The sequence below is a fragment of the Amblyomma maculatum genome, chromosome 4 (genome assembly GCF_055883805.1).
Source record: "Amblyomma maculatum isolate TAMU_Amacu chromosome 4, ASM5588380v1, whole genome shotgun sequence".
In the NCBI taxonomy this organism is placed as follows: Eukaryota; Metazoa; Arthropoda; class Arachnida; order Ixodida; family Ixodidae; genus Amblyomma; species Amblyomma maculatum.
Genome location: NC_139347.1, coordinates 76266515 through 76410693, shown reverse-complemented (window position 1 = coordinate 76410693; position 144179 = coordinate 76266515). Strand labels below are relative to the sequence as shown.

At 44.9% G+C, this 144179-nt stretch overlaps 3 protein-coding genes and 1 pseudogene across 4 annotated transcripts in view; 1 reads left to right on the top strand and 3 right to left on the bottom strand.

Moving 5' to 3' along the window:
* Positions 1 to 6068: 6068 nt before the first annotated feature.
* Positions 6069 to 46624, bottom strand: Pgm2a (phosphoglucomutase 2). The gene is made up of 16 exons (XM_084602000.1): positions 46389 to 46624; positions 41805 to 41904; positions 40844 to 41000; positions 34167 to 34335; positions 34025 to 34048; positions 31311 to 31480; positions 29785 to 29974; positions 27822 to 27919; positions 25186 to 25280; positions 23948 to 24030; positions 19199 to 19292; positions 16867 to 16996; positions 11639 to 11741; positions 11476 to 11562; positions 7249 to 7388; positions 6069 to 6486 (listed from the first exon to the last, which is right to left on the bottom strand). Exons 1-16 carry the CDS (start codon positions 46446 to 46448, stop codon positions 6384 to 6386), a joined length of 1803 nt encoding a protein of 600 aa, XP_084458126.1. The 5' UTR covers positions 46449 to 46624; the 3' UTR covers positions 6069 to 6383.
* Positions 46625 to 49382: 2758 nt separating this feature from the next.
* ds (dachsous cadherin-related 1) lies at positions 49383 to 127355 on the bottom strand. 2 transcript variants are annotated; one of them, XM_084601998.1, is made up of 25 exons: positions 126590 to 127355; positions 122423 to 124157; positions 107685 to 107871; positions 107383 to 107616; positions 105960 to 106199; positions 104453 to 104634; positions 103355 to 103774; positions 102137 to 102536; positions 98717 to 98995; positions 96200 to 96535; positions 94642 to 94757; positions 92596 to 92736; positions 91667 to 92048; positions 86415 to 86645; positions 85339 to 85665; positions 80131 to 80500; positions 79292 to 79540; positions 77963 to 78105; positions 75753 to 75962; positions 66283 to 66509; positions 65730 to 66009; positions 63256 to 63533; positions 59615 to 59753; positions 58145 to 58316; positions 49383 to 52599 (listed from the first exon to the last, which is right to left on the bottom strand). In XM_084601998.1, the coding sequence occupies exons 2-25, from the start codon at positions 124130 to 124132 to the stop codon at positions 50646 to 50648; spliced, it is 9207 nt and encodes a 3068-aa protein (XP_084458124.1). In that variant the 5' UTR covers positions 124133 to 124157; positions 126590 to 127355; the 3' UTR covers positions 49383 to 50645. The 2 variants fall into 2 exon arrangements, with proteins under 2 accessions (XP_084458124.1, XP_084458125.1); XM_084601999.1 differs by lacking the exon at positions 126590 to 127355 and adding an exon at positions 125608 to 125873.
* LOC146191466 (uncharacterized) lies at positions 111457 to 112676 on the top strand (annotated as a pseudogene).
* A 10317-nt stretch (positions 127356 to 137672) lies between the features above and the next one.
* LOC146191464 (uncharacterized) overlaps positions 137673 to 144179 on the bottom strand; it is a 12445-nt gene continuing 5938 nt past the window's right edge. The window contains exon 3 of the mRNA XM_084601997.1: positions 137673 to 138005. Within this exon, the coding sequence (XP_084458123.1) occupies positions 137782 to 138005 (224 nt within the window). The 3' untranslated portion in view covers positions 137673 to 137781. The remainder of the gene's footprint in view (positions 138006 to 144179) is intronic.

Sequence of the window (144179 nt, the reverse complement as noted above, 5' to 3'; positions counted from 1 at the left end):
CACTTTGTGGTGGTGGGCCTACATGCATAAACTGGTTCCGGGCGGTTGTATTGCAGAGTCAAGGCGCCGAACGTGTTTTCGGGAGTAACACTTCTGGAAGAATTCGGCGAGTTTTCATTGGGCTTTGTACGAGACCAGCAAAAAGCGACTCCTTGACATCTGACATTAAGAAGTTGCTTCTTTTCTCTTCGCTCATATGGCGTTCAACACGGTTGAGCAGGCGCTTCAATTCTTCAGCATTGGTAGCCACCTAGGAGGATACAAAAATTGTTGGAGTGGAAGCCTCCTATGCTTAACAAAGGGGCGGCGTGAAGGCGGCGGTGGTTATTGTAGTGGGCAAAAAGCAGGTAGCACAGCACCTTGGTGCAGAAATCGATGCAGCCGTCCAGCCCTTTTTCGATTAATTCTAGCTCATGTTACATAAAATCGGAAAGACAACAGTGATAGCTTACACAACTCATAGCAGTAGTAATAGCAGTACTAGTGTTGCAGTAGTAGTAGTCGGCACAGCGAGTCTGAAATAATTGGGGTCTGCGTAAAAAATCGTATCATGGTACTTGGTGGTTCTAGTGACTAATGATTGATTGGTGTGTGATAGGCAATGAGGAGTTAAAGAAATCATTGTAATTAATTGTTGAAGTAAGTAAATTAAAATTTAAAAGAATTGAACAAAGGGAGTTCAAAGGTGTCAAAATGCTCAAAATGAAAAGCCATTACTTGATGATGCCAATAAAAAAATTTGAGTGTAATTGATGACTCTATTATTAAAATAATTGAGGAATGTTCAAAATAGAAGGGGGCTTCAAGGTGTCCAATTGCTTAAAATGAAAAGCCAATGCTTGATGATGCGAATCAAGAAAATGAAGTGTGTAATTAATCCTTAGCTGAAATAATTCAAAGAAACGAAAAATTGAAAAATGGGTTTCGAAGGTATCAAATGCTTATGAAATGCCAACGCTTAATGATAAGAAAATTTATAGAGGTTGGTCGGTCAGCTGGTTGGTTTGTTGGGTTTAACGTTCCAAATCGACTCGGGCTACGAGAGGGGTCGCAGAGGAGGGCTCCGAAAATTTTGCCCACCTGAGGTTCTTTAATGTGCACTTACATCGCACAGCACACAGGTGGCTTGCTTTCCGCCTCCATCGAAAAGCGGCCGCCGCGGCCTGGATTCGATCCTGCATCATTTAGCACAGAAGTCGAGCGCCTAACTACTGCACCTACGCGGTGGGGCTAGAGTATAATTGATCAATTGAAATAATTGAAAAATAAAACATTGAAGAGGAGGTACAAATGTGTCAAAATGCTTATTGAAAAGCCATTGCTTGATGATGCTAAATAACAATTGATAGTGTGTAATTGAAAAATTGGGCGATGGTCCCGAAGGGTAAAAATTGGATTTCAAGGGAAGAAAAGCGTAGCAGGGGAAGGCAGGAAGTTGAGTGGGTGGATGAGTTTGGCAAGATGTTCGCAGGGGTCAGGTGGATGCAGCTAGCACAGGGTTAGTTGGAATGTGGGAGAGGCCCTTGCCCTGCAGTGTGCATAATCCAACTGATGATGATGATTTGATCAGTTATTAACTGAAATGAAAAATTTTAAGAAAGGGGTTCAGAAGTGTCAAAATGCTTAGAATGGAAAGCCAATGTTTGCTGATGCTGGAAAACGGAGCATAAAAATGACTAAATTTCAATAGCAAAAAACTATCGTCCGTGAGCGTGATATGTTATCCCGTCATATACCTTCAACGACAAAGCGCATGAGTCTTCCTAATTTTCTACATTTATCTGAGCGTATTTTAGAAAAATGGTGCGTTTTATTATAATCTTTCTGCCATTCATGTTTTGCTATAGTTGCGTACGCTAGCTTTTCATGAAAAACCATATAGTACTGGTTTTTTAAAAATAATGCCCTTTCTCCAATTTTTATGTTTTCAATTACTTCAGTTAATTACTTGACCAGTTCCACATTTTCTTAACAAGCATCATAAAGCATGGGCTTCTCAATTTAAGCATTTTGATGCTTGAACCCCCTTTCCAATTATAATTCATCAATTATGTGCTCTAAATTTCTTTAATTAGCACCATCAAGCATTGCTTTCACTATGATTTCATTAACTCTTTATTGCTTATCCCACACTTCGATCATCAATCACTAGAACCGTAAATTGCCATGATACAATTTTTATGCAGCCCTCAATTATTTCCGCTATGCGGTACCGGCTACTACTACACTACTACTAGCCCCAACACTACTATATTGTTACTACTAATACGCCGATGGCTTGTCGACCGAACAAATTTATAAGCTATCACTTAAAACGGACACCACATCAACTTCCAAGAGTAGCTCTCTCGTACTCGCCTTTGAAGCAACAGCTCTCTTATACTCACAGTCGATGCAACGGCATGCATGGATGCATCAGCATGCAAAAGCGCTGAGTTTACAAAGACATTGTTTTGCACAGTAAAAATAACAGCCCTGCGCGCGAAACGGCGTGCAGCCTTCTAGCGCGCAGCGGCCCGGCGTTTTTTGAAGCGAAAAGCTTCACTAGGCTAGTCAACTCAGAGTCTCGCGTGTGCTCCGTCGTCAGAAACACATATAAAGCCCCGCTTTAACCAAGCCGTATGAACGCACCTTAGTGCCCTATAGGGGCAACGTGAATGCAATGGTCCTGGCAGGCTGAGTCTGACATAACCAATCGTCCCATGTGAAACGAGAGACCCAAGTTGGCAGCTCCTGCCAGGGGACCACGGTAATGGGCACGGACTCAGCACACAGCAATGCGCGGTTAGACCTGGCGTCTTTCGCAACAAAAGCCACAGCTGCGCATGCGCAAACCATGTGACGTCACAGGAGAGGCACAGGTGGTCGGAGCTGCCGCAACTGCCGCCGCGACTCCACTGGTTGACCTTTAGCCGGTGCCGTGCGCTTTCACCAGGCTGAGTTTATGTCTATACAGAAGCGTAACGGTGATAATGATGTGGAATCGGAATAAAGTTTAATCTTATGTGATGTACGGCTGTAATCAATGTTTCACCATGATGATGATGATAAGCCATGGAATATCTATAAGGTGCAACCGTGAACAACAAGGTAAGCCACAACTACGCCAAGGAACCACAAGCTAAGCCATGGCATCGCCAAAGCTTTTTGCTTCTGATGTCCAGGCTTAACCAAGCTAAGCCACCACCAATTTTTTTTTGCCCACCACAAGATGGTGGCATGCAGCTTCACTTCCACGTCTCCACTCCAGCAGTGTTTTTATATCCCCCTAGGTAGCCACCGATAGCCATAGAATCTTTCGGGAGCTGTATCCGGTACTCAAGGACATGGTGGAAGAAAGAGAGGTGATCCGACAACGCTGCGAGGCGCGGCAGCTTAGTGGAAATGTTACGCATGACGCGGTCGCCAGGGATAGCACCGGTATTGGGGGCCTTTCATGGGCCTTTCTCGTCACTCGCTTCGCCGACACTTCTATGGGCGCGCCTTGGAGGGGCACTTGATTTTGACACTTGCAACAATTTTTTGCTTGTTTGGAGGTGTGTACTTTTATATTTCTGCCTATCTTCTGGGTTATAATTTGCCCCAGGGCCACATGAATGATTTCTGAACTGATATGCAACATCTAGGTTTATAAGATAGTTGGGTAATGTAATATTTGTTGAAAGCACTTCAGTGAGCACCGTATAAAAGGCGTTCAGAAAAGTGCAAGAGAACTAGATTAGCCTCCACAGCTGCCAACATATGCAAGCTGTCAGATGCTATGGAATGCACATACCGTGAGGCCCCTACGAGCTTTGCTATTCGAATAACACACTAAGCACGTCAGTTATAATACGGACCAATCTAGTGTTTTGTTGCTGCCACCCAGACGTAAACATAACGTCAAGATATTCAAACAGCAGAGCCTGTAGGCGCACACCAATGTGTTCGCATTTCTTTTTATTTATAAAGCAGTAAAACATTATGGCACAATTTCAAGTTAGGATGCTACACTTGATTGTTTTACTTGTATATGCAACATGCAAGCAGAGAAAGCTTTCTAGTCCGTTGCTCTTTTTTCTTAATTTTTATTACAAGAAAAGATATAAGAGGTAGCTGGTATTGTTTAAGGCAACCGGCACCATTCTACTTGAATGCTTAAACTTAAAGGGACTGTCTACTGCCGGTGATAAGCCGGTGTCAAATAGCCATCTAATGACTGCCGACGACCCAACTGCCAGGCAATCTCAAACCCTAAAATATTCGCTTTATTACTTCTAGGAAATTTTTTGCAACTGGGAGGCTATTTTCACAAAAATATGCCCAAAGATTGCCCTTTGATGGCTATGGTTGAACCCACACCTGATGCTTCCTTATAGGGAGGGTTGATTGAATTGAAAATTGACAACGCATCGTGAAGCCAATCTAAACAACAAAATCACAACGACTTGGCTTCAATGCTCTACAAAAGTGCCCCCATTAAAACAAGTTGCAATTCCTGTAACAAATATGTCAGGAACTGAATACATTTTATAGCCCTAAGCATTTTCTTTGCGAAAAAAAGTGTGTGTATATATATATATATATATATATATATATATATATATATATATATATATATATATATATATATATACACATACACTGAAAAAAAAAAAAGAACAAAGTAAAACAACATGTAAACAAATGCTCGCGTGTGCTATATTTAAAGTATTCCTTCACACATGCAGCTGCATGGGCTTGCACCTCCCACTGTGCATAATTTTTTATTTGGTAATTAAATAAAAAATAATTCCTAGGTCGATTTACTGCAAATTACCCCCTTAGCACACTGAAGTGTCTTTCAGTTTCATCAAAGTCAGCAGTGTAAAGGAAATATCCTTTACAAATCAAAAGGGTATGCAAAGAAATCTGAATAATTGTGCTTCGACACAGCGCATTCATTCATTGTCACACATACACACTGCCAAAGCGACATCGGCATGGATAGCTAAACTGGATTCAATAGCTGAAACCCATCTCCCCCAATCAGGGTAGGTGACACCATGGAGGGAGTGCACAGGCCTGAAGTGTTTGGGAGGCTTTGGTCTACGCCACCCCAATCAATAATAAAGATTCATGATTGGAAGCTTTAACTCTGTGCTGCACCTAGCACATGGCATCCGATCAATGCAAGTAATCTAAATGTGTCGGCATCTTATGTGTGGAACAAATTATAATTAAGCTGTTTGGTAGGGGATCATACGTTGATTCCACTAATAGACATCCTCAGGTTTTTTGCTTATTGTGCTTGGCACCCATGTGTTTAGCTTCCATTTTCTGCTATGCCGTCTATCAAGACTTTGCTTGCTATATTCGCATGCATCTCTATTCAATTTTTATGTTGAAGAAAACTTCCAGGGTCATTTCTTAAATTGTTTTGATTTCACTTCTACGTGGGAAATGATATGTAACAAGTGAAGTTTCTCATTGCTCTGAGAGTGCAGAAAATGTGAATGGGTTATTTTAAAGCGAACAGAAATAGAACAAAACAAAAAAGATGAGTCAAAATTTGCGTGAAATGTATTGAATATAGCTAAAGGGAATGAACTTAATGCGTGATGAATCCCTTTAGGAAGTAAAACACCACAAGCATTAATACCGTTAGCGACTCACCATAATCGTTTTCTGAACTACAGGTGATGACGGTTTACAGATCACCAAGTTTACTGCTGACGGGAAGCTGCATGAGTGCCAGTGCAAAAAACAAAAGCCCTTAAAAGCAACTCGGGAAAATACTGCAAATGGACAGCCTATTTATTACGCGTGGTTTTACCAGGTGCCGCCTGATTTCATGTGTTCGATAGCTCTGGTAGTTGGTGCAGAATGTGGATCCACAGTTTTAGCTGAGAGTGCCTTGAGAGAAAGCAAAGCTGTCCAAGTTGGAAAAATGAGGCAAGAGATTTCATTTGCCACTTTTTTTTTTTGTTTTTACTAACAAAATTAGCTACCCACAATTTAAGTTTATGGTACTTTTCAGCAAATCTAGCCATGCTGATTCTAGTTAAAAAAATTGTTGGCATCCAATTTCATTTACTGAAAACCACAAATAAACAAGGAACATGTTTATTTCACAAAATATAAAATCAGTAGAAAAAAAATTGTCCTGCTATGTTAAGAAATAAGTCTACATTTTGTGAGGAGAACAGCAAAGCACTGTGCAGTTCATGCTGTATTCTATTGTTTATTGTTTTGCTTTCCTCTGAGGACACAAATATGCAATCTGCCATATTAATTTGCTGCAACATATTTGACTTCAAATTAAAAAAGAAAATATGCAGAAGCCTAAATACGAAGCCTTTTTTTGGTCCTGAATGAACAAGAAAAAACAAGCCATGACCTGGAAAAACAATTACACTGACTATTCAGTCAGCCTTTGGACAAAAGCCATTCAACTCCGGCTGGAAGAATTCTTGTACCATCAGCGATATAATCTGGTTTAGTTCATCCTCCAGCTTCTTCCATGACCTAGAAAAGAATACAGAAGAGAAAAATCCAGAGCGCTTCTTCAACAGCCTTTGAAAAGAAAAAAGCATGACTAAGTTAATGCCTTGCTAGGGTAATTACCACAATCCCCCAAAACTTTCTAGGAGTTTTTCAGGCGCTCATTATTCTTTTCCTATTCAAAGTTTCGTACTATTCTCCATACTACCACATATGAAAACTTGTTGTAGCTGCTGTGCCAACACATCACTCTGGGAATAATGCCTCCACGTTTAAGCACAATGTGCCTGCAAAATTTACCAAAGTCGTGAAAATCAAGGCAGCTAGCCATGCTTACTTTCTGCATACCCGCACAAAACCTTGCAAGGAGATAACTGAGACTTCAGCATGGTTTAAGAATATCTACACTACAGGTGATCACAGCATTCTTTGGGCATCCAAACTAAAACTGGCAAACAGCCTCATAAGGCAAACTGTTGCTCATAAAGTTTGAGAACTGCATTTCCACAAACCACGCATTTGAAAATTAGCAGCAATGTCACACAAAACAGTATATGTCAAATGCCAAGAGGTGAGTAGAGCATCTGGTCTCTGTGCCCCCCCCCCCCTCCAGATATGCTTCTCACTCACCACTAATGCTCCATGACACAGTCATTAGATGATATTCCAGTAGTGGGCTTAACTTGTGCTACATGACCACCATTTCACGTAGTCACCTGTGCCACGGCAGCATGCAAAATCAAGAAATACAATACAGCGCCGGGCACTATGCCACAGCAGGCTTACTTTCTATCAGCGCCAGGCTTTGAGTAGAGCTCGCTGTAATACTTGATCTTGGGCTCAGTTCCACTTGTTCGAATAGTAATGACACATCCATTTTCAAAGTAGAATGTGATCATTTGGCTGGAGCTGCTTGTGGGTAATATCTGAAAAGGTACAATGCAGTGGTAATTGAAGAGAAAAAAAATTCAACCTTTCCCTGAAAATCACGTAGATTTCCGCATATCATAACAACAGGACGTACTGAGCATAAACAGAAAAAAAATACATATTTATCTGCAAAAAAAAAAAAAGAAAAGAAAAAAAGAAGCGACAGAACATGAAACAAGAGAAACCACTATATATACGCAATGATCGGATACCATACATTGCTGCCTGCAAGTAACATTTGGGAATATAGATCTGCACAACGCTTTGCAGGCTAGGGATATCAGCGTGAGTTTGTAGCAGCAATAATAGTATGTCTGCACATGTACAGCCTTTGCCCAGAGTAACGAGGTCTATGGATTTTCTCCTATGCCATGCAGGGAGACTCCTGTAGCATCCATGGGAGCCGAGTAGTGAGGATGAGAATTCCTCTCGTTAATGCAGGAAGACTTCTGTAGCATCCATGGGAGCCGAGTAGTGAGGATGAGAATTCCTCTCGTTATCAAGAGGCCTGGTAATTCCTGGAAATGCATTACGCACCACACAGCATCTGCTAAAAGAGCCCGGTATATGTACAGAGGATGTACTTATAGAACACTGCCCAAAGGACATTCCTTTACTTTAGTCCCCTTTTCTCCCCACTCAGCGCAACGGCAGTGATTCCCTCGACCACGAGGAGACAGTTGAACGCGCCGAGTCCCCCCTTCCTCCAACAATATCCCACAGGAGTCAAATTCAAAAATGGTCCCCTTGGCCCAGCGAAAAAATTCTGAGTTCTACCCCAATCAATAATGACTGGTGTCAGGTAATGTGACCATGAATGCAGCAAAAAAGAAGAAAATATGCAAAACACTTAAATAATATTAGCTAAGACCTCAAATGCTACTGCACTCCGTCTTAAAAAGATTTAAGAGGCCTCATCATTTTCTGTCCAAGAGACCAAGCAGAACTACATTTGGACCCACTTATTACAATACCACTTGGAACAATATATCGGATATAACAATGGACTAATGCAGCACCATCAGCTCCTTGATGTTTTCTAAGGTAAAATAAATTTGATATAACAGTGCTGTCTAGCAAATTATCGGTTACAACAAATAAACCTGGTCACCAGAAACCAACTGTAAGAGAGACAAAAACATGGAAATGCTGCAGGCACACCAGCCGAACCACACACATAATGTGATTGCTTTCCTTTCTGCTGTCACTGTTTCCTCAGTCCTGCAAGCTCATCGAATTTCACATCAAAAAATTCTTCAGGAAAATGGGCTTCATTCGGAATGCCAATGACGTGAAGGTTCGTGAAACTTCCGACGATATAATAATATGGTGGCGTGTTGAGACCTGAATTCTTGCACATGAATGATGCATAAGGATGATGATCAAAAAGTTGTGCAAAAGATGCCTTACAAATGATACGAGTGCATCCGCGATTTCATTTTTGCTAAACGTTTTCCACTTGGGCATATGGAGAATTAGGCATCCCACAAGAAGATGTGAACTAAATACTATTTGTAAAACAGTCAACAGTGGCTTTTGTTTTTTGGCATAACCCGGTAGTAACAATTATTGGTTATAACAATAATATTTCGTTGGCACTTCAATACTGTTATAAGTGGGTTTTACTGTACTTCAAAATAGAAATAACTGCAAGCTGAAACTGAAATGCATGGCCAGGAATGACACTCCAGTCGACTCAGAGATGATGTTACAGACGTTATTGGAAAAACACCTGCAAGTGCGTTGAATGGCTAAAATAATGACTGGAAACAACGGCCGCATTTATAAAATTGCTAAAATGACCTAATACGAGCAGCGTCCAAGATGACAGGATCGAATCCCTGCTACGGTGACCACAATTTGGCGGAGGCAAAATGCAAGAATGACCTTGTTTTCTGCAATGTCAAAGAAGCAGACGTGGTCTTAAATAAAGAGGCCTCTACTGTGGCATCTCTCATAGCCCACTGCTGAAACAAAGCATGCTATCCCATTAGCCTACCTCAAAACCTGCTATTCCATATACGAGGTGGTGCCCAAAAGAAACCGAACTAATTTTTGGGTGGGCAGCGCTTTCATAGTACCGTGTTTTGCCGCTAGGAGCGCATAGAGTGAACATTCCAGATTCAGTCAGCCAAGTGGCGTCGCTGAAGGTCAGACGTACTAGCTTCGGCAGAGTTTACAGTGACAATTGTTTTCTGTGAGTGTCGTTTTTGCAATGGCTGATTTTCGTGAACAGCGTGCAGTGGTTAAATTCTGCTTTCTGCTCGGAAAAAATGGAACAGACACTCGAAATGTTAATAACGGCGTACAAAGATGATGCTATGGGGAAACCTCAAGTGACTGAGTGATTTTCCCGTTTCAAAAATGGTGACATGTCAATTGATGAACAACCTCGTTTTAGCCGTCCTTCTACGGCCCAAACACATGAAAATGTTAAAAAAATTTGTGCAATCATCAACGAAGATCAATGACGGACGATTGAAGAAATTGTGGAGCTGTCGGGAGTGACTTGGAGTTCAGTGCAGCGAATTTTGACAGAAGATTTGGGAATGAAAAAGGTGGCTGCCAAATTCGTGCCACGACTGCTGACTGCTGAACGAAAGTAAGGTCGAGTGGTAGCATGCTGTGCTTTGAAAGAAGAGTCCCGAAATGATCCAAACGTTTTTCAAAAACTATTTGTCACAGGTGACAAAACTTGGTGCTATGCTTACGATACTGAATCAAAGCAACAATCAAGCCAGTGGAAGACTTCAAGTTCGCCTCGTCCCAAGAAAGATCGCCAGGTGAAATCAAACCTCAAAACAATGCTGATTTGCTTTTTCGATGTGAGAGGAGTCACCCATTCTGAGTTTGTTCTGCAGGGTCAGACAGTTAACAAGGCTTTGTACTTGGAAGTTTTGAAAACATTGCGCAACAGTGTGCGGCGGAAGCGGCCTGATTTGTGGCAGTCGGGTGACTGGTTTCTCTATCATGACAATGCTCCTGCTCACACAGCCTTGTCTGAGCGACAATATTTGACCAAAAATGGTATGATCACTGCTCTCACCCCGATACTCACCGGACCTTGCCCCGTGTGACTTTTTTTTCGTTTCCCAGAATGAAAAAAACACATGAAAGGAAAGCGTTTTGCTGATGATGCGGAAGCAAAGAAAAAAAAAACGATGGAGGCGCTGTCAAGCATCATAAAAGATGAATTTATTGTTTTTAAAAGTGGAATGAAATATTAGACAAGTGTATTAGTGGAAGTGGAGAGTACTTTGAAGGAGATTGAAGGTTTGTGCTTAAAATGTGAATAAATAGGTTAAAAAAACATACATATAAGTTCGGTTTCTTTTTGGTACCCCCTCATATACATTATTTTTCATATTTTATTTCCTGGTTTAGTCAACTTGTTTCTACCAGGGTACTGGTTCGACATGAGCTGAGTGAAAAACTATCTGTGTCTTCCGCTTCTTCTTTTGTATGAATTTCATGTATAGCCCTCCCCTTTATAAATGTTGTAATGCACAATGAAGCCTTTCTTGTGCAAATGAGTCAACATTTTTTTATACAGACAAAAATTGCCTTTTTTTTTTCTTTTTTCACATACTTCAGTTCTTGCTTCAGCCTACAATATCCCATGTTTCATTATAATTCTAAACAGTCAATTTTTGCTTCCAAGCAGCTTGCAGTCAGATTCAATGATTTCACGGTTTGAACTTGCAGAAAGCAAAAGCTCGCTTTATTCAGAAGTAAAAAAAAAAAGTGATCAAGTTGACTTTGCAATAGCACTCATGAATTTTCATATGAACAATGATTGCTGTCCTTCCAACCTCTCCTTTTATGCTATGTGGGGAGTAAGTTAGGAGTCTCTTCTACTAGTAGTAGAAGACAAAGTTAGCCCCCATAATCACATCATGAACATGACCAAACATCAGTTTTTATACTCGCTGGTTTACAGATTGGTTTACATAAGAAACCAAATGTACCCACTGCAAACTTGTTTCATTCTTTTCAAAAGTGGCTCGAATTAACAGAACTCTTGCCTCACCAATTAACCTCTAGCAAAAAAGAAGACCACTAAGCAGTCAAAGCAATACTCACAGCCTTCTTGTCAGGTTGCGTGTCATCGTAGCCCGTGGTGAGGTCCCTAATGTTTTTGATGGTATAAGGACCAAGGTTGCGTGGGTACTGTGGAATGTGAAACAGATATCATTATGTGACGTCCACGCATACTAAAGGCATTTTCAAATGAAGCAACTGTTACCGTGTTTTTTCCATTGAAGTTCCTGAGTCGCTCAAACATCTTCTTTATTGTAGGCTGGTGATGGCAGATGTAGTAGGAGTTGTTGGAGACATGGTAGCCATAACTGAAAATAAATAAATAAATAAATAAATAAATAAATAAATAAATAAATAAATAAATAAATAAATAAATAAATAAATATGTCTCAAAGCTCCAAGGAGTAAAAACCCAAACCAAGCATGAAAGGTACTTCTCAATTCTCTACCTCTGAAGTGGTAGTGCTCATGCAGCGCCTTCTTTTGACCAATGCTCAAGCAACACTTCCCATTTAACTGCCAAGAAAGTAACAGACATGTATCCTAGTCTTGTACCAGTATGTTACACAGTGCTGCAACGCTTCTTGCTACGTACACGTAGTGCTGTGGTCAGGTCAGTGATATCCTAACATCAACTGCAAACTTCAAGAATGTGTGCAAAGTGCACCCTCTCCTGAGGACAGCATTGGCAAAATGTATATACAGTTAAACCTCGATTTAACGAAGTTGAAGGTAGCCACGAATTTGTTTGTTAAATCGGGAACTTCGTTAAATTGAGAGGGGTACTTCTCAGTCGTTTGCTATGATAAATTCGGTTATGATGTGTCGCGGTAACCAGAAAGCTACCGTGGCACCATTTTGGCGAAGCGAAAGATGTCTGTGATCTTTGCTAGCATGTGCTTAGTAAGCAACAACTGCACTGAATGTTCTCAAGTTTGAAGTGTGTCCAGCACATATTTTGTCCCTTCGTGTATTCCAGCAAACTGCCGCAGCAGAAAAAGGGCATCCACTACAGTATCCACCATTAGTGAGTTCAATTTGAAATTATAAAGCTTGCTTTGCACGGCACAGCTTCGTAAAACCAGAATAAAGATGCTCTGAAATGATACCGTTGGCTCGCAATCAATAAACTTTTGGGCTTTCTCTGAAAAACAGACCGAAAATTAACATTTTCGCCTTCATCTTCTAAAGAAATGCTCATTAAATCGAGACAGATCACAAAGTTGGTTTCATTATTTCGAGTTAGTCAAAGCATTTGACCTTATGGGTGTCTGAGGGCGAATTGGGATATCTTTGTTAAGGTGGCGGTCCCACTTCAGCAGTGGAGAGACGACATTTTTGGTGATATTGCAACAATTGCTGGGGTATCGTTCGGGTATAACCCTCCATGACAAATCGATCCGAGCGAGCACCACGAATTGCCAGTGGACATTGCACGCTTTGTGATTTATTTATCGCCTTCCATTCAGTGTAGCATACTGTTTGTGTGCCGAGTCCGTCTTCGAACAAAACGCCGCCAGCTAAAGCTTTCACACGTGCAGATGAGGTGCAACCCGGCTACAGACAACACTGTACCCCGGTGAACGAAATGTGCTGCCGGTCCAGTACAAGTAGTGGCTCTTGTTTACTTCGTTTTTAGTTTTTTCAGCAACACACATGATTTATGCGTGTGTTTGGCGAAAGCACGCATCTCGCTGCTCATGGCACTGCCAAGCACGAGAAGCGAATAACCACTTGCATACTCAACACGGGGAAACCGATGAAAAGGGGAGGCCTCTTTCCTTTAAAAAAAAACAATTAAGCGGAATCAGCCATTCAAAGAACAGTGCTGTCATAATTTCAACCTACCAGCTAGAGATACATCCAGGCAACGCGGAACCGCTCTGCATTCTTAGTATCGTGTCAGTCTTACACTGAAAGTGAGGCGTTGAAGCCTAATGTGTTAGAGGGACGGTATCACACAAACCCTCGAAGGAAAAATAAAACTTGATGCTATGAAAATTATTGAATGCGGAGAAGAGGCCGCACAAAATTTTTTACCAGTTCACAACGAAAAGAAAAGTGGTAAAAATAAATACTGAAATTCTGCTTATTTCTGCAAACACAAGACAAAGATTGCATCGGACGCTAAACTGCCGTTAATTTACTGGTACATTTATCAGCCCAAGTGTATTGTTGTTTGTTTATTTTCCATATCTTAGGCAAGACAGGAAAACATGTGATAAAAGTGTGAATAAACTTTGCTTTGACTTTGCCGCTGCAGTTCCGTTCATTCGTCGTCGACTACTCATGCAAGCTAGTCCAGTTGAGGGAGGAAATAAAACACACACACACACCGCATGCACAAATAAAATGAGGACTCAGCGGAGCATCCAATTGGAAGAGGGGAAAAGGACGCCATAAGTGCTGACAAAACTGGCCACGTTCGGACCTTTCTTCTGGCAATGTTCCTGTACAACCCCCTCCCCTCCTTCCCCCATTGCCTACATAGTTTAGTGTGAATCTGCCTCTTCAGTGCTGAAGTGAACATGAATATGTGCTGGCATCCTGCGCAGTACATAGGTAACAAAGCCTCTTGGTGGATTTCATCTCTTTTGCAATATCGATTCTTCTCAAAGGGACAAAAGAAATTGGTAATCATCCACTTATCTGCACTTTGTAACTTGCCAACTCTAGTTTTTCAAGGTTTGACAAGCACGAACTAAAAACAAACAAGGACGACTGTTGACTGAAGTTCAGCTAATTATAGCTGCATTATCATAAATGTAATAGCATTTCTCAAATGACAATTTTTAGTTGACCCCAAGAGCTGGCAGTTTACACTCCAGTGCAGGAGTGTTCCGATCCCTGCTATCTATGGCATCAACAATAGGGAGCTTTAGAATAGGGGGCCCCTAACGCTTAGGGGAATAGGGCAATAGCTTGGCAATAATGCGCACGTGTGGAGTGCTGCGATGAACAGGTGAGGGGTGTGGTAATCACTCTGGGCATGCGCACGTGCGCTCCACTATTACCATATCTCCCTAACCGATAGGGTCATCCTATTCTAAAGCAGACTAATGATCACGTGTTTGCACAGAGCTAAAGACGAGGATCAAAAGAATACAAGACAGGCGCCGACTACAACTAAGGTTCATTGACAAAGCCTACAGAAATATATGCATGAGACACAAACAAATAATTTGCATGATATCGCCCCTTTTTCCCTTTTTGGCATCCACTTTTCCTTTTCAGTGGTACTAAATTTGCACTGTGCAATCATGATCACACCCTGTTTTATTTGTGTTTAGGCAAGCTAGAGTACTGCAGTCCAGTTCAATGTCCTGACGCACGACGGGGAGGAGCATTCGGGTTCGTGGTTCTACAGAGGAAACTAGGCAGGAGAGGGAAGGCTCTGGTCCCGTTGCCAGGGTGTGTATTGTTCGAAGTAGCGGTGTGGTGGGGTGAAGATGGGAGCCGAATGAGGCAGCCCATGCTGCGCAGGATGGGGTCAAAAGCCTTTCCCTTCCCTGCTGGACTTCGCTGTGAAGCCACAAAAAACTTCAAAAACCTGTGCAGCAACAAAAGAAAAGGCTTCAGGTAGCGCAGGTCAAGAAAACTGGGTCACTGGGCACACAATTCCTCAGTCATGAATTGGTGGCGTAGCCTGGTGGCAGAATCTGAACTACTCTCAAGAAGGCGACAGTGGAACCGCCACCTTAAATTGTGAGAAAAACCAGTTTCCTCCTCCTCCGCCGCGACCAATCACCACCAGTCCAGCGAGCATCGTGGCAGTGCCGACTGGGTAAGGAGGTAAATATCTCCTCTTGGGGGAAGGAGAATCAATGATGGATGCGCCACCAAGACATCTATGCGGGTTTCCGCGAGAAGAGAGAGGGCTTCTGGATCCAGCCGGCAACGAGAGCGGTTGTCTCCCATGGCAGACGCCGTGGTATGGCTTTGTATGAAGAATGCGGCGCGCACGGAAGATCCCGGCCGCCATATTCATGGCGCGCGCAAATTTCCGCCGCCGAAGTCGCATCCCCAATCCCCAGCTGGTGAGTCAAAAGTCCTTCTTACGTAGCCTTGCCCTTCCAAGGAAAACCTTGTAGATGTATAGCTAGCCACATGCTCTGTATTATTTGCAAGTGCAATAAATAGCATTAGAGTATTAACACTGTGTCGTCCCCGTTCGTGTCCCCTTTGTACCCCTCCACGGGTCGCTAGCTAGGACGCTGCACCCGCGAAGGGGCGGCGGGGCGAAAGGACGCCCCGTTTAAACCCCCACAATTGGGAGTTTCGTTAAATTGGCAGTTTCGTTAAATTGGGTTTTGTTAAATCGAGTTTTGACTATAGTACTAGTCCCAAGGGTTAAAAATGAAATGATTGCAGATTTAGCATGGCTAGGCCAAATGTGATTTATTTGTATTAGCACTTTGATTTTGACTTTATCTTCGGGTCACATATAATGATTAGCATACAGTTGTAATCTACCACATTATGAATAGTCCATCCGCCATAAATATGAGAAACAGGTTTAAAAAAATGTGCTAACATGCCTGCATGGCCTTTCAGAACATTTAATGTCTTTAAAATGCAGGCACAGGTGGGTAACATTTGATAACAGGGCTGCTGACATTGCGTAGGGCAGGCACTTCTCATCGACTGTCCCAGCTTTCTTCAATATGACGAATACTTGATATTGGGTCACTATCCAGAAGCATGTACAGTAAACCTTCCCATTAAATGAAATGGCCTAATCTGCTATCCGCAAGCGATGGCAACGACAGCTTCTGGCCACAATGGCGTTCCCCTTTCATTGTATGTTCATGTTCATGTCCTGCGACATAAGCAATAGTCTACTTCAGGCCAATGTTGCCACCATATGCAATTGCTTAGTATTATCAAGTTGCTCTGTATAGTTTCTAAAACCACACAAACGAGCCCTGCGGACTCGATAGGCTACTCACACGGAAGCGGGTTTTTGTCGATTAAGATTGAAGAATATGGCAAACATTTATCAACACTGCATGCTTGTGGCTCGAAAAGCATGACATGTCACTTTTTTTTTTTTTGCCTCTACCTTTATCTACTTCAAAATCATTCGAAAATAATTGAAAATGTTTGACTCAATCTGCACTGAATTCTTATTATTTGGATTTGCTTTGCACCTAAAAATTTGATATTTGCATGCCTCTATGACGATATTTGAAGATTTAAAGATGTTACTGTTTCGCTAACAACACCAAGAGAAAGGGCAACTCAATAGTGCAAAGAAGAAAACTGTACGTGGGCTTAGCAGTAAAAATGGGTGTTCACCCACAGCAGCCCGCAAAAAAGTGCTGCTTGCAGATGGAACCAGTGTCACGCTTCTCACAAACGCTAGCTCAAAGAAAATGACACGGTCATCTAAATAAGTGCTTTCAGGGTGTGAACATATCGTGCAACACTCACGTGTCGTACAGGACACCCAGCTGGTCTGTCAGGGTAAGATTCTTTGTCTCCAAGTAGGCAGCCATCTGGGCCGCGTGCATGGCAGCACTCACGCCGTCCTTGTCGATCACATACGTTCCACACATGTAACCTGCATATCGTCGGTGGAAAGTCAGCTTTTTCATAATACCTGAGAGTAGTAACCTTTAAAAGTAACTGCAAAGTAGCAACACTGTTCAATATGCTTCATACAGCATGCACACAAACCACTTCGTGCGCACAAAAACTCTTGGTACTGCTATTAAAACCGGAAAACAAAAATGATGAAACGTAAACTAGGCATTTTCCAGCCTCTAAGAACTGCACGACAACCAGCTAGTTATTTGGTCAGGAAGTTGCAAGCAGTGGCACAAATATTAAGAAAGGGCGGGAAGAGGGAGGGGATGTTTGCTGTGGCATCCATTTTGAATATTTTAGTTTTAGTATTTGCTTCCCTTAAATATAACATAACATAAGCAGCGGCACAAATATTAAGAAAGGGCGGGAAGAGGGAGGGGATGTTTGCTGTGGCATCCATTTTGAATATTTTAGTTTTAGTATTTGCTTCCCTTAAATATAACATAACATAACTTGAAAGAGAGTTAACTGAACTGACCGACTGAAATGCTTTTAAGGAGCTTTGTTTTATTACAAGACAATGCTGTAAGCTTCATACAGGACAGTTTAAGAAGAAAGACTATCCCACAGCGACATATCTGGAGTTACCATCAGCACCTTCATTACAGCACAAATTTAGGTTGCAGAAATTTACATATTTATATTTATTCACTCATCCCCAAAAGCAGGAAAGAAGATCACTAAAATTTTTAACAAAATCTACTTGGTTGGGCTAACCTCTCGTCCGAACAAAAAGTGCTGAGAGTAACATTGGACCCAGCAGGTAGTCACACTTTCATGCAAACGTTACATTAGGCTTTGCTTAGCTTTTTCATAATTTATAACCTATCAGGTGTCTATCAGGTGTCTAGAAACCAAAGCATGGCTGTGGCAAGCACTGAAAATTTTTTTTCATCAGACCGGTCAAGTTATATTCTCTATGATGTCCTAATGAACAGTGCTTTGTGCCCGTTAAGCATTTCACATCAGCAGAGGTGCTCTTTCTACAGCATTTAACCAGCGCCATTGTCTTGCTTTATTATTGAAAGCCTACACTTTCCTTCGTGTTTGGCTGACAAGAGCCGCGGGCCCGAGATTGTTGAAGGGAAATCAGCAATTTTCTAATCGGACAGGCAATTTTAAGAAACTGAAAGTGAAGGCGCAGTGGACATTGCTCGTGTTTTACTTATTTTTGTTTTAAAAGTAAAGGTGACCAGGTGCCATGCTGCCAAGGCAAGATTCGCACCTGTCGGCACCCATCTCATGCACTACTAAAGCGTTCACCAAGTCTGAAGAAGAGGAATACCCCGATGAAAGCTTCATGGGTTTTCGTAGCGCTGGCCACCTATAATGCGCAGAACTACCTTTTAACATCTGTCGCAAAATCTTGATGAGAAGGGGAGGGGGGGGGGGGTGTACTCATGTGCTGTGTCCTCCCCCTCTAAGCATACGTAGGGGGGTTCCCTCCATGATTTATGCCAACATAGTAGCAAGCATTTTTGCCATCACCAGTTTCCTCTGCATTACACATTAGCCACAGTGGTGTACGCACTTTTAAATATGTTGTCTACACTATTTCAGTGCCTGTTTTCAGTAATGTGTCATGCGAAACTTGGCTGCAGAAATCTAGCTGCAGAAGAGAGCAGCCTTATTCTGACAAGCTTGTCAGAATAAGGCTGCTCTCTTCTGCAGCTAGATACAGAAAAAGCTTTTGTGCATGGTGGATAACTAATGCCACCTGCTGAAGCAAGGCAAACACAAGGCACACAATATGTTTGGGCATCATATTCCCTAAGAACACTAAACATTTTTAGTTTCTTTTTCGTTAAATGTCTCCTCATCGACTTTTGAGCTTTTTCTAACAAACAGGATGCACATTGGCGATTGTAGTGTTTACATCTTCCTCATTAAAGCAAATTCTGAAATACATTTATGAAATTACTGTCACTTTTGAATATGATTGCACACTTTGTTATTAATTACCTATTCCATTTGCAAAAATATAGTGACAATTTTCACCCTCAAACCATTTCAGAATGAACCCACATTATAGTATTCACAATCAAGATATGAAACAGCACATTTTCTTTTTTTTTTCTGCTCGTCACAGTAGCCACAATGACCTCAACTGCTGAAATAAGGAGAACAAAAACTGTTTTACTGGACTGTGAAAAACTGCGTATTAAAGTACACATACCGATGGCCTCTTCAAAAGCAAGCAAGACCGTTTTTCCCTCCTTCAAGAGTTGGCATGTCTTATTGCCCATCCATTTGAATCCAGTGAGAGTTTCCTGGTTAAGAACAAGAAACAAAAATGGGAGAAGATTAATTAAATCATATGTGCTGCCTTGCTGGACTTTTTGCTAGACATACCTTATTCTTCTTAATCTGATTATAAAGGGCAACTCCAGTCTTTTTTCATTTCAAGTTATCGACGACATTCCTCAGTGCGTCCTGACTCCGACATGTTTTTCGAAATTCCAAGCAGAACTATATTTAAAATTTAAAAAAAAAAAAAAAAAACCAAAACGATAGCAATTTGATGGCCAGAAACAATGTTCCAGTTGATGGAATGGTGATGTCACATACAGTATTCAAAAAACACTTCCACACTCGTTTGAGGGTGGAAATAAAATCTGGAAATCCTTACACAGTGCATAAAATGCCTGAGATACCCTAATACAGACCTCAAAATTTTATGATCACACAGGACATGGGAAGTAACGCGGGTATAATGTTTCTGACATCACGAACGCAGTGTTGCCTGCAGAAATCATCTGAACTGAGGGCACGAAGGCTTCCCATTTTAAAATAGAGTTGCGTGCGAATGAATTATCGCACAGCAGCCAAATTTGGCAGAACGCATCAGGACAGAGAGGAAAACCTACAGTGAAATTTTTACCAAAATATGAGAATGTCAGAAAATCTCCAGAGTTGCCCTTTAACCATAATAAAAACTAGTATATCACAAAATTATTAGCATAAAAAATGCTGAGCTCTATTTAGGTCAAATGTATGGCATAACAAGCGAACAAGCTACCAATATGGCAAGCTCTACTGAGGACACCTGAGGCAGTTGACAATTACATGAGTGACAATTACAGACTGTGTGCATCCCTAATCCACTTATTGCCACTTGGTACGCGCTCCTTGGCACAGGTTCAAGGCTGTTGGGTCCCTTGAGGAAAGAAAGCTTAAGAACCACTGCTCTAATGCAAGGACTACCATTTGGTAAACACTTGATTGTCGGCAAGTTAACTGAACAGTGACATAGCAGGCACCAATGTCACAGGCTTCGCCAGTCGTGTAAATTCACACTCCACAGTTCTGCACAGTTCATGGCCAAAACTTTGTTTCATTGTGACAGCGTGTGAGCACATTGCGGCAGATACAAAAATGGTGCTTGACCACTACGGTCACATTGCGCTGTATTATTAAGGCAGCCATGTTTTTAATACTGGGCTGAGTGGCTTGCCCACATATGGGTAACTAGTAATTTAAACAGTTTTTATTTCATTTTTTGTGTGTTAACATCAGCGGTGGCAAGTTCTCGCTCAACAGAACAACCTGATGGGCAGAGGGTGGAGTGGAGTGAAAGCCCATTTGCTCCAATCACGAAACACATCCTGCTCGTGCCAATATGTGGGAAGAGGATCCTTTGCCAAATGTATCTCTATTACTGGCAACTACATACTACTACTAACAGCCAGTTCAATCTTGACTCCAATGCAAGGTGCATTTGGTAATCCTGCAACCAATTGCTATTTCCTTTTACAAAAGTGCACCATGGAAGAGGCTGCAATTTCATTTCAGGCAACTAGATTTCAACAACACTCTTACGCTTTGTTAAGCTGCATTCTCGAAAGTATTTTTTTATGTACTTTTCCCTTTCCAGTTTTAATGTGGGGTGAGGGTATCAAGCTTTACAACAGGGCATGAGTAATATCTTTAGGGCCCGAGCGATTCAGTGAAAAAATAGCTAATTAAGCATTTCTAGTAGAATTGTGCGTAAGCTTCTATTTTCTTTCACACTACTGCTGTGACGCACATTAGTAGGAATGTCTGAACAGTGAAAAAAAATGACTAATTTACCTTATTTGCTCGAATAAATGACACGACAAGAAATTTTTGAGACCTCAGGTGGAGAGACCAACAATAGCTGAGCCCCTCCCCAGAAAAGGAATGCACATTTCTAAATAATGGAATCAAAAAATACACACTTATTTAAAAGGCAACACTTATGATGCGAGCGCTGCTATCGAGTGAGGAAAAGCCTGGTGTCCTGCCTGCAACTATCAAAATACTGAGGCAGATATTCACCACTTGCTGTAGGTTCACCTGGGACTGAAGCCAATGAGAATTTGGCAGCTAGCAGCAAAAGGTTAAGAAAAGAGATGCAACCTCTCCAGTACTATTCACAGCTTGCTTAGAGGAAGTATTCAAATGGCTGGAATAAGTGCAGTTAGGGTTAAGGGTGGATGATCTGTATGGACACGTCTTTTGTGCGCTCTGCTGCTGTCTGTGTGAATACAGGGGGTGAAAGCTTGTCAAGCTGCTGTTCAGCAGCTTTTTCTTTCATCTCCCCATGTTTTGGAAAAACATGAAATAAACAGTATCTTATCTTATCTAATCTGAGATTAAATAACTCGGGGGCCAATTGCAACTAATGATCAATGATCTAGACAGGACAAGAAAAAAGGTAGGCCTAAAGATTACTGTGCAGAAGACTAAGAATGTTGAACTGCTTGGAAAGGAAAGGAACAGCAGTTTAATATAGGTGGCGAAGCGCTGGAAGTGTAGGTGAATACGTCTACTTAGCACAGGTTGTCCGGATCATGCAGATCCGGATCATGAAAGGGTATAACTAGGAGCACAAGATTAGGATGAAGCGCATTTGGCAAGTACTCGCAGATTATGACAAAAAGCTTACTGGTATCGCTCAAGAAGAAAGTACATAACAGTTGCATCTTACCTGTACTCACCTGTAGGGCTGAAATGTGGAAGCTAATGAAAAGGGTTCTACTTAAGTTAAGGACAATGTAGAGAGCTATGGAATGCAAAACGGTCGGTGTAACATTAAGAGATAGGAACTATGCACAGTGGGTCAGAGAAATAACTCAAGTTAATGACGTTCTAGCAGAAATCAAGAAGAACAAATGGGCATGGGCAGGGCATGTAGTGCGAAAAGAGGATAAGCAATGGTTAAAAAGGGCAACAATTTGGATACCAAGGGAAGGAAGCGTAGCAGGGGGCGGCAGAAAATCAGTGGGCAGATGAGGTTAAGAAGTTCGCAGGGGTCAAGTCGATGCAGTTAGCACAGAACCATATCAATTGGAGGAATATGGGAGAGGCCTTCACCCTGCAGTGAGTATAGTCCGGCTGTTGATGGTGATGAGCAACCAGTCTCATGCCCAACAACTTTTCCTAATATATTGCTTGGATGCAAGGGCCATCTCATCATCGAAGCGATTACATCAGCCAACCATTTTTCATTAATTTAATAATTCCCCCTTTTTCCTAATTCATTCAACAACTCTCTTTAAGCCCTGAGGCAATAAACAATATTATAAAAAAAAAAACCTCCAATATGCTAGTGCATGGCCTTCCACAATGCAAAAGCCACTGTCACCACCGTGTCACTACTGCTCCATGGTGCTTCAAGCACCTGTTTTGCACTACACTTTGCTTTGCCTACTCCGTTGCACTTTTTCAATGTCTTCGCTTTCTCAATGACCCATATAGCCTTCTTTCTACAGTCATGGCCACCTTATTTGCACTAGACTGCCACGCACTTTGCCCATAGTTTATCCAAGTGTAGAACGAACGGACAGCCACAAATTACAACTGCTTCAAACTCTCAAGATTTATTGCACTGGGCTTAATGGCGCATAAGCAACTGAGGCTATCATGCACCAAACTCGAGGTTAAATAACTTTTTTGTGTGTTTGTGAATTGTAATTGTTCTGAACTACAGTTTACATATGGTAGCTTCTTTTAAAAAACTAACTATGTGGGGCAAGTCAACAAGAGCATTCTCACCTAAAACCAACACAGAGTAAAATGAAATGTTTTCTCCTGCGTGAAATGTTTTCTCCTAACTGTTTCAAATTTTTTACATGAGTACAAGACATGGTTTAAAGTGAGGTCATCACTGCATGCATCACATAGGGGCTTGTCTTGTTTTGTGAGTTGGAAGTTAACTTGCGTGTGTGTGCATCCTATACGAAGACGGCATAAAGTCACTTCCTAAAAACGTTCCCAGTGAGTACATGATTTACATTGTCCCAACACAGGCTTTACCAAGTAAAGTTTGATATTTATATTGCATTATTTCAAGTGCACTGCCATTTACCTGTCAGTTTACAATGTGCTAACTTCATGCAGTCTTTAGACGGTACATTTACTTTCTTGATTTGTGTGTCCCGAGCTATGGAGTAGCACTCAGCAGTGAAGATGGATGCGTACTGCAGGAGTCTTATTATTTTCTCCTATTTTCCTTGCGCCCCTGGCTTCCAACATGATCAGCTGTTTTTTAATCGTAGGTATGTATGTTATATGCTTCTCGCATGTTGATACGCTCAAGGATGTGCGCGCAACCTGAAGGTCGTCAATGTAGACTGAATATACATAAAAGATTTTGGAATTATTTTGGCAACAGAATCCATTTTTACAATGAGCAGTGTTGTGCTTGGAATATACCCCTAGGGTGCTCCACTTTCCCAAACCAAATCTATGGAAAGCATTGAACCTAGGCGTACATAGAACGAACAACCTGACAGGAAATCTTTCAAACAGATTCCTGTGTACTTGATTCATCACTAGCATCGCCTACTTCAGTGCTTAGACGTCTGCAAGAGGTTGTTCAAGCATCAGAATGTTACGCTTTGCAATCACATGCTGTTAAGGCTAACACAGAAACAGAATGAAAACGCTCTGCTTTACTTACAACAAACTTGAAACCTTCCTTGGCAGCAATGGCAGAAAGGATCTTTGAAGACACTGTGCTGGAGATCATGTAAACATTTTCAGCTGCAAAATAATAAAGGATGTCTAAGTTCACACAGGAAGCAGCCTGGCAGACATCAAGGATAAACAAATAAGCAAACCAGTGTGGCTACAAATTGTTCCCTTTTCTCAAAGTACCGTAAAAACCCACATATAAATATGAACCCATTTATAGTACGAGATATAATTTCGGGATAGCAAAAACATAAAAAAAAAAAGTTTTAATCCGCGTATAATGCGAGAGAGAAAATATCAGGAAAAGTATTTATTTGCACTATATATTTTGTAGTTGCCCCATGAGGCCTATGCACTCTGTGCTTTTGCGTCCAACGTCCCCTCACACTAGGCGTCGAATAATGCCATGAACCATCATGTGCCGGTTGCGGTTCGCTCCTCTTCTCGTGTCGACAAGTTTGATCAGAGAACTTCATGTTGTTCTAAAACCAGTAGGTCACTTCCAGCCCGAACGCGGGACACAGCGCACTAGCTGCCGGCCATCATGCTCCGTGCCATGCCAGTTCGCGTCTAGCACCACGCGCATGCAGCATGTGCACAAAGGAAGTTTTCTTAGACTTGGGGTTCTCGCGATCATCATCGTCTAGCACATGTGTCGTCTGCCGACCGTCCCTTGCTGGAGACGTTTTTCAGTACAAGCTCTTCTTCGGTACCTATAAACGGGTTCGGTACTGCATCTACTCGAAAGCACAACCGACACACTTCTTGGAAATACTAGTGAAGCGACCGCGATTCAGCTGTTGGGAATGGCCATGTTAACATGGATGAGAAGGCCAGCAAGAGACCCATGCAACGTGCAGAGTGATCCTTTTGCTGTCCCTACGCCGTGCGAGGTATGATCGACATCCTTCCGTTTGCGAATGCATCGCGGGCACCATAGTCGCAAGGGTCACGAGGTCAGCATCGTGAAACCGAAACCACCAAACAGCTGATACCACCGCTAGACAGCGCCTCCTCTTGCTGGAAGCCTGCTGCTGATAGCGCTGATTAACAATGAGGTCAGAACTGCGGATTTAGGGTGGAATTTGTTCTGATCTGGATATAATACGAGGCGGAAATTTGTCATGATAAAATCAGGAAAAAGCCTCATACCATATGCGGGTTTTTACGGCAATCACATCACCAGGAAAAAAAAAATGGGGCAAAAGTGGAATGGATGCTCACCGGGAGTACTGGGGTTTTTGGCTCGGTAGCAACGCCACAGCCACCAGCCCAGCAGCCCTCCAATCTCATTGCCGGTGAACACTCTCCACTCTCCACTGTAATTACAAAAGCTTCATCAGGCTTACAAAGGTTAGAGAGACTAATACTATACACATTAATTAGGCACTCTGTACAGAAACTGTGCTCAGCTGGTGCAGTAAATGTTAGTGAAGAGCTTATACGCAGGCAACTGCATTGAGCCTGATGTGTGCAGCAGAAGATAATGCTAACTAAATATTATACACTAAATATCGTAACTGTGAGTAATTGTTTATAAGTGGCCACCACACTGAGTATTTGCAAGACAGAAGGAGGAGAGAGTCATCAGAGAATGCCAAAAAGCTTCCCTTGTTGCTTCCGACTTTGAGCATGAATGAAACACTATCAAGATTTGATGGGACATAAGTACTGTGAACAGCCAAAGAACTGCCGCTGCTAAAAACCACAAGGCCTATGAATCAGGCTTCATAATTTGAACTGCAATGCCTGTATCATCCATGCATTCAGTAAGATGTTAAAGGAACCATGAAACAAAATCTATGATAATTTTCTACCGCAACAAATTCATAGAGATGGTCGTTGTGAGCACTCAAGTCGAATTTAAAGCTCTGAATGGACTCTATAACTTGCAAATAATTCTTAAATAATGCTCCTGGTGACCTCTCGCAACAGTTCGGGGTGACAGCTCACTTCATGTTCACATCCAGCCGGGCTTTTTGGATGTGCCTCCTCGATCGCAAGTGATACTGCCGGGACAGGGGTGTGGGGCACTCTTGCACCTGTTTTTTTTTTTTTTTTTCTTGTATGTTGGCATGTTCCGAGTTGAGGAGGGAGGAAGAGCATCATTTTAGATCACCAAGATCTTGTGTGTTAATGATGCTAGCTTAAACTCCTTTGCATTGTGGAGAGGAGTGATGGAATACCATTTGTTCAAGCGCATTTCCTAGTTTTAGTAAGTAGCTTTTCACAATCCCAGGGGTGAAAGCAGGAATGAGCATTTTGGAGCAGCTTTGGGAGCAGTAGTAAAGCCATTTTGGAGCAGCTCTGGAGCAACGAAACGAGAGTTTTGGAGCATTTGAATTATGTTTTGGAGCCCATTTCTAAGGTCAAACACATTTTATAATTGCAGTTTTCTTTCTCTGAAGTACAAAATCTCCAATCTGAATCCTTTTTTTGCAAGGTCAGTGATTTCCAACCTCCCACTCATCTCTGACAAGACAAACGGCCAAAGCATGTAAATATATATAATATAACACAGGCCAACCTTAACGAAGACTTGGAAAAGACTAGCAGCAAACGTAACACTTGCAGGTGCACTTCACAACTGAACATGTAGTCTTACCTAATGCATTTACCTATTTTGACTTGATAGATTCTAATGTCAAGTCTACCACTTCAATGTGCTCCCAAGCAGTACCACTAATTTAGAGATGACATTTCTGCTCCCTATTTTGTGCATATCTAATTTATTTTCCTTATTTAGGATAAACCTCAAAGCCCCGGGGTACTACATCATCCCTTTCTATCCTATGCCTCGGCTGACAAATTCCTGCGCACATAGTTAATTCGTCTGCAGAAAAGGCGTCTTCAGGCCCCAATAGTGCGCCTCGACAAGCTTGGCGCCAGTGCCACTCCCTTGCTTTTTGCCTACCGTGGGATCGGAGATGACTGTGGCACAACCTCGATCATCTTGTCCATTTGTAAACATAGTGGAGGTCTACAAGGGTGAAAGCAGGCTTGGGTATTTTGAAGCAGCTTTGGGATATAGAGAGATGGCTTTGATGAGTACCCTTTCCATTCTACAGCATTTTTACTCCACTGCCTCCTGCCAATAGTTCATCATTCTTTGCTTAAGCAATGCTGGGGCTCATTTTTAATATTTTGGCGATAAATTTCGTATGCCTTTCCACAATCCTGAGAAGCTGCCCAGTGATTCACAGCTTTGGCGTACCAACCCATAACGCTTCTAGTTTTGTCTGTCGTAGGCCTGGTAAGCTTGTCACTAACAAAGAGGCTTGATTGTGAAGCACCTGCTTGTTTTCACAGCAGAACCATTAGAATAACTCATGCAGTTTTTGCAGTCGGGGAAAGTTTTCTTCCTAACAGCTCGCAGTAGTTTGCGCTACCTGCTTTGCTTGCTGATCTCGCTTCTCTCCACCGGCGATTCAAAAGGCTGAGAGGGGGTGCTACATCACATGCACAGTGTATTTTTTTCCCCGAAATTATCGCCAATCGCCAGTGGCTCATACTAAATTTACTTTTGAACAAATATTTATTATGCTCCATGCTTCCTTCCCTTGCGAAAATTTCTCAGTGCAAGATTTTTATATCTTTGCCATTAGTGCAATGACATTGTTTTTGTGTTCAGCTAAATTTGATGGCAGAACATCAAAATAGCCAGTTTGGAGCAGTTTTGGAGCAATATTGCGTTTTAAAGCAGGACAGAGTAGGGAAAGCGGTTTGGAGCAGAATGAAGCAATTAGAGCAGCACTTCCACCCCTGCAGTCCCTTTAAAAACAACAAGTGCTTTGGAGAGTTGAGCATTACGTCAGCCTTAACATTCTCATGACAATCAGATTGAAAGCATGCAAACTCACGTGGGTTGTTTTTCAGCCACTGCGAGCCTATCTGCGTCAGGGTCATTGGCCAGAATCAGCCTGCTGTTTGCCTTATCAGCAGTCAAGAATGACAAGTCCTGCAAAACGAAAACAGCAGTGTTCACCCCTCAAACAAGAAGCACACAACAAAAGCGCATATTCAAAAACAAACTGCTTCCTTAAAGTACAAAACCATTCTATTTGGAGATTTGCACGCTGCTAGCTACACAAAAGGACGGACGAAACACAACACACGACATAAGCGCAAACTTACAAACGTTCTCACTCACTCACTAGAAGGATGTTTTGTGTTTTACACATCACTGTAAATTTGCTGAAGGTATACCACAGAAAAAGAAAATAAGTTACATTAACGCAACATCCGAGAGTAGCACAAGCTGCATTAGAAAGAATAGTTTTGCTGATCCATGACCGAAAAATTGTATTGCACCTCTTCAGGCAAGCGTTTAAGGTTTTTTGATTGATAATTGCTGAAGTTTCCTGCGACAGAGTGAGATTAATTGTTGAAGAAATGAACCCCAATGTGTCATGCAAGCTGATTAACTGAGTAGGCCAGTGCACGTGTAACACCTCATATCCATAAAAAAATTGTGCATCAAAATGCAACGCTGTAACTCGCATGTGTTGTAACTTTCCCAAAGTCTCAGTTTTAATTTCTCTATGCCCTGTACAATCTATGACACATCAGCAGTCCCCTCAAATCCCAACTCTCAGCTAGAAATATACAGTCTGCCCCACGCTGTCATGTGCCCTTGTTCATTTCTTTCATCCTGATATAGTAGGTTAATCAAGTAACTGCCACACTAAATTAGTTGCCTGTTGCATAGTGCCCTCTGTGACAGTATCTTTCGGTTCAATTTACTCAAGAATCTTGTGCCCAAGATTTGTATTTCAGGCTTACACACTCCACTATCCACGTCTGCCATCCCTACAGACAGTGCACCAAGTGTGGAGTGTTTGCAAGACCATTTACCTGCTGCCAGAAGCATGCGCCTATGCCTTGTTCTACAAACAGTCACTGATGATAAGCTAAAAAAATGTGTCTCGCATTGTTTAAAGTATGAACAATGCTTCATGAAAGTTTTCATGCTCTGTGCCTAAAATTTGATACCTCTGCCTCTCAGCACACACCTAGTACTGAGCCTATAGCCTTTAATCTGCTGCTTCCAGGTAGGTTAGCTATGAAATATATCTTTCGATATCCTTAGGTTTCATCTTGTTTCGGCAGCCTTCAGTTTATTTGCCTACTGCGTGCTGAAAATCTAGCAAAGAGGTTTACCACAAAAATGTAAGAGAGCCAGAACCGCAAGAGCACAATTTCTTTTCTCTCTTCCATCTTCACTCTCCTTCATCTTGTCAACGACAGCACCCAAATTTGGAGTAGACATGCCCCTCCAATTAGTAACAGCAGGCCCTTAAGATTTTACTTAACCTGCTTTCAGCCCTGGCATAATTTGGTGGAAAATAGTACCAGAGATTCACTTCCGTTCAATTCCGTTGCTTATTCACAGCAGCAAACTCTAGGGCTAGCGGCAATAACATTAACATTGACCGTGAAAAAGTCACTTTAGAAGGCTTAAAATTATAAAGGTTTTTGGGCAGGGTATGGTATGACTGCTTGAGGCCAATGTTACCAACTGGGCTCAGGACCAGGCATAATTAAAAAAAAAAAAAAAGTCAAGCTGTTTTATACCTGCCCCACAGCTCTGACGTGGTGACCAACATGAAAAACACAAAAAGATAGGCAGAGGGACTAACATTTAGCACTCTGCCCAGTAAAAACCTCTTTTTCTTCTCCTCATTTATGTTTTTCGTGCAAGTTGTTTTGTTAGGAGGCTGGTCGTGTTGGGGTGAGCTGCAACTATCACTTCCTCACTTCTTTGCCTCTAAAGAAGGCAAAGTTGTGTCTGCCTTAACGGTCTGCATATTTACTAGAAATTACCAAAGAGCTTTTTCCTTCTTCTGGGTTTGGGAACTTGACAGTCGAAAACTCAGGGTCAGGGTCCATCTGCTCCTTGACTGGAATGTAGTGCTTGAAGCCGCATGTCTGAAATGCTTGTACCATGTATGGGTGAGACACACCATGCATTGACGTAAATGTGAAGGTCAGACCACAGTTCTCATTTATGGTTCTGCAAAAGAAAGAAAGCAAAATGGCAGCCCCCTTTGGCAACATCCATAAAGACGTTACATCTTGGGAATGAATACATTTAGCAAATTTTAGAAGCACACAATAGGTTCAGTCATGTTCATCTGCAATACATATGCCTTCTTGCAAAAAACACAGAACTCGGAAATTAAGATAACAGATGAAGAATTTTTTGATGCCTTCTAATCCTGTTGACATCAAGAAGAATAAGCTATATAATCAGACTAGGCTGTTATCACCAGGCTTTAGCAATGTTCTGTTAGATTCAAGAAGGTGGGACTATACAAAGCTTATACGTAGAAGCAATGGTAGATTCAAAGCTCTCCAGACTAGCCTCTAGATTGTATTTGTATTAAAATAACGCCATGCACGTCACATATATTCAATGCATAATTGTCAACTGTTTTTCTTCCTGCTCACGAAATAAAACTGAACCTTTGCAGTATTGCACAGACCGCACTTCCTGGCACACAGGCTGTTCTATCAAAGACCGTTAGTAAAAGACTGTTAGTAACATACATAACAGAATATAGGCTATGTTAGGTTATGTTGGAGCAAAATAAAGTATGTAGTAGTATGTTTTCTTTTGTTTTTATTTTTTTTTCTGTCACAGTATTGCCACCAGTACCAGCTGTCATAAAACAGCTAAGAAGTGCAATCTAGAAAGCTGGCCAACCAAAATCTAATAGTTAATAAAGTTGGGCATCACATTAAAATTGGACATCTTTAGCTTGTCATCAAAGGTAGCCATATAAATTTACAGATTTGAAAAAATTCTGGCCTGCTGTGTGCGAAAGATGAAAACTGGGTAATCGAACCACATTGTAGGCACACCAACAAGTGCACATTTCAGAGCAGCATACAAGGTACACATTCTTTTCCAGCCTGAATACCACGAAAAAAGAAAGTGACATGAGCAGCATATGGCAACGTCCACTTGTGGCAATGCATGCTTGGTGACATGGATCAGAGTTGTTAGCCTTTCCCATGCTGTATGCAAAGAATTTTGGCTTGGTTTGGTTTATGGGCTTTAATGCCCCAAAATGACTCGGGCTACGAGAGATGTCATAATGGAGGGCTCTGGAAATTTCTACCAATTGGGGTTCTTCAACATGCACTGACATCGCACAGCACACAGGCGCCTAGCTCTTCAACCTGCACCGAAAAGTGACTGCCAAGACCGGGAGTCAATCCTGCATCCTTGGGCACAGTAGTCAAGCACCCTAACCACTGCGCCACCACGGCAGGGCGCATGAAGAGACTAAAAACAGTTAAACTAAAGCCAAGCAAAGTCAGCCATCTGGGTGGAACATGCTTACCTATCAAATATGTTAGATGCAATGATATCAAAGTACTTCTTGGTGACCTCTGCCAATGGATCTGTACATAGTGGGTTCGTGTCGGTCTGGCTAATGTCCCAAGCCTCTGGCCACGGTTCCAAGTTCTTCTCAATGCTGGCCTGAATACCACTGTCATGAGGAGAGATGATCTGGAAAATAATGCGTCAGTGATTTGCCGGTGCATTCACAACATACTATGTGGAGCAAAAAGCAAACATAATTCACCTCATAAGACGCATCAAGCGCATGTGCAAGAGCAACCGGTCGCGAGACGCAAGCCAAGATTCACAACTTTCTTTACTCAAGTCTGAACTAAAGTCAAAAATGACAGAAGCTAAACACTTTTACTTCAACACAACACTGTCAATATTCATGAAAAACCCACCAAAATTTTGGAAAACAATACTACCCTCTTCTCATGACTCTGTATCCTTCATTATCAACTATATGCCTTGCACCGATCCTGCGAACATCTCTGAAGCCTTTAATAGCTACTTTCATTCCATCTTTCATCTTGATGATGGTATCAATCCTCCTTTCATTCACAGCTCCGAACACCAGTTACCCAGCCTCGAAGTAAGTTATTCCGGGGTTCACAACCTGTTATTAACAATTGATACAACTAAAAGTGCGGGACCAGACGCTATACCTAATATGTTCTTAAAGAGGTACTCGGAATGGAGTGCCTGTTACCTTAGTCATTTTTAATAGATCATTGGACACATCTTCCGTTCCCCAGGCTTGGAAAATTGCCAATGTCATCACGGTGTTTAAATCTGGCGATAAACAATAAATAAGTAACTACCGACCGATCTCCCTAGTTTCCACTTGCTGCAAGCTTCTTGAGCACATTATTCACAAGCACATTATTCAGTACCTAAGTTGTCTGCTCTCACTCTCAGCACGGTTTTCGATCTGGTTTTTCCACTGTTACTCAGCTCATTGAATTTACTCACGACATAGCTTCCGCATTAAATGACCGCGATCAAATTGACGCAATACTTATAGATTATTTCAAAGCATTTGACATGCTTTGCCATATTAAGCTTCTTCGTAAACTACGTACCATATTTAACGGAAATAAGTTACTCAACTGGATAACCGACTACTTACACTTAAGATCCCAGTTCGTCACTTTCAACCACGCACAATCATCGTCAGTCACTGCAATTTCAGGTGTGCCCCAAGGATCTATGCTTGGGCCTCTATTATTTATAATTTTCATTAATGTTGCAGCAAATGTTATTAATGATACCACAGTAAAGTTATGCCTATATGCCGATGACTGCGTGCTTTATCGCAACGTTGCTAATGTCCAGGATCAGCAGGAACTAAACAAAGTGTTTTCATTGTTCTGGGAATGGAATAATGCATGGCAAATGAAAATTAATTTCACTAAAACAGTTGCAATGGCCTTCAGTAACAAAAAGAATCCGCTGCATTTCACTTACAGTAATAACGGTAATTGCTTGACCCATGTCAGTAAGTTCAGATACCTGGGTGTTACTTTTTCAAGTAACTTAAAATGAAATGCTCACATTAATCACATTACTGGGAAAGCACTTCGCAAACTTGGCTATCTCAAAGGAACCTTAAAAAATGCCATGAAGGAATGTAAATTAATTGCTTACAAATCACTAATACCCCGATCCTGGAGTACGCCTCAACTGTTTGGTCCCCTCACCACGTTAGCGACATTGGCCATTTAAAATCAGTTCAAAAAAAAGCAATTCGATTCATCTTCGCCCAGTACAATCGCTACTTTTCACCTTTTTCACATATGCACACCTTATCATTGCAAAAGTTAGAACATAGGCGCACATGTGAACGCATCATCATGCTGCACAAGATCGTTCACACGTTATTTGGCATTAGGGCACCCTTCTCATTTGTGCCCTCAAGTGCACATGCAACCTAACGGAACCACTCATTAAACATTGTTCCTTTCAAACCTTGTATATATAGCTTTAAATTTTCTTTTTTTCCACTATCTATTGAAATTTGAAATCGATTGAACGGCCCACTTTGCTCATTGCCAATTGAAGAGTTTGTTGTTCAGTTGCCTAACAATTTGACCTGTTGATCTGTTTTGAATATTTCTATGCTATCTATTTTTATGTTATTGATGTTATTTGTTTCTACCATTGTATTTACCCACTTCTACTATGTCTCCCCTCAGAGACACAGCAGTATTTGTAAATAAAAAACCCACTTCCACTAAGCTAGACAGGAGTTAGAAAAAAACAAAAGTCAATTAATAGCTGTCCCTTAAATTGCCGCATGCACTCTTTACAGCACAAGTTTGGGTATCAACGTCAGTACCTATACAGAATGCAAGCAGAAACTCTGATATGCATAAAATGCCATAAATATGCAATGCTGGATATAAAATTTTGAAACAGACTGATTGGCTTTGAATTCGGTTTGCTATTCAATAAAACAATATTGCTGTGCCACAGTCACTTACTGCCTTCCAAGAGTATACACTGTGCTACTAAACTAAGATGACGACGGCAGACAAAAAGCAGGGCACAAATTCGAAACAGCTAAGGAGAATACACAAGTGAAAGCCAGCATCACTGCATTTTTTCTAAATACAGACAAAGCTAATGAGCTTTTTTATTTCCAGCTGTTTCTTAAACCGGAACTATGCATCTGTTATCAATGCATTAAAGAATGCCTAGTCAGCTCACCTGAGTGCCATTGCTCCAGTATACCTGAAAAATAGAGGGCAAAAAGTAAGCATAACTTTAAACAGAGAGAAATGCCTTAGGTGTAAAACCAGATGAGCTATGAAGCAGAAACAAACAAATAAGAAAAGAGAAAAGGGGGGACCTTGTAGCCGTTGTCATCCTTTGGGTTGTGGGAAGCCGTGACCATGATGCCTGCCGCGCAGCCCATGTTCAGAACAGTGAAAGGAATGAAAGGCGTAGGTGTCACCTTGCTGAAGAGGCGCACAGGAATGTTCAATTGCAGGAATGCCACAGCTGCCAGTCTTGCAAATCTGAAAGATGATGAGGAACAGCACTTGCTGAGGCTGTTTGTGCACTGGAGAGGTTCCAGGACTAGCCTCAGTAAGGCAACGTTACTGACAGAGCAACATTACTTCCCGAAACGTACCTCCAAGCATGTAGTAGTAACAAATATGTTATCAATCACCAGCAGCTAAGCTCGATGTTAAAGAGACAGAACACTGGCCAAAATATGTTATGAGATTATGGTGGAGATGAAAAGACCTTGCCTCATATAGTACAGATTGAGCACTACAATATCAAAGAAAAGAGGCTTTACAATTTTAATTTGCCATTGAAAATCGCATAAAAACAACTGAGGCGCTATCTAGCAGAGAAACCCATTACTTTCACTGTAGTATCCCACGTGACTGCATGTCATCAAAATATCACTCATTTTCGTAAGTGCACACCGCTCTTTTTTCTTCTAGGAGTGCTTGTGATAATTTATTATATTTTATTTTGCACTCTCTCCACTGCGTCCTTAAATAAAAACCACCTCTCATTTCGCGCCGCGAGAGGCATGCTTTCAGGTTTTTCTACCAGATGGCGCTACAGTGTTTGGAATTCCGTAAGTGAATATTTGTTTTCTATACGTATTTTTTTGTCGACCACCAGTTGTCATCGCGGTCGCTGCTCATGGTTTCTAGTATCGGACTACATAAAACGGGAGTATGCACTGATTGAAAAATTCTCGGTAAAAATTTTCTAGACTGTTCGAACCGCTATGGAATCGAACATTTTGGACATCAATCTTTCCATTGCGCTGGAAATAATTTGAGACCTAAATTCCAGTGTTCTGTCCCTTTAAGCTACACAAGGAGAGAAAGCATCTACTTCTTAAAAGATTATAGACACGTAGTCTCTGTCTTGAGATTTGTAGTTTAATCGATCCACGATGGTCCAAAAAAGAGGGACTGTAACCCAAAAAGACCCAGCAGAGCTCAATCAAGTAATTATCGGGGCATTTATCAGAACAACTTTCGGTTTCAAACCAGTCGAGCTCGAGCACGTGATGACGTCAAAAATGCAAGAACGCAACTTAAGTGACCCCTGCTGACAAGACTGGTGATCACATGGACACCGAGTCTAATGATGCATATGGGTAGCATTTTTCATCTGCTCGTGATCGCACGTGCAAGGAAATGTCATCGTCAAGCAGCACTTCAGCGCAGCTTTGAACTGTGACGTTATTTCGCCTGATGACGTGAAGGTTGCCGATGCTGCCAAGTACTTTGATTTCGACCCGCTCGCCAGCTACTCAAGCGACGAAGCAGGAATCAGCAGCAGCCAAAAAAGCTCGGTTGGTTGGTATGCAGAAAATCTCAACTCGTAGGACATGTTGAACAAAGGAACGGATTCTGAGCCCGCATTGCCAGTGCTGGCAGCTAAGCTGGTGTTACTAAAAAATTATTTAGTAAAGAGTTACAGCATAGCGCGATCCGCCCGTGATCAGCCGCCATGACTTGCTACCGCGCGCCTCCCGTGTTCACATGCTGATTGGTCCCAACGCGGGAGGCCTGCATGCTGCTGCCTTAAAGAGTGGGGTACCATGGCAGAAAATGTAGGCTCCCTATGACGTCCAAACATGTGGTGCCATCTGGCGCCATAAAAGTGATCTAGGCGTGCAAAGTAATAACCTTCACTATCGGCAATGTATCGTGGATCGCTGTTTATTATTCACGTACATAACAACCCCTTTTATAGAGGACTCTCAATAATGAATAAATTGGGAGGATTGCTTGACCAATACTGAAGAGGTGGTAGAAATGATTACAGCGATACAAGCAAGGTTTTTTTCCCCACAGCCACATTGCTGCTACTGCCCGGAGCAACTCGCTTGGCATCTGCTAGCTCTGCTGCTGAAGGCGTCGCTCAAATGAAGAATATATTTTATTATAAGATTGGCAACCCAATAAAGCGGTGCAAAGGTCCAAAGTTTATTACAGCATTAGCCCATTACTAAGCACCATCCACTGCAGCTTTGAGGTGAAACCAACTAGGCCTGGCCACGACTAGAGCAGGTGGAGAGTAGCGCAATTCATCTCCCGGTGCGCCCGCGGGAAGCGCCGTTGCCGGAAGCTCGGCACTTAAGCAGGCAAGCTGTAGGTGCCCGAGTATAGCAGACAGTCACCGTATACCACCATATTCAAGCTGTACGAGTCTGGCATAAAATGCATGAAATCAGTAAACTCTGCTTCCCCTTTTCGGAATCCAATCTGCACGTCTGCAAGCGTGCACAACAGAGTATGTATACCCAAGCTTTGCGTTCACAAAAACACGTAGACCGCGGAATCATCACCAGGTGAAGTAATTGTAACATGCACAAACGCAGACAGTGTGAAAGGCGGTTGAGTCAAGCGAGCAGAAGTGCATAACTTTCTCAGGGGTGCACAATCGACCCAGACATGGTGAGCTAGCCTGTATCATCACTGCTAAGTGCTCTTTGCTCTGCTAACTCTACATCACAGTTGTTTGAAGATGCCATGTTATTTACATATGTATATGTCTTAGTGACAGAGATGCCACTGTCGATGGGTTTTGAAAAACGGGGTCATTGCCCAATTTAAAACTAAAACTGAATAACACTCCTTGGTCCGTCAGGCAGAGAGCTCGGAGGTCATACCGGTTGCGTAGGTTCCTGATCTGTTTTGTCTAGCAGGTGGGGTAGCTAGGTTAAATGGCATGAGCCCACACCTGGCAGACAAGATGTGCACCTGGCAAGTGTGAAGGCCACATATAGGCTTCTGCCACACGAGGCGGACTTATGGTTGTTCGATGGAGGATCAAATCACTGACCTATTGGCGCAACATTTAAAATAATGAAGCTAAAATAAAGGTAAAATATATTTGCGGTGACATGAGAGGATCGCATTGCTTGGGAAGCATTTCTATATAACCGGGAAAGCAATCATATTCCTTCTGAGGCTTCGAAAATTGGTGTCTATACACCTTTAAGGGAGAATTTAGGGCAAACGGAAATTTCACTATATGAATTTAAAACAGTGTTGCAATGATGATGACCTGCCTTATCTGAAAATGGCATTTTTATAAGCTGGAAAAGCTGGAAAAAGGCCAAAAATAATATTTGGTTATTACTGCCACTGGCACTGTTCATAAAAAAAACTGTGATAAAATAAGTATTTTCATCACAGAGCATGAATCTATTTGGCTACACCTCACCACCTCCCATGCCAAGAGAGAAATTATGCAGTCATTATTCTCTCAACATCAACATTGGCACCAGTTCGAGTCAGAAGACAGGTCAAGGTCAGAAAAAAACATTCCATTTTGAACTGAAAATTTCTCAGCAATAAGTCTTTTCCTGCTAAATAAATGCTTACAGAGTCATAAAAAGCGACACACACAATGCAGAGAAAGCAGAAGCTGCCAATTTGCTCTCTTTTCAAAGGGACAAAACATTGAACAAAATATGTATGAGTTTATGATGATAATAAAGACGTTTCGCCTCATAGTGCATGGAATGGGCACTTGAATATCCAAGAAATGACAACTGATAATTTTAATTTGACAGTGAAAATTGCATAAGATGAATTGAAAGGACATCTTGCGGTGAAACATCGTCATTACCGGAGTAGTGCCTCGCATGACCTTATCTTAAGAAACTGTCACCGATTTTCTTAAGTGCCCTGTGTTCTTTTTTTCTTTCAGGAATTGCTCGTTATGTTTTATCATATTTTGTGTTTTCTCTAGTCAGCCCTTCAATAAAAAACAATGCTCCTTTAGCATCGTCCATGATGTGCTTTTAGTGTTTGTCACTAGATGGCGCCACAGTGTATTGAGTTTCTTAAATGAAGCTATGACCACAACCTCAATAAATCTTTCGTCAGCAAGGCGCACATTCCTGTGCCATAACAGCCTTGAGTATGAAAACTGAAATGAACACTACTCTATGCTAAAAACGTCTAATTAATGTCTGGTGGGTGAGATCACTTAGCAAAATTGCGGTCACTGCTTATGGTCCTACATAAAACAGGTGCATGAACTGATTGAAATACAGTCCGGATATATTGAACCCGGATGATTAGAATTTTGGTTATATCAAACTCCCGAAATATCCCCTTGAAAATCCCACGTAAAAGATAGGAAAGCTGCGTCGTATATCGAACTCATTTTCACCTGTCGTTCGATATATCGAACGACATACCATGCACTGGACGGTGCGCCTTCCCCCAAAAACCATCGCATCATCCCTGGCTGTTTGCCGCGAGACGTTTTAAGCCACGCGCGGAAGGAATGAGAGGGCACAGTTCGGCGACGGCTGGTCTAGGGCAGCAGGCAGCGCCTTGTTGGGAGAGGGGGAAAACATGATAGAGCAAGGGTGTGCCCACTCTTCTGCCAAGCTTTATCTCTCCGCTTCCTCTCTCTTTCCCGGTCTTCGTTCGCAGTAGCACGCACTACGCATGCGCGGACAAGCCAGCTCGGTCCGTGGCAGCCGCTTTCTCCAGTGCGTGTTGTGAACACTCTGCGCGCAGCGGGTGGCATGCGATGCGCGTCTCGCGTCGTCATGTCAAACGTGCGTAGCTATCTGTGGACGCTAAGAAGCGTCAGTTTTTTCTCTTTTTTTTTCCCTTCTCGTCGTGCTGAACGTGCGGCGTGGCGTATGCTATAATGACTGTGGATGTTAAGAAGCAGCAATTTTTTTTTCTTTTGCGAGATTCGACCTTACCTGTCATGTCGAACGTGCGGTGCAGCGTAAGCTATGGCGGCTGCGGACATTAAGAAGCGAAAAAGTTTTTTTTTTCGAGAGTCGTTCATTCTTGCATGTATGAATCAACGAAAGCACACGGTCTGCTGCGATCATGACAGCGGCTTTTAGCATTGTTCGCTTCAAACAGCATTTGCAGCTATCACGCTTTCCAATGATTTTGTGACAGTGAACTACGCCCGTCCCAAGCGCGGCGTGATAAATCGAACCAGGCTTGTGCAATCAAGCCATCACGGGCACTCTGCCAAGTTCGCTCTCTGCCACCGCAGGAGTTATCAAAAGATAAACACGGCGTGACGTTATCGCTGCGCAGCATCTTGACACGCTGCCAATAAATGAGCTGTGGATATGCGACGCCCGAAAAGAGGACACGCTACCGAACGCTTCTTTTTTTTTTTTTTTTTCAAATTCTCGGGGGCAAAAGTGGGGTGTGGGTTCATTATGCGAGTGGGCTGATTACCTGACAAATACAGTATCATTCTTCACGATCGCAAGTGTCGTCTCAAGCCGATTTCTGTATATCGAATTATCGATATATCGAACTATTTCGCGATCCCCTTCGAGTTTGATATATTCGGGTTCAACTGTATTCTCAGTAAAGGTTTTCTAGAACGTTTCTAACAAACCATTATGAAATCAATCACTTTAGACAGTAAGTTTTTTCCTGCGCCAAAAATAACAAGACACATAAAATCCAGTATTTTGTCATTTTAAGACAGCTACATAAGGTATAATGAACAAGTGGGTGGTAACAACAGGCAGAAGACAGACAGTGACAAGAAATCAAAACCAGATAATTCATTAAAGAATTACAAGACTACTCTTAAAAGTCTGCTTAAGAAAAATAAATGGCGAAAGCCACTTTACAGGACTGTTTTCAATAACTGCATTGTCACTGTCATCACTACTATCATCATCATAATAACCATCATCACTATCACTACTATCATCATTATCAACTAAATGCAAAGTGATTGTCATTGCTACTAGCATCGTAATCCCTAACTGCACCGTCGCTGTCATCGCTAATGTCATCCTGACACTAAACAAGGAGAATTACGATCGGTTTCTCATGAGCCCAGTGTGCATTAGTGGTTAGCATGCGTAGCTAGGAATCATAGGGATAGCGATTCAATTCCCAGTTGGGATAGAATTTTTCTCTACAATTTCTTGTGACAGACACTCCCAGCGAACGAACACGAATGTCATCATGAGCCCAGAAACGCTTTCGCCTCAAAATATCAAAGTCCATTTATAAATTGTTCGCACCTTTCAAAAAAGGCTCACAAGTACTTCTCCAAGATGCAGAGGTAGGGTGATACTGTAATGGTTTGTGCATAAAACTGTTCAAACTGCTCTCTTTCTTAGAGTTTTGAACTAAAAATACACCACTACTAGAGCTACAAATTCATAAAGAGAGGAAAACTTCCTTTACATAGATACTTTAACGGATGCCACAGAAAGTTCCTCGTAATGCCAAGCCTTCATTTCAGGTCCGCTACCACTGCTTTATGAAAGGCAGCTGTGCTAATCGCTGCAAGCCCATGCATGTGGCTGCAACAAACATTGTAGTCAGTGCTCCATTGAAAACATGGCGAGCTCCATAACACAACACAAGGTTGTAAGACACCGTACAAACTTGCTCTGTGCAAGCTTGTCTCGACCAGATAGGTGCAGAGTCTATGGCTGTAATTTTACAGTCATATACGATATCTAGACACAAACTGAGGCTTACCGCGTAGCAATGCATGCGAGAGATTGGAGGTGCTCACCTGTGACTGTTGTGTCGGCCATCAAAACTTATAGCGACGCCCTTCTTCGTGGCTTCTGGGAGTGTGCTCTGGACATACTTTGCCACACCTTGTGATGTTTGAATGATGACCAGATCATTCATGGCAGCATAGCCAGGGCCCATTACCCCGCGGAGCCCTTGATGAATGAAAAAAGAAAAAGAAGAAGCGGGGGGACTTAAATCTGGGCAGGCATTACGCTTCTGTGGTATTCCTCCTTTTGAACATAAAGTGAAATAGGGTAATTCAAATATACGCATAAAAATTTCTAGATTTTTCTTGATAGTAGAAAACTGTGTGTTGGAAAAGGTCAGTTTAGTTTACAGGGTTTATCGCCCCAAAGCGACTCGGGCTGTGAGAGACGCCGTAGTGGAGGGTTCCGAAAATATTGAATCACCTGGGGTTCTTTAATCTGCACTGACATAGCATAGCACACGGGTGCCTTGCTTTTCGCCGCCGCGGCCGGGATTCGATCCCGCCTCTTTGAATACAGTAATCGAGTGCCCTAGCCACTGCACCACCGTGGCGGGGCTGTCAGAAAATGGTAAGGACCAGTTAACTTTAGTTATACAGGCATATATAGTGTACTTAGCTGCTGTCTCTAATAAATAAGAGAAAGGAAATGTCATATATTAAAAAGAAACCACCCTGAACTTGAATGGGTATAGGGAAATGGCAAAAAAAAAATGGCACAGCCAAGTTTGCCAACGCATTCTGTAGAAAGCATCAGACCACAAGTGGTGATAGTAAGTGCATTTTTTCACTTTTATGTCACGCCGGAGCAAGCTTTTCCCCAATCACTCTGACAGGAGAAGAATTGTATTTTTTGACATGTATTAGGCCGATTCAATTTGATTCCTTTGTTTTTTTTTTAGTACAGCTAGGTTGTTGTCTCTCGATTCTGAAGTTCTGTGTGTAATGAAAATAAATGAGAAGAATTTACCTGCAGTTCCAAATTGGAGCCGTCCCAATAGGAGGCGCTGCAGCTGGTCAACATCTCCAGTCTTGTGGAGCTGCTCGATATGCTTCCTTGTGTTTTCATTCTGACAACGAGAGAATAAAACAAGGAAGGTCACAAATGTAACGCCCAGAAATGCAAAGAGCATCTCAAGCTATGTTCTTCTGAAAGCTCTACACTCTGCTGAACATTTTATGACTCTTACGCTTAAGACACTCGGCAGAAATATTTGCATGGGATATCCTCTTTCACGTCTACTCAAAAGAGATAGAAGCCACTACTATTTTTCAAAATTCACATTGCCATGTCTTTCTTTAGAAGCAAAGGTACTAATATTACTTGTACTCTTCATATAAGACAGCCCATATATATAATTGAAGCCAAGCAATCAGTGAAAAGTGCAACTGCACTGCAGTTGCATCACAGGCTAACGTGTCTGCAGTAATGCATTCCATTCTGGTTTGGTTTATAGGGTATAACATCGCAAAGTGACACTGGCTATCTTGAACACTTGGGGTTCTTTAATGTCCACTGATAATGCACAGTACGTAGTCACCTTGCGGCCACCACGACCGGGATCAAACTCATGTCCTTGGGTTCAGCAGCTGAGGGCTCTAACCACTGAGTCACTGCAGATGGGCACAGTTTTTTTTAATATAATTGACTTAAATAAGGGCCAGTTCATAAGGTAGTAATTTGGCAGTCATGTGGTAACCTTTGTGCTTTGACTTATCCTGGACTCAATTTCAACACTTCTTTGCAGTCCTGTGGAGGCCGCAGTATTGCTCAACAATTTTAAGTCTTTTTAAGTCTTTCCGGGAACCTCGTCTGTCCGCTCACAGTGTTTGCAGGATTGCTGTGAGCAAACAACAGACACATACCTCCAAACACTGTTGTGTTTGCAGAAACACTGCTGCCTTCCGGCCATAAAGAAACATCCAGACAACATTAAAACGATAGAGGTGGTTTTCTAAGAGAAGTGTCGACCGTCACTCAGGAACTATGCATCACAGATAGTCCTGTGGTAGAGAGTGGAAATCATAACTGCATGGTCATGTCTGCCACTGAAAACTGGTGTTTTCCTGTTTGTATGCAATATGCGCGGACTCGGAAAGAGGTAAGCCTCCTACACTCTAAAACCTGCCCAATGATTTTTGATGATGAGGGTGTAGCGCAATACAAATTGCGAGCTACACACTATGTGCAATTTTTGTGAAAGCAGTAACACTATCCTCTCCAGACAGTTGTTAGTTGTTTTAACCGAAATTAGTGACATTATCTCCTGATGATGCCTGAACATTCAGCTGAATATAGTACATCATAAACAAAAAGTTTTGTGATGTTTACATCGATATATGGAAGAAAGTAGAGCACTACTATTTACTGTTACTGCTCTTAAACAAAAAATTTTCCTAAAAAATTTCGCTCATCGTTGCATAAAATATTTTCTTTGCCCACATAGGAGCCTAGCAACTCTATTTAAATCAAAGAAAAGGCTTTTACATTAACTCTATGATCTACAGTGCAAGAATATGTTGCACTGCATGCTTCACTTCCTTTGTGGAATATAACCAAAGGTACCAATTACCTTTGCACAGATTTAAGTTATTTTTTAATAATATGAATAACTTGCCTTGCTGAGATTTCAGGTAAATTTTTCAGTAATGCAACTGACTACCCCATGGAAAATTTGACCAATTCCTTGTAATGTAACCACCTCGGGTGAAAATTTAGAGAAGTTTTCAGCAATGTAATGAACTCGATGTGGGATGAGATTTCAGCAAATGTTTTGGTAACATAGCAAACTTGCCTCACTAGTCACTAGGATTTAGTCAAGTTTTTCATAATGTGAGCAACTTTCTTTGGAAAGGTTGCAGTAATTTTTTTTTTTTTAGTAATGTGAATAGATATCACATTTTTGGTTTCCTTTTAGTCAGCCCATCCTGCAAATATCAATTATATGAAAATGCATGCCAGCAATAAAATATGACTCGTTTCATTCAACCCGAAGGAGCAGTGCCCCATCATAAAGATAGCACATGCTGCATTCATTCTCGTGCAAGGCACTCTCCTGTGGGGGCAGGACTGCAATCAGACGACATACAGATAACCTGGGTGTCACCTCAGGCAGAAAGTTAAACCTAACAAAAAATAAGCCACTTCCATATCTGAAAAAGATAAGTCTCCAGCTGCTTACAGCATTTTCCTTTTACCACATTCCACCCTGGCCATGCGTTCTGTGTTGCAGAGAAGTCACCTTGTTTTACAAGGGGACGCTGGCGCGAGAGACTCTTCATGAAAATGTGAGGCCATTTGAGGAACTGTTTTCTAATAATGTGGGGGCCATCTCATTCAAAAATTTTATCTCGTTGAACAACAAATATTTGCAATGTGTAGCTGGATGATAGTGCATTCATTGGCAATAGTGATTTCTGAAACCAAGCAATGCTTTATGGTTGCAGCTGGTAGCTGGTATTTTTTGAAGGTTAAAGCTGCTCTCTTTCAAGTTTTCCTCCAGCTATACGGGCAATTCTTAACTGCCCACTGCTGTACATTTTGCAGAAAACATCTGCCAGTAAAGACAGTGATAAGTTTTAGAAGTGCCCCACTAAAAAGCCTTGCTGCAACAACTTAGTCTGCATCAAAACAGCGCCTTCTGCCATGTACAGAAACCCCGGGCAGGAGGACAGCCACTTGACCTCTAAGCAACGAACTCTCCAGCGTTAAGCATCACACACTGAAGAGCGGGCTGGATATCGTGTGGTATGATGGCGTTATCTTTTGGCCCACAGTGCATTCAAAGCAGGGACAAGTCAGCATTCACTTTCTCACAGACACATAAGCACTTCCTACACCATGTGACGGCTGCATTCTTTGCCGGGTTAGAGATAGGTACTCAAAGGCAACAGAAAAAGAATAAACCATTGGATTGCAGGCCAAAGAGAAAATAGTACACAGAAAGGATAAGTGCATTGGCCTTTGGGTTTAACATAATACTCACTACCACAGTTAAATAGTAAGGAAATGCTTTTGTAAATAAAGCCCAAAAATTTAGTTGCACAGTAAAAAAGCAGCAGTGAAGAAAATAGGGGGAGAGTTGTAAAAGAGGTTAATGAAAAAAGTTTTTAAACCTAAGGTATAGAATATAATACATCAAGGAGAAGTTTAACCAAAAAGCAAGTGATTTCTCAGACAGCGCTATCAAGCTGTGTAATCATGATAACCGGTATTCATGCCAGAGTTGAAAAATAAGAAGTTAAATGCAATAAATAACCGCAAGAAATGAAAGTTTTCTAAAGCTACTAGTAACTTTTCTGCAAGTCTTTCTTTTGTCTCACTACCAGGTGTACACAGCTCCAAGCTTTGTTTCTCGCTTAAGATCAACTAAAAGCACTTCTATGCCAGTTTATCATGTTTACGAGTACACAGATCTACATCCTGTGTGCATGGAGCTGAAAGAATCCATGCAGTGAAAATTAAATTATATGGAAATACTATGTTACATGTAGGAAAAAGGCTTGTACAGCCAATCACACTAGTCTAGAGTGCTCGAGTGGTGTGCTACAAGAAAAATTTTCTCAACTCAAAGTGCAACAGCTTTGTTAGGGGCAATAAGCTTGTGTCTGTGCAGTTACGTGATTTTGAAGTTGCTCTAGAGCGCAAGTATATAAATAAAAGTCAGCAGCTGCCTTGGAATTTCACTTTACTTTCTTTGCACAGTCCCTGTGGAGCACTCTAGACGTGTGGTTGGCTCTGCACGTGTCTCAGCTGCTAGAACCGTGTGACAAATAAGGACAGACTTGTGCTAGATGCAGTGACCAGCTGATCACAAAAGTTTTCAAAAAAACTGCCTTTGTGTCCCAAGTTAGCCATGCCTTCTTTTTCTGTCTATATTATATACATTTCGTAGAAATTTCAAAAAGTTGCTTTTGTTTTTTTTTATCAGTGAATATTTCCTAGACGTTCCCTTTTAGGGATGAGATCTACTACTGTACTACGTCCAACTCACATATAACGGAATTGCTGTTTTTCGTTGACAAATATTCGTCTTTCAAACTCAGTTAAAGGGAACCGCAGGTGTATGCTTTAGATTTGAAAATGTTCGCCGAAAATTTAAAAAAAAATTTCTGGTTGAATGAGATTGAATACTTCATGTGTCATGCACTCAGCACGTAGAAACTGAAAATCTGAACTAGCCAATACATTACCTTTTGCTAATATTAACACCTAAAGCAAGCTAATATAATCACCTGCTTTCTATAGACATAGGGCAAAGTTCCGGCACACCTCGATGATACATTCTAATTATGCAAGCGATGCATTCACGGTCTATATTGAGCTCACTAAATCGGAACCAAAGCCAAGTCTGGCTAAGTGGGGCACGAGATTGAAGTTCTAGAGCCTCACTTCAGGCCTCATTTAACACAACCTGCATTACGGTAACTATTTATAACTCATTCGCAAATACACCAACGCTATGCGCTCCGCGTGGACCGCAGACGTATACTTTCAAGGACGCACATAAAATAGCGCAGTAGGATGGGAGCAATGGAAATGCTAAATGCTTACCTTGTCCCACTTTAACCACTCGCTTACTTTCAGCGAAACAGTCTCGTTTGAACTACTCATGACTACTAATGACTAATCAGGTCACTGATGTTCTGTCGGAGAGAAGGTTTCAGTTCCAGCAGAAGCGCCAGCGTAGAGGCCGCAGTTACATAAGTCGCGATATGTGTCGAGGAAAGCGGCATCGGATACCGCAGATAATCGCCGGCATGATCGCGCGTCAAATTGCACCAAGAACGGTCGCGCCATCTCTTCGCTAATGACACAACTACACCACTACACCCATGGCCTCCAAAATCGCCCAGCGCGGGGTGATCTCGGAGGTCATGCTACACCAAAAAGATTGATACTCCTCCGACCATAAAGTTAATACACATACACACAAAACAAAAATGCCGCATTAACTTTTATTACCATAAATTATTGTTTAATCAATTTGCGCAAGTAGCGCGAAATTCAACGACGGCTTCAGGCACTTCAGGTGCGAGGCATGGACAGGTAGGCGTGGGTAGCGTGGGGTGGTACCTGCGGGGTTTTTGATCGCACCAGAGGCACCAGAGGCTCAGAGACAAGTTGTTCAAGGGAGGGAACGCTCGGAAGGCTGGCGTCCCCCAACTGGCATCTTACGGTGTGCGGGTGTTTGGCCGTTTGGGTAAACTTCTCAAGATCCGAGCACGACTATCGCTAAATAATAGTAGCTTTATTTGCATTCGTTCAAGCGTTGTCCTGGAAGGCATGCGAGTCGAAGACAGAAATGCCATTTGCCAGTGCTGCGGAGGGAAGCCCACCAGTCGATCAGCGTCAAAATTTAACCCAGGCCGATGTGCCGCAGCTGATCATCTTGCGGGTTACACCGTATGATGGTCCATGATTGCGAGATCGTTGTATTCAACTAACAGCAAGACGCTGGACAATCTCAAGCTAGTAGTAAGTAGGGTCGCCAGGCGAAGGCACACTGTTCAAGTTCTGGAAGGGGAGGTGAGGACGCGGAACGTCTCTTGGCCACAAAAACAAGATGTGCATTGCAATCTAAATATTTTTTTTTATAAACATCTTCAGGCACCTCCCCAAAATATGCTTCAATTTATTCAAAACCAAGCTGAGTATGCTTTTAATTATTCATGAGCATGCGCACACATTTTTTGTATAGTAGAAAAGAAATTAGGCTGTCTTGCCATGACATATATGGGTAACTTGGATGTGCAACAACAGCAATGGAAGATAACAATGTGAGCAATAAATGCTTTATTGCTTGTGCTGACTTTTCCTCTGTTCTTGGCACTGTTGTAGTTTAAAGTCCAAGTGTATGTAATGGTTGCAGTGTAGGTGTTCAGACACAGCATGCGGCAGCGACTCACCTTGTAGAGGCCGTTCATTGAGGATTCTGATGTCCAATATTACTTGGAATGTCTCACGCCTGATCACTATACCCCTGTAACCTGGCATGAAAAAGCACTCACGGATGGTGGCAATTGATATGCCACTTGCACTATACCAAACTGCCAGCAATGCGCAATTTTCATCAGTGCTGCTGCCAAGACATCTAATGAAGACAAAAATCTTTTTTTGTTCATCACTGGCTGCATTGAAGTGTTGCTTATAGGTGTTGAAATAGCATTCCTGAATGAAAAGAAATTTTAGCTCATAACCCATATTTTTTTACATTGATACTCTGCATGTGAACCTCTCCTCCTCTGCCCTTTCCCACATTCCACTAGTTGAAAACAAACCATCAGCATGTACAGCCTTTGTCAAAAGTTTAGAGCCCAGAGGGTTTGATTTCAAGTCGTATATTATGACTTCTTTAACAATCGTGGAAGTTCTAGCCATTGGAGAGGGTGGGACGAAAAATCTTCTTGCCTTCAGCAAGTTTGGAAACCTGGGAATGCATTACGAGCTACATAGTATGGCTCAGAAGTAGAACCCCTGGGGCTCTAAACTTTTGACAAAGGGTGTACCTGCATACATCTACCACTTCATAAGCATAGTTGCCACCTTGTAAAAGCAGAATGTGCTTGCGAGCCTCAAACAGTTTTCTGCGCAGACGGTAAGCTTTAGTGCACTCTTCCAGATGGCATCACATTTTTTGAAGATTTGCTATTGTCACACACTGCCTGACACTGCCAAACATTGCAAACACCACTCAACATAGTGCAAAGGTTAGGTTGTTACTTAAAGCAATGAATAGTGGTACAATGGCAGCACAATACCTTTCATTACCAAGCTCTCAAATTGAAAGTAGAGTGAGGAGGAAGCCCCTGTTTCAAGTTTAGAACTACCTTTTACATTTTTTATATGCCTCTTCTAGCTCAAGAGTTGGAAATCTTTTTCAATTAGCATGCTTATATCAAGAATAACTGATCCCAGTTTACATCATCAGCACACACCTGAGCTTCTCAAGTAGCTGGCGGAAAAAAAAGGCAGCAGGAGCCACAGGCGTGCGAGCTATGTAAATTATGAGAGAAAAGGTGGTGGAGAGCTGCTTGCAACGCAAGGGGAGACCAAAATGTATATTTTTGTCTATTCGCGTACCAGGCCATGCCCTCAAACATTGCACTCTTTGCAAACAGAAAGACGTCTACTACTTTGAGCGAATTTCATTGTCAGGCTCTATTTAAGTATCAAAGGAAAGGTTCATGTATACTTGATCTTTCTGAGCCCGCAGTTGGTGAGCGGATGTGCTGCAACAGCAACAAAGGAGAAACCTTGGCAGAGTGCCTTCACAATTTTAGGCATACTACTGACTGCACAATTATTTATCTCCTCTTTCACCTCTTCCTTCATCCCTTATTATGCCCTTTTCTCCCTTCTAGCCAATCACTATCATCGACGTCCATACACAGACACCAATGAAAAAGGGGCAAGGAAAGCAGAATAGCAACGCAGTGCATTGTGGGACTCTGTAGTCCTAGTCCCTCTGCTGTTCTTTGCCAGTGTCAAGCCAACTTTCCCAAGCGCCTACTTCAAGTGCACATGAAGACATACCAAAGGAAACTAGCCAACTTTATTTTTTACTGCACCACGAAGGGTACCGATGTGCTCAGGGCACACGAGCCGCACTTATGAGGTAGTTCCAAGCGGCCTCTGGGGGCAACATAACAAGCACATATTTACAAAGTAGTGTCCAGCCAAAAGTTTGTACACAAGAAAAAAATTGCACTCTTCTAATACAGGTCTAGGAAGATGAAGAAGGCACAAAATGCTGAGTGATACTGAGGCCCTGTAAAAATGGCCTGCCAAAACCCCATCTGCATCACAGCTCTCATATGGCAGTTGGCACTGAAGTATACAGCAATGACAATGGTCACAATAGGAATCTGCAAAAGTTTCTGGCTTATCACTTGCACCTATTGGCAGTGGCACTGTCATCACAGAGATGTACACAGTGTAAATTAGTTACAACTTTTGAAGAAGAATCTGATATCAGTAAGCCATACTCCCATCCTTTCCCACTGAATGCAAAAAATGAAACATAAATTAAGACAAGAATTACGGGCTGTGATTAGCACACAAGCTGAAGGACTCGCTGTTGATGACTATACAGCCTGAATGGTGTAATAGTTACATACTATCACACAGTGGCTCTATTAGATCAGTAGCTATGTTGTGGCTACCATAATGGACGCCAAAGAAGTTTCCAGCACTTCCGGTTTAGGCTGAACAAGCTCTCTATAGAGAGCATTTTATACTGTGAGTCCGCAGTCATAGTGCTATTTCTAAAAGTGCCAACAAAAACTCTAACGTTGTGACCAATCTGACACCACAGAACTTACCAACACTGGAAACTTAATGGAAGTGAAACACATGAAAGGGATGTAGTTTCTGAGAAACAAGCCACGAACGCATCTTGTGAGAGTTTAAAATAATGGCAGTGGCAAATGGTGGCCTGCGCTTTCAACAATGAGATTTGTTAGCTCACATGCATTATGAACTCGTATGAGCTCCTCACATAAGTTAAGTTTAGACATACCTGTGCACATCTTACAGCACATGAACATAAAAAACCCTATGAAATGAATGTACACAAAAGGATGTCCTCACAACCGGGAACACAGGCATAACACTTTCACATGGTTGTGGCAACCGTAAAAGTAGACATCACTTCACATAACAAATTCAGTCTTCTTTGCTGCTATTTGTTTCTCGTGTAAGTCCAGTAAAGATGTGTCCCAGAAAAATATGGCTCAAAACAATGAGGTCAAATTTTTACAAAAGCACACCTCACTGTGGGAAACACCATCGATGGCACAATATGGAAGTTTATGAGTCGGGTGGCGTACGGCGTAAACAGGGCAGTGGCGAAGGTGACCTTGAGGCAAGGGGCAGCAATGCAGGTGAGAAGGAGGGTGACAGGGCAGCAGCATAGCTGTCATCCACTGCACCCCCAACAGGGGAACGAGGCGGAGCACCCCCGGCATGCACATCATCTTTCAGCCTGGCAATTTCAGCAAAAACATGTGCCAATGGCTGGTACTGGGGACCCCAGTCAAGTAGGTAGTCCCAGTTGTATGAGCCGGCCAATTCCTCCTCACTGTGCACGATGGAGCTGAGAGAGCCAGTCATAGATGGTTCCCCTAGGCTTTCAGCTGGTTCATCTAGCTTGGCATATAGCAGGCTAGACAGGTCTTCATCATCAGCCGGTGCACTGGGTGCCTTGGCCCATGAGTCAATAGGCGCCGCAGGGTCGATGCCCAGCCTGGCTAAGTACTCGTGAGTGTTCCGCACGGACAAGTCGGAGCCGCTGTCGCCCTGAGGTCGCAAGCCTTCGTTGATCATGCGAATCTCTTCGTCCTCGTCCTCGGCTGAGCCACGACCACTAGACTGCTCAGAAACCTCGGAAGTGTGCATAGCACCCGCTGCATCATCGGGCCGCTCGTAGAAGGCTGGAAACGGGTCTCGTCGCAAGTCGACCGTGTCAAACGACGTGTCTAAACTGGGCTCGGCAGGTCGCTTAGACTGCAGTCGGCCGCGCAACAGTGCAACAGCTGCAGCCAGTGCAGCCACTGCTGCTAGGGCCAGTAACAGCAGTGCCAAAGCCCAGGCAGGAAGACCGCGAGATGCCGATGCAGCAGCGGGTGTCGCCGGTGCTTCCTCCAAACTGACTCCAGCAGTGGCCAGTAAGGATCCACGGCGACCCGAGCTGGCGACCAGCTCTAGGCGGCTGCCGCCACCCCCGGGCCACGGGGAACGTACGGATAATGTGCCGGAGGATGCATTGACACGAAAATGGGCACTTCCACCACGGATCTGATAAAGCACTCGGCCATCTGGGCCGCGGTCCCGATCGTGTGCGTGCACGCGTCCCACCACGTGTCCCACAGGGGCACCCAGAGGCACAGCAAAACGGTACTCTTCTTGCTCAAATACTGGTGCAAACTCGTCGCGGCTGAGTACGTGCACGTGCACGCGAGCCGTGGCCCAACGACCGCCAGCGTCAGTGGCACGGATAGTGAGCTGGAAGTGAGGTTGTGCTTCGTAGTCAAACACAGTAGCTGATGTGAGGCCACCCGTGGTAGTGTCCACGACGGCCAGTTGAGTGCCTTCAACGAGCGAGTAGTTGAGCCGGCCGAATGGTCCCCGGTCAGCGTCCACAGCTCGTGCCACAAGAAGTGCACTGCCCACGGGTGCACCTTCCTCTACTGAAGCCACATATTCGGGCAGTGGGAACCGTGGTGCGTTGTCATTCTCATCTTGTAGCCGCACCAGCACACTGGCCAGTGCTGCCCTGCTGCTGTCCGTAGCACGTACTACGAGACGCATCTCTGGAATGGCATCGTAATCTAGTGCCGAGGCCACGACCAAGTCGCCAGCAACGTCGAGCCGGAAGCAGCCAAGCCTATTTCCCGAACTGATGGTATAACGAAGTCCCGGAGATGAAGGCCCGAGACGGAGCAGTGTATGGCCCAGTGGCGCTGCCTCTGAGACCATTGCCTCGTAGTGGCTCTGGGTAAATGTTGGTGGCCCTCGGCCTTCAACGTTGACAAGCAGCTGTGCTGTAGCATTGCGCGGTGGGCGGCCGCGATCAGTGGCCACAACACGTAGCGCGTATCGAGCTCGTGGCTCTAATGGCCGTGCCAGCACCAAAGAGCCACGACTAAGTGCAAACCGCCCACCACCTGTGTCCAGGAGGCGGTATTCAACGCGCCCGTCCAGGTCGCTGGCTGACACACGCAGGAGTGTTGAGCCTGGAAGTGTGTCTTCTGGTACGCTGGCTCTGTAAAATGCACAGAAAGTTCCACTTTCAATTCTAGGTTAAACCTTGCTTGAAGGTTTAACAAAATGCTGGTGCCTTGTGGTAAAGATACCAGGTGGTTGAAATTTCCCAGAGCCCTCCACTATAGCCTGAATTGTTTAGGATATTAAAGCCCATTCACCAAACAAACCATAATTTTATGTGTGCGATTATGCAACCACTGACTACACATTTCCACTTGGTTGACTGAATCGTAACTTCTAATTTGTAAACAGGCTTTAGCGAAAAAATCAAATCGAGTGTGTTAGTATATGGTTTTGCCAGAAGCCTTAATGTGATTCTTGGCAGCAAGCAGTTGTGATAAGCAGCAGGCAAGACCACTTTTGGCAATGCTTACCAAGAGGGGGGGGGGGGGGGGGGGGGGGGGTAACATTGCTGTTGTCAATGTTCCCATGCACATTTCTCTTAGTGAAATTTCATTTGCATAAATTATAGCTGAAGTTTGTGCAGGCTTCCTTATTTGATTGTATACCATTTCACATATAGAGTGCAGATCTACTTATGCAAGTAATGCACCCACAAAAGCATATCACTCCACCGTGCGCAACTCATACTCTTTGGGTGTCTCTCATAGCCAGAGTTACTTTGGGACTTTGTTGGAAGTTAAACCCCCCTCACACGGAGCGGTATAAAATGTCATGCTCAGCATTGCAAATTATACAAAAGGCATTCAGGTATTCAGACATTTAGTTGTTGAAACCTCAGACTGAAGTTGTTTTCACATTTTTACAGACTGTGAACTTAAGGCTTGTATGAAGTCAAAGAGAGTAGGCACGCCAGCAAGGTATCACTCCATCACAAGTTACTCGTCTTTCTTGGTGTAATAAAGAAGTAATTACCCTTTGAATTTCGGGGAGGGGCAAGTCAAAACAAGAGGTGCAACAAAATGCAGGTCGTTCCCAGCAACAATACTTATGTTCTGCTACAATGAAGGCTGCTTGCCTATGCTTTTTTGGATGTATGGCAAACTACTTTTTGGGTATGGACGTAGCCAGTGCAAGGAGGTGTACTGCATATATATGAAAGAGAACATCACTGCAATGAGAGAAAAACCTTTCTTTTTTTAACCACATTCTTTTAGCCCAAACTCATGGTTCTTGCTCAATGCTTCAAATCAGCAATGATTATGGGACACTTTCATGCATACCTGGCATCATCACTAACGTCAGGGTGGTTATGATGTTGTGATGCCCATGAGGACACGTCAAGTTAAGTTCTCCTCAGTAAAAGTGGCAATATTATAAAATGTAGGCTTTTGAAAAAAATGCCTTATACCATTATGCTTTCCCATCATGGTGCTTCTGACCAGCATGGCTGTTTGTGCTTTTGCAATGTGCACGTTTGGTATGTGTGATGCAATGAACAAGCTCCAAACCATCTGTGCAAAGTGCATTCAGATGGCTTGTTACTGCAGTGACATCACAAGATTCGTTATGCCAATGACGTCAAAACCACTCATGCCTCAAGTGACTCACTACTCATGTGTGCACTCGTGTGTGTTTGAAAGAATTTAAAGGCTAAAATTAATCTCTATATATTTGCTGCTTGCCGTGCTGCAAAGTGTCGGAACATGCAAAGGTAAGTAAGCAATAGATGCATTTTCCCCGCCGCGTGTAAAAAGTGGCGAACACCTCATAAATGTCACTGCCCACACAGCATCTCAACAAAGCACGTAGCATGCCATGCATCGTCCCATTTATATTATATTTCATTTGCACTGCAGGTCGTATTTTGTACGAGCATCACAAAGCAGAGTAGAGACCCGATCTTTCAGTGACATACAGTCGAACCCGGTTATATCGAACCCGGATATATCGAATTTTGGTTATATCGAACTCACGAAATATCCCCTTGAAAACCCCATGTAAAAGTATAGGAAAGCCGCGTCATATATCGAACTCAATTTCACCAGTCGTTCGATATATCGAACTCCGCACCACGCACTGGAAAGTGTGCCTTCCCCAAAGACGATCGCATCATCCTTGGCCATTTGCCGCGTGACGTTTTCAAGCCACGCGCGGAAGGAATGAGAGGGGACAGTTCGGCGACAGCTGGTCTGGGCAGCGCCGCACCCATTCCCCAAGGGCTCGCGCATCTGCAGTTGTCGTTTCCCGCTGTTACGTTTCTCCACCGAGAAGTGGGACAGCTGACGCGGCCACTGCATAGCAACAGGCAGAACCGCGAGCGGATCGGCCATTTCGACGCCGTTCATCGGCCGCGCAACGCTTCCTCCCGCGGGCAAGACTCGACGTGTTCCTGCCACGCGCCAAATGTGTGTGCGTGTGTGTGTGCAAACGCCGGCCAAGCCTGGAGCTCGTAAGACAGGGCGCCACCCTCGCCCGTCTGCAGGAGGTGGAGGGGATGAGGTCGGACCATCTGCGATTGAGTCATTCGTCGTGAACCAACATGTTTGGCTCTCCTTTTCCTGTGAGGGTTTACCCTTTCCCTGTGAACGGGAAAACCTATAAAAAGCAGCGGCCGACTCCGCTGGGAGAGAGACTACTTTGACGCGCCGTTGGCTTGGCACGACGCTAGACACCAGCTGTGTGAGAGTGTCTGTAATCTCTCCGGGTCAGCTTCACTGCCCGTTTCTTCCTGATGTTACAGTAAAGGTTGTTTCGTTAAAAGACGCCTCGTCTTTGCTGGCACCTTTGATGCCGTCCGCCGTCCACGGAGCCGCCAGGCCAACGCTACCGAGGGGCCGCGCGCCGCAGCGGTACGCTATCCAAGCCCACGCGACCCCAAACCTAACACCGCGCGCCAACACATGACGCTTGCAAGCCATGTGCGTGGGTGTGTCCATTCTTTTGCCGAGCTATCTCTCTCCTTCAGCACGCGCAACGCATGCGCCAAGCCAGCTCAGCCAGTTTTCAGACAGACGTCGGACGCTTTCTCCAGCGTGTGTTGCGAACCCTCTACGTGCGGCAGCGTGACGGCGGACGTGGCTATGCCGCCTGCGGATGTTAAGAAGCGCCAGCTCTTTTTATTTCTTTCTTTTTTTTTTTTTTTTCGAGAGTCATTCTTTCCTATCGTTGGGCTGTACGCGCGGCGTAGCGTAAGATATGGCGGCTGCGGACGTTAAAAAGCGGAAGGGATTTTTTCCTTTTTTTTTGAGGGGATGTTTATTTTATATTTTTTTATCGTTTATCCTTGCATGATGAATCAGCGAAAGCACGCGATCAGCTGCTGCGATCATGATGCCGGCACCAAGCGCGGCGTGGCTCGTGCAATCAAGCCATCACGGGCACTCTGCCAAGTTCGCTCCCCGCCACCGCAGGAGCTATAAAAAGATAAACGCGCCCTGACGTTATCGCTGCGCAGCATCTTGGCACGCTGCCAATGAGCTGTGGATGAGACGACCGAAACGGACTGACCCGCGCCATCGACATGCAAGCGATTTCCTGCCGCCGCAGCGACACAGAAACCTTGTTTTGAGCTGTCGCGGTGGCTCGAGCGGCGAGAGGGACGCAGTTCCAACAAGTTTGAAAATTTTCGCTCTGTCGCTGCCGCTCGTCGCTAGCCTTAACTCATTTTTTTTTTTTAAATTCTCGGGCGCAAAAGTGGAGGGTGGGTTCATTATGCGAGTGGGTTAATTACGCGACAAATACGGTATCGTTTTTTCGCATCGTAAGTGCCGTCGCAAGCCGATTTCTGTATATCGAATTATCGATATATCGAACTATTTCGCGATCCCCTTCGAGTTCGATATATCCGGGTTCGACTGTAGTACAATTAGCGATGACATAGCACAAGCAGATTTGTAGAAAAAGTGATATCAACTCTCAGCGACTGCATGCATCGAAATGGAGCAAGAAAAGAAAACTGGAGCCGGACGTAGCAATAGCAAACTATTCTCCCACAATCCTGTGCTACCTTCAGAAACGCACCTGTTACTACATTTAATTTGTTGAAGACTGTACACTATTCGTTGCAAGAAGTGAGAAAGTAAAAAGTCTTTTGAGCCAGAAAATACAGTGTTCTGCAATTTTATCGGAAATGTTTTGAAAAATTCTCCTGCCTCAACTGGATGCACGTTTGCAGTGAAACAGTGCAGAAAGCTTACGTGTTGTTGACCCTTTTGTTGCATAGTAAGTCTTACAGTGGTGATTACCTGGTTTGGCCCCTCATGATGAGAAACCAGAATTGTCTGTGACGAGACTGAAGAAGCGAAAGACGCGAACTCCAATTTTCTGACAAAGAGCAATGGTGGCGCCACCTAGCATCATTAGGGAAACATGCCACACATGCTTGGGTGCTTTAGAATCGCAGTGCTTTACTCCAACGACGCCAGATGGCGCCCCAACTGCCTCATCATGTGTTGCCGAATCAGGGAAACACTATGGTCAAATTTACTATGTAGCAAAACGGTCAACAATGTGCAAGCATTGTGCGCAGCTTCAGTCTAAATTAGCCACCGGTTAGGGCGGGAGAGTTTTTCAAAATGGTTCCGATAAAGTTGCAGAACACTGCATATAGCTTCCAAACATTGTCGCCATTTTTCTTTCTGCAGTTTTCTTGATTATTTGCCTTGGAAAATGGTATTGTTACTGCTTAGTGTTAGCGAGGCTGTTTTATATATGCCACTGCCAAGTGCTATACGCGTCTGCAGCCGATGCAAACTGATCAACGTGGCACTGCTGCCGTTTTTCTCGGCGTCATCGGTGCATCTTTTCAGCTTCCATATATTGTTGCCATTTTTCTTTGCGCAGTTTTCTTTACTTGTTTAGCATACCTGCCAACCTGGCAAAATAAAAAATAGATATTTATTTGCGTGATTGGGGGAGGTGCACTTTAAAGCTTTGACCAATGAATCCAAATCTAAGCATCCTAAACATACACATAAGCAGCAACAATGAAATTCGAGCCGCAGTGGTATGGGCTGAGACATCTGCAGGCCAAATGCTATATACGTCCGCAGCCAACGTAAACTGATCAACGCAGTGCCACTGCTGTTTTTCTCGGCGCCATCGGCGCATCACGCATCATTTCAGCTTTTAATAAGAGACCATTACTAGCCCCTGTATAAGAAATGTCGCCATGACTGCTGTTGGCCGTGATGATTCCGAAAGATGAGCTACTCTGCTGGCATGGGCATAGCGCAGCTCGGTAACACGAGGCATGCGGCCGCACACGATACACAGTGGTCAGATGGCGTGATATTTGGGCAAAGATGCGGCAACGACCTTTCAATGTCAAGCGCGCTGAGAGGCCGCCCTTTGGCTAAGATCGAAGGCGAAGCCAGCGAAGCTTCCACATATTCTGCAATTGCACCGGCTGCCGACTAATTTTCCACCACCTACAAGAAAAAAAACACCACACTACCACCGGTCAAAACCGGGGCAGCATTCTTATGCGGGCAGAGGCCACTAATAGCAAGATTTAGCACAGTGATCATACCATTGGAAAGTTTGGTCAAAAGTCGGAAGTCTTCCGAACAAATCGGAAGGGTTGGCAGGTATCACTGTGTCCTCCCCAGAATAAAAGTGCTGGAAAAACAAAGAATTACCTGTACACTGTCTCCAAAAACTTGGGAGCACTTTGGTTGATGTCAGCCAGATGGATGCGCAGTGGAATGACACTTGACTTTGCCGGGTGACCGCTGTCCGTGGCCCGCACGAGCAGCTGCACCACGGACTGTGCTGGATCCCATTCAAGGCTTCGGTTGGTGTACACCGTGCCTGCACCCACGTTGCACCAAAAATTCAGCTTTCTGTAAGCTAGTGGAGACTATCTGACGTGACTGCATTACTTCTAGTACCAATGCGTCTATCTCTCTCTTATCGTCTCTTCATGCAATTTTTTTCAGTTACAAAACTTTTTTATATCTAGTGGAAACACCTCTTAGGCATGAGGACGTGACTATGAATACAATCAAGTTTGATTTCATCTGAAAATCAAAGTCTTGCATGAACTTAGTGCCACTTTTTGCTGTTTCTGTCTTTTAAAAGGCAATAAATGATAAATGCACGTGGCAGTCAAGGGCTGCAAGACCGCACACGCTGCACCTCCACTTGCCTCCGCTGCCTCATGCTTTGCGCTGCACAGTGCTGGGAATGTTCGTCCGTTTCCTCCTCTTCCCTATTTCTTGGTGCAATGTTACTCTCCCTTACTATCTGAATGAACTGCGCTGCCTCCTTTCCATGTTTGTAGACAGCTTTAAGTTTTTTTTTCCTGACTCCAAGGCCGTTGTAAAGTAGGCTTCTCCTAAATGCTACTGAGCCTGGTGGTAAAGCCACTTGAAAGGACACTGTGTTATTTTTGTTTGGAAATAGAAATAATTCTTTTTCTCGCGATTCTAGGTAGTGCGCGGGCGGCGATGTCATATCGTGGGAGTCGTCGCAGCGGCCAGACACACTTCACTATAACCGATTTTTACCAAAAATATCTTTACTATAAAGGGGGGAAAATGTACCGTTGTCTATGGAAGATGAACTGGGACTGTTTCACTTTACTATATCCGAGTTTTTACTATATCCGCGTTTGCTGTAGTGGAGTGCTTTAAAACAAGCAGTATGTTGAGCTCACACTGAAGCCAGTTTCCTGAAACAACTGGCCAGAGGCAGTCGCTTCTGTTTGCTTTCTCTTGCGGGTTCTCTCCTCACTAAGTTCTTGCGATCACAGTTGCTCGGGAAAACAGAGCGTTCTTGCTTCGTACCACGCATGTGTTGGTTTGAGGTAGGGCCTGCAACTGCATCATGCAGTCCGCCACTGGCAACATGATGCAGCACAGACATGACGAAATCACGACTCCGGGCCAAATACAACCTAATATACTATCGCTTTCAAACGAAACATGGGAAATGGCGAAGTTCGCCATACTGAAAGTGTTACTTTGCAAACAAATTTTTAAGTTCGCAAATTTTTGGGACTTTTTTTTTTATTCAGGCCACATTTCAAGTCCCAGCGACCGCATTCTACGGTACTCATTTTACACCTCCTGGAGATGGAGCCCTTTATGTATCAAATACGCACTCACCCGACTGCTTGTCAATGTAAAAGCCATCTGAGAAGCCGGTGAGGCTGTAGTGGATACGGCCGTTGTCGCCAGAGTCAAGGTCAGTGGCGCTCACGGTCACGACGGACGACCCAACTGTTGCCGACTCAGAAACGAGCACCTGCGCGTGCAAAGGAAGAAATGGCGTTTTATCAAAGCCACACTTTGGCTTTTGCAAGCAGCCTTTCACTGTGCCTACATCTGAACAGTTCTGGCAATAGCAGTTACCTGACATAAGGTGCTCAGGTGCTAATACCTGAAGGACCAACAGCACTACTCTGAGGTCCTGCTCAATCTTCCATAAACTAGTGACGGTAGCATTCGTATTCTGCAGCGCTTTATGTCATTTCAAGTATATGTGAATTTTTCTTGTAAGAACCTTCATAGTAATAAGGTAAGGTAGAATCTTGATGATATAATCACGGTTGGTACAAATTTGTAAAATTTCTAGGCTACAATGCCTTGTCCACAAAGGGCAGAATTTTTAATTTTTCGAATGCTCTCCAGCATCACCATAAATCACATCATCACATCATCACTTTAATACCTTAAAGACCCTCATCAGAGGGTATTACATAAGGGGTGGGGCGCACAGAAATGAAAAACAGAATTGATAACATATATGAGTAAGTAAGTTATAAAAATACAAGATTTTCACTGCGCAAGTACACGTGTGATTTGATCAAGAAATAAAGATGGACATGTGATAGCAGCAAGTTCTCGGGGAAGGCCGTTCCAGTCGTTGGCAGTCCGGGGGAAGAATGATGAAGAAAATGTAGTGGTGCGGGCGCGATGTCGGGACACTTGCTGCTGATGACCGGTGCGGAGGGAGATACGTGGTGGGGGTGCGCAGATGTAAGGTTCCTGTCGTAGCTCGGAGTAAAAAAATTTGTGAAACAAACATAAACTAGCAATGTAGCGACGATGAGCAAGGGTAGATAGGTTGGACTGCGATTTTAAGGATGATATGCTGATATCAAAAGAATACGATGAATGAATGAATCTAGTTGCTCGGTTTTGAACTGCTTCAATTGAATTACGCAGATATGCTTGTTTCGGAGACCAGATGGGAGATGCATATTCTAATTTTGATCTAACTAGTGATTTGTATGCGAGGAGCTTGACATGCTGAGGTGCAGAGCGTAGGTGACGCTTTAAAAATCCTAGTGTTCTGTTAGCGGATGATATGATGTTTGAGATATGCGTATTCCACGTAAGATCCTGACAAAGATGAACACCAAGGTATTTGTATGATTGGACAAGGTCGAGAGGAACGTTAGATATGCTGTAGCTGAACAGGAGGGGGTAATGGCGACGATGAAACGACATATATTTACATTTACTTGTGTTAAGTGTCATTAGCCATTCATTACACCAGTCTTTCACACGAGTTAAATTGTTTTGAAGGGATTGTTGTTCGAAAGTGTTAGTGACTGTTCTGTAAATAACACAATCGTCAGCAAACATCCGAATATGGCAATTTAAGTTCTCAGGAAGGTCGTTAATATAAATTAGAAACAAAAGTGGCCCAAGGACGGATCCTTGGGGCACGCCTGAGGAGACTGGTAGGAGGTTAGACATTTGATTATTGACGATGACTGATTGGAAGCGGTGAGTTAAGAATTCTTTTATCCATGCTAGTATATCGGGATGCAAGTTTAGGCGAGAAAGTTTCAAAAATAAGTGGTTATGAGGTACCTTATCAAATGCCTTGGCGAAGTCGAGGAAAATAGCATCAGTTTGGAGGTTAGCATCAAGGTTAGCATGTAAGTCATGAATGAAAAGTGCTAGTTGACTTTCACAGGAGTATCCTTTGTGAAATCCGTGCTGCGAAGAATGAAAAAAATTATTTGATAAATGCAAATGATAAATGATGCAAACCTGCAAGCTGTGACTGCACACTCGTGCACCGAGCTCTGCAAACTGCCATTGCTGAAATCACCAGAAACGTGTATGCTCTGCAAGCAGTGAAAAGCGGCTTGCGGCCCGTACATTCCCAATTTCCAGTTACGCGGTACGCACTGTGAGTAAAAAGCGGCAGCAGTAAGGCCGTAAATAATCCTGTCAAGCTGTAACAGCTGTAAACAAGTCGGCATGAATGCATTTCTCGTGCTTTTGCCCGCAGATTTTGTTTATTTTGGGCAATACAAATTTTGGATGAAAAAGATATAAAGATATTGTTTGTGACCCCATGATAGTTGTGTCATCGAGATTTTAGTGGAATACCATGTGACTCCAAGTTGTTGACTTCCCTTCAGGGTGCCTTGACAGAAATAATGGGAGGCGTGCTGACCATTCCGGGTAGGTTATTTGCACAAGTTCAATGCCATTGTCCCGCCGCGGTGGCGCAGTGGTTAAGATGCTCGACTACTGCACCGAAGTATCCAGATTCGAACCCGACCACCAGCGGCTGCGTTTCGATGGAGGCGGAATGAAGAGGCATCTGTGTGCTGGCTGTGAGATGTCAGTGCACAAGATCCACAGGAGGTCGAAATTACTCTGCAGCCCTCCACTACAACTCCTCTTTCTCTCTTTGCACTTTCACTTGCACCTTCCTCCTTTCCCTTATGGTGTGGTTCATGTGTCCACAGAAACAAGTATGACAGATACTGTGCCTTTCCCTTCCTGCAAACCAATTATTATTATTATTATTACTATTATTATTATTGTTATTAATAACACACTCCAATTCCCAGCCTAGCTCATTTTAGGAATTGCACCCAAGGCTGTGAAGCCTAGCATATCTGCAAGAAGCCAATAGAGCTCCATGACAAAAAAATAAAAAAGGGAGGAACTTCCGCCTAAATAAACAACAATTAGGGCATTTGAAGCATAGCGTCTCACAGTGGAAGTTCTTGAAACTTGGGAAATTTGACCTTGTGCAGCAGCTAAGCTTGCACTTCTATGCGCTACAAATTTTTCTACAGCAACTACAGATTTTTCAAATTTTTAACAGCACCCATTAAAGAAATTAGGTAGACAACAGCATTAAGGTGCCGGGATGAAAGAACTAAATTCGTAGGCCCAGCTGCACTTTCACTACAGAATATGTTCCAAGCCTCATCTCAGATTTCATGAAGCACAACCGACAGTATCGTGTCCCGAGGCACGACAAGCAATAGAACGAATACTGCAAACACCCGATTTTGCAGCTGCATTTCTTTGGTCAGTGTAAAGCTGTTGTGCTATGTCACAAGAAGTACGGATATATGCAACAGCAATACAAGATTGTGCCTACCAATTCCACTGGCTACAATGTAATGGAAATGCAAGACGCTGTTCTATGTGCATCCCGGAGTTCTTAAATTTCACATGAAGGGTACTAGCAAATTATCTGCAGATGCTGAAGACACATCACTCTTCTCTTAATCTGCATCGATTATTACTATGTAACATATTGCTGCAACTATAAATGATCCCAAAGAAAAAGTGAACAATCACATAAAAGCCAAACAGTTTCGTTGCAGCCAGCTTCATGAATTTCCATCTTCAGCTCATTATACAATGATTCCCATACACAATGGAAAGAGGATATACAGTAAGTTATTTCTGGCTGCCAATAACATCAGCCCCATCAGTCTCATTGGCAAACTTGTCAGAGTATTACTGTGGCATCGACTCACATTGTAGGATGGCTGCAGGAAGCGGGGTGCATGGTCGTTGGTGTCCAAAACTCGCACGGTAACGAGGGTCTCCGCTACATGCGCTGTATCCGACACATGCAGTCGCAGCCGGTACTCGCGCTGCTGCTCGTAGTCGAGGCGGTCGGCCAGAAGCAGGCGGCCGGAGAAGTGGTCCACGACAAAGGTACCACCCGGCTCGGCCAAAGAGTAACGCAGAACCGGGTGCGTGTCCACATCGTTGGCTGTGATCATGGTTACTGTGGATCCTACCCGGGCATCTGCGCATGCAAACCTTTATTTAACACACATGCTACCTAGTTGGCTTAAGCATGCAAAAACCAATAAGCAATCTGGAGCTCCCATGCTTGACTAGCGGGAGTGGTCAGGCAAGCAGATGTGACAATACCACTAACATTGTTTGTTCAAGCTGGGACAGAAACAAACCACAGATAAAAGACAGAACTTAACAGTATAAACATGTCGCGCTGGTGAAATCTGATCAGCTTATAAACAAGTACATATACACATATGTATATATACACTCAGCATTTGGCTGTTAAGCGTGGGCTTGTGGGGACCCGAGTTCCAATGGAGGCAGAATTCCAAAATGCCCATCTAGCAATTTTTGTGCTCATTAGGAAATCCCGCGAAGTCAAGTTTTTAACTTTGCTCTTCAAGGTAGGACTCAGAGACTAGATGTCTTGCTTTGGCACATGAAAATCGTAAAATAATAATATTCTGTGCGTTTGCTTAAATCACAAATACTCGATTACGTCCAATTACAGTATTCCTATCTTCGCGATGAGCATGCATTTCAGTATACTGGGGGGCAAAGTATGCATAGCAACAGAAAGCACTACTATTGAAGCTGCAAAGAAAATTTTGTGTTCTACGGCAATGTGCAAGGAAGACAAGTCAGTGTAATTATGCTATATGAAACAAACAGCCAAGACCACTGAGCACCGCTAGCCCATTAATGATAGCTGCGCGCACCAATTTCCAATCCTTCCATGCTGCTATGGCCACACTTTGCCATTTAGCTTGTAACTCAACTGCTGATGTTTGGTTTTGGATCTCTGGAAGCACCGTTTTTGGAACACTCACCAAAGATGCCGTAGTGTCAAAAGTCTAAAACAAGAATGGCTCACTCAAAAATGCTGCAAAGACAATGTTTGTTTTTAGTGCGCTAACATTAGGGCTTCCACTTTGCCTTCTAGAAATCCATTGCCTGTCTGCGTGCCTGTCTGTCTCGTACCCCACACGAGCATTCCTCAGGCAGGTGGTAGTGGTCGGCAGGTTTTGCGACATTACAAGACCACATGTCATGGCCAAATTGGCAGGAGCTACCAACTCTTTTGGAATGGGAAGCGAACCGGCAGGGACACTTGGAACTCTATAGAGTCAGACACGCTGCTCCTAAACAATGGAGGCACAGTCGTAGAGCTTGACGAAAGCAGGGGCTTTCTATCTGTGTCACTCCTGCCAACTTGGATAGCATACACCCTATATATCAACAGAGGCAGGTCCGCTCAATTGGAGCAAAACCATGGAAAGTAAAAATAAACCATGCAAAACGAGGGCTAGCCGTGCTAGCGCATGATAATTCGTGACTAGCCTCAAGGTAAACCAGGCTGTGAAATTTTTTTTCACACAGTGACCAATACAAGGCTTCACATTTCGTATATTTCAGAAAAACTTGATTTTCTTCTTTTTAAACACAAGCATATTTTTTACAATTTTGTTCAATATTTTTCTAAAATCACTTTTTTGTTTAATGAAATTTTGTGTTGCAATGCATATTGCTGAATCCTAAGAATATTTATTGAGCTGTTGTTTCGTTTGTTACTTAAAATTTTTTAATTTAAAAATTTACTGAAACCTACAAAAGTAGAATGATCATTTTTCCCCATGGTATGAGGACTTAAGCAGTATGGGCGGTGACTGGCATTGATGTTGTAGCCTTGTATTCAAATACTCCAGCATCTTCCCATCAGCATGTTGTTATTTATTTTTTTTTTTCTTTGACGCAGGCATGTGAGTGATGCCTAAGATTTGAAAAATGAAAAAAAGAAATTTACAGGTAATGGTTATGAATCATGTGATGAGATATTAGCAACGTCCTTGTGGTGCGTGTCGAAAGTATAATAACCAAGACTGTAGGTACAAACTAAAGTTGCGGTTTTGTATGTCTTTATTTGCTTATGCATCCTAAACCTTCACTTTCTTTGATATAGGGGGAGATCGATTTGATCGTTGCAAGTGTTTCATTACGTTCTAGTCTTTTGTTATTATACAAGCATTTCGCCTTTCCCGTCCCTCTTGTACAAGAGGAAAAGGACACGGGTTGCTGTATGAACTGGGGTAGGCGGCAGAGACTTCAGAACCGCAATGCTGTTATAGTATTGGTGAGCTTCTTATTGCTAACAGAATAAATAAAAAGAAAACACAGACAATGCACAGATGAGCAGACGCACCTTCACGAATGCTGACAACACTGTCTGGTGGAAAGACAGGCTGGTTGTCGTTGGCATCGATGACTGTGATGCGCAGGGTGCATGACCCCGTTCGAGGAGGCTGGCCATCGTCGGTAGCCACTAGCGTGAGCAAGTAAGTGTCGCGAATTTCACGGTCCAGCACCGTGTTGGTGCGCACTTGGCCGCTCAGTGGTGGCTCTAGCACAAATGCTTGGTCCACGTTGCCACCAGCTATGTGGTACACCAGTCTGCTGCCTCGGTCTGCGTCCAGCGCCGACACCTGCAACCGCAACACAATTAGTTGAGCAAACTTTGCTCAAAGATCAAACGAACACATTTCGCGCATTACAAACACTGCTGATGCAAACGCAGAAGGTACATTCAGCCTTGGTCACTGGACCTACCTGGAGAGAAGGTTCACTGTTGACCTGTCTAGTGGAGTACTTACATACTCCCAAAGCTGCAAAGCCCTCAAACTTTCAACGGACATGTGGAGATCCAAGAGCTCCACTTGTCTGTAGAAAGCTGCGGCTGTGGTTTAACAACCGCTCACCTGAGCAACGAATGTTCCACGGGAACGACCCTCCCAGACAGAGGCCACATAGCGCTCTTGGGAGAAACGAGGAGAGTTGTCATTCTCGTCCAGCAGCTGCACCAAGAGCCTAGCGTATCCATGGAGTACGACCCCTGAAGGCGTCTCGGCACGTGCCCGCAGTGGCAGCTCCAGCTCAGGGCGCTCCTCGTAGTCCAGCTGCTGAGAATCCCGCACCCGCACAGTGCCTGCACCAGTACAATGCAGTAAAGCTGTTTGATTTGAACTTCAAAGGGCTGGATGAAAAGATTTGAATTACCTGAAGTTCCGATTACTGAACAACCCCGAAACAACTGACAAGGATCACTCGCATCACGTTATATTTACTTGGCAAAAAACTGGGCAATAGAAACTTGCTTTTGAGATTCGAACATTGCAAAAAAATGTATATATATATTTCTTGCATTTCCATCAATGCTTTATTGCGTGTGCACTTTGGGGGCTGAAAAAAGCGGAACTGCTTCAAATTAGTAAAGGTTTTTTGGCATCCTTCGCGGCGTGACGCAGTGTTGGCAATGCCCTTACAAGCAGCTTCGTTGTGTGTGAAGAGGCTTTACCACACGAAGCCCAAACGGCACTTGACGAGAGTAGTTTTCGTGTAGTGGAAAAACCATGCAAAATGGAACGCAGCTGGGCTGAATTGGCCGTCTGATGAGCAGCTGATAGCCTCCATTGTCACGGGCTGGCGTGAAACTCATAAAGGCGAAATAGAAACTAAATGGTCAGTACTATATCCTTGGATGTGAGGCCGTCCAGTCATCAACATTTGCTGTTGATGATTGTTGCCATTGAGCATAGGTTACAAGTGTCTTCCTCATTTTTTTTTTTTGTGTGCACTTTGCATTCAAGGTGTTACTTCAGTAGTTGAATGCAATATATTTCGTAAAGGTAGAAAACCATGGCATGACTCGAGCAGTGGCGGTGGGCGCTTTCATACAGGGCCGCGGCTATAACGGGAACTCTTCTAAAGGAGTTGCACTGTCTGCCGCTGCGAGGAGTGCTGAAGACCTACCCAACCCTGGCCGCCCGCTTCTGTGGCAGCGGCCGGTGCGCGCTTGGTTTTACGCCTTCAAACGCTCATTCGTGAGGCTCAGGGTGTCGAAATAAAGCAAAAATGTAGAGCATTCATGTACTTCATGAATTTCAAATGAAATATATTTCCTTCAGAGCACGAAGACTGGTTCATGACGGTTTGAACAGACACTGAAAGTGAGAACAAATGAATGCGAATATCAGGGTATTCAGACTCAACGTGTCTATTCTTTCACTTCCTCTCCATCCCCATCGTACGTGCAGACTCTATAAATACTTTCGCTGCATCGAACTGTTCCCGGTGGAACCTATTACCGGTGAAGACTGTAAGTAATATATATGCAAGCTAGTTCATCTGGCATAACTATAATGGCAGTAAGGATTGTTCTAACTGGGGCAAATGATGTGAACCGCTAATTATTTAACTAAGCATGCATGAATTTCATTTGCCCTCCACATATGTTCAGATTGCGAAGTGAGCGGAATACTTAGGCAACTTATGTAGTTTCAGTTTTATGTGTGCAAAAATGGTTCGTATAGGCTTGCAAGCAACAGTGATATATACAGTACGTTCTTATTTCTTACAGTGCGCGACATGAACTAAATGCCATCTCAAAGCCCAATTCTCTGTTGTAAATATTGTGCACCACAAACACAGCCAAGTAGCAGCATACGGTTGACTAGGAGCCCATTACGTTGTACAAAAGCTGAATTTTTTCTTCCTGCGGCTACACTGTTTCCTGCATGATATCATAGGAAAGTGCGTTTATCGAGATTGTAATGACAGGGCTGCAGAAGCGCAGAAGTTATTACATGAGCACTTTGATCTGTCAGGCCCATTTAGTATCGGAAACGGAGTGAGCGCGCTGAATGCTGTTTCTGTCGTATGCATTGTTTGATGCGATGCATCGAATTCTGCCAACCTGTTACAATTAGCACTCGAGTGAGGTGTAGTACCAAATTCGCCTGCATGCACTACCTCAAAAGGGTGCCAGAGAGATTACATTTTTTCGTTTTTGGACATTTCTCTGTCTGCTTCTGCATATTTGCTACATTTTTGGGTGCCTTCAGTAGTCTGACGGCAAGTGAGGCTGGCCACTGACCTGCTGCAAGTTCTGTTAGCGTGAGTTGAAAAAAATCTACTCTTATCGCACATTTTGTGCACTTCGACTGGCACGTTCACCGTAACCAGTCTTCCTGTTCTGTGGCGTGTACAGTGATTTGGAGAAACAGACAGCGTTGATCACCGTCCTCATACACGGAATGCCAGAAAACTTCCCGATATGTCTTTATCGCAGTCAGTCATTCAGTCAGTTCTTATTGTCAGGGAATCGCTCCTTCCTGCCGGTGGCAGAGACAAAAGACATGATTGCCTAACGAGGTTAGTGCCCCCGTGCCACCCATGTTGCTAAACCCTGTGGCTAGTTTGTAACAAAGAAGCTAATTTCGTGACAATGGTTGATCCTGCCGGCTGCAGTGTACTTTCGACACTTCCTTCTGTCTGGGTGACATTTCCTGCCTAATATCTGAAGCTTATTTCCTTTGCTGGGATATACGCATCCCTAAACAATGTGCACACGTCTGCACAAGTGATACCTCGACACCTGCAATAAGTTACCTCCCTAATGTCCGAACCCTCTGTTTGCCGTGTACGTGACTACCGTGCCATGGTTTATTGCTGCATCCCATTCCGTAAGTCTCGGTCTGAAAAGACTACTGGTGGTTCCTTTCACCAATTTCCGAGTGATGGAGAGCTCTGTTCCAAATAATTTGGGTGTACTTTACGTGAGTTTTTACCCGCTCTCTGGTTCTTGAGCAAGATGATGATACACAGCCAAAGGCTGTGAGGATGACTCAAGGCAGGCGCACCCATGACCTATGACCCCCATACCACAACAAAAATGACCATCGTACGCTCTGAGCACTCGTCAAGTTTATGGTGTTTCGGTGGTGAGAATGAACAACGTGAATATCACAACTGAGTGAATGCATGAAGCACATGTTGGCTTGGCCAACCACAGCATTTTTCCCCAATTTGTTGCATGCTAAAAACACCATCCCAAGGATGCGGGATCGAATCCCGGCTTCAGCGGCAGCTTTTCGGTGGAGGCGAAAAACAAGGCGCCCGTGTGCTGTGCGATGTCAGTGCACGGTAAAGAACTCCAGGTGGTCGAAATTTCCGGAGTCCTCCACTACGGCGTCTCTCATAGCCCGAGTCGCTTTGGGACGCCCCACGAAACAAAAACAAAAGCACCATCCCAGAGCAAATGCGCCAACATGCATTCTACGCGAGCGGCCATTTTACGTGCAGAGGACGGGTTAGGGAGCCTCCATGTCGCACCCTACCAGGCGACATGTAGGCTCCCTAGGATGAGTAGGGTCACAGCGTTACAATTTCCCAGCGGTGGCAGACGGGAAACACCTCCTGTGCGCAGGCCGTAAAGAGCGTGCCGCCTCTGCTCGAGTCCAGGCACTGTAACAATTACTAATTCCCTGGTTATTACAATTTTTCGATTGTTGGTACCAGCAGCTGCTGCACATGCGCTAAAAATGGCACCAACCTTGTTGAAACCAGCAAAAATTCTCACGTGGGTTATCTATCGAAATAGCAACTAGATAATAAGCATTGCTTAAAATGAAGCTAAAGGAATGTCCCTCTAAATGGACAACTCTATAATAAAAAGTGATGCAACCTCTCTTCATTAAGAGCGGTTACGTGCTAGTCTAGATCTTGTTCAATACATGTATATGTAGCCGCACTATATGCCATGTCAAAACTTCAGCAGGACACTTTTCAGTAATCTGAAAAATTCACATACAAGGAATGAGCCACACTAGGCTAATCATTTGAATAGGCTGTCCTTCTGGCTAGGCCTAGCTCACAATCAGAAAGCATATCAGCACAGTTCACAACAGAAATCATGTAAAAACAACTTAGTGGTGTCTTGTTCATCACATTTTATTGGAAACAAACAACAACTAATTGTTGTTGATTTTCGGTGCCCATATGCACCATGAGGGATATATTATGTTTGTTGCCATTATATAAGAATAGGAAGTGCCGGTGTGCTTGGGGAAAGCACGTCAGTTCCTTACCCTTTCCCACCTTCTTTCATACTGTCATATTTTTTGCAGTTAGGTACTATATAGTGCTGTACAGAGTAAGGCGCTGTATGCAGCTGTGACCAAAACTTTATGGGAAGCAGACCATAGAAAATGTCAGTCTTGAACAAAGTAAAATTACAGGCCAGTTTCAATTCACATTATTGTTCCTAATTTCAGATACATGGTCATTACTGGATACACGTTATTAAGAATGCACTATCGCAAACTTCAACAAGTATAGACACCAAATTTTGGTGGCAATTTTTTCTTCTCGTTAATGCTGCGTAAGACATTCCTGTATATGAATCAGCATGCGGTTTTTGCACAGGACCACGAAATAATATTCAATTTAATTTTCTTTTCTCGCCAGTTTCAGTGTCGGTTCCAGCAGCCGAGCGATTGCTGTGACGTCACAATCGCATAAAAAAACAGTGATATAATCGCTGACTCTTCACTTTTTTGTATTTTGTGTCCTCGAGGCAGGCTGGCTTCAGTGTTCTGGTGAATGAAAACCACACAGGAACGATTATATGTTTTATTCATTCCTCACGAGACCTAGACTTGACTTTGACATCACAGACATCGCTCGACTGTCGAAACCAAAACCGGCGAGAAAAGAAATTCGATTACAGCCGAACCCCGTTACAAAAGACATGGATGTAACAGATAATCGTGTATAAGAGACATCATTCACTGAAATGGTTGGACGCCCTGTTATTTTCGTTAATTAGACCTCTTTTTTAACAGATATTGGATGTAAAATACAGTTAGCTATAAAGGACAAATTAGCCTTAAAGCTTGGTACTCAGTCTTGCTTATAACAGACATCTTAACAAAAGATGCGACACCATCCATCACCAGGTTCAGTTGCAGCTAGCAATGAAAACAGAAGAAGAGAGATACACCTGTGCCGTCATTATTAATTATAACTTCAGCAAACAAAGAGCAGGTCAATCAGCTATGAAATGACTATGAAGCCCCTGTAGTGGGAATGCAACACAGAGGAGTTCTTCAGCTTTGCCACGAAGAACACAAGCACGACTGCACATGCGACCATCTGCACGAGCCTACTGGGAGCGCGTGTTGGGTTCTCCAGTTAGTTGAGCTTCCTATCAAGAATCACCATAGGTGTGGTGTCCACTAGTTTGAAGAATATAGCAGAAATTGTCTATTATGCTGCATTTCAGTATGAGCGAGAAATCTATCTGGTAAATGCAAAGAAAGAGCTCGGCTAGTGCCGCTGACATAAAACAAGCGCTTTTGCATAGAAAGAGACATAGCCAAGCTAAGAACAAAACAAATTACATAAGAACAGAAACTGTTCTGCTCTGGCAAGGACCAATAAACTGCCCTGTACACTATTCAACCAGTTTCAACTCCACTCAGACATGCCTCGTTTGCTTTTCATTTATTTTTCATCTGAGTAGCGACTTTCACAGACTTGTTACTCGCAGCTGCTGTTATTCTTTGTGAAACAAGCATAAATTTCTGAGTGACATTTCTGCTGGTGATGTTTTATAGTTTTCACAACATTTATGATTTCGTGGCACTTTTTTTACTTGAGTTCTCGTAGTGTTAGCAGACACATAACATAGTTGAGAATTGCTAGTTGCGGCGCCACGTAACATCGCGATCGCACTTTGCAATCGCTACAAAAGCAGTTCGCCAGCATATACAGTTTTGTCCCGGTGGCTACGAGGCTCTTGGCCTGATTTTCAAGCTGGAAAAGGCTGTATCAACAGCATCAATACAGCCATGAAGCAGACCGAGATTTACAACTATTTCAGCAGTAAATAAACATAAGAAAGTTGCCAGCTGCGGTCAGTGTGTGGTAGTCCACCAAGAAAATGCAATATGTAAGTGAAAGCTATAATACACTTTTGCGACAGGCCATAGCTTTCTTTTTTGCATATTTCAGCAGTAGGATGCCTATGTTGAAATAACGTCTGGTAAGAAAATGTGAACATGGTACCCTGCTTATAAGGGACCTCTCATATAAGAGACAAAAACTGCTCCCCAGTGCATGTCCCTTATAAAGGGGTTCAACTAAATTATTCAGCGGCCATAGGTGGATATCACGAGGAAATCCATCTACAGTAATGGCTTATGCATCATTACCGAAGATAAAGCACGAACCCAAAAATGAAGTTTCAATACTCCTTTAAGCTTTACTATTAAGGGTGCATTGTGGTGAGTACCAAGCAGCATTCAACCAATTACAGAAGTGGGAGAAAAGCCATAAACAGGCTATACCTTTTCTTTGACACATAAAGAATTGAGCATATACTGCATGTCTTGACAGGCCTCAGCATGTGCCACACACCGTCAGGCAAAGACTTGTGGGGATACACATGAATCTCCTGTTCTATTGTAACAGGCGCGTGTAACTATCACGCGAGGTTACGTGCACGCTGTTAGGGAGGATGGTGAAAGGAGGGCACCCCCCTCCCCCGCTTCCCAGTCTCCCTGCCGCAGCGCCCCCGCCACGGCCTTCCCTCTTTCCTGCTTGACGTAGCCAAGGAACCTCCTTTCCAGTCCGGAGAAGCACGCTTCCCGCGATTTCCTCTTGTCTATCGGTAGGTGAAAGCACATGCGCTGTTCAGAGTTTCTGCCGGTAAGACCGCCACTTCACCTGAAGCACCTAGTCATCGTACGCATTGACCACTGCAGACCGTGAGCACGTAGCCACCTGAGGTGAGCAGAACATTCCTCTCCTCTTTTTGTGTGCGCTTACCCCCTTTCGTGCTTTCTTTCACCCCTGTATGCGAATGGGACATTCGCTCGCTACGGTGACGCATTTGAGTGTTGCATTTTGCCATGTACTTGGGCAGAATAAAGCCTGCTTCGAGTAAGCAACTCATGTTTGTCCCCACTGGCCCGAACCCGCCGCAGTGGCGACTTCTTGCACCGCGGTTTGGGGATCACAGCTCTGACTGTTAGGTCTTAAACGGTGGGGCTAGAAGGCGCCTTCCGTGTCTAGCCCTTTGGAGCGTTTTTACAACAGTAACCCCCCAAGAATCAAACACACATTAAAAAGAACAAGCCCAATGCATAAACATACAAGGCCCTACACACGTATACTACAGTAGAATCTCAATAATATGAATACGGTTGATCCGATCTTAATTGCGGGATGACACATATCTAAACAGCTGCCTCGCCAGCTGTCCCCGCCCTGCTGGATGCCACCCCAGCATTCCCCAGTTCGCCGCTGCTAGGGTTCTGTTGCCGCAGTCTTGTGCGCTTAATTAAAAACAATGTGGTTTGATAACCGTAACTGTCCAAAGCGATAGCGATCGCTGTTGATGTGCCAAGGAAATGAATGGCTCTGTTTTTTAAGAAGCTTGATGTATTGTAGATGGTTGACAAAAACCCAGAGAAAAAACGTGTCGACTTGGTAAGAGAGTTAGGGCTAGCACCGTCGACGCCCTGCGCCACTGTTGGGCAGCGAGAAGTGAACGTGAAGCAGGCAACAACGGCAACGCATGTCAAGCTAGAAGAGGTCCTGCTAACATAATTTCTTGAATTCACAGCACCAGTGTGAACGTGGATGGCTAGGTGTTGCATTAAAAGCCTGAAAACATCGCACTTTCGTTTGGAATCGAAAATTTTCATGCTTCTGGAAGATGGCTGCACTGATTTAAAGAAAGGCACGAACTTGTGTACAGAGTTGTCTCTGGTGAAGTAAAGAAAGTGGACGAGGCAGCTGTCGACTATTGGCTGAACATGCCGCCAGCGCAGATATGCAAGTACGCTCCGCGTGATGTATTTAATGCCCACGAGGCAGGCCTCTTTAATTTGCAACTGGAGAAGACTTGTGCATGAAAGGCTCAGGCTTGCCAGGGCAGTTAAAAGAACAAAGAACGAGTTACAGTACTTTTTGCTGCAACTATAACGGTTTGAAGAAACTGCAGCTTACCATCACCGGTAAACGTTTACTTATTTTCTACATAAAGGAAACCAAAAGGCATGGATGATTACAAATTTTTCCCGTGATTTCCTACCACAGCTGAATCATAAAACGGCATCCAAAAACCGAAAGATTTTACTTTTCATTGACCAACGTTCTGTCCACCTCAAGGAAACGTCACAGTAAGGTTTTTTTTGCCAGCTAATACAACAAGCCACCTGCAGCCTATAGACACGGGAATATAATTGGTAACACGAAGCATCACTTCAAATGCCTCTTAAGGCATTTTCTGGCAAAAACTGACCAGAACGAGTTGAATTTGTGGATCAGACTTCTGGATGCATCAAGCTTCCTAGTGATGGCTTGGTATAATGTGACTGCAGATACAATTTCGAATTGCTTTAGAAAATGTGGATTTGCAATGGTACATGATGCTGCTTCGACGTTCATCAAGACTCTGATGAAGACTTCACAAGGCTGTGCGGGACAGTCTGGAAACTCAAGCTTTGGCTCAAGATTTCATAACCATGAACAACGGTGTTGCTACCTGCGGGCTAAGAACCGTTGAAGAGTTGGTAAATGAAGCAGAAGGAGATGACAGCAATGGAGTGAAGATGCCGACAAGTCTGACTAACTGCGTTCAGTGGCACAGACCTTTCATGCTCCTGATGTCCTGTGCCACACCGCAGGTGCCGGCGGCAAAGTAAGCAGTGAAACCGATACACGATTTTATGTTCAAAAGGGGGCTTGTGAGCTACATCGAGGAGAAAAAAGTGCAGGAGAATATTACAGACTTTTTCGGCCAGAAGTAGCAGTCGAGCATAGTAAAGTTTTTGTTGATTTTCATGCTGAAGTTGGCTTGATTTGGATCATACAAATTCGCGATGATACAAATATTTTGCATGCTCCCACGAAATTTGTATCATCGAGATTCTACAAGCAAGACCATGCAAGTAATTTTTTACACAATTTTTTACGCTCACACATTTTTTGCCGGCTATGTATTTTTTTGCAGCTTGGAAAGCATAAAAGGTGCGCTGGTTATTGCTAGTTGAGATTTGTTAGCAATCTAAAAATGAAGTATGAACTGCTGTCAACCTCATTTAGTGCTTATAAAAACTTCTATGCCCTAAGTCCATGAAGGCCGGCTATGGAAAAACAACAAGGAAGTTCAATGAAGCAGTGAAAATGCTTCCAACCACTGACCATGAGATTTGCATGAACTATGAAGCCCGTCTGTCTCACATACAATGTAGGCAGCCGAGACCTTAGAGCATACCAGCCACTAGATGCTCTGTACTATGAAACCTGTCTGTTTCACATACAATGTAGACAGCATGCCAGCCACCAAGTTCTTTTTACAGGGTTAGTGCATGATACTGACCGCTAGTAGGGTGGATAGCAAAGGGCCCATGGTCCTGGTCAGGCCCAAGGCTGTAAGTGACAGCCAGGCCAGGCTGGCTGCTGGCTGAGGCTCGCACTTGAAGCACCATCGAGCCCGCAGATGCCCCTTCTGGCAGCCGTGCCACATAGCTGGCATTGGTGAACTCCAGGTGGGGGCCCGCCACAGGACCTACCCACACCTCCAGAACACCTGCATGAAGCCGGCCGCCATCAATTACCACACCACTGTTTAAATGCGCTAATTGTCTACATTCTTTATTTGTAGTAACCATTACATGAAGCCTTCTGCTGCCTGTCTTCCTTTGATCGCAATTTGTACTGCAAGGAGGTGCATGCATTCTTTCCGAGTTATGTCCAGCAGCTGAAGACAAGACTAAAAACTGTGTTCATCTTGAAGCCATAATTTAAACACACAGTAATTTCAGTAACCATATTTATATATAATGAAGCTATACTTTAAATGTATAGTAATTCCAGTCCCCATATTTACGTGTAATGACACCTCGCAAAAATACCTAATTGATAGATACACTGATATTATTTAAAAGGTGATACTTCAGGAATGCGTGCAACAGCGGCTGCCGCTGCCACCGCTATACGTTTTGTGCTGCACAGTTCTATGCTTGTTCACCTTTCTTTCCATTTTCTACTCTCCCAGTGCCTAATTTCATTCAATAGCAGCCACAGGCTAGTGTCGATGTTCATGGCTGCTCTCTAGCCATGCAGGTGTGCGACCCCTAGGTCATACAAAAGTTGGCTTCTGCCACCTCGAGTGCCTGGTGGTGAAGGACTTCGTGGCTATCTTGAGAAGCAGTGGGAAGAAAAGCTCCCCTGAATATAATGCAAGCTGCACTCTGAAGTCAATGAAGCAAAGAAAACACTTGCGTTACCTTCGCATGAATATGGTACAAGACCACTTATCAGGCAGAAGCGAAATATATCCACACAATAACAGCAAGGCATGAGTGTAATAATGTGCTACAGTGATGATGTAACTTTTTGAGGGTGGCAGAAAGTTAGGTGGCGGATGAGGTTAAGAAGTTTGCAGGGGTTAAGTGGATGCAGCTAGCACAGGACCGGGTTAATTGGAGGAATATGGAAGAGGCCTTTGCCCTGCAGTGGGTATAGTCAGGCTGATAATGATGATGATACAAATGCACCTCTAAGGGCAACACACAAAGTGTGAGTGGAATCTAGTGTCGCAGCACTATGAGTACTCTAGAGTGAAGTAGATTCAGAAACACGGAAACGAAAACATGAGTCATTTCAGATGATAACATATTAATTCCAACTTGTGTCAGACCGACATTGCAAAAAAAAAAAAAAAAAAAAAAAAAAAAAATGGTGCGTCAGCTATACAAGTTGAAACGACAGGTGTGAGTAGACCACCAGGAGAACTATCAAAATCATCTGAAGAACCCCTCCCCTCTCGCCTTGTCAAAAAATGAGGAAGATCTGAATATCCAAAATGCCCATGTGAGTCAATAAGAACCTAAGCAGACTGGAACGACACTTGCTCATTAATTTCTGCTGGATCGCCAAACTTGAGCACCAGAGACTTCCTTCCCTGTGTCACCCCAACAAAGTTGACCCTCTGGTTGTAGTTGCGTCACATTTAGGGAAACGAAGAATTCTTTCCAAAATTATAAGCTGTCCGCACATATAACTGAGCAGGTGTTCTCAAGACTCTGCCGTTTTTTCATGGGCAGCTAGAGCTGCTTGTGCACATGCATCTCGGGTGTTCACAGATGCCTTATGTTTTTAGGCCTTCACCCTTTAATCCAGCCACAAATGCTTTTGTGGATGTGTCAACCCATTACTCTGCTTGAACACGTTTCCTCATGTGGGCCCTGGCTGTTCATTTATGCATAGCATCCTTCATCAAAGCTCCTGGCACGGCACTGTTTCTCCAAGTGAATGAAATGAGGTTCACCTGAACACGGCAACTTCACAGCTGGTTGCAACACATAAATGCCTCCCGTTCAGTGGCCTCATACTTCAAGGCTGACTCGCCATCAACGCAATGCAACCTACACTCCGCTCCTCCTTGCACTTCCTCCTGTGTTATCTTGAAGGTATGTGCGGATGCTTGATGTTGACATTTCGTAGAGTATGGGAGCTTTTACGTTAAGAGCCAGCACTCTTAAAATTATTCAAAAATTATGTGGCTTCACTGTGAGTGGCACCCACCGCTGGCCATGCGGGAGGGTCGGCCACGGTCTCGAGCCACCAGGTCGAGGCGCAGCAGTCGACCACTGTCGGCCACCAAGCTTGCAGCCACCGTCACAAGGCCTGTGTCAGCATCAAGATGCAGCTTGCCTCCATTTGGTGTCCTGCAGACCCAGGAATGCAACATCCTTCAGACTCCACATTCCACGTCTTGGTAGACTGATATTCTTGCATCTGTAGTACTACAAAAGAACGCTCTCCCTTCCAGTCTACATTAGGTTAAGAGCTAGCCTGCTCTTGTACTGTCTCAGTCTCTTGCATAACCTCACTCTTTCCTTACCTTACTATCGTGCTGTCTTACTTCCTGTATTTTCTTACCACGGTATCCCTACAGACACATAGCTGTGGCATTGTTAAAGAATGTTATCTCCTTCAGACTAGATTAAACAAACTATCTTCAGACTATCTTCTCTGTTGAGCGCTGCAACTCTACAGTAAGCAGACTGTGTTATCATCGCAATGTGCCATCTTGGTTGACGGTGTTATCTATTGCACAGTTCATAACTACTCTGATCAACTAGCTCTCAGAAATCACTTAAATTACGTGCAGGACTGATGCACCAACCCCATGAGTGGTAATTCTTGTCATTTGATTGCAAACGTATTCCTCTCATGCCCCCCTATGTAATCTTGCATGTCGCAGTCGAGTTAATACCAGTACCTGGCTATAGCCTTGCACAATGTTCTAACCTGAAAAGCACACATCACTAAAGCCATATCGCTACAGAAGTCTTCAATTCTTAAAACAGCATCTATGCCAAGCTGCGATATGCGCCAGCCATTTTGAGGCCTGACCAAATATATCTAACAAATTCCATAGTCTCTTCAGGACTGAGGTACTAGATTAATTAATTCATGCTGCTCATTCAACGTCAGCTCATTAAAAGCAGCCCAAATGTGGGCATTAAAACACACATATCACATGCCATACAATGACATGCATGGCAGGATAAACTGCACATTTTTGTTCTCACATTATGGTTTGCTTAAGTTGCATTTGATTTCATGTTAATACAGAGAACCAGTTAGACTGGAACGAAATGGTTGGTGGAGGGACAACCTTCCTCACTGACACTGACCATTTGGAAGAGACAGACACCTGCATTACTGAACTGAAAACATGCAACAAGCCTGAGACCTGATACTATGTGCCCTATGCACAGCCAAGAACTGCAACAGCATTTCAAAATATGTGGACTACAATAAAAAAACTCCACAGCTTTTCGCAAGTTGTAGCTACACTTGCTATTCAATAAAAGCAAGCACGCCCTGCCGCTGCATGGCACTCACGTGTAGAAGACATCCGCGTTGGGGCCGTCGTCTCCGTCGTGGGCCTGTACCAAGGCAACCTGGGAGCCAAGGGGTGCATGGGGGCTCACGTGGGCCACGTAGGGGAACTCCAGAAAACGGGGGCAGTTGTCGTTCACATCCACCACCGTCACCTGCACTCGAGCGTGGGCCCAGTGCGCCTGGTAGCGGCCACTGTCTGAAGCACGCACCTCGAAGGCATAGCTGGCACGCTTTTCACGGTCAAACAACCTGCAACAGAATCAGCATGACTGCAGTGGCAGAACTTCGGGAGATAAATCCTCTACTTGTATGTGTCCTTCAAAGCCATCATTTGAATCAAATTTTCACTCGCTTTTATGAATCAAGAGGTTGAAAACCCCGCTACTGGCCCCTAATTAACCTGCTTTGTTCCTTCCTCACTCAATCTCGTTCTCACAAAGCGAGCACATATCATCCCGCTTCTGCATAATAATTGCAGGCTATGCCATCAAACTAAAGCCTAAAAAATGTCTGCCCTTTGGTTAAATAATACCTTGTGTTTCCAGGCTATCCTGACGCAGCAAGTCAAGGCTTTATCATGCATTCTTACACGACACTGCTCTTGGTTGGTTCTGACAACCAGGCCTATTACACTCTGTCTAGTACATGTTACCACCACCTCCACTCTTTGTCCCTTGTCACCTTCTTACACCTGTGTAAGAAGACACTAAAACAACAGTCCAACTTTGACGTTTCCCTGCATAAATTCATCTCTTGTCAAGTCTTGTCAAAAGGACATTTAGTGAAAAAATTAAGCTACGATGCTTGACACACAGCGGTCACATGCAAATTACACGTACCCTGTGGTGGTGAGGACGCCAGTGTCGCTATCTATTCGAAAAAGGGCTGCTGTCTCGTTCGCCAGCGAGTACGAGACGCGGCCACCAGGCCCCAAATCAGGGTCGTGAGCACGCACAGCCAAAACTGTCGTATTGGGAGCGGCGTCCTCAGCTACACTGGCACTGTACACTGCCTGCTCAAAGCGTGGTGCCTCGTCATTCTCATCCAGCACAGTCACCAGCAGCGTGCAACTGCCTGTCCGCGCAGGGCTGCCTTGATCCGTGGCATGCACACTCAGGCGGTACTCGGACACCGACTCCCTGTCCAACGGCGCGCTTGTCAGGCGACCAGTGCGGGGCTCCAGCCGGAATTTGTCACCCACATTGCCCTCTGCAAAAGAGAGAGAGAAAAGACACCTTCAGTAAAACCTGCCAAGTGTTCCACGCTACTGTCGAAGCACCCAGGAACACCAGTTGTTACAGCGAAAACCTGAAAAATAACCTCAATGTTCAAATCTTGATTAAGAAATTGTACCTCCATGTCAGGTACCGTATTTACTCGCATAGTGATCGCACTTTTTTTTTTTAAATACTGACGCAAATTTCGGGGTACGATCATTACGCGGGGTAAATTTTCTACAAAAAATTTTTGAGCACCGAAAACGCAAACAAGTTGCAGGTCAGACGTCTTAGAACATATATCTCGATTACAACCAAAAATAAAAGCTGAGTAAGGCTTACCTTCGCAATAAACACGCACATTAAGCATCACATGGAGTGCACAATGCCCATTTATTTTTTTTCGTCAGTACTCTAATCAAAGTTTGAATCCTCGCCATCCTCGCTTTCACTGCTGCACGACTCATCGGAAACGGCAGTGTCGTCGCTGGGAGCATCTTCACAATCCCACAGGAAGTCATCTTCCATTCCATCCAAAGCGTTAGATATGCCTGTCTTCTTAAAACTCTTAGCCACTACCTCGTCGGGGATACTGCTCCACGCTTCTGTGATCCACGAGCACAGCATCTCCACGAATGGCCTTCTAATCTTTCCGCTCGGCGTCAAATCATGCTGGCCCATCGCCATCCACTCAGCATAAAGTCGTCAAACGTTGTCCTTGAACAGTTTGTTCAAAGACACGTCGAGAGGCTGCAGCAGCGAAGTCAGGCCGCCAGGAATGACTGCAATGTCCGTGCGCAGCTCTTTCAGCCTGGCACGCACGCTGTCCACAAGGTGACCCCTAAAACTGTCCAAAACCACAAGCGAGGGAAGCAGAAATGCTCCTGGTCTTCTTCCCCAAACAGTCTTGATCCAGTCGACCATCAGGTCTGCAGTCATCCACTCTTTCATCTGTGCACGTATACGGATGCCACGGGGAAAGTTTCCCTTCGGAATAGTCTTCCGTTTGAAGATCACGTACGGTGGCAGCTTCCGCCCGTCGGCCGTCACAGCAAGCATGAATGACTGTGCATCGCTGTTTTTCTGCGCCAGACGTCTTCACGAGGACGCTCCGAGCACCCTTCTCGTTCACAGTTGTATTCCGGGGCATGTCGAACGTCAGTGGAGTTTGATCGGCGCTTCCAATTTGTGACATGAGGTAACCGCATTTTTCGCGAAGCCTAGTGACAAAGTGATGGAAGTCTATCACTTTGCTTTCATACGTAGCTGGGAGCCGCTGGCACAACGACGTCCGCCGCCTCAGGGAAAGTCCATTCCGTCGCATAAAGCGAGTCGTCCAACCGGAGCTAGCGCGGAAATCCTTTGCGGCGATTCCCAGCTTCCTGGCAGTTGTGCGCGCCTGCGTCTGTATCATTTCTAACGACACTGCACAACCATCCTTGCGCAGGTCCCTCACGTATTCTAGGACCGCCTCCTCAACACGAGGGAACTTGCCCGTTTTGGGTCCACGGAAAGCCCGCCGTGTCTTGTTCGTAGCCATCAGCTTCTCGCGCTGCTTCTTCCAATAGCGTATCCTCATTTCGTCCACGCCGAAATGCCTACCAGCAGCGCGGTTGCCATGCTGCAGTGCATAGTCGACAGCCTTGAGCTTGAACGCGGCGGTGTAAGTGGCATACCGCCCCATGGTGAAATGGCGTAAACTCGCACAAAAACACAAAGCACGCTACGACGCTGCCGAATTGCAAAATGGCGAACGCCGCAAAACATGGAATCATGGGAACTCCAACGTTACTAAGGTTGGGAACTCGTCGGAATGCATTCGCTGCGGGATGACTGCAGATCAACCACCAGGCGGCTCCATGTTCGGGGTGCGATCATTACGCAGGGAATTTAAAAAATGGAATTTTGACCTCAAAATTCAGGGGTGCGATCATTACGCGAGTGCGATCATTATGCGAGTAAATACGGTACATTTGTGAGCTTAATTATCTGTAATGAATACTTTGGCAAAGCACATACAATTTGAACTAATCTCACGACCATTTAAAGCTGCACAGGGACGAAATCCTTCAGTGAGTCTAACAAGAAAGCGACTTTATCGAGCTATTGCTTTTAGAAATTTTAACCAAGGGGCTACTTCAACGCATTATATCAGCAAAACTGGAATAGCAGAGATTTTTGTATTTTGCAGCCAAACCTAAAAAATTTCTTTGTGCAAACTTAGTTCAAACATTGCCCACAAATTAGCCTAGTTTGGTCTACCTTCTCCAGAGATGTAATAACATCAGGGACAGTAGATACGAGTACAATTACAAGTACTATTAATTGCAAGAACAGGCAAGTGGGCAGCAGACCTGACATGCTGCGCCATCTGCCAGGCAATCATGCAACTAGCATTTCGGTTTGGGAGATGGCTGCATTGTAACGTTTTAAAGATTCCATCTCATCTACTTCTTCGTCAAATCGTGTGAAGCCAAGCTTTTGATATATAAATACATGCAGCCTTCCACGAAGCAGAGCTGACGTCGCTGCCAGGCAGCAGCTACTCACTGTTTAAAGCATCCCAGTCATGTGCACACTTACCCCTCTTTGCTTCCCCTACTCCACTCAACTATTCTGGTGCTTTCTCTTTCTCGCAGACCTGTGCTAGACAAGCGTCATGTTTGTAAACAAAGGTGGTGCTGCAATCGGCAGCAATATGGGGTGTAGGCAAAAGCGCAGCATGTCTACACAGTGCCAAGCAACGTTGTCGTCAAAACCAGTTTGCGCGTGCGAATATTCTGGAGCGTAAACTTCACTTGTGCGTAGAAACGGTTTGGTTTATGCCTGAAAAGTAGTTCAGCACTTTTGGAGCCGATTACTGCTGGAATTACCCGGCGAAGAGCTGCATTGGCTTCCTTCTTCATAGCTTCAACAGCGCGCGGTTACGGTGGGCGGCTGTAGTGACTGATTAAGTAAAATGAAAACGAGAAACCGCAATGTATATAAAAAAAACAGCTAATAGTCAACACTGTGCAACTCCTGGGCCTATTGCTAGTGCATGAAAGGAGGTCAACGATATGAATGACTGGAAATGTGTTTTTCATATGACGACTCTTTTGATGGACTTTCTGCTGCTCCAAACATCTTCCCTCTAATGAACAATTATTACCGGCAGCTATAGGGAACTAGAAATCATATGTCTAGCTCACTGTACCGGCAACTTAAGCGACAAAATTTAGTCGTACAGTTCTTTGTAACATTCGCATATACTGCCCTACCAACTTGTTTTACCTTGGAGGTTTAAAAAGAAATGCTTCACGTCTGTTTCACCGTATAGACACGTCAAGGTCATTCACATGAAGGATTTTAAGAAGACTCATTTTGTTTCATCACTCTACAGGAGAGGTACATGAGCACAAATGCAGCGTTATCCACTATGGCTTGCAGCGAAATTTAAACGATCTGCTAATCTTCATTTTTTTAATATACTTGGAGCATTTTTATTCAATCAAGACTTTTGCCTGGGCTAGTTGGTTCATGGAGGCTAAATGGTGAAAGAACAGCGCGAAAAAAAATGAGGACAAAGAAGCACGTGAACAACAGGCACTGGTCCTGTGTTCACGTGTCAAATGTAATCTTATACTGCTTATTTTGCATCCCTCATAGCCGAATTCACTTTGGCACATTAAACTCCATATACCATATATATACCATACTTAAATATCCTGCTCGATCAGAGCTAGACTGTACGTGGATATTCAATTTGTTTGTCAGGTTTAAAAGAAAATTCAATAATCCGAGAATTAATGCTGCGTGACTTTGCCGGGATCCTAACGATGTTTACTTGCTTTCTAGGAACGGTGATGAAGAGTCACTTATTTTATAGTGCACTACCACTAAGTCCCATCACTGATCACTGATTTTGGCAATCTCTGCCTAAAGCCTTACCTTGAAACCGAGCCTCAAACCGATAGTAAAATACAGTGTTACATACTTTTGCATTTGGCCAACTTAGCTATATCGACTGCATTTTTTTTTTTACTGTTTCGTTCATTTTTGTAAGCAGTCTTTTATTCTCTTATTTTTCTTATTTTTGGCAACTCTTTATTAAATGTCCATCTCTCACTCATTCTAAGAAGAGAAGACTACAGTTACAGATAAGCATTCCACCACATCATGCGCTTGACCGACTGGGCTGCGCACAAAATCGTGCGACAACTTGCCCAGCTTTCATTGGCTATCTGCCACTCCCTGTTCCGGCCATAGTACGGCACTGGCATTTCTACTTCAGCAGAATGTGGATTTTTGCCATAAACTGCATGGTTGGCCCCAATACTTTGCTTTGCCTGGGACTGCCAAAGGCACTAAAATAGTATGAAGCCATGAACACTTTTTCTCTTAGCTTGGTGGTGCAGCCCTTGTACGCCTTCAGTCGCCATACATGCACGAGTGCACGTACTCCAACACACACCTTTTACTGCACCATACCCCTTCCACACTTTCTTGCCTGTGTTTTAAATGTACAATGGCAGAGCAACGCTTTGGCATGCTGGCAAATCGCAAGGTGAACCACCAATCCCCCGACACTCCAATTAAAACGAACATGCCATGTCGGTTTCTGGTGTGCTGCCAAGGTTTATGCTGCAGATGGTACCAACGCTGGCCAAGCAACACTGACTTCTGCGGAACCCATTTTGAGAACCCTTGTCCTATGGGATCATGTACTTCAGGAGTGCACTTTTGTGTGCTGTACAGATGCCGCAAACGATCAGAGCAATGCATAAGTTGGATAGCCCACAGCTTTCCGCAATGACAGACAATAGGGAAAAGCCAAGGTGGTGAGCTCACCTGCAATGGAGTAGAGCAGACGGGCATTGAGGCCTTCGTCGCGGTCCCAAGCAACCATGGTGTGCACGTCGGGTGGTCCATTTTCAGGCACAGCCAAGCCTCGGCACGAGTCGTCAAATTCAGGGCTTTGGTCGTTGACGTCCAGCAGCCGTACCAACACCAGGCAGCTGTCTGCCTGGCTATGCCCGTCACTTACGAACACCACAAACTCATGCTGGGCCTGTGCCTCTCGGTCTAGCGGTGCCAACGTGCGTACCACACCCGTGCTCATGTCCACGCCAAAGTGGCCGCCCCCGGCCGGCAGACTGTACGACATGTTGCCACTCCCTGCACATACCAAAACAACATAGTAATTCACTCTTGCAAACTTCGGTTATAAGCACCGGGTAAAGGCACATGCCAACCACGTATCAACAAAATTTTAAGAGCCTATATTGCCTCATGAGTCATGTACAGGGCCTGTCAACAGGAGCTGTGGCCAGAGCATATCACCATAGCGTGTCGTCATGAACTCATTGATAAGAATGAAAACTGTGTGCACGCCAAGACTTGGAACACCATCCTTCCATGTCCCAGTCAAGTGTGCTATCCACTACTCGATGCCATCTTCCAGTGAATGTATCCATGATTTTGCTTGTCTGGCATAACAATGCTGCAGAGATGCAAAGGGAAATAAAAAATAATAAAAATAAAAACTGAAAGAAAAAAAATTAAAATGACACGTCCCAACAGCAGGAACGACGCTCAGACTTTCGCATTACTCCAATGCAGACTCTGCAGTGATCTCAGATTTTTCGGAAGAGTGTTCACTGGAATACCATTTCAATACTTCTCAACAACATTTCTGGAAACAATGGTCAACATTTATTAAAAAAGATGTGCTATACGGCATAAGGAGCTAGAGGATGGCCATAAAGTCAGCGCGGTACAGCCACAAAGGATGCGTTCCGAGAATACAGTACCCCTTTCTCACCACCCTTCCTTGTTATGCCTGCACATGCATGCCTTCCCTCAGACACTGTGATATTTTGCATCTCTGACATCAATAGAGAAAAAAAAAGGGGGGAGGAACCTACCTGACCCTGACGCACGAACCGTGAGCACAGCTGTGCCCACAGGTGCATCCTCGGACACGTTAGCCGCATAATGTGACTGGTCAAAGCGAGGTGGCCGACGTGGTGCCTCGCTGAGGCGCACACGCAGCTCCTGATGTGTGCTGCGACGTGGTGTTCCATTGTCACTGGCAGTGACGTTGAGCGTCAGCCGCTCAGGCAACTCTGCCAGTGACCGTGACACCGTCAACAGCCCTGCACCAATTCATCCCACACTGTTAGCTTCGAGGTGAACCACTAAAAAAATCCATAAACGTGTATATAATGGCAGTGGGTGCGTGGTTGTTTGTGGATTATTGTACAGTATGGCTGTACAATAATCCTGAACAAAGCAAAACGATGTTACCAAAATCATTCAGAGTGCATTGCAGTATATGTGACAACTGTTTCATCTCCCAGCACACATGGCAAATGGGATAAGATGACCATCCTTCTAACCATAAATCAAAGCTACAACCATGTGAAGGCAGATTCATCATCACCATCATCATCCTCAGCCTGACTATACCCCCTGCAGGGCGAAGACCTCTCCATATTCCTCCAATTAACCCGGTCCGTGCGAGCTGCATCCACTTGACCCCTGCGAACTTCTTAACCTCATCCGCCCACTTAATTTTCTGCCACCCCCTGCTACATTTTCCTTCTCTGGAAATCCAGTTTGTTGCCCTAAGCGACCATCGGCTATCCTTTCTTCGCGCTATATGTCCTGCCCATGCCCATTTCTTCTTCTTGATTCCCATTAGAATGTCAGTGACTTGAGTTATTTCTCTGACCCACTCTGCACGTTTCCTATCTCTTAACGTTATCCCTACCATTTTTCTTTCCATAGCCCACTGCGTTGTCCTCAACTTAAGTAGAACCCTCTTTGTTAGCTTCCACGTTTCAGCCCCATAGGTAAGTACAGGTAAGCTGCAACTGTTGTATACTTTCCTTTTGAGTGATACCGGTAAGCTGCTAGCCATACACTGGGAGTGCTTGCCAAATGCGCTCCATCCCAATCTTATTCTTCTTGTTATTCCCCTTTCATGGTCCGGATCTGCGGTTACTACCTGTCCTAAATAGATATACAGTCAAACCCGGATATATCGAACTCGAAGGGGATCACGAAATAGTTCGATATATCGATAATTCGATATACAAAAATCGGCTTGTGACGGCACGTACGATGCGAAAAAACGATACCGTATTTGTCGCGTAATCAACCCACTCGCGTAATGAACCCACCCTCCACTTTTGCACCCGAGAATATGAAAAAAAAAAAAAATGCGTTAAGGCCAGCTCGCTTACATGCAAGTGACTGAGCGATCTCAGCGACCCTCTCGTCCCTCGCCGCTCGAGCCACCGCGGTAGCTCAAAACAAGGTTTCTGTGTCGCCGCGGCAGAAATCGCGAGCATTTTCGCTTGCATGTCAATGGCGCGCGTCACTCCGTTTGGGTTGTCTCATCCACAGCTCATTGGCAGCGTGCCAAGATGCTGCGCAGCGATAACGTCAGGGCGCGTTTATCTTTTGATAGCTCCTGCGGTGGCGGGGAGCGAACTTGGCAGAGTCCTGTGATGGCTTGATTGCTCAAGCTTGGTTCGATTTATCACGCCGCGCTTGGGGCGGGCGTCATGATAGCAGCAGCTGACCGCGTGCTTTCGCTGATTCATACATGCGAGGATAAACGATTAAAAAAAAAAAAAATCCCCGCAAAAAAAAGAAAAAAAAAAAAACTGCCGCTGCTTAACGTCCGCAGCCGCCATATCTTACGCTACGCCGCGCATACAGCACAACGATAAGAAAGGATGACTCGCGCAGAAAAAAATAAAAGAAAGGCTGCCGCTTCTTAACATCCGCAGGTGCCATAGCCATGTTCGCCGCCACACGCAGTATGAAAACGGGCTGAGCTGGCTTGGCGCATGCGTTGCGCGTGCTGAAGGAGAGAGATAGCTCAGCAAAAGAATGGGCACACCCACGCACATGGCTTGCAAACGTCATGTGTTGGCGCGCGGGAAACGACAACTGCAGATGCGCACCTTTGGGGAATGAGCGCGGCGCTGCCCAGACTAGCTGTCGCCGAACTGTCCCCTCTCATTCCTTCCGCGCGTGGCTTGAAAACGTCACGCGGTAAACGGCCAAGGGTGATGCGATCGTCTTTGGGCAAGGCACACTTTCCAGTGCGTGGTGCGGAGTTCGATATATCGAACGACCGGTGAAATTGAGTTCGCTATATGACGCGGCTTTCCTATACTTTTACATGGGATTTTCAAGGGGATATTCCATGAGTTCGATATAACCAAAATTCGATATAGTCGCCGACCGTTTTTTCGGACTTGAAGGGACCCGAAAAATGGTCCGAATAATCGAACAGTCCGAAAAATCCGTGAAGCACAAAAAATCACTTTATTCAGAGGAAATCGGCACTCGGGGCCATGTCCACAGCCCGAGTGAGCACCACACCGTTTGTCAAACACTAAAAAATGAGGCACTTTTCGTTCAGAGCGGTGGAACCGCCGAACGCAATCACAAAACGGCCAAAGGATTGACGGCGTGCCACTCGGTTGACGCGGTCGGAGAAACTCGTGTGACAACACGGCGGACGTATGAGACAAAGCACAAAGAGATAGCTGCCCGCGTCAGCGTTGGCGACAAAAGCAGGTTGACGGCGATGACAATCCGACTGCCACCTCGAAGTGGCAGAGATTGCAGGGGCCTCTCCTGGCAAAAATGGGGCACCGAAACCATGTCAAGCCAATCCAACTGCAGAGCCAATCCACCTCAATCCAAGATGGCGCTTGTTGCGCCGGCGAAAAGCCGATAAGATGGCAGATTTTGGCCTGCAGGGGACTGAAATTAGTCCGAAAAATCGAACTTTCGGACTTTTAAAGTCCGAAATATCCGTCGCGAATATGTATGCGCTTCTATGGGGTGACTGACGGTGCCTCACTGAAGTCCGAAATATCCTACAAGTCCGAATTATTGGAGTCCAAATTACCCGTCGGCTACTGTATCCGGGTTCGATATAACCGGGTTCGACTGTATTCGCCTACTACTTCCAGTGCTCCGTTACCTAACGTAAAGTGCTGTTCCTTTCCTAGGCTATTGAACATTACCTTAGTCTTCTGCATATTGATTTTCAAGCCTACTTCCTTACTTTTCCTGTCTAGGTCATCAATCATTCTTTACAATTCATCCCCTGAGTTACTTAGCAAGGCAATGTTAGCAAGGCAGATTATGCAAACTTATTTTGTTACACGCACGTCTATGTGGAGAAAAGAATTTTAGGCCCTCACCATTTGTGAAAAGAACTTTTTGGAAAACTACAGCCTGAGACACATTTACTATTGCTGCTCTTTCAAATGTTTAAGTGCACGATTAGACAAGAAGTGTAGTAAATAAACCCTCCTTGACTTGTACTCACATGTCCAGAAAGATCAGTACACTGATCTTTGATATTCATTGTCACAAATATTGCAGCAAAATCTGCATATGTGGACACATATGCAGACATGACCTAAAAAATAGTCGTCTCGATAACAATGATAACAAGGCAAATTAACACCTGCCCATTCTGAGTGCTTATCATTCTGACTTTCCCTGTCAAGTCTGTGGCGCCATCTCTTGCAGCTACAGCAAAATGTGTTTGCAAGCATTCAGAACCATGTATGTACAAGGAGAGAACTGGATGATTTGACTACCAAAGCGTCGTTCATGAAAATCGCCACTAGAGATGACGAAGCGTATGGGTTCTCCGACGATGAGACGGAGGTATTTCAAGGTGGAAACACAGTAAGCTGAATGATGTTAGTTAGTTGTGTATTCACTGACTAATTCTGTAACGTGTGATCCAGGATCTAAATGCTGCCAGGTCTGCAATTTTGGTGATGGTAGCAGTTTCCAGCTCTTTGTCAACTATCAACAATGATCCCCAACCCAATGTGCCGAGTGTCAAGTTTTCAGTGATCAAAAGGAGTACAAACTGCTACAGCCAGCAAAGAGGAGTGTCATTACTATTACAGCCAATGATGAAATGCCGAATGCACACAAAGAAAACGTGAAGGCTGCACAACTAAGATCCGTGTTCGGGGCTACAAATGCAGAATTTTTCTCTGCTCACCTTCACAGCGACTGTTTTTGCCTGTTTTATAGGCCTCTAAAGAATAATTTCCTGAAGCCTATGTAGCCTCAGAGCTAATTATAGATTCACACCTAACACTAAAGAAACTCAAGAAAATGTTGCACTGTTTGTGGTCATGTAGCGGCTTCGAGGCGTCATGCCACATAATGTGGATTTGAATAAAATATGCTCAAATGTGAAATTTTTGTGAAATTTTAACACTTGAATTTTGCGAGGTCTACAGATTGTAATTTATCCAAAAATAATTTTTCCTTCCAGCTTATTTAACTGGTGCCTTAAGAGGATACCTTTGAAATGAGGAATATAAAAAGCTATCTGGGCATCAGTAAGTAAGGTAATGGATTAACTTTTTTTCATGTAATGCGCGCCAATGAAGTTAAACTGCAGCAGTTAACTATAGACTATAGCAGTCCAGCCATGCACTATAAGATAGCAGGTTTTTGTCTGTGACTAACAAACCTACATACTGCAATGCATCTGAAATAAAAGTGCTTGTGTATTGGATCTGAGGTGTTTCAAGTCAACCAAGAGCCCTTCGAATCAATCTATCATAACTCAACTCTAGCATACATTAAGATATAGAACCCTGTCGATCTGGAATTGTTTGCAATAAGTTTCACATTATGTGTTCTGAACAAAACAGCTAATAAGTAAAGAATTGTGAGCAAATGGCAGATTGTTCTTGTAATTGCAATACAGCTCCATTACATAACCACACATAGTACTGATCTAACAAACAACTTATTTCTACCCTTGTACCAATATGCACACCCTGCTAACAGAAGCAGTAGTATGTATTTCACAAGTTATACCATTTTGACGGCACTGCAAAAGTTAATCACTTCCACCGTCTAACTCCCACCACACGAGTATACACTTGTTGACAGTTTGGAATCTCACGCCACAAGTCACAGAGGCACTATAAACCTTGCAAGCGCGATGGATGGCAATATGTGTGAAAAAAGATTAGTCGGTAGTTTTATGACATAAACGCCAGGCACAGTTGGCTTGCTTGGAATAGTGATTAACTGCAGGACTTCCTTGAGTACAAACTTTTTTAAAATGCTTAATAGAGCGAAACAAACTTGGCAGGCTCACCTGTGTCTTGGTTGAGGGAAAAATAGCCTGCCTCATTGCCGCTCGCAATGCGGTAAGAGACGTGGCCATTTTCTCCAGCGTCCAGGTCCACAGCAATAAGCTGTAGCAGGATGGCGCCCACAGGTGCATCTGGAGCGACACTGGTCTCTGCGGCCGAAGCGAATGTTGGGCTGTGGTCGTTGACGTCTTCCACCGTGACGTGACAGGTGACTTGGGTGACCAGAGGGCTGCCAGTCACCGGCTGGTCCTGTGCCGATACTACAAGTACGAAGGAGGCCTGAGCTTCCCGGTCCAAGGGTGCACGCACCATCAACTGCCCCGAAGATGGCTCCACCTCAAAGGCACCCATGGATGGCCACTCCTCTTCCAGTCGGTATACCAGCTGCATGCGCAGAAACACTCGTTAAATTGCCCGCCGCTCGACATGCCTTGCAAAGCTTTGTGACATTACTCGACAAAGTCCGCTCGAGCTTGCAGAACCAGGAAACAAACACAGGCCATTGGTGTCTCCCTTTGAGAAAAACACCTTGTATGAACCGTAGCGCACATAAGAACATTTTCTACGACCGTGGTTTGAGGGTATGGTCTGCACAGAAAAGTGAAAATCTGGGCGAAATGTTACGACTCGGTTGTATTCTGCAAAAAAAGATCACAAACCAAACCAAAACACCAAAGGATAAGGTTTCAAAAGCATATTCAAAAGCATTTTAATGTCAAGCTGGCAAGCCTTCACAGCAAAGTGCATCTACTGCATGTGCTCCCCATGACAACTGCGTGCATTTTAGCCGGGGAACAACTCTACTTCCTCCCAAAGAAACCTTCTGTTGAGCCCGGCACTAACAATATAGCATGTGCCACGTGCCACCTATCACGCGCAGTAGCAGCAATACAAATATAGAGGCTCCTAGAAAATCCAGAGCAGCACGGACCTTGCCGTTGTCCCCACTGTCCAGGTCCTGGGCAGCAAAAGTCCACACCATGGTGCCCTTAGCCGTGTCCTCCGCAATGGACAGGTGCACGGGGTCCTCCGGAAAGGTGGGCGCACAGTCATTGACGTCCTCCACCTGAATCTGCAACACCAAGGGTCAGCAAAGCACTAAGGAGGATGTTCGTGGCACTTGAAAACTGAACATTCGCAGCACTACAGGTCGCCCACTCATTATTTGGATGGGTGGGTGAATTAGTGTTCTTTTCCTTTTCTGCACATTTTTCACCCTTTTGAAGATAAGCAAGTCTCCACGGTGAAATAAAAAAAAAAACAGTCCAAGCTAGAATACAATCAAATGAGCATGCCGCTGTAGCTAAAGTGAGCCAGGGTATGATGCCCTCTGGCATGCTATGCTAAGATAGCCCTTTCAATGAAATCAAATTTTCATCACTCAGCAGTTCTTTACTAACTTGTGCAGAAGAGACAGCAAGATGACAGAGAATAATAGAGAGCTATTGATATGGCTCTATATAACAATTCAGTGGATAAAGAGCAGACTCCGACATCTTAGCTAACAAAAACGTGGGCGAAGTGGCCCACAGAGATCTTCAACGTCGTAATTACAAGTGAAGAAATTTTGGGGGGGGGGGGGGGGGCTGTTTCTTCTGGTCCTTGAACGGTTCTGGTAGCACCCTGAGAGAATGGTCAGCAATATCTCTGGAACAAGACTGCAATACAATTGGTAACTGCAAAGAATCATGCCAATTCAGTAAAGGCTGCCAAAGCTGACAGGGTTATGAAAATGAAATGTTATCTTTGAGCTTCTGTCACTGTTCCAGGCTGATCACGTAACAGTAACGTTCCTGCTTCGGTGAAACCTTTTCATGGTCCTCACAAATTTTATTGTAATGGATTTCAATTGTAGATATTTATCATCTTTAAAACGTCCTTATGCACTTACACAAAGCTATAAATCGCACCAGTAATCATTTGCTTAGCTGACGATGTGAACTAGCTGTGAGGCAAAACTGGTTTTGGGGCAGTAGATTAAAAAAAAAGGAAAGGATCATCACTGCCTTCATGTTACTTATAAATGCTTTTTGTACACAAGAACCATGAAATGAAAATACCTGTAAGAAGTGTATTATTGCTTTTCTACATAAAAAACTGTCAAATTGTAAAAATAGTAATGACACCAAATTTTTGTTGTCTGTTATGTCTGTGGAATGATGTGCTGTAGATTACTAAATATGAATAGTGACAAGGATCACGCAAAAAAGTGTAAAAATGATTTACAATTAAATTTTTTGCCGATGTATTTTCGGTTTCGGATTCAACTGCCAAATGGCACCTGTGATGTCATCGACGCTCTGAGGTTACGTGAGTGTGTTCAAAAACAGCAGTATGGTCGATGCTTTGTTGATTTTAATTCACATCAATTCTTATACAAACCCGACCAAGAGCTAAAATAACAATGAAATGAATAAGCAGCAATTAAATCGCAGTTCTTTCATGTCTCGAGTGACCAAAACGCATCTAGGACATCAGAGCCTTCATTTGGTGGCTGACCAAAATGGCATGAGAAAAAATTATCATAAATTATTTAGCTGATTCAGGTAGATTTTGCAATGTGATTCATGTACGCTGCTGCCTTGTGTATTGTTGTTACAAAGAAAAAAAAAAATGTGCATCAAAAACTTTGCTGTTTCTACTTCATTAAAGATTTTGCCTTAACTTTTGTCATTTCAAATAACACAAATACTATTCAGCGTGTGACTCAATATTTAGACCTTCATTTGCTAATCTGGTATAATGGCACTTGAATTCGGCTCAGCCTTCAATGGCACCATTCCTCCAACTATGGTTTGTGCATCAGAGTAAGGAATCGTCTAGCCAAGCACTGGCATGGCACCACAAAGCATTGGCCCAATATCAGAATATGGTGGCTGTAAGGCTGGACACTGCCAACACAGAACCGATATTGGGCCATGCTTCACGCTGCCTGGCTGGCTTTCACGGCCACAGAAAGCAGTGCTGCCTGCTGTACCTGAACATTGATGAGGCTGGTGATGCCAGCATCGTCCAGTCGCACCTGCAGCTGGTGTTCACTGGCAACCTCAAAGTCCACTTCACCCACTGTGTACACGTCCCCAGAGTGTTGGCCTGCACACACCCAAAGACAACAGCTGATGATGAAGTAAAACACCACCAGCATCCTGTCACTTCTGAGCAAATTTTTCGAAGTGCAGTAAGTGAGCACATTTTTTCATATTTTCAAATTTTACAATTCTCAAAACAGAAAAGCACGACAAACACTGTTTGCATACCAGCTCTGTTAACCACCATAGCCACCGAAACTGGCAATTTAGCATGTATGCAGCGTCTCTCTGTTGGAAACTGCACTTATGAAACTCCTGCATGACCTAATTTCTGAAGTTTTGCATCACTGGTCTAATAGAAGTGTGTTGAATCTGTTGTGACTGGTGCAACTGTAACATACAGAGCTTGTCAACATTTACTAGTAGACTGCTAAATTAGATGCTACCCAGACAAGGCTTACCAGTTAGGAGCCAAATTGGCAAGTTGAACGTGGCATACCGGTCCAACGTTTGACTTGGCCAGGGGTAGTAGTTGCATAGGGTGAGTTTAACGAAGGGTTGCACTGTGTTCTGTCCTAGCACAATTCCACTACTACTTCCACTCTTCCTTCCTGTCAGCACAGTGCTAGCCCTGTGTGCTCTAGGTGTCTGCTTGGGCTCTTTTGAAGGCAGTGATCCCGGCCCCTCCACAGTGCACTTTCAGTGCTAGCTTCCGGCTTGTCATACCAAGTGTCATAAACCATTGTCCTTCGAGTCTTTCTTTCACTGCCATGGCCCATGAGTAAATTAGATCTGTAGAACCTAGCCTCCCGCGGCGCTCCAGTTACATTCCCTCACCAGTTAGAAAAAAAGCCCCTCTTTCTCACTTATGCTAGGACAGAGCATAGAGCAACCTTCTGTTCAGCTCAGACTATGCTATTACCCTGGCTAAGTCGGACGTTGGTACCTGTATGCCATATGTTCAACTTGTATGGCAACTCCTAACTGACCAGCCTTGTCTGGATAACATCTGGTTTAATAGTCTACTAGTAAATGTTGACAGCCTGTCTACATTTCACATAATTGATACATGAGCCTGTTCCAGTGATCTAATGCCTGGACACTGAGCCAGTACGCGAAGCGTGACTGAGCGTTTATATGCCAGTCGAGGGCTGCTGTTTTCGGGCTTAGGAAACAGTCAAATGCAAGCGAAAATTAGAAAGAACCAAAAGATGCTCTAGAAAAGCTATAAAAATATAAAGTTAGTATGATTCAGTGCTGCCGACAAATGCAGAACTCATATGCAAGGGAAGATAGTGTGACACTTTATGTGCAGCAGAATTTAATGCCTAGTGCACTCCAAACTTCCAACGTAGCATGATCGGGTTCAATTGGGACTTGGAAGTGTTCATATGACGCTGATATAACTTTCAAGCCCACAACCCAGAGATTAAAGGTTTCAAGGTCTACAAAATGAGCTAAACTAAGGGGTAAAAAAAAGCAACCCACTGCGAAAGAGAAGCTCACCAACATCAAAGACGATCGGTTCACCCAAGAGCCGGAAGGTGGCTCCAGGTGGGTACGGAGCCAGGGAGCCCAGCACAGTACCGGGCGTAGTTCCTTCGCGCACACGCAGCCTTCGGGTGGAACCACCAGTGGCCACACCAGGTGGCTGGTGCAGGCCTAGAACGCGCACCAACAATGCCAGCCGGGCCTCACGTGGTGGTCTCCCCCCATCTCGTGCCAGCAGCACCAATGAGAACTCCTCCTGGCTCTCCCGGTCGAGCACCACTCGTGTCGTCAGCCGGCCCGTGTGTGAGTCTATGGCGAACGCCGTCCTCCCATCCCGCAACTGGCCGCTACCTGCAACCGGTTCCACCATTCATGATCGTTACCATGCTTGTTGAGCCATGCAGCAAGTTACAAGCAACACAAATACATGACAGCAGGAAGACGGCAGTTTTTTTATGCGCTACATCATAAAGAATGCAGGCAGTATAGATCTGTTGAGAAATTTTGATGCGGGCTGCATCATGTATAAAGAACAAAGGCAATGTACATCTCCTGACAAGAATATTCTTTCCAGCAGTGCATTATGCTAATGCTAATCAGTTTCTCCAACTGTAACAGTGGCCAAGCATTATATTATATTGGGATGATTAGCCTTAAATGTCTCTCAGTAATACAACTGTAGATAGGAGAAAGAAATAAAAGCAATGTTGGGTCCCATGTGTTAGAAATGGTTATTTATTGACATTATATCTATTTCCATGCCATTTTCTACACTTTCTACGCTGCTTTCTATGAATACCTAGTTGTCCTGCACATTTTTCTTTACCAACGTTCAGTTCAACATTCAACGACGTTCAACAACGTTCAGCACTCGCAACAAAATAGAAAGCAAACGCCCCAAATAAGCTTTTCACTTGCTGCGAAATTCGTTCAACAATGCGCTAGCTATTCCTGCTACAGTATTTCATACTTGTGTAGACACCTCCTCGCTCCGGCAGCTCATAACAGCTCATGAATACGCATGTACTACAGTGCAGCCCAGTTATAATGATACCAGATATAACGATACACCACTTATAATGACCAAGTTCTTGGAATTTATCAGTTTTCCCATTGCCCCAAAGTAAAAACAAACCAGATATAACAATCGATTATTGACGATCTATCAGATACAACAATAGTTTTATTGCTGCCCAGTAGATGTTTCCCACGAAAATTTAACTGAATGTTTGATAAAAAAAATAAAACACCAAGGAGATAATGATGTGAAAATTCAACATAAGCACCGCGAGGGCCATTACGTGCACATAGGAAATGTGCGCTATCATCACTGCAATCGCTGCCTGTTGCTGCATAAAATATGCAGTCATATTGGCCATATCATCATCACCATCGCCGATCGTGCATCCTTGGAAGATGGCGCCGACCCCAATGACAGCGCGATAGCTCTCGAAATGAAACAGCAGATTCACCGGGATTTCTGGCAGGGTTTCAAGGTTGAAAACCTCACAAAAATATACGGAAATTAGCACTCAACAATTTTAATGATCACTAAGGCTGGGGCTGGGGATATCCTGCAGTTCATCAAGTCGCTGATCGGTTTCGTGCACACAAAAAGGACTGCTGCCAGCGTACGCGCTACTGGAAGCGATGCTCACAGCAATTGTCAAACTTCAGCTGCCGCTCAAGCGAGCGCAAATTTGCAACTTCTTTAAGTATGCTTAAGTTATTTTGTGGCCTTTGATGTATTGTAATAAAGTGTTTAGTGCTCTGTATGATGATTAGATTTGTCCAACCCGATTCACTCATCGCCGGTAAGTAGGCAAGCCTACAAATATGGGAAAATATGTGGGTGTGTGGATTTTTTTTTTTCCTTCTTTTTTCTCCAATCCAGACATAAGATGATTGGTTATAACGATCCCAATTTTCCGGTTTTCTTAATGTATTTAAAAGTGGACGGCACTGGATTTAACTTGTGACATGAACACATTTGCTGCCAGTGACAAGCAAGTTTTGGGAATATCCGCTGGCAATAGGAAGGGAAAGTCTTAGATGTCCAGTTAATTAAAGCAAGCATAACAACCAATCCAGTACTTATAATTTAATAAATAAAAGCCCGCACTGCCCTTTAGCATAAACTGCTCATTGTAAAACAACTGCACATTTGGACATTTTCTCACTGGAATACTATTTGAAGCCAGCAGAGTGGAATCTACATGTTTTTTTCCCAGATTCACACACATGGCGTGCATACAATACTATACACATGGCTAATATAGTTTCCATCAAGAGCAAGCAAACCCACAAACTAGCAGTGCCTTTCAGTTTCAACCAAACTAAATATTATGGTGTCATGTTCATAGGCATTTTTCACTTAAACACAGAAAGTTGCAATCTGAGTTTTACCGCCACCTTCTCCACTGAAAACCTGATGAAAACATTTCAGCCTCACTTGGTTCACATTAACGCCGCTGGTGGAAACCTTTAACTGCCCACCGAATGCACCGAAGTAAATAAAGGACAGCATCGTACCTGGGACAACCTCGTAGACCACCTGGCCGTTGGAACCTTCGTCAGCATCAACCGCTCGCACTTGCAGCAACTCGCTACCAGCAGGTTGGTGCTCACGCACGCTCACCACCCGGTCGAGTGGCTCCACAAAGACCGGTGCATTGTCATTCTCATCAGCCACCAGAATACGCAGACGTGCCGTGCTCGAGAGGGCTGGCGTTCCCTGGTCTTCTACCCGTATCAGGAGCTCATAACTTGCTTGGGCCTCTCGGTCAAGCGGTGCCAGGCTGTGTACATCACCTACACACATGCATAAACATAAAGCAGGGTTATGCCCACTTGTTAACACCTCACAATTAAATTCACTCTGTTTATTATCTCAAGTTTGTGACAAGGACTACCAGGGGCACCATGGCGAAGTACTCTGGTTTTTGTTCGAACCACCTGAGGCCGCTAAAGATGCAAGGAAATACTAGTCCATGAGCAGCTTTTAATCTTATCTTGACTGCAATAAGCACCAAAACTTGCTGCTTAAACAATGCAACAAATTAACACAGCAGAACATTGGTCTGTGGGATGCGCATCACGTGTTCACACATCAGTGCAAACTGGTCTGCGCTCCAATGCCTCCAAGAGGACTCGGCAAACCACCAAAAAAGTGGACGACACATTAGGCGAGCCAAAGTTACTGGACTAATATAAAGTGATTGGCAATGCCGGGAAGCAGGAAAAGGAAGGAGACGAGCTTTTGTCCGCATACTGCGTTTTACCTCCGGCCTACCAACCCCATTTCCCTAACAATCAACGAGCTGGTGCGAGAGCAAAGTCCCGTCTTTTTACTATATTGTCCCACGACTGTGTGAGTCGCGAGTTGCGTGCTTGCGATGCCTTGAGAACAGTCACCAAGATGGACACGGACAGAAAATCATCACGACTAGTATCCAACACAGTAGAAAACTCCTTACCAAAAGCAATGAAATAAATTCCACTTCATCAGACCACCATGTCGTCATTTTCGCACCCGCACTGCAACACATGCAAGCAGTGCACCAGCAATACACCATTCTGCTCAAAACAAAACGATCACACCGAGAGCGGGAGTCCATATCCGGCAGCCAAAACATTGAGAAGAGCAGGCTGGTTGCCACACCTAGCATGCATAGTGCCGTGACCCGCTACTAAATCTCGCTGGGGAAAAACCAGTTGACATTTCTCGCTTGACTGGTCTGCGGGCCGACAATGTGGCTCACATAGTAGTTACGTGAGAACACATAATGTGCGGCCCATGGACCGATGGTCCGTCATGTGAATTGGCTCTTAGCGAAAAAGGGAAAAAACTTATGAGAATACAGTCGTGCCTCGTTAATATGTACACTTTGGTTTCCGACCAAAACTGTCCATAAAGCGAGTCATCCATAACAACGAGTCGTGAATAAAAACAAAAAGGATTTTATTGAGAAAAGAGAATTGTAATTAACGACTGCTTTTGTATATAACGGTGCGCACTGGACTTAAAATTTCACAGAAAACCGGCAATTTTGAGTGCATTATCCTTGCCATTATCGTCTTCGAAAAATTGTAGTGCAGTCTGAAGCTACTCGCTTACCATGACACCCGTGATGTTGGGCTTTGTGTTGGTCGAACTTTCGAGCACGAACTCCTCACTGGCCAATGAACCAGCGTCAGATTCTCTACTCACCGCCACTTCTAAAATGGCCTCTTCACTGAGCAAAGTAGCCGCTAAGTAGCTGCTTGAGATTCTCCTGAGGCGAGGAAACAGCTGAGCTGTCGATACTAGTCCCTCGCAGCTTGGATTGACTGAGATGGCTTTTGCCGCTTATTATTCACAGATTTCTTCGCGCCTGCGTTCAGCTCTATTCTTTTGCGTTTAACTCCCGCCATGCCAAAAGCCAGACTCAAGTTGAGGGTTACAGGCTCCTGATGCTGTGCACTTTTTTGCCTAGTTAACCTTTCTGCCTTTTCGTTCTTCTGATTCTTTCTTTTTTTGCCCTGTACTGTTTCTGTAAGGAAGCAAAGGAGTCAAGTTGGCAAGCTGCTATGCAAAGGGTTATCGAACATCCCATTTTCTTGGCGCCGTTTTTATGTATTCTCATGAAACAAACACTGCAAGCTGAAGTATAGTTTAGAACGACGGCTAGCCGACTATGAAGAGCTCAGACCTTGTCAAGGCCGCATCGTTGACTCAAAGCGAAGCCGACATACGGACCGCCTAGTGTGCATAGTTCGGCAGTTCGGCAGCGCAACAGGGACGAAAACCAAGAGCATGAGAGGGAAACGCGTCCAGGACGGGACGCCCGGTCCCGGTTGCATGTTTGTACGTTACGTCGCCTTTCTTTTGTCACTCTACTTTGTGAGTGTGTCTTAACTCTCACCGAAAAGCGTTAACGGCTTCATGGAACACACATTGCGCTTTGGGAAAGAAAACTTCAGTTCCCACCGCCACTGTAGGCACTTGTCTTTCTTCCTGTCATTTCTTTCTTACGCTTTTACCGGCCTCTCTGTTCACGTTCAGCAGAATTTATTGCAACCACATGTTGCTGTTTTCCCGACTGCGGTGGCACTTCCGCTGCACCCAGAAATCTCCTGGTTCCCCCCTCTCGGGGTCTTTCTTACGCTGACCCTCGGTTTGCTGTGTACGTTCTTCTCTGCTCTTGCGCTCCCCCTCCCTTAGAACGGCGACACGCCCGCTTTGGTTCTTTGCAACCCCACAGGACTCGTTCAGGCATCCCGCCGTATCGGCTGTCGCGTAGGTTCGCAGGCAGCGCGCCCTTCTTTAACTTGCGTTCGGACTCCTCTGCTTTTTTTTCAAGCACTGTCCATATTAACGAGAAAAAATACATGGGCCCAAGTGGGGCGCGTGCATTCTTCCCCTGTCCATTGTCCGGACAGTGAGTTTCCATATTAACGAGGCATAAATACATTGAAAAGGTTTTGTCCCCAGAAAAACTGTCCATAATTCGGGTCGTCCATATTAACGGGTCATATTAACGGGGGCACGACTGTACTAGATGGAACTATGATTAATAAGATTTACTTTCAATGGTTCTACAGTGCCGTGGTTTACTTTGTGGGACCTTGTCGTTGGAGATGTGATAAAGCAGTATGAACTCCCTTGATCGATTTTGTTTTCATTTCTTTCATTTTGATGTGCTCTCAATCAACATGAAAACTATTTACAATCTTGCCTAAGCCTGTGCTCTCTTTATGGTAAAACACCAAGATACTTTTGAGCCAAAACTTCTGTTTACAAGTCTCTAAGACAAACTGGGGTGCATAGCTGGAAGTATGGTACTGTGCCCTTGAGAAAATATAATCATTCTACACAAGATACAGTATGAATAATCACTACCGTGCTCAAACATTTTCACTTCTCAAACATACACTCCACAAAGGACAACAGCTACTACTACTAGTACTTACCAGTGACAGTATCGATCTTAAAGCTGCTGTTGGCCTGCAACAGACTGTATCGAAGGGCAGCATTACTGCCAGTGTCTCGGTCACGAGCCTCCAGTGTGCCGACTAGATGCCCGGCTGGCACGTTCTCTGGTACAGTCAGTTCCAGCCCACCGACATTGAACTCCGGTGAATTGTCGTTGGCATCCAAGACGTGTACCTCGACGCTGGCTGTGGCAGACATGGCGGGGCTGCCGTTGTCCACGACCACGACGGTGAGCCGGTGCATATCAGAGGCCTCCCGGTCTAGTGGTTCACGCAGATACAGCAGCCCGCTATTCGGGAAAATGCCAAACTCGTTGCTGGCAGACAGCCGGAAGGTGAGCCGAGCATTGTTGCCGGTGTCTCGATCCGTGGCACTGACCTGCAGTGTCAGATGCAGCATGTCTTGGACCTTAAGCCTGCCAGCTATTAATGCAAATTTCATTAATAATGAATCATTAATGAGAAAGCATTAATAGGCTATATTGCGTCTCCAAAATCTGAGGCCAAAATGTGTCCGCAAAAACTCGTCAGAACTGTGTGACGAAAAAAAAAAAACGGATGCTGTGCCTTTCGTTCTCTGTAAGCCGACTTACAGATTAGGCGTAGGTGTTCTTCACGATACCCCTGTTCTTATTCTAGTCTGGGGTAGTCTAGTCTGGCTTAATTCTAGTCTGGGTTAATTTGCAATCAACTGCAAATTAAAACATCTTGAACGGTTCACGTCCAGCTGTCCATCATTCAAGAGAGCGCAAAACTGGATTAGCCATCCTCTACTCCTGAGAAATGCAGAATGCAATGTAGACCAGGTTTACAAGTAGGTATGAAAAGGCAACTGTGCCCCTCCCTTTCTCTAAGTGAGAAATTCTTTATGGGGAAAGCTCATAGACTCACTCCTCTTTTGTTTTCAGCAAAGCAAGTTCAAGAAATGCACAGCACCTATAGTGTCTCTGAATGCTCAGATATCCAGCTACATGGCTACCTTGACTCTAAAATTCTGTGTTGCAGCTTCATGCTCATGGCAGCAGCCTCTTCTCATACTGAAATGACCTGGGTGAAAAAAATGCCTTCATAACACTGGTAAATGAAGGCAGGTTATCTTCTTGCTTGTCTGAACGTTTTGCTTTCACTCTTCTTCAGGGTGCTATCTATGCATGTGTTCTCCATGCAGACCAAAGATAAGCAAGAAAGGAGTCCTACCTGCAGAAAATGCGAGTTGGCTGGCAGGGACTCAAGTATGCTGACACTGTATGAGGGCCGGTCAAAGACTGGCGCATTGTCATTGACGTCCTGCACCTCAATGAGCAGCGTCATGGAGGCTGACTGTGCTGGAGTGCCCCCATCGGCGGCACCCAGCACGAGGCGCACACGCGGCTGCGCCTCATAGTCCAGTGGCCGGAGAAGGGCCAGTCGTCCCGAGCGAGGCCCCAGCTCAAAGAGGCCCGGAGGTGCCTCCAGCAAAGTGTAGCGCACTGCCCCGTTGCGCCCGGCATCTGCATCCTGTGCCTGCGCCACGTAGGTGGCTGTGCCCACTGCCACGTTCTCGGGAAGACTGAGCTTGAGCACCGTACTCTCAAAGCGGGGCGCGTTGTCATTCACATCCCAGATTGTCACGTTCACCTGCACGGAAGGCCAACACTCAAACCCCATGTTGCAACAATGATGTGCTGTCCTTATAGTTTACAGGTCACAGTACATTAGATGGTGCCTTTACATTCTAGTAGGCAAATGTGTGAAAAAGAAGCAAATCGCATGCTTACCCTTAACAAGCAGTTCATATTGAAAGATTTCATTGTTTGTCAATATGCAATTAACACAAAAAGCTAAACGAATACGTTACAGTACCCTATATCAAAACAAAGCGCTAATAAGTAAACAAATTGCCTTAACTCTGACGTAAAGCTAAACGGATATGTTACGGTGCCCTATATCAAAACGAAGCGCTAATAAGTAAACAAATTGTCTTGACCCTTACGTGATTTTGTACATGTCTTTCAAATAGAGATAAACCACTTAGACTACCGGTTTTCAAGAGAGCAACACAGAACTAGGGCAGAGAAATGGCATCATGCCTCCATGTGGCACATTTCGACCCCAAGATATGTCCCAAGGTTGTCCAACACACGAGCACAGGACATCAACACTGCAAGCAAACAAATTAATTTGCCACCTGTTGTCAAAGTATTGTATGCATGCACGCACACACACACAAGAACAACCTTAGTTCATTAAAATCACATCACATACAAAAGGAAGCTGCAATAAAATTGCGGCAATTGCATGCCAAGCAGACAGCACCTGAGTGTGGCCATAGGCAGGTGGTTGGGTTGCAGCTGTGGCTTGCACATTCAGCAATAGGAATGGGTGCGCCTCATGGTCCAAAGGTCGTTCCACCCGGATGCTACCAAGGTGGGCATCAATTGAGAAGTAGCCCTCAGGATCCCCCGAGTAGATGGAGTAGCGTACCTGTGGCTGGCCACCTGTACACAGCCCTCACAATTAGCGACTGCTAATTCAGGACAGGACTGGTACTATACCAGACTCATCTGCCACTGGCTTGCGCTTGGGAGGCAGCAGATTGTACAATTACAATTACCATTACAACATTAACGTTAACAATGAACAAAGCAACCCTGAACTGTATCATCTACATGCTTGCCATTACATTTGCTCCTGGTAAAAGCAGTCATTGGATCACAAAGAAACAAACTAACCTAAAAAAAAAAAAAAAAAACAAGCTAAGAGCTCATCAGGAGACAGGTCCAGCCTAGGCACATAACTAAAAAATGTTTCCATTATCTTGAAAATGTGCCTGAGATCCAGAGTGCATTCACACAGCAGTGCCCTTGGGGCTGCTTTAGATGAAGCATGTTCACATCGTCTGCGCTGTTTCGTGCATTATATTTTAACAGAATGTATAAGCAATCTAGGACAGCAATCATCTGGCCGGAATGGGTAATGCGCAGTCTACTATTTTGCATGACTACACAATTTAAACATCGCATTAAAGTTGCAAGCGATACACACATATTGGGCAATTGGCTAAAGGCACGCTCAAAAAAATAAAAGGTGATTCGGGAAATAAAGTAACAAGGTAGAAAGAATAAATGCTGTAACATGGAAAATAATCCTGAGCATACATGCTGCTGATGAGCTATATTGATCAGCATGTCATCAAACCACATTTCAACTCCTAATTTGTTTTGATCTTCCATCTCCATTTTAAACCTATGCCTTGATATACATATAAATAATAAAAAAGTTCCCTGAGAAAAATCTTCTACAATGAAGCAACTTAAACCCCTATTTAGGATATCAAATGGATACAAATCCAGGGCATAATTAGTGTATAAGCTAATCTCCCCACAGTAGCATAGCATGTTTACTTGGTACTTCATATATGAGGGCTTATAAATTAACATTTTCTCTCTCAGTTACTTTTGTGCCTTTCATTATGTGTCTGTGCCTTTTCCTTTAGCACTGCCCCAATTTTAGACCATACAAAAGCGTGTTGATCTGCCGGGTCATTCGCGGGTTCATCCATTCCACCCTTGTTGAGCACAAACTCTCATATGAGTACTAATTATACGATACAAGTCTAAGCTCAAATAAGTGAGTATGCCGAAGCCTGAGATGGCCTAAGAACATGTGAGCCTGAGCCCGTGTGTACCCAAGCAAATCCAAGCAGTTAAGTTTGCATAAACAAGTTCATGTTCAGACACAAAGGAGGCATAAATTTTTGAACTGATGTGAACCAGAGTTCAAATGCATGTCCCACTTGAGGTGCTGGTGAAAGGCTCCTCACCAGGGGTGCCTGCAGCAGCGGCAGCAACGGTGCCAATGACGGTGCTCGGTGCAGCGTCCTCACGCACCTGGAATGCGTAACGCGGCCTCTGGAAGAGAGGTGGCTGTTGTCCCCTGCCCAGCACGCTCACATAGACACGTGCTTCCAGCAGTGACTGTAGGCCACCTCCATCCTGTGCGGCCAGTCGAAGCTCATGCAAAGGCTGTGATCGACCCAGGCGCCCAACCACCAGCAGCTCCCCTGCAACCAAAACAAGGACCGCAACATTTACTCAGTTATTTACAATAAAATATGAGAATCAACAAGGTGCAAAGCAGTTACCTTATCTGGAAAGCCCTGCCCAGTGAACTAATTGGCGAGACATACACCCTATGTCAGATTGAAGGTACAAGGCCTTAATTAAGACATTAAAGACACGTCCAACTGTTCTTCTCAGTAACAATCAATACAACTCTTTAGTTGTCCAACAGCAGGGAAAAAAACTGGCAGTAGTTTAGCTCTGGTTAAACCTGGTAAGTTGTGCAAGCAATACTGCAATATTGAGCTTAAGATTTGGCATGTAGTGTAGCATCGCCGATGCTTCTCCTTGTAAGACTGCATAGCATGTTAGCAACTGATTTACCCCGACGCGACCTCCTATTTCTCTCTTTCTACTTTCCCTCCTGTTAGCAATCGTCCTTTATTGCGTATTTTATTGCTGCACAATTCCTTACCCTGGGCAGCAGCCGTCCGCCCCTTGGACCCTGAGTGGTGTATCCCGACCATCACTTTGGCGCACGTGCCTGGATTTCGACGCGCGCATGCAATAATCGGACCTTGCTTGCATCGCATGCGATGAGAGAGTGTGATCTGGGGAACGCCAGGAGTGCGAAGTGCGAGAGGACGGGAGAGAGTGGTGCGTCAGCTATCGTTCTAATGTTAACACTCCCCCCTTCCTCCCTTCCCTTACGACGCGGTTCCGGTGTCAACGCAGCTGCGGCTCAAAGTCAAGCGCAGCGTCCGGGTATACGCGACGGCTCGAAACCTAGCGCAGTATTGCTTACGCAATAAAAAAAAAAGGCACATATTGTGAGAAAACTGGATGTAAAAAAATTTGCCACCACTTAATTCAAACTAGTATTATCCAGACTGAAAAGGATTCCGTGACAAGCGTTTGAAAGTGAACAGCAATGTACCCTAGCCTAAAGGATTTGCATGCACAGATCTGTCTAGATTCACCACAGCTTGCTTGCAAAAACAGCCAGTGGAACTTAAAAGACCTGTACAAAATTGTTTCAACCTTTCAAACATTACAAAATCTCCATTTTCAGTGAAAGAAGTGTACTTGTCATTAAAGCATGGCAATCTATCACTATAGGCCAACTTCAAGCTGTCCTCATTTTAATGCCTGCCAGTGCTTTGCTGCCTGGGCTCAAGAACTTACCTGAAGTGGGGTCCACCCGGAAAAGACCCAGATCGTTACCACTGATAATGTGGTAAGAGACTGTTCCGAAGAGGCCCGAGTCGGCATCACTGGCCACCACTACGGCTACGGGAGTGGCAGCCAAGGTATCCTGTTCCCGCAGGCTGACGTTGTACTCGCGCGGATAAAAGATCGGCCGGTTGTCATTTACATCCCGCACGTACACTTTCACCATGGCCATGGTGCTCAAGCCACCTGCAACGTGTCAAGCCAGCCATGTTCATTAAACCACTGCCAAAGGCAATGCTAGCGTCTGTACGAACCTCGATCAGTGGCTGCTATGGGGATCTCGTAAGAGCTCCGTTGTTCTCGGTCAAGACTGGCTGTGAGACAGAGCTCTCCGGAGCTTGGGTGCACGGCGAAATGCTGCCGGAAGTCGCTGCTGGGCCCACCACCCAGGGTGAAGTTTACCATAGCATTCACACCGCAGTCAGGGTCACTCGCCGAGACCTGGGAGTAACAAGGTGGTCACCTTAGTCACATAATTATCCTGCTGCTCTCTTTAGGAACAAAGAAGGATGTTTGCAGCATTCATTACATTACAGTGAACTCAACAAAGGGGCAGGAAAAAAAAAGATAGTAGTAGTATTATGACAAGTGGGTAACAATGCACTTCATGCAAAATAACAGCCAAAGATCGATTAACAAATATCTGCTCATCGTAAAAATGCATTAATTATGCTGCTTTAAAAACTCTTATGATGTGATCACATGAGCAGCACATGACCATCCTTTTTACATTCACACTGACTGAGAAAATACAAATCAACAGACACGCTAATCAATATTAACAAACTGGAAAAAAATTTGCAAATATTGTCTCATTTGCAAACAACTGTCCCATGGGGCCAATTGTAAACGAGAATCATGTGGAAGTGCATCTAGTTAAGAATATCAATAGCAATAGGTCCACCAGCGAATAACAAAATGTGGATAAGGGGTGCTCGGCACCCCAAAAAGTTGCTGGGAATCACACAAAGTTTTTCTCCTTGTCGGGTCATTCTATACACCTCACAACTTCTGAACACTGGAGAATTAGCTATGATGGTAAGGTAACAGTTTCTAGACCAGTGTAGTTGATCATAAGCTTGTGCCAGCTCCACATTAGTGGATGCCATTAACTCGTGCTCATAGCTCTCAATCTGCCAAAAACAAGTTACGATAAGATTACAGTCATGTGTAACTCCCATTAAAATAGATATGTAAAAAAGTTGACAACATTTTCTGAGGACTAAGCTTTTTCAATGCCTAGTTAACCTCCTAATGGGCTTTTTTTTTTTTCCACAAAATTTCAGCCAAAATGATCTTTTAATACCCAAACCACCAAATGTCGCTTGAACAAAAGTATGCGTTGGACGAGCAATATTGTCTCATGAGGAACCAGAACCCCGGCGTCCCAAGCGTTCTGAAGTGGTCCACGTGGTCCGGCTGAAGCCTTTTCATGCCAGACAACAGTGACTGTACTATTCTGCTCCCACTTCAATTTAGCATCGGGCCGATGCTTCTCGAACGGGGGGGCTAATGTAGCATGCGCTGACGATGAAGACGCACAGAGGTCTGAGAGAAAGAAGTGTGCTAGCTCCAAGACTGAGCTCTAACGCTGTTTCTGAACTCTGAGCCTGCCCCAGCTTAACTGTGAGCGACTTCGTTTATGCAACAATATTTGGTCAAACTGGGCACAGCCTGCCAAAACCAAGCAAACAAGCAAACAAAAAAGACACATTAAGAGGAGCCAGAAATTACAGTTGGCTTGTGATCGGCCTGTCTGATGAAGCCTGCAAAGGGGTTAATATGGCAACTCAATGTCCAGACAAAGGAAAACGTGAAAGAACACTTAATACACTGGGGCCCAAAAATTTTTGTTCAGTTAATAAATAAGGACAGTGTCAAGAAAAAAAAACTTAGTTATTCCGTATAAATGTTTCTGTTGTGAAGAGAAGGAAAGCATTGGATAGTTTTGTGTACCATGCAAATGGAGGAACTGATCTTCAAAAAGGGAAAAAAAGAACAGCAACATCCACACGAGTCGAAAGGTGAGTGTAGTCATCCGAACAGCAGCTCCCTGAACAGGAGCTCTGTGGTTTGTCTAACAATGGGAGCTACTGCCTTCAATCCTAACTACACAGACCTCTTGTTGGCTATGTTCCAACGCAAATGCAGATACCATGAATTTGCCACATCTCCACCAGTGGCGAGACACTGTAACAAAAATATGTGCATACCATTTCTCCCCACAGTTTTCCTCTTTGCAAATTAGTTTATTAAAACAGTTGTTCGAGTTTAACATTTTATTGACCCTAAAACAAGCTAAACATTTCTAAAAACAATTATATTTCCTGCATTTCGAGTCTGAGACACCAGCCGAACTAACTCAAAGAGAAAGTGCACGTGCTTCAGTGGTGGATTTAAGATAGCGGGCTGGCAATCAGAGAAGCATCAACATCTCACACCCTGATGCCATCGTTAATTGTTCTTTTGTAAGAATTTGTCATGTATAGCCCTCTGTGGTACTTTTTGTATAGGTTTCTTTCATAACACAGTAAACTGCAGAAACAAGCTAACTAAGGAATGCCCAGACCCTGTGAAGACCACGCATTTTCTCAATGCACAACAGACAAGTGGATTGTCTGAATTAAGAGAAAGACATTAAAAATATAGTAGCTTCGCAGCACAATAAGCGACGGGGTACAGATTTCCAGACGGTGAAGGGAAGAGTGCAACCAGAGCGCGGCACACGGACGGTATCTGCTATGATGTCACTATCTCTTTGCACGCATTTCTATTGATGCTGGACCTAGGTGGCTTTGTGCAGTCCAAGCAGCATTCACGGGTAAACACCTGAGGAAGCTAGCATATCATTTCTTATTCCAATTTTGAAGGAATTCCTCTACGTAACTAATTTAATGTTTATGTAAGAGAAGGTCCCCAGAATGGTGCATAAATTTATTAAGAGAAATACTTTCTGTTACCCACGGGGTAGACTCAGGGACAGAATTCAAATTCGGCGAATGTGACAGATTCCCTGTCGTTAGTGGCAGCAAAACAGAGCAAGCGCCACTCTGGACACTTGCTCTAGCCTAGCTGTATTTAATATAATGAAATAAATGTAACGTAATGCATTAAGGTGCACAGAATGTCTGAAGACGTAATCTAGTTCATTCCTGCAACATGTCACCAGGTCACCAAACCATCGATCAGTGAATCCCATCAGGACATCAAAATCAACATCATTAAGACCATCAACCATCATTTGAAAATTGATTGAGAGCTACTTTTTCTGTGTGTGGGTTCACAGTGCAAATGTGTCTTGTGCTTCCTTATCCCATGTGGTATAAATGGCTTTAAAGAAATTGCTTTTTGAAACGTTTATGCTACAGAAAGCCACATTCACCCACTGTCACCTGCTCATCCGACTGGTAGAGGTATAAAGGTTTGCGGAATGCAAACAGCTAGAGTGGGAGAAACATCACCGCTAAGTTTTTCGCACTGCATTTTTAAATGCAAATACTATAGCAGCCAAGATAATGCTTTTTGAAGCTCCAAAACTCTCATTTCCACGGCTATGCACAAAACTTGACCTTAATCAATATGTTTCTCTTGAACATCTTTCTATTCTCATCACAACTCGTTATTATGGACGACTTGCTTTATGAAAAGTTTTGCTTTGAAGCCAAACAAAATGAAAGTTTACATCTTGTCCTAAGGCAGGCAACCCAATTTTCATTAGCAAGCAATGATAGTCTTCATGGATTTTGTCAGGGTGTCAAACCGGAACTGAACCCGAATTTTCACCCGGAACCGGAAACAAACCCAAATTTTTTCCACTATCTTAGAACTGAACCCGAACCGGAACAAATCGGAGGAACAGTTCCGAACCAGTTCGCGGTATGGTTCTGACCCGCTTTTGCCGGCAACTTATCTTCAGTACTTTTGCTTTTGTTGCTGCTTGTAAAGCGGTCTCCTAGCTTATTTCCAAGGTGCCACTGCACACCTCAAACATCACAACCATATAGAAAAATCGTCCCTTGCAAAAAGATGACAAGAACAACGGAAGTGCTTGATGTGCTTTCTGAGTATGGAGTTGGCCTAGAGCAAGTTTACAGCATAACGACGGACAACGGAGCTAATATGGTTAGAGCAGTTGCTCTTCTAAGAGAGCCAGACTTGCAACCCGACGGGACCTCAGACGCGCCACAGTACGAGGGTGAAGACTGGGGACCGTCAGATGAGAATGTAAGCAATTCAGCTTGCCTGGATGAGTTCGAAGGAGCATTTTCCCTTTTGGATGACGGAGCAATCTTTCAGGCATGAGGTATGCTGTTCATACAATACAGCTTGCAGTACACAATGCCTTGAAATGCTCAACGGCCAAGGAGCTCACTATTAAAGCATGCAAAATAGCACAAAAACTGCGAACACCAGCGGTGATGCCTTTTCTTCTCAAGTTAGATTTGAAGCAACTGGTATTAGATTGCCCAACTCAGTGGATGTCAATAAGTGTCATGTTTAAATGGCTGCTGGACATAAAGAATCGTGCGGCGACTATTTTAGCAACAAAGATGAGCACTGCTTGAAAGAAGAAGGCTGGCATAGCATACAAAACGTGGTAACCACTTTGGCACCAGCTAAAAAGCCACTCTTGAACTAGAAAAGGAACAACTAGCGCTAGGTGATTCCTGATTGAAATGTCGCATAGAGTTGTCCAAAATTGACATCTCGGTAGCGAGCAACATAGCAGTTGCCATGAAAAGACGCAAGAAGATTTTAGTGGGGAGCAATCTGTTTTGTGCAGCCACTGTTTTAGGCCCTCGATGTCGCATTACGTGACCAGTGAGGAAAAGTGCCGAGCAAAACAGCATTTGGTCACATGGAAGCAGCTTCGTAGGATCGCTGGCAGCGATCAAGTATTGCTACAGATTGCAGAAGAATCTCCCCATAAGAGCTTACAAGCTGAGGATGAGCCCGAAGCATTTCTAATGGAAACAGAAGAAGACTGTCAGCAAGAACTCAGAGACAGCAGCAGTTATCTAAAAATTGAAGAAGTACAGAGCCTGCTCGACGCATTTGAAAAGGTGTCCAGAATAAGCAAAGACTCCAGTGTTTTGAAATTTTGGGTGGAAGAGAAGTTGCGACGCCCAGAACTGTATTCACTAGATACAGTAGAGCTTGCTGTGCCATCTACACAAGTCAGCCTATAGAGAGCATCAGTGGTGGATGCAGGCTTGAGCATTTTGGCGAAGCTCAGGGAGCAGTAATAATGCCATTTTGGAGCAGCTTTGGAGCAGTAAAACAAGAGTTTTGGAGCATCGTAATTATGTTTTGGAGTAGTTTTTAGGATCAAACGCTTTCAATAATTGCAATTTTTTATTCCTAACATACAAAAAATCCATTTTGATTCCTTTTAGCTCAATGCTCTACTGACTACATATTCATGCCTTGTCGTGGCGGAGGGGCTTGCGAAACTCGATGAAGTCGTGAGCTCTGCTGTGTAGGGCCACCCAAGATAGACAAGTCACGGCAGAGAGTTCTGACAAAATGTGATTCACTGGAGAAGGTAATGGCAACCCACTCCAGTATTTCCTGCCAAGAAAACCCTATGGCCAGTCACAATACCATTATCGATATGGCGCCAGAAGATGAGCCCCCCAGGTTGGAAGGCGTCCCACATGTTACTGGGGATGAACAAAGGGCGATTCCTAGTAGCTCCAGGACGAATGAAGCGGCTGGGCTAAAGCCAAAAGGACGCTCAGTTGTGGATGTGTCGGGAAGCGACCGGAAAGTCCGATGTTGCAAGGAGATATATCACATAGCAACATGGAATGTAAGATCTATGACGCAAGGTAAACTGGATATCGTCAAGCGAGAAATGGACAGATTGAACATTGATATCTTGGGTATCAGCGAGCTCAAGTGGACCGGAATGGGAGAATTTAACTCCGGCGACCATTATGTCTTTTATTGTGGGCACGAATCCAAGAGAAGGAATGGGGTCACTCTCATAGTAAACAGAAGAATGGGCAAAGCAGTGCTAGGGTACAACCCCAAAAACGACCGAATGATTTCACTTCGGATCCAAAGGTCACCCTTTCAACATAACAATTATCCAAGTCTATGCACCGACCACTGCTGCTGAAGAAGCTGACGTTGAGAGATTTTATGCGGACCTACAATGCCTTTTGGACCGCACCCCATCATCAGACGTCGTTTTTCTCATAGGAGACTGGAATGCTAAGGTAGGGAGTGAAGAAATATCCGGAATTACAGGCAAGTTCGGTCTTGGTGAGCCAAATGAAGCTGGGCAGAGGCTAGTAGAGTTCTGTCAAGAAAACAACCTGACCATAGCGAATACTCATTTTCAACAGCACAAGAGGCGCCTGTACACATGGATTTCACCGGACGGTCTGTACAGGAATCAGATCGATTATATTATTTGCCGGCAGAGATGGAGAAGCGCTATACAAGCAGTAAAAACAAGGCCTGGGGCCGATTGTGGCACCGATCATCAGCTTCTTGTTGCCAAAATTAAGCTTCGATTGAGGAAAACGCAGAAAACTAGAAGGCCTTTCAGGTATGATCGATTTCAAGAATTAGATCTAGAAGACAAAGAGCCCGAAGAGATGTGGACTGATGTTCGTGATATAATACAAGAAGTTGCTACTAAGGTAGTTCCAAAGCAAAAGAAATGCAAAAAAGCAAACTGGTTATCTGAAGAGGCTTTGCAAATAGCTGAGGAAAGGAGGATGGCAAAAGGTATGGGGGAAAGAGAAAGATACAAGGTTCTCAATGCGGATTTTCAGAAAATAGCAAGGAGAGATAAGAATGCCTTCCTGAACATACAGTGTCAAGCAGTTGAGGACAACAGCCAATTAAGGAACACAAGAGCTCTGTATAAGACAATCAAAGATATCAAAGGAAGCTTCTGTGCTAAGCTGGGCGTGATTAAGGACAAACGAGGCAAGGACCTCACTGAAGCCTCAGAGATAAAGAAGAGGTGGCAGGAATACACAGAAGAACTGTACAAGAAGGACCCGGATGTGCAAACCCAACATAGGACGGTTGTGATTGCTGATCTCGAGCCGGGCATCCTGAAGAGTGAAGTTGAATGGGCCTTAGCCAGCCTTGCTAAGAACAAAGCTAGCGGAATTGATGGTATTCCAGCTGAGTTGCTTCAAAACCTCAACCACGACGCTGTTAACACACTGCATACATTATGTCAAAAGATTTGGACAACCCTGCAGTGGCCACAGGATTGGAGGAGGTCAGTTTACATCCCCATTCCAAAGAAAGGCAGTGCCAAAGATTGTTCCAACTACCGCACGATCGCGCTTATTTCGCATGCTAGCAAGGTGATGTTAAAAATCCTGCAAGGTAGGGCAGCAGTATGTGGATCGGGAGCTTCCGGACGTGCAAGCTGGGTTTCGCAAGGGCAGAGGAACTAGAGACCAAATTGCCAACCTTCGCTGGATCATGGAAAAAGCAAGAGAGTTCCAGAAACACATTTACTTCTGCTTTATTGATTATGCGAAAGCGTTTGACTGCGTAGATCACAGCAGATTGTGGCAAGCTCTCCAAGAGATGGGAGTTCCAATTCACCTCATCTGTCTCCTCAGGAACCTTTATGAAGGGCAAGAGGCCACAGTCAGAACTGGGCATGGTCTTACTGATTGGTTTCAGATTGAGAAAGGGGTGAGGCAAGGCTGCATACTGTCGCCCAGCCTATTTAACCTATATGCAGAGTGCATCATGAGGAAGGCCGGTCTGGACGAGTCTTCAGCTGGAGTGAAGATTGCTGGAAAACGTATCAACAACCTTAGATATGCGGATGATACCACTTTAATGGCAGAAAGTGAAGTGGAACTCAAGAGACTTCTGATGCGCGTACAAGAAGAGAGTGAGAAGTTTGGGCTTAAACTGAACATTAAAAAGACGAAGATCATGGCGTCTTGCCCTATCAAGTCCTGGAGCATCAATGGACAAGAAGTGGAAGCTGTGACAGATTTTCTGTTCTTGGGCGCCAAGATTACCTCGGAAGGAGACTGCAGCCATGAAATTAGGAGACGCCTGCTTCTGGGAAAGAGAGCAATGGTTAGCCTTGACCGCCTAGTAAAGAGCAGAGACATCAGTCTGCCAACCAAGGTCCGTATAACCCGTGCTATGGTCTTTCCAGTTGTGATGTATGGATGCGAGAGTTGGACTGTGAAAAAGGCTGACCGCCGAAGAATTGACGCGTTTGAATTGTGGTGCTGGCGAAGACTCTTAAGAGCTCCTTGGACTGCCAGAAGATCAAATCAGTCGATATTGTCAACCATAAACCCTGACTGCTCATTGGAGGGTCAAATTCTAAAGTTAAAGCTCAGCTACTTTGGTCATCTGATGAGAAGAGAGGAGTCGCTGGAGAAAGATTTGATGTTGGGAAAGGTTGAGGGTCGCCGGAGAAGGGGTAGGCAGCGAACGCGATGGTTAGATGGCATTCTCGAGGCATTGCAGATGAAGCTATGTGATGTTAAGAAGATAGTGAGAGACCGGAAAGCGTGGCGTGACATGGTCCATAGGGTCACGAAGAGTCGGACACGACTGAACGCCTGAACTGAACTGAATAAGACGGGACAAACAACCAAAATATATATAGTAGGTGTTTAACATAACCCCAGCTGACATTAGAAACAATTTGGAACCGACTAGCAGCAAACTGAATGCTTGCTTCCACATTTCATAATTCGAAATCTGATAGTAGTGCTGATAAATTTCTGGGCCCTAGTCAGTATAGTGCCTAAAAGGAGGGTAGGCAGAATTGAAGGGATAGCCCTTTTTCCTCCTTCACATTCTTTACTTCACCATCTCCTGTCAGTGCATTGCTCCTCACGTTATCTCTTGAGCTACACTGTGTCACAAGCTGCCTCACCTATACAAAGGAAGTTGCAGGATCTCTTGCCTCACATATACATCGGAACTTAGAGATCTCCTTGCTCCTCTGAGCAGGCTTCAACATGACTTTCGGGGCAGCGACCGCATATCCTTGATGCGGGCACTGCACAGCCAGCCGAGAGTATAAAGACGCATACTGCAGCACGCCCGCGGCAGTGCGCTCTGGGAAGATTCAGTCTTCCGGGCCTCTCTCGTGGCCGCTCTGGGAAGCATCTTGTGTTTCACCGAGCCTGCGATGAACTCATCATTCTCCTCATCTGTATGGCCGCCGCTACCGATCAACTCAGCCTTCGACGCCTCATCTAACAAGACAGCCGTGAGAATTCTTTTTTGCCACAGACTGTTGTTTAATCGAACATTGTTTTCACCTTTGTTAACCTTGATCTGACTGTATTTTTTGCTGTGTTTTCTGTAACTCTTGCCCATACTTACTATATGTGGAATACTTACTTTGTTATCTTTTTAGTCTTCCTTTTATCACAATGGTTTCTTCATTGTCAAGTTTTCCTCTTGTGATTTACCGAGTTGTCTTCTATCAATATTGTGTCGTCTATCGTGCCGTAGCGCTTAATTTTTTTTATTGTACTCAGTTATTATGCAGTGTAATTTGGACTACTATCTATAAATATTCAATTGTTAGTAAAAGAAAGTGACCTTCCTGAGCTTATTTCTCAGTCACACACCGACACATGTACTTCATGGGTTGACCTGCTTAACTTTTAAATGTGTTCTAAAACCTCATAGAGGAACGACGGGTAACCGTAAAGGGGATCCCGCGCCTCTGTTGACCATAAAGGCGGGGGTTTGTGACACACTGGGGCTTTCTTAATTTCAACAAGTTTGCAATAGGCCCTCGTGAGTGACCAACACTACTGAGAACATTTCTAGTGACCGGCACCTTTGTGACGTTCCCCCATAACGCATGAAGTACGCCTTTGTTGGCTTGACGCACTTGTTACTGACAAAGAGGCTCTATGAATAAGTACCTATCTGGCTGCTTATTTTCACAACAGAACCATTAGGAACACCTCTTGTAGTTCTTTGCAGCAGGACACGTTCCCAACAGCTTGTAGTCCTTTGCGGTACATGCTTCACGCACTGCTCTAATTTCCCTCACCACAAGTGATTCAAAAGGCTGGGAGAAAGTGATATGTCATGTGTACAGAAAATTTTTTTATAATTCCCTCCAATGCTTCCATGTCGTTTTAAATTTTCCAAACATCAGATTGGGTCACATTTTTTGTAGGCAATACCATTAATGGCTCACTATGTGATAAAAACTCGGCAAAATGTGATGGCAAAATGTCAAGCAGACGGGCATTTTGAGCTGTTTTGGAGCAATATTGCCTTTTAGAGCAGGATGGAGCAGGGAAACCAGTTTGGAGCAGAATGGAGCAAATGAAGCAGCACTACCACCCCAGATAATTTTCTGGAATAAAGTATTTCCTCCATTCATCATCGAACCCGGACGACTTCAACAACCCTCAACAATGTTCTCTTCCTTCAGACTTGCTATGCTGGCAAATAGAAATGTTGGCAGCATTTATTGAGCACATAATAAAATATTTGTGGGCAGCCATGATGCTGCCATGTCATGCTTATTGTAAATTATGCGACTAAACATACCAGTCTAGCTTCAAAGTAGATTTAGAAGGAGGTATATGCGCCTATGCAGGTAACCGCGAGACACAAAAAGACAGTGGCAGCATCACATCGTGGCTACAGAAGCGAGGCAATTAACTGATCCGGTTCTCTGGCAAATAAAATAATGACTCTAACTCCAATCCATGGAAGAGGGTACTTTTGTCAGCACCTTTCCGGCTGCAACACGGCTTTGCGTTTCGCCTCCATAAAAACACGAAATGCAAAGGTGTCCGCGCACTATATGATAATTGATATGTAATATAAATGAGATCAAGGTCAAACCAAGCATGCACATTGGGGGTGCATGCTTGGTTTAACCTTGATCTCCTTTCAAAGTACTTTAGTGGGAGCTGGACAAAACATTGTTGTACATGTGGTTGTAGGTTTCGCTTTAAAATAAAATTCATTTGAAATATTGCGTGCCAGAAAAGCACAGCGGGAAACAATATTTTTTTTGCTTTCTTTTGGTGTGTGACGGCTTTAGTTTCTTATGTGCCAATAAAAATAATCATTATTTTTCCCCCATCCTGCTCTACTCATTGGTCAATCAATATAAACATTTTGCTAAGGTCTGTACGACCAAGTGACAAAAACAACAGACGGATTACTATACAAATTTTCAGCTTTTATTATTTACTGGAACAGGAAAAAAAACTCAGTATTAAAAAGTGGAATAGAAAAAATACACCCGAAGTTCTTATTTTCTTTTTAACCCGTTTGAACTGGTTCGAACCGAAATGGAATGTGTCTCTGGAGCCAAAACGAACATGAAAAGTGTGAACCCGAATCGAATCCAAAATAATTCCGGTTTGATGCCTTGGATTCTGTGATTGGGTAGGTCAGCAGGGGCACATATCGATTCAAGTGAAAGTTTTTAGTGAAGCAAAGCAGTGTGCACAGATTGGAGGCTATGCTTATTTTATTTTTAAACATGTTTAAATCCAGCCATCCTTGCCAAGAATTTTGTTGAAGCGGACACACGCCCCAAAAATGGCTCGTTGTGGCAAGAAAGTTGTTCCATTTGATTCTATGGCAGGCTGACGGGGAACAGGAAATATTTTGTTGAAGTGAAAATTTCGTTGAATCGACGTTCATTGAGGAGAGGTTCGACTGTACCAGTAATCAATTACTTCTTTGCAAAAATGCTACAGGGGTGCGTCCATGACGACGTGATTGCATCGAACCATTCGGCCGCATGACGGTGCACGTGGGTGTCTGGCATGTTGCACTCTCCACGGCCTTCATTCTTGGTGCAGGTGGCACTGTATATAGATGCTTCTTGTAATAATTTGTGCTAAGCTAATTCGCTGTAATAAAAAAACTATTCTTCTTTTCCTGATTTTTTATCATTTTTTGTTGGCCGTTGTGTTAGAAATATACACAAAATTATGAGTATTGAAAATGTAGTACATTTTGAAGAAAACTAATAACTGCATGTGGAGACTACATTCCAAGTGCAAAATAAGGTTTTAATGTAGGTAAGCTGAGTAGGATGTGCAAAAGCTATTGCGCACAGATGGAAGTTGAGAGACAACAACATGCACAGCGTGACAGTGCGTTGCAGTCTACATGTGAGGTGACCAACTGTAGCGATAGCTACAATGTTCCATACTTGCTTCCCACAAGAAATTCCTTGGTTTCAATCCACTTCAATGTTTTGTTTGTTATTGTGAAAGCATTAGACGATTTTCATAGGCTCTGAGCTTCCTGATTAGTCATTCCGCACTAAAAAGAAAAGGTGTGCTTTGGCATCATGCCTTTGCCACAATAGCTGTGAGGTTTAAAGCGAGCTTGGAAACTCTTCACAACAGTATTTTGAAAGGAAGCGCAATCACGGAGAAACAAGGCCCAGAAAGAAACAAGAAACCCAGAAGTCGCATCTAATGTTCGTAAGGGAACGCCTACAGATGATTTCACAGCGCCAACAATGAAGCGCGGCGCTTCGGAGGGGATGCTGAACTCAACCCTGCACAACTACAAGAGGGTGTGCAAGGTGTTTGTACAGTATTAGTGTTCCTGTACATATACAGGAACACTATACAGTACAACACTGCACTGCCCTCTAGCATCTACATTGAGATAATGTCTAGTGAACCACCTGATGTCTTTATAAGAAAATTGCAAAATCAGCAACGAGAACATTGAAAAACAAATCCTGTTAAAAGTTAACAATGCGTAAACATTTCCAGCGAGCTGCACTAGTTAACAGCAGTTTGAGCGAGTTTGTATTATGTCAGTACTATTAGAAAAGTGATGCAATAGTAAGTAATTACTGTTCAGTTACTTTTCTCAGCCCTACAACTATTTAACTGCATTTGTATTTATTTCATATTGACAGTGTAGTACTATTCACACACCCCTGTCTGCTGTTTTGTTTCATTTTGCAATAGCTATGCAGAAAAGAATCTCAAAATATGAGAGTGCTCAGTCTGTGCAATCACATGATTAAAGTTGGTAACTACACTGGCAGTTTGTAGTAGTACTACTGGGATTTCTTTTCCTGTGTTTTTGTGCTCTGATTCGATCATAACTGTAAACAGACAAATTACATTCACAAGATGCTCGTTTTACTTGAATTTGGCGTCTTGGTGCTTAAAAAAAATTTAGGAGGCCAAGCTTTTCTATATAAATATTGCCATTGCCCAAGTGAAGAAAACTGCAAGATGACCGATCGCCATAGGTACTTGATATTATTTCTTTCCTCTTTCAACTGAGCTCTCTTTTTTGGAAAAAATCTGCACCTTTCACATCCTTGAGAAACTACTGATCTAAACTGTCTTCCCATTGATGCTTGTAGTCCATCCATTCAACAGTTCAGTGCAGACACAGCAGAAAAGTAAAACAGAACATATTATCAATAGTTCTTAGCAATCTGTTAAAGGGACACTAAAGACACCCAAATATGCTATCAAAATCTAATAAACGATATTTGGAGACACTGTCGCCATATATCCGGCAGGAAAAAATCCAATTATTGCTGAGATATTGCGATAAGAAGTTGAGGTTTTTTTTGTTCCCGCCGGTCGAACTTAAACTGCTTTCTCCTACTACGTAGTAGGGTAGGATGACGCTAACTCCACGATTGCTGCACGTGGGGAGCGCAGAATACTTTGCAGGTGCGTTCCGAGTCATGACCTTCATTCAATACGCACTTAGGGTAGGCGCATCGCAGGCCCAAACCAAACTATCCGAGCACTCACGAAGTGCCTGAGCCGGAACATAATCGAAACTGAAGTGGACGCCTGTAGCGCCGTGTTAGCTGAGAGAGTAGCGGCATCTACCGACAAGCGGACGAAATGAGTACATTTTTATATTTGTCTTGCAACATTTACGTTGTCTTTTCGTCCTTTCACCGTCGTTTACGTGCGATAAAAGCATGTTATCATACTCGAGACAAAACCGACTACCGCATTCAAACGGTCAACGTAATTCGCATTTGTCAGCCTCCGGGATCCCTTGCGCGTCACGTGATTTGTAGTTGAGAGCCTCGGCCGTTTCGGCTGTGGAGGCGATCCCTGTATTCCTGTTCTTCCTCTTCACTACCTTATGACAGCTCTATTTTCAGTAAGGATGGCTTTTTTGTAACCAGGAATTGGCATTCTATCGATGCAACCCCACTTCATTTTTCTCTTTAGTGTCCCTTTAAACCCCACAACATGCAAAAGAAATGCAGATAATTAAGATACTCGCTAATGCAAAATTTGAGTGCAGCTCTTCAGGTACTCTGGTTTCGCTATATGCTGAGGTAAAGAATTAGAGAGAGAGACACAAATGCGCACACACACACAAGCACAGAGACAGAGCTAGAGACTAGTCTTCACTTTCCCACATATAATCATCCTTCAACAAATAATGCTTTCCCAGTTCTTTTGTGTTATAAAGGAGGCCTTTGTGATCTGAGAAGTGGGCATGAGTGTTTCTCTTCCGCACACTGATTTTCACCACAGCACATTACGCATCAGCTGGTGCGAACAAAGCTTGATCCCACCCTCCTCCACTTTCCATCTTACACTTCCACCTTTCCTTGCTCCACTGTTGCATCTCCTCACTCTCTAGCCACGCCACCCTTTCCTGCCCTTCATTGCCACCCTCATGTTGTGCCAATAATTTGCACCTGCCATAAACTTCTGCGTTTAAAATAGCCACCCTTCTTAGTCTTCTCATAGCATCACCCTAAGGTTGCGCATTATTTGCCACTTGTCACAGCCTCTTCCTTCCAAGGTAGCCACCTACAGGCACCTAAGAGCACTGTTTTAAAAAAAACTGTAGCCGTACAAAGAATAACAAAACAACCCTTCATTCACCAGCAGTTAACAGTGGTCCATCACTACTCAGCAAGAATCAAGCTCTGCAAACTATATGTTAAGCACTGACTAGAGTCTAAAAATTATCTTTAGTGCAAGTTACCACAAATTTATGTAAAAACACTCACCCTGAGGACACACTTGCCAACGGGCTCATCCTCTGCCACGGTGATGTTGTAGAAGCTCTGGTCAAATATGGGCTCGTTATCATTGACGTCGCTGATGGTGACAAGGAGCGTGGCACTGGCTGAGAGCGGCGGCTCCCCACTATCTGTAGCGAGCACAATGACACGTGGCACAGGACTTGTCTCACAGTCAATGGGAGTGCGTGTAGTCACCAAGCCTGTGCGTGGATCCACATGAAACCACTGCGAGTATGTGTCCGGGGTGTGCTCGATCGAGTAGCGCAGAAGCGAGTTGCGTCCTTCGTCGCGGTCCGAAGCAGTTAACTGCAGCACTGAAGTCCCCGGGTCAGCCACTTCCAGTACACTGGCATGATATGTATCCTGGTCAAACTCCGGTGCGTTGTCATTTGTGTCGGTAACGGCCAGCTCAAAAGCCCTAGAGGCATTCAGTGGTGGACTGCCTTGGTCAGTGGCTGTGAGAAGCATTCCGTAACGAGCCCGTGTCTCTCGGTCAAGTGGCTGTGCCACCATTACCAGGTAGATGATGTTGTCCTGCGTGGCCAAACCAAAGTGGCCGTCTCCACCACTGAGGCTCACATTAACATTGGCATACTCCGCTTTTGAATCTGGGTCGTTAACACTGACACGCGCTACTAGCTCTCCGGGGCGCGCATCCTCCGACACCTTGGGTGATGCATCATCACTCAGAAAGATAAGGTTGATGCTGGGCTGGTTGTCGTTCACATCGGTCAGCAGCACTGACACAAAGGCAGTTGCCTCTAGAGGCTGGTCTCCACAGTCACGTGCCACTACCACCAGCTCATGAGTGTCCTTGGCCTCAAAATCCAAAGGCTTGCTGACAGACACCAAGCCTGACTCAGCATCGATGGTGAAGAGACCATCCCGGTCACTCTGGCGCCGGTTAATAGAGTAACGCACACGGCCGTTGTCACCTGCATCTGCATCAGTCGCCAAAACACGCAGCACAGCAGTGCCAACGCTGGCATTCTCTGGCACACGGCCAACGTAACGGCTCTGGTTGAAAGCAGGTGGGTTATCGTTGACATCCAGGATAGTGATGTTGACTGTCATGGTTCCCCGTAAAGGTGGGCGGCCGCCATCATAAGCCTCTACCTGGAGGCTGTAAGATGGCGTCACCTCCCGGTCCAGGGCACCGCTAATTTGCAAGTCCAGATACAGCACATCGTCTCGCTCCCGATGCGAAGCCAAGCGAAACGCTCCGTCCGCATTGCCAGAAGCTATTCGGTAGTGTTGCGTGCTAAACTCGCCCAGGTCCCGATCTCTCGCAGGGCTGAGCGTGCGTTTCACATCCCGCGGTGTGTTTTCAGGAAATTCGAGGGACATGCTGTCCACAGGAAACATGGGTGCATTGTCGTTGACATCGAGCACACGAATGGTGACCCGCACATTGTCACCACTTGGTGGTATAGCCACAAAGGAGTACTCGCTGCGTAGCTCCCTGTCCAACACCACACTTGTGCGCACCTGCCCAGAGGCCTGGTCAATGCTCAGGTCTGAATCGACAGCAGAGCCAGGTGCAGGAACTATCAGGTATGGCGGCTGCGTGCCCGTGTCACGCCCGATGACACCCACCAGGCTGCCAGCGGGCACGCCTTCAGCCACTTCGAACTCCTGCACAAGCTCTGCAGACACCGCCAGGCAGCAGGCCGCCCAGAGGAGCCACTGCCACATGGTGGCTACGGGTCATGAATGGTCCCTGCAAAAAACGTCCGCATTGCAGTGATTGGCTGAAAAAAATCAGGACACAGCCTCCAAAATAACCAAGGCAAACAACACTGGCTAGAAAGAATGAATTATTTAAAGGAAAAAGAAAAAAATGAACTGCCATACCCCGAAGTAGCTATGTTCATTTAAGTGCACTACTGTGTTAAGACGCAAGAAAGGGGTGCCAACACTGATATGACTTCAATGCATTCGACCTGCATTTGACAAGAGACACAGGGAGGATTTTTCACAAATACTCATAAACAACAAGGCATCAAATGTGCTATGTGGCACAGTTTCTCTGGGATTTCTGCTTCACTTTTTGCATCTGGAGAGCAGCAAAACAAGGCTACGATTAATCGATGATGCTAAATGAAAAGACAGAAAATCAAAAAAGAAAGCATAATGTCACACCGTACTAAGAGAGGATTTAACTGTGATTGACAGAGAAAGGTAAAGACGAACACACTGCTTTGGCAGAAAACAAGAAACTTATTCATACAGAATACATATGCATGCTCGAAAACTCAGTATCTTTTGCAAACAGCGCACCAAATAGACATCAATTACTATATTAACAACCATACTAAAGGAATGTAGTACAGCAGGAACTTATGTACCACGAGGAAAATACTACATTAGCAACAAAACCCAGCAATTCTGTAAGAATGACCAGATTGTTGTCGAGTTATGTTTAATGAGAGGATTTATTTTTACAACAATCAATAACCATTTTAATGATAGTAATTACACTTACATTGACAGTGTAGCAGGTTCCATTTAACAAGCACTAATTCCATTAATTTGCACATCTACAAAGTTTTATTATAGCAGATAATTTCAGGCATGAATACCGCATGTCCGACCATTCCAGCAAAATGTTGAAAGAGTGTCTAACATAGTGATTGCAAGCTGATTTATTATATGCTGAAATTAGTTTGCCTTAGCTGGTGCACTGCAGAATCCATCTTTTTTTTTTTTTTTTTTTCTTTCAATACATACAGCACGTCTTGCCAATATATCTTCAAGGCAGAATTTAAAAGTTCCCAATTTTCTGCGTTACACAATTATCTTGCAGTGATCTATTATCCATGAGATTTAATATAAAAAAGGGTAAACATAAATATTTCGACATTATAAAGCTGAGTGAAGTAAGCCCCACCCCCATTTTTTTTTTTTTAAACACATGCATTCAGAAATATACAGCAACATTCCTGAATTGCCTGTCTGGGCTAACTGTTCAAACTTGCGCACACAACCGTTTTCAGTTTTGCTGCCTGTAAACAGGGATGTGGTTCTCAAATATACCTCCACATGACAAATTTCGAAATTTTAATTGGGATACTACAAGCGCGCACATTTAGTAATTCAGCCCTGAACAGTTCTCTCACAATACTTCCAGAAAAATCACAGCTCAACTCGCGGATAAGTCGATAAGTTACCATATCAAGTTGGCCTACGCAATGGACTAGAAGGAAACAGGCGACTCCGCCCACCCAACAAAGCAGCGCGCCCTCACGTGCTCGAAACGCACAGGGAGACGGGGCAATTATTTACGCAAAAGTAGCGTAAATGCTGATAATATGAATAACCAAACCACGGAGAAATTACAATGCTCTCGACGTAAAAGGAGTTAATCAACCACGAGACGGTCACAATGAGGGACACCGTTTTTGCGATACCCTGCACCTGAAGGGAGCAATTATAAGGACTGAAGGATGCCTAAAACGAAACGTCAAACGGACCACTGCAGCGTTCAAAATCTCAGAGCATCCCTCTTCGAAACATCCATGCCGAAAAACACGCGAGGTCAAACTCTGGAACAGCGCAGTTTAAAGCGGTGCAGTGCACGCAAGGGCGCGAGTTTGACAGCAACGAGCGCGCTGCCGTTGCACGCAGGCCACTGCGCCGTAAATTAGCGCTGCGCTGCATTCCGACCACTGCTCCTGGCCCTCAGACTCTCACTTTCAAACATTTGCACAATCTACCATCTTGACCGTCACACATAAGATAACGCGCAACTTAATACACATCGCGGCAAGGATATTAACATGATTCGCGTTTTTCGCACGGTTCCTGACAGGTATACAAAATATAAAAAGGCAAAAAGAATGCCGGACGAAAACGATCACTTCTACAAGACGGTCTTTCCGTACGTGTGTACATTTACGATTGCAAATAGTAGGAAAGAGCCCTCGGTGTACAAAACCCAAAGGCCACATGAGCACTGTTTTACTGTGCTGACACCATGTCCAGCACGGAATCGCAACTCGGTGGCTTCGCGGCCATGCCTTCGAACGCAGGTCGGCACGTCAAGTGCGCGTTCGAACCGACCGCCCGCATTCCGCAACCCACGCTGGCCCTGCCAAGGTTCCCGGGTGCAGGCCCGGCGCTTGCACATGCTCAAAGTGGCTTCAATCTCACCTCCGGTGCGGCGGTGCACCTCTTGGGGCCAAAGGAATCCGACCGGCCATGGCTTGAGCGCTGAGCTCCTGTTGCTGCTGCTGCGGCGGCGGCGGCGGCGAGGTCCCGGCGGACTCGCTCAACAGGTCGAACAAAGACGGTCCCAGATTGTTCGCTGCAGCAGTCAGCCCGGCGGCGGGCCGGGCAGGAGAGGAGAGGAGGGGGCTGGCCGAGCCGCTGACCTCGCCGCGGAGTCCCCTCTCTCTTCCGAGAACGTGACGTGCCGCCGCCGTTGCTCGATGATCCTGGCCACAGGAAAATCCGGCGTGCTCTTCATCAGTCCACTTGCCGAAACACACTCGATACCACTGGCGAACAGTGGCCTCCGCGCTGGCTGCGGCAGCCTACAACATTTACGGAACACAGGAGGCCGGCTACCTACTCGTTTCGTAAGCCGCGCCGCACCAGCACGGCGGAGGAAATACTGTGTGCGCCTTCCCCACGCTACAGTCACTCCCCTTTTCGCTTTAAAGTATCATTATCGACCACTCTGCACCGTTTAACTATGACTAACTCTAACGTTCAAATATGCCCATTAACTCTAGGCAGCTCCAGACGTTGGTCTCGAAGATCTCATTAGTTCTACTCCGACACATCTGCACGAACCACATCGCCAGCTGATAACCTTTTCAGCTTAAAAACGATTTGCCATTGTTAGCGCCGTTATGTACAAGGAACACGCACAGGCACCCAGTCTTGAAGTGCGGGTGTCTTGCGTATCCCTGAAGCCAAAGCCGCGCTCACTCCGGTCACCTCCTCTCCCCTTTCTCGCATCAAAGGCTCGCGGCTACCTGACGCGCGTGCCTACCGCCGCTACCGCGCAACCAGGTGCGCCACCGCTATTCGGCTACCGCGCACGCCACCCGCCTCAGGCGCGGTTCAGTTTTCTGGGCGCCTCATTGGAATTTCCAGAGCACAAGCTAGTGGCTGAGATCGTATTGTTGAGTCAGCCATAGACTGAATGGCCTTCCACATGACATCGCTGGAACCACCTACCCGTCCGCATTCCTAACTGTATAACTGCTATATTCAATCAATAATATATTTTTGTGCGTACGATTGTTTATACCCGTTCTCACCCGTTATATGTATACAGCCCAGAAATGAGGGTATTTAAGGTAATAAAGTATGGTGAGTAATGAAAATTCCTTCGGAATTCATGACGCTCAGAGAGGACTAAAAATCAGCCAACTCATTTCCATTCTTTCCGTGTGCAGATCCGCCGAAGCGAGTGCCGTTACTGGTGTAATTGAGCGAGAGTTTTTCAAAAGAGAAAAAAAAAAAAAATGAGAAGGGTTCAACGCTGGAACCGAATGTGGAGTGAAAACACTAGCTGCGGGTGAACGAGCGTTCTTCTTCCGCTTCATCTTCTTCTTCGCCTTCTTTTTCTTCTTCGTCTTCTTGTTCTTCTTTGTCTTCTTCTTTGTCGTCCCTTTTTTCTTTGTCTTAGTCTTCTTCTCGTAGCTACGCCTCTTCACGACGTAGCTGCGACCACCCGAGGTTTCGCTTTGGCTGACGAAGTGTTGCATGTTTTCGCAACAAAAGAGCCACGAGCTCTGTGCTGGTCGCTCGTGGCTCTTCTTCCTGTATTGAGAAGTCATATTTGGCTCGTGAGAAAAACAGAAAGTGCTTTTAACTGAACATACATAGACACAAACATCTCTCAAATTCTTTTCTAAATAAATCTCGCAAAAACGCTTAAATAAGCTACACTGAAATTTCACATTAAGGAGTATTGTAATCGTCCTTATAATTTTTTTTCTCAGCACAAAGGTTTGAGCAGGTGAAAAAAATTGCTGGTGGCTTAAATTTGGTTAACCTTGGAAGGAAGCGAAAGCTTCATGTGCATGACTACGCTTGCCTAGCTTGGGTTAAACATATTGTGCGAAATTTCCCAAAGTGTAATCTTCATCGGTCTCTTCGACACGCCTTTTTTCAGGGCCTCATTGCGACGTACCTTCGCGTTCCGATGCGCTACTGTAGCAGAGTGTTCGTCCTCCTCCTTGTCGCGTAGTGTTGTATATCTAGGCAGGAGCCCGGGGCCTCCATTTATACACGTATCGCTCCTCTACAGCCCTCGTCACCTCGCGTAACCTTGACCTTGACAGTTGTCACGGACCACTTGGTGGCCTATATGTGACCATGCCCCAAAGTCACATGGCGACCACTGACAACAGTGATGTTCACTGTTGACATTCCCATCCTGCCACGGCTCCTATACCTTGGGGCTAGCAGTATTGCAAATAAATAATAAATAAATAAATAAGGTCACGTGACCTTGACAGTGGTCACGGGCCACTTGATGGCCTACGTGACTATGTCTCAAAGTTGCATGGCGACCACCAGGTTAACGCAGAAGTTTGACCTATAAATCTCCCTCAAGGTGAAAACCGTGCGTCACACTGACGCCACCTCACGTGACATTGACCTTGACGGTGGTCACGGGTCACTTGGTGGCCTAGGTGACTATGCCCCAAAGTCACATGGCGAGCACCAGGTCAAGTGACCTTGACAGCGGTCACGGACCACTTGGTGGCCTACGTGGGACGTCCCAAAGTCACATGGCGAACACCAGGCTTAGCACAGAAGTTCATGGTGAAAACCGTGCATACCCGACGGCTCGGCTCGGAGTGAAGCTTTCGCTTTAATACACAGTGCTGTGTTCATCAGCCGGCAGGTTACATTAGTCATTCTCCGTTCATTACCTCTCCCGCCTTTTTTGAAGTGAAAGCTTCACTACGCCAGGTTTTCAAGCCATCAGCATGGAAGAAAATTTCGCATTAGGGAGTATCGTAATCGTCTTCAGAATTTTTTTTCTCAGCACAATGGTTTGAGCAGGTGTAAAAAATTGAGATCGTGGTAGAAGCCGGACCCGTCCGCGCCGAAACCCAAAAAGTTCGCAGCTGTAAAGGGCTTTTTCAGGCAGTAGCTTCATGCTGAAGACGAAATTACAGACATAGCATTAGGGCACAGACATTCTCGCGGCAGTTAAAGAAGCCATCGAAGAGGTAGAAGCAGCCGAAGCGCAAGAAGAGGTCGACAAGCGCTTGATAGGTCTGTGGCGCAAGAAAAGGGAGTTAGAAGCAAGGCTTGCCCAAAACAGGGAGAACAGGAATATACGCGAGCTCCTGGCCAAACGCAACATAGATATCGAGGAGCATGCGCTGTACTTAACTAGACGAAACTGAGGCAACATCTGCGAGCAGATGTTCCGCGGAATCAGCGAAGCAAACACGGAAAATGCTTAGACAACTTTTAGACCCGGATAAGACAAAGCACGAGGCACGCCAACAACTACAGAAAATCGCGAAGGCACTGGTGACCAACTGATCTCTGAAGTGAGGGACAAGCTTGAGAAGGACAGCACCCTCAGCCCTTCTCGAGGACAAAGACGCACAGAATCCCATTCTGGACGAGCCCATGCATTACCATCGGAGAGGTTTGAGCGGAATTAAACATACTTAGAACAAAAACGGCGGCAGGTCCAGACAGGATCAGTAATCGCATGCTAAGGAATTTGGATGATGCATCAATAGCTAAGCTAACAACGTGTATGCAGGAATGTTGGGACAAGGGCCGACTATAGCGTTCGAGGAAGCGGCAAACAAAGCATTCCGAATGATAGCAAAGCAAGCGAGAGAACCCAGCTCTTGTGGCCAGTTTCAACAAAAAAAAAAAAAAGAAAGAAAGAAAGAAAAAGAAAGGAGTCAAAGCGTGCCTCTGGAACGGTACCAACAGCCGTTCGGTTCGTGGGAAAGTAAACACCGCTGAAGAGCACACAGCGAGCACTGAATAATTGCGCTATGTTGCTATGCTTCAAACATACCAGTAGATTTTTCCACAGGCGTCACACTTCACGGGCAGAAAATCTGAAAGAAGACACAGCCCCTTATTTGTAGCATCAAACAGATGCTAACGCGCACAGAACTTACCACTGCTAGTGGTATACGTAGTAAGCAGTGCGTACAGCTCAATGCCATTTGGCGATCTCTTCACTTACCTAGCCTCTTGCACGAGCTTAGGAGCAATGCTTGCCTAACTCAGGAAACTCCATAGCAGAAGTTTGACTTTTCCAATCGCAGGCTACTGATGGGTGGACGCTGACGGCTAAGAGCGCCAACCTAATTGCACAACGTATGAAAGGCTCCGCACGGACGCTTGGATCGGATGCCTGGCGGGGTCAGCTTCGTATATGCATGTGTGTATGCGTGTATGTGTGAACAAGTTTTATTTCCACCAGAATGGAGGCCCTCTACTCCCCGCCCCCGGCACGCAGGCCTAGGGGCCGGGGGACGGACGAGGGCCGGGACCTCCGCGATTAGATGCAGGCAGAGAGGTCTTGGTTCCTTGCGGCCTCTTCCGCCAGGCGGATGGCTTGCTTCTGCAGAGTTGGGTCCTCGATCCACAGAAGGGTTTCCCAGGCTTCTCTACTAAATATTTTTGTCTCAGCCCCAGGGGAGCTAGAGCATTCCCAAATTACGTGGTTGAGGGTCCTTCACCCCCCACATTGCTTACATTTATTGTCATGTAGCTCATCTTTCTGGATGTGATAGACTCAGACAGGGTGGATGTAATTCCCTGCCTGTAGACGCCGCCATGCGGTCGCCTCTTTGTTGCTCAGACGCTTATCTGGTGGTGGCACCAGCTTCCTGCTTTGTCTATAATTTTCGACTACTTTTGGTGTAATTGAATAGACGTTCGTCCATGTTCTGGCAATCAGGCGGCTCCACGGTTACCCGGAAGTAGAGATCTCGGGCTAACTCCTGTGCCACCTCGTTACCAGGTTTTCCGGTCAGGATTCTTGTTGTTGTTGTGGCTGTAGGAAGAAGGAAAAGAAAATGCACGGGCCTGCTACTGGTATAGTGCCTAGAATATTGGCTCTGTAGCTGAGCCACCTCCGCTGCCTCGTGCAGACAGAAGATTGGTTCACAAATTGGTTCACTAATTGGTTCACTGGAAGGGAAAGGCGCTGTAACTGTCTCACTTGTTTTCTGTGGACACCTGAACCGCGCCGTGAGGGAAGGAAGGAATGTGGGAGTTAAAGTGGAAAGAGAGGAAGAGGAGCCGTAGTGGAGGGCTACGGAGTAATTTCGACCACCTGGGGATCTTTAACGTGCGCTGACATCGCACAGCGCACGGACGCCACTAGACAGAAGAGAAAATAGAGAAGAAAGAAAGAGAAGAGGGAGAGAAAGACGCGCGCCGCAACAACGGCCGTCATCCACCACCGAAACGGTGGCGGGTGCAATGACGGCATACAACAGATAAAAATTCTGTGGCAGGCTAGCCCGCCGCAAGCGGCGGTGACCTACCTGCCCCAGCCCCATCAGGGGAGCTCACACTCCTTTGTCCTCAGGATTCTTGTCAGACACAATAGGGAGATCATGACCTGTCGTGACGTACATCGACGCCCCTTGTCGAACACACCCAGGATTTCCTTGAACGCACCGGCGTCCTACATATAATTCGTTTACAGGAAAGGAAAAGCGCCGCACCTGTCACTCGCGGAGTCCCGCTATCATCCTCACGGTAGACAAGGGGAATTATGAGAGCGCTTCAAGATCCGGGCCATGGCATAGTTGGTAAAGCGCTGCGCTGGGGATCCAAGAGATGGAGGTTCGATTCCCGGTGGAGAACTCGCTCTCTAAAGTGTGACGTCTCTGCTGACAACCTTCTGTCGACAACGATGAGGCATTAAAAGAATCTCGCCACTGCCAAGAGACACACCATGAGGGTAGAAGAAAAGACAGAGCGAAAGCTGTACAAATAATTAAAGAGCAGAACAGAATCTGCATTGGAGTAATGCGAAAGCAAGGGTGCTGCTGTTAGTTGCTTCTATTGACCAATTCAATTCTTGTTTGGCCCCGCCGAGGTGGCGCAGTGGTTACGGCGCTCGACTACTGTTCCCAAGGACGCGGGATCGAATCCCGGCCTCGGCGGCCGCTTTTCGATGGAGGCGAAAAGCAAGGCGCCCGTGTGCTGTGCGATGTCAGTGCACGTTAAAGAACCCCAGGTGGTCGAAATTTCCGGAGTCCTCCACTACGGCGTGTCTCATAGCCCGAGTCGCTTTGGGACGTTAAACCCCACAAACCAACCAACCAACCAACCAACCGATTCTTGCTTGCCCATTTTAGTCTTTCGTACTTACAAATTGCGCGCCAAATAGTATTAACAATAATAATATTAATAATTGGCTCACAGGAAAGGAAAGGAGCAGTATCTGTTCTGTGGACACCTGAACCACGCCGTAAGGAAAGTGATGAAGGTGGGCGCGCGTTCAAGTGTGGAATTGCAGATGGCAGGAACGCTAGACAAGATGAGACTTCTCAGGCTTTCGCCTTTCACTACTTTAGTCGCTAAAGTCCCTCGTAATTTTTATTGTGTTAGGTACATGTCAGTTCGCGCCTTATATTCTAGATTTTTCTTTTGTTTTTTTCGTGATGCTTAAGTTACTCCCTTCCTGTAGCAAAGCAGTTGGTCAGCGGCCGTCGTGTCTAACCGTTGTTTCTATCCGTGTTTGCTGCGCTGTTGTGGGGCGAGAGCGCCGGAATGTGTCAAATGAAAGCAAACAAGGCGCCGTTCCTTCGGCTAGCGGTAAGCGCTTGCTTATTATATATGGCGAAGCCTTTAGCGCAATACAGACAGGGACGTGCGACACAGGACGCAGTGCTAACTTGAAAATAAATTTTAAGGCGAAAGCCTTTGCCTCATCGTTTTCGACAGAAGGTTGTCAGCAGAGGTGTCACGCTTTCGAGAGTTAAAAATAAATTAAAAAATTGGAGGCTTATCAAGGTTAAGCCCAGTGGATGCGAAGCATGTTAAGCAGCTGCCTCAGTGTGGATGGGGCTAAGTAACGGAGACGTGGTTTTAGGTTAATCGTCGTACTTTATTCTTTGCAGCCCGACAAACACACTCTTATGGTCCGTAAATGCATGACTCTTGGTTTGCACGTCACTTACGCATACACGCCCGGCGCAAAGACGCTGGCGCGGTTGCGGGCACAGTCTAGGTGGTTCTGGACTGACGCGACGGCGGGCGCGCGCCGCCATGCTTCATCCCTGGCGTGACGTCACATATCACGTGATGCAGCGATGGTGGCGCCGCCGCCGCGTCGCGCGCGACGGCGCGAACCGAAGCGTGGAGGCCTCCGCCGGGCGACGTCCGACGGCGCAATATGAGGCCCCATCTGCAGCCAGTGTGACGTCATCACGTGACGTCACATCATGTGATCTCACTTCAAGGTCAATGGTGGCCACCGCCGGGAGGCGACCAACGGCGCGATATGAGGCCCCATCTGCAGCCGGTGTGACGTCATCACGTGACCCCACTTCAGGGTCAATGGTGGCCACCGCCGGGCGTCGCGCGAAGGCCCGAAACCTACGTTAATATGCTTCGCATAATAAACCTTGCCTTCATTGGGAATCGAACCTCCATCCCTTGGATCCCCAGTCCAGCGCTACCCGGACTGTGAAACACTTCATAATTCCACTTGTCTACCGTGAGGATGACAGCGGGATTCCGCGAGTGGCAGACACTGCGCCTTTCCTTTCCTGTTAACGAATTATGGAATACCGATGAACTTTGATGCCTTAAATGAAATGCTGGTTGTGTTGTGACCGAAGGAAGGAAAAGAAAATGCACGGGCCTGCTACTGGCTCTGTAGCTGAGCCACCTCAACAAGGGGTACGCGATGTACCGTCAAGACAGGTCGTGACCCCGCCGGGCGTCCGATCAGTGTCTCCTGGAGAACAATGCCTGCAGTGCCGCGCCTGTCTCCATAGTATCTGTTTCGCTGAGAGACTGCGTGGTGGCGCTAGCGTTACGCCCTATACCAATACATGCGTTACGCGCACGCGAAACACATATGCAGGCACGCTTTTGCATTCGTAGCCCTTCTTTGATTTTCTGTTGGTTTCTAGGGAGCATATACAGGAACACTAGCTTGGCGGGATGCAAAACCCCCAACGCTGCAGGAACGGATAACTCTCAAGGAGAGACTGGTTCGATCTAAACCGTGCGGCGCCTTTCATTTGGGGCTTCCTCGAACGCCGCACCACACAGCGAACAGAAGCAGACCCAGATATTTAGGACTCATGAGGCGTTAGAACAGCAGGCATCAGCGGCGTTTGAAATTGATTTGCAGGATAGAAAAGGCACAGTATCTGTCACAATTCTCTTTATCGATTTTATCGGAAGGGCAACTGTCACTTGTTTTCCGTGGACACCTCAACCACGCCGTAATGGAAGGTGGGAGTGAAAGTGGAAGGAGAGAAAGGAGCCGTAGTGGAGGGCTACGGATTAATTTCGACCACCTGGGGATCTTCAACGTGCGCTGACATCGCACAGCACACGGACGCCTCTTCGCTTCGCCTCCATCCAGGGGGGCTAGCCTGCCACCGAATTTTTATCTGTTGTAGGCCGTCATTGCACCCGCCACCACTTCGGTGGTGGACGACGGCTGCTGATGCGGCGCGCGTCTTTCTTTCCCTCTTACTTTTCTTCTCTGTTTTCTGTCTGCACGAGGCAGCGGAGGTGGCTCAGCTACAGAGCCAGTAGCAGGCCCGTGCATTTTCTTTTCCTTCTTCCTACACCCACAACAACAACGCCTCCATCGAAATGCAGCCGCCGAGGTCGGGTTCAAACCCGGGTACACCGGCATAGTAGTTGGGCGTCTTACCACTGCACCACCCCAATTCTCCTCGGACGCTGGTTTGAGTGAAAGAAGAGGAAGATAAAGGTGCCGTAGTGGAGGGCTACGATCCACAGCGCTATAATGACTTGCATCTCATCCCCCTTTAGTGGTCAAAAGTGCCCTCTAGAATTTTTATTGATGCGTGTTGCTCAAGTGTCATGCCTGAGTAACGTCACATGCGCGAAATAATGTATGCACGCATGATTCACGCAACCGAGTTCGTCAGTATTCCATCTGTCAAGATTGACAGATGGAATACTTACTGAACAGATGTTCAGTAAGGAATCGCGTTACTCGGTGTTTGTTCAACCCCGCCGGGGTGGCGCAGTGGTTACGACGCTCGACTACTGTTCCCAAGGACGCGGGATCGAATCCCGGCCTCAGCAGCAGCTTTTCGGTGCAGGCGAAAAGCAAGGCGTCCGTGTGCTGTGCGATGTCAGTGCACGTTAAAGAACCCCGGGTGGTCGAAATTTCCGGTCCTCCACTACGGCGTCTCTCATAGCCTGAGTTGATTTGGGACGTTAAACCCCACAAACCAAACCAAACCAAATCAATCGGTGTTTGTTCAGTAAGGAATCGCGTTACTCGGTGGGACTGACATGCACATGCGCTGAATACCACCTCGGATGTACTCGCTTCTGCATATATTAGCTCGCGGCTCTTATGTGCCCGTTCGGCGGTTGGGCAGCGTTGCCGTCGGTGCCGTTGCTGCAGATGTAACATAGCGAAAAAGTGTCACGAACCTAAGATCTGAATTTATCAGAAGTGAAAGAAGGACCACGAGCTCGAAGAAATTCTCTTTGGCTCGAGAGAAAGAGTGTTTTGTAACTGCATGTTCACACGTACACACAAACATCTCTCAAATGCTTTGCCTAACATATATACCGCAAAAACACTAATGTAGCTGGGCTCAAATTTCGCATTAGGAAGTCTTGTAATCGCCCTCAGAATTTTTATTTTTACTTCCGTGCTTTCAAAGTTTAGTTGTAAGTAGCGCCGTGACCTGCGTATCATGTCACCGTCTTTGTTCTGCCCGCCAGTCATGGAAGCGCCTCCCCTGTAACAATCAAGAACTGGAGCGTCATTTCAAGAATTGTTAAGGGGGACAATATACTAAGTAGGCTCAAACTGCACATAAATAGGAAAATGCATCTCATTCCTTTTCACCACCATATTGTAAACCTAGAATAACTGAAGAGCTCCGCTTAAATTTCGCAGTACCGAATCGTAATCGTCGGTCTTTATTATTATTATTATTATTTTTTTGCCCATTTAACGCAGCCGACACCAATGAAATTTGGCAGCAGGCATCGAAGCGCCGAATAACTGCAAATGGAAGAAAATGCGCATTTTCAGGCCTGAAACTTGTGCAACGCACATCAGTACGATCGCTATTCTCCCGTTAATTGAGAACAAATGATCACGATATTTTCGCACTTCACCGGGTTATCGAGTTTCGAGTGAACTGCTGAAATGCGTGCGAAAGCTCGCCGAACTCTGCAGACCTCACATTCTCGCCATTTGAAGGACTCCGTTCCCCATACAATGATGGGTAGCTGTTGGGGCAGATCGATTAGGCACTATATCAGGCTGGTGCCATCTGTCGGGGCATGAAAACATTGATGCGAGGCGACCTGAAAAGAAACGAAATATGTCAATTCCCCGGAGTCACTGCAGTGTAACTGCGTCGTAAGGCGTATACGCGCCTGTTGTAGTGCACTGAGCGAAGTATTACAAGTGAAAACAGGAACGCTTATGAGCTAGCAGGAACGAGCAGTTTTATAGTGCTTTACCTTGCATCATGCAAGATAAAGTGGATGCAAGTGGATGCAGCTAGCACAGAACCGGGCTAAGTGGAGAAATATGGGAGAGGCCTTCGCCCTGCAGTGGGCATAATCAGGCTGATGATGATGATGATGCAAGATAAAGCACTATAAAAACTCTTCGTTCCTTCTAGCTCATGAGCGTTCCTGCTCTGAAGCTTGTAAGGTGAAGCACTATATAGTCCGTTCCTGCTAGCTCATGAGAGTTCCTGCTCAGAAGCTTTCACTCGACTTCGCTCAGCGAACCAGAACAGGCGCATTACACCTTACGATGAACTTGCAATGCAGTGACTAAATATGATAATGCGGCCAGCGTATTCCGCTTTGAAAGTCGTCAACATGTGAAGAACGTATTTTACAACGCACGCGAATTAAGGCATGTAGCATAACGTTCCGGTTTTCGAAGTACACTCACAATAACGAAATTTCTTTATTCACGTCACGTTTCAACGTCTGGACACAACAAGATGAGATTGCGCTCGTAATGCCACTAAAAGCTTTAGTTTCAGGCACAATGACTTATGGAACTAAAAAAAAAAGTGCACTGTAAAAGATAATTGTTTGAAAGACGAGACCTCCTCTTCACATTCATATCTACAAAATATCCTTGGTACAATGGACACACATCGCCCGCGTCGTCAAAGCTTTAGTGCGATGTTGGGCCAGTGCTTGGCTTGATTGCTGTCGACGAAGTGCTCGAAGGTCAGTTGCATGGCGAGCTCCATGCCATGCACCATGGCGCCGTCTGCCGCTCCATACAATCGTCGATGATGCAGCGCTCCAGGAGAGGACGACGCCTGGCGCCGCCATGACTGCTGCTGCTGCTCCTGCAGCTCCTCTTCCTGCTCTGCCCCGGAACTGCCTGCGCGCGCGTCAGATGGAACGCAGCTCCAGAACGCATGCGAGACACGAGAGGACTGTGTCAAGTTCCCTGCTCAGCATACTGAGAGCCAGCCATATCAACTGCAAGTACGCACGGTGTGGTTGTGACAAGAAAGGCATTTCAATGCGAACAAGTGAAACTCTCGAATTGTTACGTTAAAAACCGTCGGTCTCAAGACTGTACCTTCCGCGACTTTGTAACCGTCTTCGAGATTATATCTCTGCGTATTAACAGAAATAGTCAGGCATGAGCGAGAAAATATACATTAAAAGCAGTCATTGATTAAGATCAAAGTAGCAAACGTCTCTCAGAGCATCAGAGCACACCTTCCCACAAATGGCATTGACTTACACGCTGTTCAAGCTGTACGCTGTCGCAGTCGATCACCGACGCCATTGTTTGGAAGGGATCCCTTCTAACCAAAGTATGGGATTCATTCCAACCAACCTTGCCATTTCTTGCTTAATTAAATGTGTATTGACATGTAATCTTTAGCTACGTGTTTTATTCTTTGTAAGGATGCATAACGGATAATGATAAGCAGATAACCAAGTGGCATTAGTTTACGATTACTTCATAATATATTATCGAATTTCTCTTCTCATCTACTTCAGTTTCAACAGCCGGGCGATGGCCATGACATCGAAATTCCACCTGGACCACGCGAGAGAAAAAAGAACTGCGACAAATCGCTGTTTCATCACCCGTTCAGTTCTCGGCTTTTGATGCAAGCTGGCTTTAGTGTTGGAGTGAATCAAAACGATCGATGTAGAAGTTCTTTGATCCGTCACGCCGTTTTTATCCCTCAAGTGGCTTTTGAAACTTTTTGACGTTGCAGCCATCGCTCGATTGCTGGAAGCGGAACCGGAAGTAAAAAAAAAATGCAATTTAAATTATTTAGTAGTCTTTGGAATCGGGGGAAAAACCAAAGAGGGCGCGGCAATAGCATACTTAAGCCTATATTCAGAAAAAAGTAAAAATATAAGAATGAGCCCCCCCCCCCCCCCCCCACTAGAACTTCTTCGAATTTCTAGAACTGACTTCGCATATTGCTAATACACAGGGCGCGTACCATTGCAAAGTTAGCAACTGTATCCTATCGGTAGTCTAATTATAATAGTTGGTTCACAGGAAGGGAAAGGCACAGTACCTGTCACGCTTCTGTGGGCACCTGAACCGCGCCGTAAGGGAAGGGAGGAAGGTAAAAGTGGAAAGAGAGAAAGAGGAGCCGTAGTACAGGGCTGCGGAGTAATTTCGACCACCTGAGGATCTTTACCGTGTGCTGACATCCCACAGCACATGGAAGCCTCTTCGTTTCGCCTTCATCGAAACGTGGGATGAAGGGAGAGGTGGTGAAGGGTGGCGCGCAGTTCCTGGCCCTACGGGGCTGGGACGGTAGGTCGACGCCGCTTGCGGCGGGGGCTGGCCAGCCACCAAAATTTTATCGGTTGTAGGCCGTCATTGCACCCGCCACCGCTTAGGTGGTGGAGGTGGTGGTAACAACTTTTATTGCCACGAAATGAAAGGAATTATTTCGGGCTGGGGCGAGTCTAGGGTGGCCTCCAGTCGGGAGCGACCTCTTGAGCTCGCGTGACGAGGGCCAGTTGCGTAGTTTTTCTTGGGCTGGCCAACAGCTTGTCCCATTCCTCCGCTGAGGGAGCTGGCAAGAGTGTCTTTGGAGGGGGATTGCTGGCGCATTCCCACAGTATATGGTCTTGAGTGGCCTGCGTCCCGTCACCGCAGTGCCGGCATGCAGGGTTGAATTCTCCGTTTGTAATTAACGATAGTCGGTAGGGGCTAAGAATGGCCTTTGTTTGTAGGCGTCTGAGTGTCGTGGCTTGCGCCCGGTCGAGGTCGGGGTGAGGGGCGGGGTACAAGCATCAGCTCGCGATAAAAGTTTGTTACCTCCGCGTATGTGTGCGGTGCCTCGACAGGCGCGTCCGTTCCCGATAGATCTCCCGTCTCCCGGTTGGTTAAGCCTCGGGCTAGACGGTCGACCCCTTCGTTTCCGGAGTTACCCGCGTGAGCCGGAACCCATACGAGATTGATGTTGTGATTGAGAGATCGGTTGCGTAGAATTCGCACCGCGAGTGCGCTTACAGAATTTTTGGCGAAATTTTGAACGGCGCTTTTTGAGTCGCTTAGAATAGTTTTGGTGTGGGGATCCGCGATGGCCAGTACGATAGCTACTTCCTCTGCCTCGCATATGGAGCTAGCATGAAATGTTATGGCGTTAATGAAGGTTGACTTTGGAGTGGCCATACATGCCACGTATGCTCCGATTTTGATGTGTTGAGCTGCATCCACGTACACTGCTTGTGGATCGTCCTCGTATTGTTTCTCAAGGGTCTGTGCCCTTGTCTTCCTGCGGGCATCATGTCTACCTGGTAGCATGTTTTTGGCTATTGGTTTAACAACTAGTCTACTAGTTATGTCAGCCGATAAATGGGATGTTGCGCACACCTCCTCAGTGGGGTGTATGTGGAGCTTGTCGAGAATTACGCGTCCCGCAAGGCTGCGTGACAAGCGGGTCACTTGTGCTGTCTTATGGGCTTCAATTAGTTCAGATAGTGTGTTAAAAATTCCTAACTGCAGTAGTCGATCTGAGTTAGCGTATACTGGTCAGCTAAGGGCCGCTTTGTATGCTGTTTTAATTATGCTATTAAGTGCATGTTCGTCCCTACGACGCAGATGATAGTACGGGCAAGCGTACATGATTCTGCTTATCATAAAGGCTTGAATGATCCTGCAAAGGTCGGCTTCTCTCATACCCCTGCGACGTGTGGCAATGCGTCTCACCAGCCCACCTATCTGGTGCGCCGTGACGCGTAGCCGGCATATAGCTTCTGTGTTCTGCGTATTATTCTGAATCAACATTCCGAGAACTCTGATCGTGGCTACCGGGGGTATCGGATGGTTGTCAATGTGTAACTGGATAGGTTCTCGAGAATCTGGTTTTACCTGTGAAGCTTGTTTGTTCCTTATAACTAATAGTTCCGATTTAGCCGGTGAACAGGTAAGGCCGTTTTCCTGCACATAAGACTGTACCGTGTCGATAGCTCGTTGTAATGAATCTGTAATATCTCCATCGGAGCCAGAATTGGTCCATATGGTGATGTCGTCGGCGTATATGGAATGATGTATATGTGGGATATCATCTAACCGACGCGGGAGGTCGCTCATAACGATGCTGAAGAGAAAAGGTGAAAGTACGGCGCCTTACGGTGTTCCTCCCGTCCCTAGTGTAATTTTGTCGCTAACTTTGTCAACGAAATGGAGCGTAGCCGTACGCGCATTCAGAAAGGCAGCGATGTAGTCGTATGTCCGTTTGCCTACGTGTAACTGTGAGAGGTGATTGAGGATGGAACGACAACTGTTGCGGCGCGCTTTCTCTCCCTTTCTTTTTCTTCTCTACTTTCTCTCTTCAGTCCGCACGAGGCAGCGGAGGTGGCTCAGCTACAGAGCCAGTAGCAGTTAAAAAGTTAAATTGGTTCACAGGAAGGGGAAAGGCGCAGTGACTGTCACACTTGCTCTGTGGACACCCGAACCGCGCCGTAAGGGAAGGGAGGAAGGTGGGAATGAAAGTGGAAAGAGAGAAAGAGGAGCCGTAGTGGAGGGCTACGGAGTAATTTCGACCACCTGGGGATCTTTAACGTGCGCTGACATCGCACAGCACACGGACGCCACTTCGTTTCGCCTCCATCGAAACGCAGCCGCCGCGGTCGGGTTCGAACCCGGGAACTCCGGCACAGTGGTCGGGCGTCTTACCACTGCACCAGCCCGGCGGGGCACCAGTAGCAGGCCCGTGCATTTTCTTTTCCTTCTTCCTACAGCCACAACAACAACATCGAAATGCAGCCACCGGCGGTCGGGATCGAACCCGGGAATTCCGGCACACTTAACCACTGCACCACCGCAGTCTAGTACGCTGTACCACTGTACTATGGGTGAGGCGAGGGGGTATCACATGTGATCTCTGTTGACGGCAGAGATGGAAGTGCTGCTCAATCGTCGCAGTAGTTAGAACTGACACTGTGGAAAGCCGGAGCAGAGGAAAAGGGTGAGGCGGCCGCCGCCAGCTTTTTATGTTTTAAAGAATACCTAGTGCTTCTAAGCATGGATGCTTCTAACAGCCTTTTTCGCCAGTCAAGCTGCTGTCCTGCAGCCTGCTGACTGAAAAACTTCATTAAGCAGAGATATGGCAGAGATAAGGGAGGGGGATGGTCACGAGTCCGGGACTCCAGCGGCTGTCGCTGCTATCCGCGCGAGTGTCTTGTCTTCTCACCGCAATCGCAGAACCCGGGGTGAATTGTGTTTAAACGGGCTGGTGTGTTATATGTACCTGTCTGTAGGCGTCGCCATCTAACTTCCTCCGCTTTGGAGAGCCCCTTGGAATGCAAAGCTCGTAGACGGCCAACAGGGCATAGATTCGTGCAGCCTGCAGTTTCTAGTGGCATAGTGGCGCCAGCATGCGGCGGCCACGGAAAGCCCGGCAATCTCAAGTCGATGCCTGACAGATGGCGCAATGTGCTAGCTCGCATTAAAGGCTTTAGCTTGTATGCGCCGCGGCGAAACATGTAGGCTCCCTAGCTCGCATTAGTAGGGTCCCTAGCATTAGCATGAGTGACTCTAGCTCGCATGCATAGCTCGCATCCAAGCAGCATTGCAGTAGTACGTGCATATAGCGTGCATACTTTGCATTACAGTGTAGAACACTGTATAGACCAACACCGTGTTTACAAAGGGGGCGCTCGCGGCGTCGCAGCCGACTGGGGGTGAAAAATAGGGTTAGCGCCCATAGGAATACATGGAACCGAAATATTTCTAAACAGTTTTCTCATTTCACGAGGCACCTGTGATGTCGTTATTCGGTACAAAGCAACTATGGACATCCTAGAACAGATCGTCAAAATATGAAATCTCATTACCGAGGTGAAGTATTTTTAAAACACCGCGAAACATGTTGGGGTGCGAGTTGGGAGGGCCACCCGTAGAAATACATGTAAACACAACTTACCGGAACATTTTTCTCATTTCGCAGAGCATCAGAAGTGGTGGCCGGTCGTTAAACGGTGACCAGCGCTTTGAAGAACTGTGTGATAAAGTATGGTGCGTCATTACGGAGGCAGTGTACTTTTAAAACTCCCCGAATACCCTGTGTTATGAATCCAGACCGCCAAAAGGCAAGCTGGGTGCAGCGAATCGCGTAGTTTTTCCGTTTTTCTTACAGCCTGATATGCTGCCGCATAGGGTAAATTAATACTGTCTCTCCAGTGATACGTGCTAGACAGAATTACATTTAAAAAGCAGTTGTCAAACGCCATACAACAATATGAAGCGAACAATATTCGCTCATTGCAGCAGACGACAGCGTAGCTGGCGATACCCACCAGCGTCTGCCAACGACAGCGCCGGTGGAGCATTGCTGTCTGCGACTGTGCGCGGTCAGTTTATCGTGCTGTGAACGGTCCCGCAAGTCGTCAGACTTGCAGTACTTGCAAGGGAATGTAGTGTATCATGTAACATGATGTCAGGGCGTGATACCAGATGTTCACCAAAAACAAATGAGAAGGGTTCAACGCTGCTGAACCGAGTAAAATGTTGTGGTAAGTTGTGTTTACATGTGCTTCTATGGGTCGCCCTCCCAACTCGCACCTGCATACGTTTCTCGGTGTTTTAAAAATACTACGCCTCGTTAATGAGATTTCATACTTTCGTGATCTGTTCTAGAATGTTCATGGTTGCTCTGTACCGAATAACGACATTACAGATGACCCGTCAAATTAGAAAACTGCTTTGGAATATTTCGCTTCTATGTATTCCTATGGGCGCTAAGCCTATTCCCCCCCCCCCCCCCCCCCCCCAGTCGGACCACGCCATAGAGTTTCTTAGTCTTACCTAGAGGGAAAGCTGTGCTGCCGTCTATGGGCGTTTACATGGAGTTTCCAGACGGCCAGTTCAGCCACCATGGGCGCTCAAAGCATCATGGGCCGGTGAGCTACCGAGTGCAGAACTACAACTTTTGGCCAAAACTAATGCAAAGATAAACGTTGTTCTACCGTAAATAATGTCCTAAGATTGAATATTGTGACTATAAATTACAAAAAGAGAGAGAAACAGAATGCCAGTGTGAGATTTATCCAATATAAGCGA

What these genes read in the sequence shown, in the direction of transcription:
- Pgm2a (XM_084602000.1), bottom strand. Translation starts at nt 46,448, where the DNA reads ATGAGTAGTTCAAACGAGACTGTTTCGCTGAAAGTAAGCGAGTGGTTA. An exon ending in ACTGGAGCAATGGCACTCAG is followed by an intron (nt 31,481 to 34,024) that starts GTGAGCTGACTA and finishes ATTATTTTCCAG; the next exon opens with ATCATCTCTCCTCATGACAG. An exon ending in GTGGCTGAAAAACAACCCAC is followed by an intron (nt 25,281 to 27,821) that starts GTGAGTTTGCAT and finishes TTGTAATTACAG; the next exon opens with TGGAGAGTGGAGAGTGTTCA.
- ds (XM_084601998.1), bottom strand. Translation starts at nt 124,132, where the DNA reads ATGTGGCAGTGGCTCCTCTGGGCGGCCTGCTGCCTGGCGGTGTCTGCA. An exon ending in ACCGATCGTCTTTGATGTTG is followed by an intron (nt 94,758 to 96,199) that starts GTGAGCTTCTCT and finishes GGGTGTGTGCAG; the next exon opens with GCCAACACTCTGGGGACGTG. An exon ending in ACCCTCCCGCATGGCCAGCG is followed by an intron (nt 75,963 to 77,962) that starts GTGGGTGCCACT and finishes GGCTTCATGCAG; the next exon opens with GTGTTCTGGAGGTGTGGGTA.